Below are 144,179 nucleotides of genomic sequence, written 5' to 3'. Positions count from 1 at the left end.
AAGAAAGTTTTTGCTTTCCCGATGCGAAAATTACTCTAGTTCTTAGATTAACTAATTTTCGTTGCTAATATTTGACTGATAACGGTGTTCGAGTGAACACAAACAAACAATTAAACCGGAAAATCACTCAATTTAGCAGTAATAATTCTTGAAATGAGGGTTATATATTGTTGTGACAAACTATTCATAGGTAACACTACCGTTTATCTTTGGTGCGTCCTGGTCGTTATTGTAAAAATTATTTAGAAATAGATGGACATTTCACACTAGTAGTAGTTGTGAAAATTCTCATAACTCTTATCTTCATCATCTTATAGTTCTGAAAAGAACCGATTCCATAATCTTCAGCTCGAAATGTATGCTACAGAATGCTGATGAACACAGCACCACCGGTAGCATCGATTATTTTGTTGGCCGCGTATAAAATTTGCTCTCCGCTGTGCCAGCAAAATATCCTGCAGCGTACGATGGTTATTGTTGCTGCCGTGTGCAGAATACAGGTAACATGCTCCGCGGTGCCTGGAAGTTGACTCGTATGCAGCTCTCGTTTCTCAATGTCGCAAAGCTTGAACAGCTGCACCACACTCGCTATTGTGGAACAAACTAAACTGAAGCTGAATTTTCCACACGCAGTCTTTTGTATCGAGTTCAGCGTAGATGTTTACCATTAAGGCGTGGCCACGCAGCTTAGACAAAGACAAACAAACCAAAACACTCTGTTGAGTCAAAATATGTAGGCAGTGGAATTTATTTCGTCCATGTTATTGTTATCTGTGCTTGGGAAGCAAGCCAAGAACAAGGGAAATGTATGGGAAAGCTTGACCTTGGAACTTTTCACCTTTTTCCACCATTAAGCAGTAAAGCAACAATGTTGAACATAATATCAAAAAATTGTTACACATTTTATCTATCCACCGACATATAAATGACTAAGATGCATTAAGTCGTTCGCTTGCTATAACCGTTTGAAATCTGACGCAACATTTGCCAGTTTCATTTTCATTTTCACAAAGTGTAATCTAGTATAGAAAACAAAGACGTAGTCCTACGTCAAAAAAGTTATTTGACATATTTCGATGTTTTTGAGGATACTTTCACCTCAACCATCTCGAAATTACGCAATTTTACGCACGTGGCAGTTTCATACGATGAAATAACTATCTTCAGACTTTCAATTAAAGGTACACACTTTGGTATGTAAGAGTGTGTAAGCAGCCTTTTCGATTGATTTATAGTAGTATGTAGTTTTAAAAATATTCAGTGTAGTAGGGTAACGGGGGTATTTTGGCCAGCTTTGGGAAGTGTTCGCACAGTTCATTAAAAACAAACACAATTTTTCAACATAAATACTGACTCTATTATACCATTGTTAAAAGCTAAGTGTCTTTTTTCACATACACCGTTCAACAATGCAATATATTGAAAAATATCCTAGATATATCAAAATTTTTACGAAGTACTAAAAACATATTTTGGTCCATCAAATTTTTACCTTGGCCCACTTTTATATCTAGAGACGCGTATAGAAATAGTTCGGACTAATTATATTTAAGATCATCATCGGTATTTTTAGAGCAAAAATAGTGGGTTTGAAAAGAACATCCTTCTGCTGTGAATTTTTGTAAATTTTAGGTATTTAAAAATGAAATGATTTGGCTTATAGCGGTTTGACAGGCATTTTCATCCAATTTTATATCGTTAAATGTGATAAAATAAGAAGTAATTACCTGTAAATTGTCACAAGCTACTCCTTTGTTCACGTGCAACGGCCAAACGGTAAACAAAGAGATGTCAAAGCTTGGCATGGCCAAAATATGTTCGCTTCAGAAAAAGGAAAACATATTTCGTTTGCGTTTGCGTTTAACCACTTTTTTAACTTTTTCCAACATTTTAGAGTATACAAACCGTTTCTATGACATTTTATTGATGTTACTACGACAACGAATTGTTTCAAAAGCATACATATCTGTTACAATAGCTTCCGGACGTTGGCTTGTATATTACCACTTCCTTTTGACTTTGGGTTGACTCAGCCATGACTTTGAACATACATGAACTACTTCCAAAATAACACTACCTAGAGCCAGTTTTTCGCCGAAAATTATAGTGTAGTATGATTCTTAGGTGTGTTATTCAATGTTGCATGCATATTTTTTTAATAATCATTGAAATTATCAGATAAAATGCGTAAAATGTTACCGGGTGGGCCAAATATGCATGTGGGCCAAAATACCCCCGTTACCCTAGTCTTTAAAAATATCTAGGCAAACTAAATAGTAGTTGCAGAATAGTAGGCTGTTGCAAGCTTTCTACTGCAAAAAATATTCAATCGTGCTCTCTGTGCTGATAGGTTACAGTTATCGTTAGCTGAACAGAAGTCAAGAAATATTCTCGGATACATTTATAAGCATTAAAAAATGTCAGAATCATTAGCTACAGCTACAGGTAAACCTTTGTCATTAATTCAAGCACTAAGTACTTCGCTGAGAGTTACCTGTAATTTCTGTAGATCAATTATGGTTCGGCAGTAATGAAGCACTTTTTGGTACCCATAGAGCATTTTTCTGAAGAGGCTCAGGAGGCTCTTCAGAAAAATGCCCTATAGGCACCAAAATATTCAGCGGTGAATTTTATTTTCCATTTCTCTGTATATGTATATTTTTTTATCTTTAGATATCGAGAATATCATACTAGGAAGATATCCCGCAAAAGCACCAACGAGCATCTTCTGCATTGATTGCTCATTTCGTCAGATCCTGTTATCACAGAAGCACGTGGGTGGCCAAAAGCGGACATTAAAACTTACAATACTGAATATATAACTGAATTAAAAAAACTCAATTTTTAGTTTATCTATTTCTAACATTTTTTCCATTTTTTGTAACCTTATCAAAGCATGCATGCATGTTTAGCTCAAGATCGTTTAGGGCCACCTTCGAAATTCAAAACTGTTTTATTTTTAAATTTTTGTATACAAAAATCGACACCAAATAGCTTTGAAAAACAGGCGAAAAGGCTGCTTACATACTTTTACATACCAGAGTGTGTACCTTTAATTGAAAGTCTGAAGATAGTTATGTCATCGTATGAAACTGCCACGTGCGTAAAATTGCGTAACTTTGAGATGGTTGAGGTGAAAGTATCTCCAAAAATATCGAAATATGTCAAATAACTTTTTTATTTTAGGAGATAAATAATAAAAATGTTCAGCATAAACAAGCATATTGGGATGACTGATAACTTTGTAGAAGGTTTGGAAATTCGAAAAAATTCGAGAAAAAAGTTATAACGAAAATTGTGATTTTCAGTACCTCTTCATAGAAATCTTTATGTTGCTCGTAATATATAAATGATAGAAACATGATATCTTCGGCAAAGTTTATTGTTTTGAGATCACCTAAAGTTTTGCCGAAGACACCATGCGTCTATCTCAATCTGATGAAAAAGTAAATTTTCTATCTCACTTTTAGGTGGATTGATCACTCATCTTCCTACATCTAAAGATGTATTTTTGAATATCTTGAAACTTCTCCGAACATACATTATGGCTATAACCAACATTCGAAACGCCATTAAATTAATCGCACGAAACCGGCAAAATAAAACACTGTGCAAGGCTTTGATAGGCGGAGTCTTTTCTGGAGAATCATTGGTTTACGTAAATGAACCAACATTTTTCCCGGAACCAACTGACTTTCCGGGAAATAATGGATACACGTCAGCGTACGACGAACGTCCAGGACAATTGCTTGAGATCCCAGCGCATCATGTTCCGACATGCCATAAACTAAGGAAGAAAATCGTGGAGCTTCCTATTTAGATTAAAGTAATGGGAACCAAAAAGTACCCCAAAAAAATACGACAGCAAGTCGACGGCGCTGTAAGATCATGTAAATACAATCCAAGATGCAATCTTTAGTTTTTTATTATGTGCCGTTATTTTTCACAGCGTCATATGGACAGGGATTTCAGGGGGTACAGGAGTACAGTTCAATCATGGTCAATTGCTTTGCATATACCAAATGGTACTGAGGTTTTTGAGCCTTGAGTACAAATTGCTGTTGTACTTGTATCGTTCGTATCGCATACGATATACAGCTGATTTTCTAAACGTGCTTTGTGCGAACGCCATTAAACTTCGCTACAAGCTGAAGAAGATTTCTCCAGTTTTCTTGCGTTATGAGCAACTTTTACGTTCCTTGCGTTATGAGCTTCATTTAATTTGTTCTTCTACTAATGCCTGTAGTGGTGAACAGATGCGTTATGTTTATCTTATGTATGTTGAGTTGAAATTATATTTCTGAAAACCAACAGCCACAACAGATTTAAATCTATGGGTTATGTTCGATATTACCTTCATCATTCAGCAGTGGATGTGCTATTTTAATTTCGTTGCAAATTGTAAAATGGTATTCAATTGTTAACAATGTTCAAGTCGACGGTAACCGAATTTCAACCGGAACATCAGTTACCATGGTGCTGAATAGTCCACGCTTGCTTCCATCTACTAGCATGAAATACCTATCTGGAGAGGTTGAAGAAGGGTAATTGATTCAAAAAAATAACCGCAGTCTAGTCATAGGAGTTCATCTCTGCAAAAGCGACGACGACCGACGATGATCGACCTTTTTCTAGTATGGATGCCAGATTTGGTCCCAAATCGCTCGATGCTTCTCTGGCATTACTAATCCATATGAAGTTATTTCATTGCTCTATGAATTCCTCTAGTCTAGTCAAGCAGCAGTTCTGTAGTTCTAACTGAAGGTACATTCTACGCTATCGGCATTGTTTGTATTTGTATTTGTATTTGTATTTGTATTTGTATTTGTATTTGTATTTGTATTTGTATTTGTATTTGTATTTGTATTTGTATTTGTATTTGTATTTGTATTTGTATTTGTATTTGTATTTGTATTTGTATTTGTATTTGTATTTGTATTTGTATTTGTATTTGTATTTGTATTTGGTATAATTCATCTGACAAATAAAGTCCTAATGAATAAAATAATCTAAAGTATCACAGATCTAAGCCTAAGCGAATCGTCCAGTAGTCTCATTGAAATCGAAGTGCTCTTCCAAAGCCGTAAACGTCTGTATACTTGCTGAGATCGGTTCATTTTGACCATACATGGTCCGATGAAAGATTGGCTGCAATAACGTTGTATTCCGAAGAGTCCTGTTTGGTACACGAAAGTTCAATTTTTCAAGCAGAGTGGGGGCATCAAATTCACCGTGCAACATTTTTGTCACGAACAGCGCTTGTTGAAGTTTCCTTCGACGTTCCAGTGTGTCGAGGGCCAGTAGCCGACATCTGTCAGAATATGGTGGCAAATTATCAGGATTTCTCCAAGGCAGATTTTTCAGTGCCGAACGGATGAACCGTTTCTGAACACGTTCAATTCTGAGACTCCACGAAACCTGATATGGTTGCCACACGATTGACGCGTTTTCTAAAATTGGACGGACGAGAGCACAGTATAATGACTTCCAGCAGTGGGGGTCTGAAAAATCCTTCGCAATCTTGGAAAGAAAACCTAACTGTCGCGTTGCTTTGGAAATGATCGCCGCTCGGTGAGAGTCGAAACACATTCTGACATCCAGTAAAACTCCCAGATCGGACACTTGAGTAACTCTGGGAAGGATTTTCTCTCCAATAGTATAATCGACCAATTCGGATGTGATGCGCGGTGAAACGATATGACCTGACATTTATCAACACTAATGACTAATTTATTCCGGCGACACCAATCAGCAAACGTGGCTAATGAGTCTTGTAAAAGCCGACAAGCCATTGTTAAGAGGCATCTCATGATCAATACACGTCACGCTTTGTTACTGTTCATTCAAGTCGATATCTTTTATTTGGATGGATTCCTGGATATGCGTCAATCATTTTTGCTTATTCTTCGTCAGGTAAACTAGAGCTGTTCAAAGTTGATTATGTCGAGATTCATGTTGCAAATCATTTTTTCCGCCGACACTGTCAATGTACCGGCGTCAGTCAGTTTTCCATCAGAAGTAACCTCTGAAACACGTTATAGATTTTACCTATACCTAGAATATTGACCTGAATTTGTGAGCTTGATCCAGCTGAGTATATAAACTCGTTACGACAGTTACTTCTGATGGGAATCTTACTGACGCCGGTGCATTGGTAATGTTGGCAAAAAACAAGATTTTCTGCATTTAAATCGGCATACAGTCAGGTTTTTTTTACGCTGGGCATACGCACCTCGTAAAAAAACCGCTTAAAAAAACCGCGCTAATTCAAAAATCCGCGTAAAAAAAACCGCGTTAAAAAACACGTTTTTTTAAAATCCGCGTAAAGTAGTCAAGCAAGAAGGGCTTTAGAAAAAACCCGAGACGCTCTAGAACCAGTATTTAAAATTGTCCTCTTTGATGGTCATTCCGGATCTTTCGGTGGGCGAAGGGTATTTTTTGGACTAAGTCCTTTACTAGATAAACACTTAAACGTTTCTGGTTCCGAACCCACGTTAATTCGAAAATTCGCGAGAATTCTTTTGAATTAGCGCTGTATCGCGTAAAAAAAACCGCGTTAATTCGAAAATCCGCGTAACAAAAACTGCCTTAATTCAAAAATCCGCGTAAAAAACCGCGGTAATTCAAAAATCCGCGTAAAAAAAACCTCGCAAAAAATCCGCGTATAAAAAAACCGCGTAGAAAAAACCTGACTGTACTCAACTTTGAACAGCTATAGCTTTTCTTAGGGACATCCTAGCTCTTCAGAGTCTTCTGCAAAGTTGTTAGGCATCTAAAACACTATACTTTAACTTATTATAGTGCATTATTAGAACATTATTGAGCTCTCTAGAAAGGTAAATTTTCCCCAACCTAATATACAGTGGTGGAAAAAATAATTGATGTGAGAAAAATGCTAAAAAAAACACTATACTTTAACTTATTATAGTGCATTATTAGAGCATTATTGAGCTCTCTAGAAAGGTAAATGCAAAAAAGTAGTTTTTCTCATATAAATTTTCATACAAATTTGAAATGCAATGCGCCAAGCGGAGACAAAACCAATCGACTTTCGGTGAGTTTAGAGTTATTTGGGGCCCCAAAAGGAACCAAAAAAACATGGTTCTGGAAAATCGATCACTTTTCCCCAACCTAATATACAGTGGTGGAAAAAATAATTGATGTGAGAAAAATGCTCAAAACTTATGATATTTTATCCGTGAACGAAAAACAAACTTTCTTTGACCAATATTTTAACCACAGGGTGTTTTTTCGGTGAACATTTTGTGTAGGTTTTTTTTTTTAATTTCCTGGTTGCTTTTTTTCCCATATAAGTGATTGGCACCCTATCCTTCACACATTCTCCCTCATCTCTCCACCTTATCTCAATGTGCAATATTTAATTCTGAGTACTGGTGCAAGGATAGTATTATCATCACGAAACTTGGAGGTGTATAATACAAGCATCGCTTTCCTCAATAGCAGCTTGACTTCTTTTTCGGTTTTGCTGTTGTTGGTGGCTGAAAACCGTGGCAATGCTAACCACTAAAGCCATCATGCGTCTCCAGAAAAAGTTACTGGATGATGGTTTTACCTTTATCCGGTAGATTTACCCAAGACTGCCTAGAAAATGTCTTTTCGCAAGTCAGGATAAAACCATCGACGTTGCAATTTCAGGCCATTTTGAAACAGATATGTATTTCACAATACATACCTGAAATTGCCAACAGCTCGTACTAGTTCGATGGCGGAGAAATTATCGGCGGCATCAAAGCAATCCACGATGCTCATGTTAGATCAGTGCAGCAGAATTTACGCTCCCACACACGGGAAAAATGCGCTGTATTATGTATATGGTGTAACATTGCAAGAAATTGAAGGTACAGTAGAGGTTTGCCTTCAATGCTTGGAAACCTTGCTATCTACGACGGGCTCTCACGAATTACAAAGACTTCACTGGAGAATTGTTGGTTTACGTAAATGAACCAACATTTTTGTATTTTTTGAGATTGGAACAGGTTTTTCGGGAAATAACACATCAGCGTAAGAAGAATGTCCATACTATTATAGAAAGACAAATCCCAGTGCATCATATTCCGACATGTCATGAACTTAGGAGTAAATCGTGAAGCGCCAAAAAGTACCCTAGAGGTACAGTTCAATCATGGTTAATTGCTTTGTATATAAATGGTACCTAGGTTTCTGAGCACTGAGTACAAAATGCTGTTGTACCTGTATTGTTCGTATCGCATACAAAATACAGACAGGCTGAAGTTTCCTCCAGTTTCCTTGCGTTATGAGTAGCTTTTACGTTCCTTTCGTTGTAAGCTTCATTTTAATTATTATTCTACTAGAGCATGTAGCCTCTATCTTGAATATGTTTTCAACTTGCTGATAGAACCTAATAAAAATATGATGTCTTGAAAGAAAACATAGTGGTAAAGGCAACAGTATCGTACAGTATCTATCATTGCAGCGATACACGATTTCTATTCGTGTTCAGTCAAGGAAACCTGTGATGCTTCTACTGATGGTGATTAACAGTTTGTCTCATGAATATGAGTACCATAAAAACTAAAAATTATTCAACATTAAATTATTCAACAAGAATTGAGCATTTTTGCAACGGTTATAAGTTATTGGTTATTTCTATTTTATTTTATCTTCTATGTTCACTAAATAATCGTAACCGGCGTAATATGAAACGAATGAATTTATAGAAATACAAATTTATAGAAGAGTAAGAGCCGGCGAATGCTTCAAAAATTTTGTATGCCAATGTTTTAAAAGATTCAGACACTCATTTCAAATCAAAAAGCTAGTGGTGGGAACTATCATTAAAAATTCTTACTGATAACTATCAGTAATTTATAACCCGTTACTGATTACTATCAGTAAATATCAGTAATTTGCATTTAAGTTCTGAGCAAAATATCAACGCTACCTACATTTGTTATTAGCGTTGTTTTATTCAGCTGTACTTTTAGCTCAAGCAACCTTGGCTCGACATTGTTTTTCGTTGACGGTATTGCATATGTTTGTTGATTTAGGTTTACATTAGAGAAATCCAATCCAATCTGTATTGTTCATTTTGATATAAATTAGTCAATCGCCAAAAATTTTATAATTTCGCTTTCGGACACAAGACCTTTCGAATGCCGCAAAGAGCGCTCCTATCTCACGCAACAAATTTTCTAGTCCCCACTCAGAATTTTTCACAGAAAGGTTGTTTTCTACAGGGCCATTTCATACTTTTTCTCAACCAACCTGCGGAGAAAAGCTTTGCTCAATATAATATAACTCTACTTAATACTGAATCAGCTTTGCTGAAGGAGGTTGGCATTGACACTCCAATCCATTAGTTCGGAGATTCAATCCCGATTGAAGTGATCTTTTTATTGTATTAGTTTTTTTGTTACGATACTTTGTTAAACAATATTTAATTAAAAAGGCATTTAAGCGTTAATCGATATTTTTTTCAATCGTTATTTCATCGATATTTTTCCAATGAAAAGTTAGGAACAATAGCCCCCCACAAAATTTTTTCTTAGTTGCGCTTATGAGAAAATTATATGACTGTAGAATACCTACCTCTCGTACAAAAAAAATCATACAATATCAGTAAAAGAAAAACTTTACTGATAGTTAATGATATTTTTTCTTACTGATAACTATCAGTAGCTAGCGATAGTTTTCCCATCCCTACTGCACATCTCGAGAAATTATCAAGTAGTTAAATGGAACCAAATTTGATATGTTGAGGTTTTTGAGAGCAAGAAGATTTTCATGGTGATTCGACACCCCTCCCTCTTCTGGAAGACAGGACTCATACAAACAAAACTCAAATTTCTTCACAATTCAAGATCTAATCGAGTAAATGGAACAAAATTTGGTATGTGAAGGGTTTTGGGAGCAAACAATGGTTGTTCGACGCCTCTCTCACTTTTTGATGAAAGGGCTCTTATACAAATCAAATGCAAATTTCTATGGCGGTTTGCCACTTCCCCGAAAGGGGAGGGAGGTCTCCCATACATGCTAAACAAATATTTCAACCAGGTTTTCCGAAAAACGGCCTAAAATGATCGGGATGCACAGGAGCCAAAACTCGACTCCAAACGCCATTGTTAAATTTAAGATGGAAACATCCGGTTTCTAACCGAAAATATCTCCGAATACCATTTTCAAATCAAATCCAAGATGGTGATTTCCGGTTTCTGAAAAACAGCAGCAAATGACCGAATACTACTCAACATTGTTATTCCGGAATCGTTTTGGTGCACTGAAAACACAAATCGACCTCTTTCCATCGAATATGAGTATCTCCGCAACCAGAGTGATGCACAGAAGCTAAAAATCAATCACAGACACCATTTTGAATTCAAAGATGAAGACTTCCGGTGATCAAATACCACCCAATATGAGTATTTCCGGAACCAGAATAATGCAAGAAGTTGAAAATTGACCTCAGACACCATTATGAATTGTAAAATGGCAACATGCGGTTTCTAAAAAACAGCCGAAAATGGCAGATTTCCAGACAATACTACTATCTTCGGAACCAGAATGATACATAGGACGTCGACCACAGACACCATTTTGAATTCTTAGATGGTGACTTTTGGAGCAAAAACCAGAGTAGGACTTTAGGAACCAAATTGTCCGTTGTTTTTCCAGCAAAAACCATAAGCTCGTTAAAATGTATAATCAATATTATACGGTTCGTTCTTCGATAACAAGACGATTGGACGAACAGTTCTCAAGACAAGGGTAGAAATGTTTTAAATGAAATAGGTATTCACCTCTAGTTCTCTAGCCCGCCTTTAGATGGGCCTCAGTAAAATCACTATGATGCTTCAATAAATACTTAAAACATGTTAAATAATGTATAAAGATTTATAGTGATTTTACCGAAGTCCGTCTAAAGGCGAGCTTGGGCAGTAGACGCTTAATTAAATATTCATTTTCGGGTTTTATGCTGTCATTTCGCCTTGTCATTTTTCTTATATACAGTTCTTCAATATATTTTTTGTCTGTTACAGCATCACAATACGTCTGTCTGGGCCGCTCTAAGACTACACGAAATCTACTCTAAGTTGGCAATTTGGCGAAGATGTGATGAGCTTGGATTTAGGGTAACCGTATGCGGGTAGGTATCCATAGAGTGGGTACAGTTCAATCAAGGTTAATTGCTTTATACATATCGAATGGTGTCAAGGTTTCTGAGCACTGAGGAAAACTTGATGTTGTTGCTCTCGAACCGCATACAGGCATCATTCCAAACATGCGTCGTGGATATTGCGAATGCCATTAAATTGAACTCCGCCACAGGCTGAAGAAGTTTTCTCCAGTTTCCTTTGCCTTTACGTTTCTTGCGTTGTTGGCTTCATTCAACTTATTATTCTACTACAGCCTGTAGCTGACGAACTGATGTGTTATGTTTAGCTTATGTTGAGTTGAAGTTATATTTTCTATGGATGATGTTCGATATTACCTTCATCACTCAGTGGATACAGTGGATGTACTACTTTGATTGGTTCTTGTTGCAAATTGTAAAGTGGTGTTCAATTCTAAACAATGTTCATGTTGGAATTTTGTTAGCAGTTATCAGATGTCATGAGTCGAATTTTACTGTGCCTGAACATCAGTTAACATGATGGTGACTAGGCCACGCTTTATTCCGTCTACTGGCATGAAATACCTATCTGGAGAGGTTGGAGAAGGGCAATCGATTCAATAAAATAACCGTAGTCTAATAGTAGCAGTTCATCTCTGCAAAGCCATTTCGTTGTTGATGATCAACCTCTTCCTAGTATGGATGCCAGATTTGGTTTCAAGACGCTCGATGCTACTCTGGCATGACTCATCCATATGTAGTCGTTCATCGTTCTACGAATTCCTCTAGTCTAGTCAAGCAACAGTTCTGCGGTTCTCATTGTAGGTACATTTTACGCTATTGGCGGTTAGGAGGAGTCTTATGATCAATACACGTCACGCTTTGTTACTGTTTCATTCAAGTCGCTATGTTTTGTTTACAGGCACTTCAAGCTGGTGGCTTATTTCCCGTAAGGTAATTTCTCATTAAGTTCTAATGAAATTGTTTAAATAATACACACTGAAAATTTATTGCCGAGTCTTGGTAATTTATTGCTGAGAACGGCAATTAATTAGCCTAGCATAAGCCTCAAACCTCTCACACATTTCTTTAACCTGCTGTAAGAACCTAATAAAAACTGATGTCTTGAAAGAAAACATACTGGCAATAGCAACAGTACCGTACAGTATCTATCATTGCAGCAATACACGGTTTCTATTCGTGTTCAGTCAAGGTGTAACTGCAATTTTGCTACTGATGGTGATTGACAGTTTATTCATAAATATGAATACCATAAAAGCCATAAATTACTCAACAAGAATCGAGCACTTTTGCAACGGTTATAAGTTATTTCTATTTTATTTTATATTCTATGATCACCGGCGTAATATCAAAAGAGTGAATTTCTAGAAATACAAATTTATAGAAGAGTAAGAGCCGGCGAATGCTTGTGAATTTTTCGTCAATTTACTAAGATTTTATTTTAAATTAAAAAAAATATACGTATATTTCTTGTATTCGTAAAACAGTGAGATATTGTATGTAGTCTACATTTGCTTGACGAAACAAATAAATAAATTTCTTCGAACGAGCCATAAAAATTATTGGCAAATTAAAAAAAAAGCCAAAAAAACAAAAATGAATCTTTTAAAACTTTAACGTTGTTGTAATTCTTGATTGCAACGATTTTTTGCTGTGAATGCGCTCAAAATTAGAAAACCACTAGCAGTAACGAAGCCCAGTGCATATGTGACTGTAAAAGATATTCAAAATTGGTTTCAAACCGAGCTTGATTATTTCGTGGAACACAATTTGATAGATGCATTGAATAACTCGTCCGTCAAGAGTTGTTGCCAAAAAAGGAGAGAAGAATATACCCATTACAGATATCGCAACAACTAAATAATATCACTGTTTTGTACTACTTTTCCGTCCTGTTGAAGTTTCCTGTTATTTATTTATTCTTTTCATTGATGGCCATAAGAGTCATACAGCATATAAAGCCGCAGAAGCGGGGCTAGAACTTGGAGGTAGCTTTATACCGTAACGCAACTAGAATCATACAGCCTGCTGATGTAGGCATTTTTGGACCATTAAGGAGGCTGGAACAGATGCGTTGAAGTGGTCCGACAACAGAGCCATGAAATAACATTTAAAAAATGGAACAGTACTAGAGCAAGCCATGAGTTATTCAAAAACAACAATAACTAGTTCGTTCAGTCGCTGTGGAATATTTGTATTCAACGCCAATAGACCATTGCATACAAAAAATAACCTCACTTTTTTGACACGTCGAATTCGTTGTGGCCAATATGCGATTTAAGTTTTTCGAGAATTTTCAAAGAATAGATTGCATATTAATTCATTCAAACTGAGCCTCAGAGTACAAAACAAGACGTCATTGCGGACGAAACTAGCAACAACGAGCTCATTGAAAGAGTACGTACACTATTGAGGTAGACAATTTGTGGAAAAGCATTGGAAAAGCGGATTTTATCCTAATTTTATATGAATTATTTTTCTTGTAAAACTAAATGGAGAAAAAAATCAATTCTGTTGTGAATGGTGAAGATAAAAATATCACATTCGGAACAGAAATGTATGTGGATATTTACAGAAAGTAAGAACGTTATTTTTTATCGAACCAGAAATTGAAAACAAGAATTAAAAATAAGTTCGACTTTTCATTATTTTGTTACACACTTCATTACATGTGTATGTGTTGGAAATACGGTTTTGTTTGAATTTACCCAATCATAACTATGCCGTAAATAGGTTCAATACTGAACCGAAAATAGATCGTTTAGACTGAAAATACACGCTTGGAGTAGTTTGCTTTTTGTGGATGTAGTTTAATTTTAAAAACATTTTGAAAATTTCGAAGTATATTTACTTATTCGCAGAAAGTTTGTGAATGAGGTAATATAAAACACGTTGCTATTAAATTACCAATTACTTCAGAGTTGCCGAAAATAGGATACTTACCCTATATTGCATATTGGATTCCACAGCAGTCAGACGTTAGGAAGCGAATTTTGGTTCCAGATTGTTCAGCTTTTGTGATAATAATTATTAAAACCTCTTTCACACCGGCGCCATCGCTAGTTTTTCTGGTAAAATGGTACGCCCCACATTGTTTCCATCTAGTGCGAATACTTACTAGCAAAAAAAAACAATGTTTGGTAAGCAAGCCCAGGTCTTGCAGAAAGAGTAATTGTTGCTGACATGCTTAATGTTAAGAAGGTTGAATATATCGTCAACCACTTCCGACGTGAAATGAAGCAGTTTCATCTTACGGTAGAGCGTGCGCTTCGACGGAAGCGGGTATTGCTGGCGCCCGTACTCGTAGCCAAATTTAGTTTTTAGTGCTTTTGTAATCCTTGCGTCGCACAGAGGAGTACCTAGAACAAAAAGCTGGCCAAAATGAGAAAAAAGTTTTTTTTAAGCTTTTTGGAGCCGCTATATTTTTTTCTGCAGTTCAAATAAATGCCTCACAAAATGCCATCACTCGATTGGCGTTTAACGGAGTTTACATATACTGGGAGTGCAGTGAATATTGACAAATTTTCAAGCTTTTTATTGGGGATTGAACCATTTATATTAACAACTTGTTCCAGGCGTCAAAAAAATGGCAATTAATCAATATTTTGCAGCAAATGAGCTCTGTATGTTCAATGCTAACAAACCAGTTGATAGAGATTTTAGAAATAAAAATTATAACTACTGTTAAGAAGTTTTCGAAATTGGTGATTTTTATGTATTTTCGAGCTTTTTCATTATTAAAAAAGTTATCAAATCTCGCGGAATCCGATCATATAATCTTCGAGGGGATGAAAGTTCATATCATCACGAACACATCCTTGCTAATAGCTCATCCGGTAACGTCCGGATTGACATTTGCGACCCGTTTGAAAAATGTTATTTTTGACAAATTTTGACGTTAAGTGTTCACGCGTACATGAGAAAAGGAAAAGATTAAATAGTTGATGGTTCCCTGCCTCATTCTCCGAACAGAGTTTCAGCTTAACAATGTGTATATGAGATTAGTTTAATGAAGGAATGTCAACTAACTTAAGTTAACTTAGCATTAACTTGATGCACAGAATTAATAATCCGAACAAATAACACTCCGCACAAGAGGTTTTTTCCAACCTACGTAGGTTGCACGAGGTATCATATAATATCATTTAAAATCTTTAAAAAAGGAGAAAGTTCCACCTATTGTGGTAACTATTTCTTCTGAATTTAATATATTCAAAAAGGAACTTTCAACGTTTGTTTCTGACGTTAAAGTTACCTATCAAATTGGCCGTAGAGGTGAATGCCGCTTATTAGCCGACTCAGTAAAGGGTCGTGATCGTCTTGTTCAGTATTTAACTGACAAGATGTACAAATTTTTTACATATGACACCAAGAACGCCAAGCCGTTCAAGGTTGTCTTGAAAGGTCTCACCAACGATCAAACCGTTGATGAGATCAAACTTACTTTAACAGAATTACTTGGCATAGCCCCTACCCAAGTAATTCTAATGAAACAAAAATCACGAGGCGAAAACAGTCAGAGAACTGGAATTTCCCTTGTTAATTATTTAATTCATTTTAACCGCAATGAGGTTAACAACTTAAAATTTTTTGGAAAAGCACATGCTTTGTATAATGTGCGTGTAAAGTGGGAAACTTATAGGAAGTATGGCGGAGGTGAAAAGCATATCACCCAATGCCGTACTTGCCAACGTTATGGCCATGGTTCCAAATTCTGTAACATGGACCAAAAATGTCTTAATTGTGGAGACTCTTCTCACAAAAAGGACACATGTCCTGTGAAAGAGAGTAAAAATTTTCGCTGTGCGAATTGTAACGGCAACCATATGTCAAATTTTTATCAATGCCCAGTCCGTTTAGCAATTGTTAAGGCAAGGCAAGGTAAACAAAATTCAATTTCTCAATTAAAACCAACTTCAAAACAAAATTCTCCAAGCGTACCAGTGACGCATAGTTTACCTACTCCTTTGCATACCCGTTTAACTTATGCACAGGTTACAGGTAGTTCGAACATTATACCGCCTAGTGCTGGTAGTTCGAAAATGACCGTTAATATGGGTAAGCAAAACACGCTAGAAAATAATTGTACACCTATTACTCCAGCAAATATTGCTGCCGAAAATATTTTTCCGAATGTCAACTGCCTGGGGCCTATTACGGCAGGTAAACTTTCTTTTTTGCAACAGGCAATGTTCGATCTTATGAACGCCATGTTGCAGGCAAAATCAATGTTTGAAGCCATTCAAATAGGCACAAATTTTACTATTAAAATTGTTTCTAATTTAAAATTTAGCAATGATTTTAAATAAAACAATTAAAATATTAAATTGGAATGCTCGCTCATTGAAGGCCAATGAGAATGAGCTTTTTAATTTTTTAACAGTAAATAATGTGCATATTGCAATTATTACTGAAACATTTTTGAAACCTAACATAAAATTAAAATATGATCCCAATTACGTGGTTCATAGATATGATAGGATTCAGGGTTCCGGCGGTGGAGTTGCAATTGTTATTCATCGCCGAATCAAACATCGTGCTCTTCCCCATCTTGAGACGAAAGTTATTGAAACTTTGGGAATTGAAGTTCAAACTGAACTTGGGATTTTATTTATTGCCGCAGCATATTTACCATTTCAATGCACACGCGAGCTCAAAAATTATTTTAAAGGTGATTTACAAAAACTCACCAGAAATCGTTCGAAATTTTTCATAATCGGCGATTTTAACGCTAAACATCGTTCATGGAATAATTCTCAAAGTAATTCCAATGGCAAAATTTTATTCAATGATTGTTCTTCAGGATACTATTCTATTTTGTCTCCGAATAGTCCTACATGCTTTTCTTCTGTAAGAAACCCTTCAACAATTGATTTGGTGCTGACAGATCAAAGTCATGTATGTAGTGATTTGATCACACATGCTGACCTTGATTCTGACCATCTTCCAATAACTTTTTCTTTATCACATGAATCAGTTTTAAACCCTATGAGCTCTGTTTTTAATTATAACAAAGCTAATTGGGAAAGATACAAAAATTATATTGAGAGAAATTTCAATAATGAGCTTGATTTGCAAAACGAAGTGAATATTGATTCCGCTTTGGAAGCATTAAAATGTGCAATTGTTGATGCCAGGAATTATTCTGTTCCAAAGGCTCAAGTGAAATTGGTTCACCAATAATTGACGAAAATCTTCAACTTCTAATTCGTTTGAAAAATGTCCGCAGACGTCAATATCAACGTTCTCGTGACCCTGTTTTTAAAACTATTTATAAAGATTTACAGAAAGAGATTAAACATAGATTTACTCTTCTGAGAAATCAAAATTTTGAGACTAAAGTTGAAAAATTAAAACCATATTCAAAACCATTTTGGAAGCTGTCGAAGATTCTTAAGAAACCTTCAAAGCCTATTCCAGTTTTAAAAGATGGTGAACGTTTTCTTGTATCCAATGAACAAAAGGCTCAAAGACTTGCTCAGCAGTTTGAGAGTGTTCATAACTCAAATTTGAACTTTGTGAGTCCAATTGAAAATGAAGTCACACGTCAATTTGATTTAATTTCTTCCCAGAATTTTTTACCTGCAGAAATAATTGAAACTAACTTGAATGAGATTAAATCAATTATTAAAAATTTCAGAAATATGAAAGCACCTGGTGACGATGGAATCTTTAATATACTAATCAAACATCTCCCTGAGAGCACAATGGATTTTTTAGTGAAAATTTTCAATTGCTGCTTCAAAATTGCATATTTTCCCAAATTATGGAAAAATGCAAAAATTACTCCCATTTTAAAACCGGATAAGAACCCAGCTGAAGTTTCAAGTTATCGACCAATCAGTTTGCTTTCTTCAATAAGTAAACTGTTTGAGAGAGTTATTCTTAACAGAGTGATGTCACACATCAACGAAAATTCAATTTTTGCAAATGAACAGTTTGGATTTCGCCATGGGCATTCCACAACTCATCAATTGCTCAGAGTTACTAATATGATACGAGCTAACAAATCTGAAGGTTATTCCACTGGAGCTGCTCTTTTAGACATAGAAAAAGCATTCGACAGTGTTTGGCATAAAGGTTTGATTGCGAAATTGCAAACTTTTAATTTTCCAATTTTCCTTATCAAAATTTTAAAAAATTATCTTACTGATCGAACTCTGCAGGTTGTCTATCAGAATTCAAAATCTGATAGATTTCCTGTCAGAGCAGGTGTGCCTCAAGGTTCAGTCTTGGGTCCAGTCCTGTACAACATATTCACTTCAGATCTTCCTGATTTGCCTCCAGGATGCACAAAGTCATTGTTCTGCGATGACACAAGCATTTCCGTAAAAGGAAAAAGTCTTCGTGTCATATGCAGTCGATTGCAGAAAAGTTTAGATATTTTTTCTTCCTACTTGCAAAAGTGGAAAATCTCTCCCAATGCTTCTAAAACTCAAATGATAATTTTTCCGCATAAACCTAGGGCTTCTTTCCTCAAGCCAAACAATAATCACGTTGTCAAGATGAATGGGGTTATTTTAAGTTGGTCCGACAAGGTTAAGTACTTGGGACTAATTTATGATAAAAAACTTATTTTCAAAGAGCACATTGAGAGTATACAAGCCAAGTGCATCAAATATACGAGATGTTTATATCCTCTCATTAACAGGAATTCTAAACTTTGTTTAAAGAACAAACTTTTGATTTACAAACAAATTTTTAGACCAGCAATGCTTTATGCTGTACCGATCTGGTCAAGTTGCTGTTCAACAAGGAAGAAAACGCTCCAAAGGATTCAGAATAAAATTCTGAAAATGATTTTGAAGCGTCCTCCTTGGTTTGGTACACTCGAATTACATAGACTTACTGGTGTTGAACCATTAGAAGCTATGTCAAATAAAATTATTTATAATTTTCGACAAAAATCGTTGCAATCCTCAATTGCTACGATAAGCTCCCTTTATAGCCAATAAGTTAGCAATTAAGTTAGTTGTAAGTTTACTTCCCCTTTTCTGACAAGTAGGTTTAAATCCCTACGAATGATAAGTCCTAATTGCGAAAGCAAACAAATCCTAACAATTAAAATTACAAATTTCTAACAGTGTTGAGAAGTCACCATTTGTGATTGGACACACATACTCATTATTTACTAATATTTATCATAAATACTTAAGCTACTAACAAATCCCCCCTTAAAAAAAAAAAAAAAAATATAATATCATTTAATATGTGAGCATCAAATTGAAAATTCGAAATGTAGATATTTTGCCACATTCTGGTAAATTCTTCGATTTGTTTCGCTGCTCATTTTGCGGAAAAAACATCATACGAGCGTATCACTTTGTCTGCTCACTAACACTATTGGAGACACATTAAGCTATGTAAATGTAAACATTGAGTTGTGTGTGTGATATTTATAGTTACTCTTTGATACAATACTCGAACCAGCAACTTCCACTTCTCACTCAAATATTATCCGAAATATTGCTAAATAGCAGCAATAATAATTTTGGCCAGGTTTTTACTCGAGTTACTCCTCTGTGCGTCGCTACGGTCGATCACTCTGAGCTTTTATCCAAGGAGAATCTCTCTACACAGAACGTAACAGAAGAGCAAGCCGTACAGTCAAGCGTTTCGTGGTCATTGGGCAAGAGTTTGTGAAACTGCTGTCGGTCTATGTAGCAATTTACCTACAGGTGCGTAGCGGCACAAGTCTTCCGCTCCGATGTGATTCTCGATGAAAACAAATTTATACTCAACTGAGAATGTGATATGTTGCAAAATTGCGCCCAAACCTTGCACAGTTCTGCCTTGTTCAGAACTTGAAAATGATCAACTCTCTTGTTATTAGGATATCTTATTCCACAATTCGGCGTAAAGTTCTTTTTTTCGTGAAAAACTTTTCACTTCTTTTCGTTTTAATGTAATGTAATGTAATTTGATTTTCTATTTGTGAAACACAGCAGTTCCATATGGTCCCTGCGGAGGAAGCAACTACTGAGATGTCAGAGAACTGGTAAGAAGCAGCAGAGAGACGGAAAGGCTACAAGAAACTGTTTCCAGCTAGTTTCTTTTAGACCGTCTACTTCTATTGTATTGTCTTCCAATTTATAATAAATTCAATCCTGCTTCTGATATTTGTCTGTCTGATAGACGTTTCCGTTCCGTCTCAAAATTATGGCGTCATGAAATCAGTTGATGACTTCCTACAACTCGTGGAATTACTGGAGGGAGAAATGTTGTAGAACGCTGACAGTTAATTTTGACATGAGACTGAATCCAATTACAATCCAGATTACAGAGTCCGCTTTGTCAAGCTGATGGTCGTAGGTTCGCATCTTAGTAGAATCAGGCCATTCGATGACAAAAAGGACCTAAGCATGGGTTTATTCTCAGGCTCCCCTATCACTTATCCTTCCTTTAATCTGAATTTTCTATAACACCTCTACGTGACTTCCTCTTAACAAAAAATAAGTCCCTCTTATCAATAAAACTGGCCTGAAGCAGGCACTACAAAACTTCTCCAGGGAATTATAATTGGCGATATTCGACAGAAGGAAGGAGGCTCGGTATAGTAGGGCCGATAGCCTGTAATAGGAAGGGTAAAATCACATTACGCACAAGCATGAATAAAAGAAAAAAAGGCTGTTCCCATTGCTCCGGGCCAGGGCCGGGCCGGCTGGGTCCGGGCCGTGTCCGTGCTCTCTCCGGGATTTTCCATGCATTCCCACTGCTCCGTGCTTGAACCGTGCTTGCGCCGTGCTCTGGCAGAAAAATGTTGATGTGTATGTGAAAGAACGTCTTCGTCTTTTTTCATACCGCAGCTCACTCCGCGCGAAATATGTCACTACAACATACACGTATCTACCCGAGTGTCTTCCGTGCACTCTTCGGGCAAAACAAAGTATCGTCGGCAACGATAGTTTTTCTCTCGCACGACGGCAACTCGGCGCTGCCCCGGTCTGGGTACGACGCGTCGGTGTGAATGCGTTCGTATGAACTCATGCAATCAATCTCAAACAAGCACGGGTGACACACGGCACAGACACGGCCCGGTCCCGGCACGGAAGCAATGGGAATAGCCCTTAATAATAAGCATGCCACTTCTCAATAGCGATATTGTTAATAAAAGAAGTGTGGGATGCAGCAGATACTCGGGCGTATCTCACAATAGTTCAACGATTCTAGTCGCAGTAAGGTAGTTCATACAGGAAAAAAAAGTCCGATGCTCGATTAGATTCCAAACGGTAATAACAGCATATGATTACAATAATCAAGATGTCGTTAGATAGATGAAATGTTGGACAATTTTGTAATATGCTAGTTATCATAATTATTCCACCAATCAGCGGTAAAAATTGATGAAAAGTTTCAAGGTCAAATTTTCGCGAACAACGAACCAATCACTTGCGAGCATGCGTAACACAGACGACATGGGTAGATACCAACCGTTTGCTGCAATGTCCTCTATGTCAGCAATAGAAAACAATTCAACAGAATTTCTCGGTCCCAACAGGCTTGGCAAGTGACAGAGCTGAATGGCGGACGAGCTACTCGTCCAAAATTCAGCCGACTCGCCATCGGCAATAGATCATTGCACATATAAAATACCCTCACTTTTTTACATTTCCCACGGGTTTGTTTACAAGGTGTTAGACTTTTTATTCAATTCACCGTTCAGTGATAGGAGTGAAAATGGATGATACGAGTACGAAAAAGATCGGACAACTCTCTGCCTTTGCAAATTCGTTACCACTAGGCAGTAAATAGCGCTATGCTGAAAAAATCCGGTCTATCGGGTACGTTGACCCGTATGAAGCACATCTAAATTTGAACAACATCTCATCTTCGGTGACGGCAGGCCATATCGTGGACTATTTGGTCAATCAAGTATCCCCGGAGACTGGAGAAGCCCTCACCGGATCAGAATGTAGAGAACAAATATTGTACAGTCGTCGTTCGATAACTGCAAGACTTTCAACTGCAACGCTTTTCAACTGCAAGACCGATAACTGCAACAACTTTGCAGTTATCGGACCGCAATCCGTCACATCTGATGTCAAAGTCATATTTGACATTGAAGTGACAAATTGTTGAATCTCTAGAAACATTTCAAAAGGACTCTTTCATTGCTCTCTATTTTTTTTCGATTTCGTTTACTTGTTGTCTCTTCATCCTAGATGGGAGATTATAGAAGTCCACTATTAATCAATGAAACAAAATCACCATGTTATGTGGGTCACTTACCGTAATTAATATAAGAGACAAAAATATCCCTTGTGCATTGTTTGGCTATCTTTCATTACTCAGCGAGTCAGTGCATAGTAGATCACAAACAATACTTTGTTACCTAGCGTTAAATAGACTATTTTACGAACTGACAGATGTCACGGATCCTGCTGACATTGATGTTGCTTTTACTTGCATTATGTCAGCGGTTCCGAGCTTTCTGACAATATTTCATTCATGAATTGAGTTCAAAAATGTCTCGTAAAATGGTCTATTGTAGTGATGAACTTTATCTTCGCCTACATATTGGTTATGTAAAGTAGTTACTAAAACGCAATAAATTATGATGCGGAAATATGAATGTCAAATTGATTAATCGAAAAGCTTGCCTATTTTAGTTTTCTGCTATTTTTTGCCTAAACGCTCAAGGATACCCCCCTCTCCCATATGAGCGTTACGTAATTTACGGATGCCGCCTTATCGAACGACGACTGTATATTTACACCTCCACCGAAAGTTTTCCTCCAGCTGGAGGGCATTGAACCAAAGTTTTCCTCTGGTTGTGGGTATTAGATGGAAAGTTAAAAAACTGTAATCTTTTGGTTTATTCTCGAAACGCAAATTTTAACAACTCATTTTACAAGCCCATGTAAAAACCTGCGACAACGGTCAAATCTCTAACTTCTTTTTTTATGACGTCACCGTGCAATGATCAATACCAACAAAGGTCAGACGATAACTCGCCGCTCGCCTCGTATTCTGTAAATTACAGACTGTATTAGGAGCCTATGTTAAATTTCATGGGCCTAGACCAATGTTTTTCTTTTTGATAATTCACACGAGCGTTTTGACTGTCAGCACCATAAAGAAAAAGCTGTAGCAAACAAAAAATACAAACATTTCTAAACTTTTATTTTTAACAGGTTTAATGTTTAATTTGATTTTAGAATAAGTAATTTAACAATGACATCGTAATTTTTAACAAAATTTCCCCATTCGCAATTCCACTCTTCCCTCCAGCGGCCTAATTCCACCTTGAGAGGGAATTTCCCATCGCTTGAAACCCGTTGGCCCAGACTAATTTGATGTTTCGAAGGTGAATATTTCTCGAAAATTATTTGAGGTTTTAGTCACCGTATAATTTTATTCCCTTTGGATGGTTGATCTTTTTCGGTGAAATATACACACTATGTTTGTTTTAACATGACGTTTCGGCGTACTGTTATTCAGCCATCGTCAGATATGACAAACCAACATTCTTCTCCCAAACCACTCTGGTGGGAGAAGAATGTTGTTTTGTCATATCTGACGATGGCTGAATAACAGTACGCCGAAACGTTATGTTAAAACAAAAATAGTGTGTATATTTCACCGAGAAAGATCAACCATCCAAAGGGAATTTCTCGAAAAGTTCGTAACAACTTCCTTCCTCAAACATTTTAATAACCTACCCGTAGAACGTAATAAAACCTGATGTTTGAAGGAAAATTTACTTCTACAAGCAACAATACCTTACACGGAAAACAAAATCTACCCAACCGGAGGGTACAAACTACCTGAAATGATGTAAACTTAATACAACTCACGTGTTGGGTAGTTTTGCAATGCTATCGCTGAGTCATTTCAACTTAATTTATTTTAAACATGCTTTTACTCAATGATGGTATTTTGACAAAAAGTCAACATTGAGTAGTTTGAACCCAATATTGGATGAAAAATCCCAATATTGGATGAAAACTGGTTGAAAATTCAAAACCCGCGTGATGAAATTGATTTCGCGAAAGTGGCAGAGATTTCAATGTAGCCTAACTCAATTCCTACTCGTGTGGAACCAAGGAAAGAACCTTCAATAGTGCTCAAATAGATTGCATCTTGAGCGTCTTAGTAGAACGGAATAAAACATTGAAAATAGCTTATGATTCAGTTTAATTCTACTAACAGAACATCGATCACCCTCTTATACCGTCCGCAGATACGTATTTCTGTTGCTACATACAACCATATACTGTTGACGGTGGTGTTCGACAGTTAATCTCAAGAATATTGTTGCAGGTGATTTTTATTATCAAAAACAGGTTATAAAACCTAAATTAATCTACCTAGCGGTCAGACCCAGCCTTTCTCATTCAAACTTTTATTTGTAAAAATAGATTTACATGAGCGCTTCAATCCAATAAATGTATATTCACTCTTTAGGTTCTAAAATATTGATGTTGTAATCTATACATATAAAAATGCAGTCCGGTCTGTCTGTCTGATCCATATAGGCCCGAAAACTACCGAACCGATCGACGTAAAAATTTGTATGTAGGGGTTTTTGGTGCCGGTAAAGGTTCCTATGATAGTTTGAGAATCCTCCCTCTTCTAGAAGGGAGGGGTCCCATGCAAATGAAACATAAATTTCTGCACAACTCAAGAACAAACCAAGCAAATAAAACCAAATTTGGCATGTGGATGTTTTAAGGGGTTACAAACATGTCCATAATGGTTGGACGCCCCTCCCTTTTCTGGAAGTGAGGGGTTCCATACAAATGAAACACAAATTTCTGCACATCTCGAGAACTAATCAACTAAATGGAACCAAATTTGGCAGGTAAATGTTTTTAGTGGTAAAAAGTATGTCCATAATGTTTTGACACCCCTCCTTCTTTTGGAAGGAAGGGGTGCCATACAAATGAAACACAAATTTCTGCACATCTCGAGAATTAACCAACTAAATGGAACCAAATTTGGCAGGTGAATATTTTTAGAGGTAACAAATATGTGTATAATGGTTTGACACCCCTCCCTTTTCTATAAGGGAAGGGTCCCATACAAATAAAACACAAATTTCGCACAGCTCACGAACCAATCACGAAAATACAACCAAATTTGGTATGTGGATGTTTTTAGAGGTAACAAATATGTCCATAATGGTTTGACGCCCCTCCCTCTTCTGAAAGCACATGTTTCTGCACAAATTTCTGCACATCTCGCGAACTAATCACCTAAATGGAACCATATTTGGCAGGTGAATGTTCTAGTGATAACAAATATGTTCCATAATCGACCTCAGGCAACATTTTGGATTGTAAGATGGCAACTCTCGGTTTGTGAAAAACAGCCTAAAATAACCAAATACCATCCAATATGAGTATCTCTGGAACCAGAATGATGCGATGTGCTAACAATTGACCTCAGGCACCATTTTGAATGGCTAAATGGCAACTTCTAGGAAACAGTCGAAAATGACCGAATAATACTCTAAATGGATATTTCCGTAATCGAGATGATGCATAGAAACCAAACATTGAACCTGGACACCATTTTGAATTTAAAGACGACCACTTTTAGTTTGTGGAAAACAACCAAAATAACTAAATACCTCCCAATATGGGTATTTCCGGTGTCAGATTGATGCCAGAAAGTCTGCTGAAAATGACCGAATACCACCCAATATGATATATTCAGAATTAAGGTGATGTACAGAAGACTAAAGTCGAGGATGTTGTCATTTCGATAAAACCAATCATTTCAAACGATTTGTTATTTGACTTCGATCATATCCTATGGCCGATTCGTCGTGCATTTGCAGACTTTAAACACATCACACAGAATCAATGAATTTGGAACGTTCAAATAGTACGATATCACATTTAAATTATGTTGAAGCCACATATATCGATCAAAGCAGGTATAGCTTTAAATAGTCTTTGAATTTCTTTTCTTACCATAACTTTTAAGCCACATATCAAATTGTTATGAAGTTTGTTATTTGTAAGCTCGAGAGATGACTCGTTCGTATGACACTAGTTATGTTCAACTGAGTCATGTAATCTTTGAGATAATAGAGTTTCGTTGTTTTATTAACAATCTAATACATAACGGTTGCTTAAGTTCGATTATAATCAAATGAAATAGGAACGTATAGGGCAGCCAAACTTCGGAACCACGTGTTTAATCATAATTCATCAGATAACCATCAACTAGCCCGCTCATCTGATAATAATATTGACCAAATCGGGTGTGTAGTTTCTGAGATAATGATGTTTCATTATTTTCAAATTTCGGTACATTACAGACGTAGTTACAGTTCGATTACAGTAAAATTCAATAGGGTGTTATGAGGCAGCTAGACTTATTAATTGACACTAATTTTGTTGAAATCAGGTCAGCCATCTCTGAGAAAAGTAAGTGAGTCCAAGTAGTCGCAGGAATATGTTCCTTTTAATAGCTGGATTTCTCATTTTTGAACATAATAGTAAAGTAATAGTCCGATTGCAAAACAAATCAATAGGGTCTTATGGGGCAACTAGGCCTCCCATTTGACACTGATTTTATGAAAATCGGTCCAGCCATCTCTGAGAAACATGAGTGAGATTAAACAGTCTTCAGAACACGTTTCTTTTCATAACTTTTGAACCATATGTTCAATGTTAATAAAATTCAAAAGTTATTGCATTTCAGGTAGCCCGTTTATTTGAAATCAATTTTGTTCAAATCGGTTGTGTAGTTTTTGAGATAATGATGTTTCATGATTTTCACATTTTGATACATAACCTCTAAACCAAAAATCCAATTACAATAAAATTTAATAGGGTCTTATGGGACAACAAGACTTTTCATTTGCAATTAACTGCATGAAAATCGGTCCAGCCATCTCTGAGAAAAGTGAGTGAGAATAAAAATCTGCACATACACACACACACACAAACAGAAAATGCTCAGCTCGTCGAGCTGAGTCGAGTGATATATGCCATTCGGCTCTTTGGAGCACTTTTATACTTTCGGTTTTGTAAGTGATTGCTATACCTTTCTAGGAGAAAGGCAAAAAGTTATTTTTTTCTATTTTTAGTATAGCAATTTTTTCATATTTTTTGACAATTTGCAATTATGCGGGTCATTTGAACAAACAATTGTTCCGAAGACATTATCAAGCTAGGATGAAGGTGAATGGACACTATAAAGCTAGGATGAAAGGTTAAGGTGAGAGTTTTGTATGGAAATAAGCTCCACTTTTTGCCTTATTGGACCACTGTGCATTGGTTGTATAGAAAAACTGTCTGAGAACAATTTGTAGGGAATCAATGCCTCATAAAAAATATACACCGCAAAAAAAAACGTTTTGCCTTTCTCCTAGAAAGGTAAAGCAATCACTGAAAAAAACAAAGGTATAAAAGTGCTCTAAAGGGTCGAATCTCGTTTATCAATCGACTTAGTTCGACGAGCTGAGCATTTTCTGTATGTGTGTGTATGTGTGTGTATGTGTGTGTGTGTGTAAGTATGTAACGGTCTCCCAATCTCACTCGATTTTCTCAGAGATGGCTGGACCGATTTTCATGAAACTAATTGCAAATGAAAGGTCTAGTTGCCCCATAAGACCCTTTTGAATTTTATTGTAATCGGATATGTAGTTTCGAGGTTATGTATCAAAATGTGAAAATCACAAAACTTCCCCAGCCAACAATTTGGTCCGTATATTTTAATTGATGTTGAGATATAAGTACCTTTGTACAATCTGATAAAGTTGTATATGAGTTTCTATAAGAGCTTATAAGAACCAAAGTGGAGGCAATATACGTACCAAAACAGTTCGCTCAGTTAAAGATATATAACTTTTCCTTTCATTTTTTACAATTCTACAACGATTTCCATTTACATAAATTCTGAGGTATGAACAACTCTGTTCGCTACTTAGTACAATTTCCTTTTGTCATAGTTCAAGCATAAATTCAATTTCGTTTCACCCGTATTATGATTCTAGTACGATGCTTCATGAACTAAAACGCAGTGGTGTGTAACATGTACTGCGAACAAATTTTGGATTATATACAACCTAACGTTACTAAAAAATAAAAATTATAAAACTGAGTAGCGAGAGTATATATATATATATATATATATATATATATATATATATATATATATATATATATATATATATATATATATATATATATATATATATATATATATATATATATATATATTAATGAGAAGTACGCGCTTTATTTAAATTAGTGCAGTACTTAGTATGTATTAATTATTGCTTAGACACGACACTTTCTTTTAATATATTTTACAAACCTTTCATCAGTCTCGATCCCCCGACGTTCCGATCACTGCTCCTATCCTCTATCCACAACGTTATTTTACGATGATGCGTATCAACAAATTTAATCTAGTACTGTTGAAAGCTTAAAATTGTATGCACTTATAAATCGCATATAATGTCACTTATTGTCTCCACCCTAGTAACAATATCGGTTTTATCAAAGTTTTATAGCGCTTAATACAGCCAAAACAGCGCTATAAAACTTTGATAAAACCAGTTTTGTTACTTGGGCAATGTTGACCAAAATCTATTTATAGATATTGATGTCGATATATAACTCAATATTACGTCATATACGAAGGAATAATATCATGCGATCTACATTGACCTTCTGTTCAACTGTAAACGATTCAATCAACTGCAATCAGCAACCTTTAAATAAGTGTGGCCACTTTTAAGCAAAGTATTTTGTAGCTGATTTTAAAAGGTAAAATTATCAGTTTCGAGAAGTTACCGGTGAACAGCAGAAGAACTCAAATTCGCGCAATTGTTAATAATTTACGAAAATATCATAAGAAGAACAACAAAGAAACCACTCTTTGAGTGTTTCTTTGTTGTTCTACTTATTACTTCCAGCATGATAAAACGTATTTTGCAACACAATCTGTGAATAATCAAATATTTTTTTTTGTGAATAATCTTTCATTACGATTTATGATTCGAATTTGCATCCCAGAATAATATCTTTGATATGTATTAAGCAGACTTCCTGAAATCTCGCTCGTACAAAAAAGAGACAATGCGCTTTGCGCTACAAGTCTCTTTTCTCATTCAGTCGTTTTGTGCTGTGCGTCACATGCGAGCGAGAGAACTTGCAATACGTCCGAGCCATGTCTCGTCGCATGGAATTTCTTTTGCGACGTACACGAAGATATCTCGTCTCTCAACGTAACGAGCGCGGTGCATTGGCGTTGCGCACACGAGACAGCTTGCGCGCAAGTTCTCGTGAGCTCGTCTCGCGAGCTAGTTTCACATATTGCTTTGGGCTGATGGCGCAAGGAAGAAATTGATTTTGCCCAGACTCCAGAGGGATGAAGGCAGGAGATTTTATGTGATTTATTATTTACGGTGTTGTAGGAGCTTGCGTCAGAGCACCGTTTGAATAATGAATGGTGTGTAAACTAATTCATTTGTTTATCAATTCATATGTTGATTAATCCGACTTTCGTTAACAATAATGAAGAACGTTTTGTTTCCATATTTATTTATTATTATTTTCTTTGCGAACGGTATAAAAATGCATGGTATTTTTAACTGAAACAAATATATTAGATGCAGAGTGTTATGTTGGTTAACATGGAGATGCTGTGAGTTTCTGTCGTCGTTTAAGATGTCATTGACTATTATATAATAGAAACCATTCCAAAGAAAATCATATTCAGTTTTGTACTTATAAGATAAGATGTGATTTTTAATTCGAGTACAAGCCTTTCGGGAGTTAAAAATAACAGAACCACTAAACGAATATAAGCAATTTTATATTTTTCAATACATGTTGGGGGTAAAGTTGTTGGATAGAATCTTCAAATAAGGTATAGATATTGCAAATCAGATATATGATTCTAAAGCCACATTAACTCTAGTGCGACTATATATACTCGTATTTATAGTAATCTTTTTTTTTTTTGCTGTTAGGGGAATATTACCTTATGCAACGATGTGAACTTTTGTAATAATCTTAGTAACATTGTTTTATGAAATTTTCCAACTAATGCACCTCCAGAAGTGTCTGAGGGCTCATACTGTATCGAAGACACAAATCTTTGAGTAACTGTGGGAGACGCGTTGCTCGAATCATGTCGCTGATACATGATGCTTTCGATACCGGAGACGAAAATGCAATTCAATGCTACGGTGTTATATTATCTAGTAAATATATGTTTTATAATGTGCAACATGTAATTTATGAATGAATTTCAACCATTTCAACGTTCGATTCGTCAAATGCGGAGTGTTAATCCTAGAAAGATAGTCTGCGTCAATTTGAGTCCTGAGTGTTATCATGCCAAATGTCCTACCATCATCGAATATCTACCATTTTTTATTTGGCTGAATCTCAGCACACGTACCTGACTTAACAAACTGAATATTTTTCGCGGGCGGGCAATTTTTTCAGACTCAAGAGATATTTTTTAAAAGAACATAAGTATTTTGGTATATGTTTGATTCAAAGCATTGTAGCTCAGAATCCTTCAGTTGTACAAAATAAACTGTCTGAGAATGAATTGCAGAGAACTATAAATGCTTAAAAAAAAATACGCCGCAAAAAAAACCGGAGTTTTACATCAGCAGAAGCTGCAGTAGCAGCCATGGACAACAAAGAAGTGTCGGATATAGAGGGGAAAAAAAGCTTCTCAAAATTGCTGCTAAGCGACCGAAATTGTAACCACAGGTCAATTATGATTCTTTGTGTCAAGGTAAGTCATATGCTTTCACATGCAGTCACTGGAAGTAATAAAATATTCATGATTTTTAGCTCTTGCTCAGTCATCTTCGTCATCACCGTCTCACTCGGTTCCTCCAAAGTTACTAAGTTCGCAACAAGTAACAGCAGGTTCTCCACCACGTTTGTCACCAGCATATCCTTCGAATGCTTCTCCTGCTTTTACTGATAACATTGTTTATTCTACTGAGTTGATGCAGAATCCTGATTCAGCAGGTAATTGATATATTTAGTAGCCTATGCTTCGGATTAAAAAAAAATCTTTTAGTTCCGACTTCGCTAATTTTCGACAACATTTACTACGATGAAAATCCTACTGTAGCGCCTGAAGAAATCATAAACAAAATCGAAGCAACAGGTACGCTCCAAAGCACGCGTATGAATACGTTTTTATATCTTCTCGGTTTATTTTCAGATGCTTCAAATACGCTCACATATATATCATTGACAGAGGAGTTAGAGCATGTTATTGGAGCAACTGTAAAGACAACGGTTGATGAAGCTATTAAAAAAGCCGTGCACACTTCTATTCCGACAATAATTCAGTCTGCCGTGGAGCGTTCTATGAAGCAAAGCTTTCAGGAAGGATTTGCACAATTGGCAGCTCTAATGGAAATGCAAAAACCAACGGGCAGTGCTGTCCAGAGTAGCGTGCTTGCCTATGCTGAAAAGCATGTACTTATTCGTGACGAAAAGGATCTCAACGAGTGGAACATCAGACTTGCGAACAGAGAGATTTTCGAATGCTACGTAAGTTCCATTTATTTTTAACAAAAATCATTCCACAGACTAACAGACACAGCTTGAATATACCTTTATTCATAGTTTATAACTCTTTATGATTTTGCGAGTGCTTTGTAACTTCTTAAGCGAGCCGTTTGATAAAATTTCTCATTTGCAGGCCGACTAATTCGGAGAAATAATCATTCCCAATGCATACTACGGCCGTGGAGACAATGCATTTTACACTCTCGTAGATTGTCTTTTCACACGTGATTTTTGGAAACAATTCACATGGACGGGGATAAGCCGCGGTGAAAAGTGCAAACGTGGATTTCGCGAGTACGGCAACGTTACTCAGTTGTTGTTATGCATCATACAAGTTGGCGATCCCACTTATAATGCTCAGATGATTGAAGCGTTCTGCAAAACCAAACTTTTCCGTCATTGCAAGCAACGATCTGATAGTCGATTGCTTCGAAAATCAACTGTCCGCCCGGGACGTGGTCGCAAAGGCGAGAAAGGAAACGACAAAGCGAAAAAAAGCGACAGAGGAGAACGAGAAGAGGAAAGAGATAAAAGTGTTGAAGTAAGAGCCAACGAAGAAGAGGTCAAAGATGCTAACGGATATGATGAAGAAGAAGATACTGATCGGGATGCTAGCTATGAGGAAAGCGTTTGCGAAGAAAATACTGGCAACGACTCGTGAACTTTCTCTCCTTATTGTATTTTCTCTTGGATATTCTGATTTTGACTCAGCTGAAGAACTTGAAATGTGATCGAAATGGACAACACAAAGAAAAATAAATATTATAGATTCAGTGTTTTATTTACATAGATCACAAAACCTCACAGATTTCAATCCAACGTATGTATTAGTGGTATGAATACAATGCCTTCTGAACATGAAATAGCTACAAGCTTGCACATTATTGAACAGCATTCGTACACAAGAACTTTCGATCGATTATTAAAGTTCTCTCTTACTTTACTTACTTTACTTTAAAGGCGACAGACCGATTATCGATCCAATGCCGAATCCAGAATACGTCGCCATGTCCCTCGGTCTTGGGCTGCTATCCTCCAATCGCCCCTAACACCTATTTCGCGTGCATCCTCGTCGACAGCACACATCCAACGAGTGCGGGGTCTACCTCGAAGTCGTCGACCTCTATCGGGATTCCTGCTAAATATAGCCTTCGCTTGACGCTCATGCGGCATTCTCGCTACATGCCCAGCCCACTGAAGCCTGCCGTATTTTATCCGCTTGACTATATCCGCCGATTTGTATGCATGGTACACTTCATGGTTCATGCGTCTGCGCCAAACACCATTTTCTAGTTTGCCGCCAAGGATTGAACGCAAAATCCTACGCTCAAAAACACCAAGAGCTCGCCGATCAGCCTCTTTCAGCGTCCATGATTCATGGCCGTAGAGGACCACCGGAAAAATCAGTGTTTTATAGAGTGCAAGTTTAGTAAGGTTTTCTCTGGCAACATATATATGTAGAACAGAAGATTTGAATGGCTTTAAGAAAAAATCTTTCTGCCTCAGTAGATGCTGCCCTTCAATACTCCATTGATTTTTGCTTTCAATGATGCTCACAACACAAACTATGTTTAATAAATTCGACAAAAACCATTTATCTTTGCAAGCAGTGGTTAGTATGAACTTCGGGAAAATAATTTTGCAAATCTTTTCGTTTCTTACTACAGTTATTGTTGGCTTACTTACATTATGATTTTGTTCAAAGGGAAACAATTCGTTTGCTCTCATGTTCTCTGTAATTCGATTCGCAACTTGCGCGAGAGGGTGTGGCCCTACTTTGAGCATATTTTTCAAAGTATACAAGAAATTCTCGAACGGATATGCGGTAAGTGTTGATAATATTCCAAACCTCTCAACTTCGTCAGTTACGTGGCACAAATTATGTATATTACTGGTGATGAACTCCACTCCATACAAAGACTTAAAATTGTTTATAAAATCATTAAACAAACATCTAGCTACTGGCAGTAGATATTCATACTTATAAGCCGAGGAAATTCTTGTAGCGCAGAACAAAAAAAGAAAATGCTCATAAAATTTCTCTGGTAAATACGTTTTCAAAACAACTATTCCAACTAGGTTAGAAAATTGCGATACTCTAACCCTTTCCATAAGTAAACGAATTCCAAAGATCGCATGCGACGATGGATTTCTGAAGGGAACCTGATATTCATGAGAATATCCGAAATTTCCGCGTTCTCAGAAGTACTCCATTTGGCCCTATTGCTCATTTTTCCGGTTCGCCAGCTGGTCAGTAGCTTTTACATCACACCCAATTCCAGTAAGTGTAGTGAATCGCTTACTATGACATCCTCAACCAAATCGATTGGAAGCTTTATTAGTGGCGTGTCCTGTCGTTGATGGTCCAGATATTTCTTCTCGCGAAACTCTTCGTTAGTTCTTTTCGGGGCATTTATATCGGGGTAAACCATTGTATTTGAAACATGTGAGTACTGCCCTTTAGTTGTGCATTTAATACAGCTGAATTTTCCGTTAAAATTTACAAGGCTCTCGCTGGAGTATCACATATGAAGCAACGTATTTTGACGGTGATCAAATGGCCGTTTACGTTCACTCCTGCTTCTAATATAGGCAGCAGCTCTTCAATAAAAGGTGGTATTTTCGGAAATTCCTGAATGGAACAAAGAATCTGCCAAAAATTCTTAAGTGAACTTTTGAAAATCGGTAAACCATCTACGTTGATGTTGATGGAAATAGAAATGGATCTTTCAATCTTAGCGAAAAAAAAATCGAAGGCAATATTCCAATCCATTATGCCAATACTGTCCGTGTTCGCTCATACTGGTGAACGTTATGTTTCTGGGAGTCTTCATCAGTGTTCTAGGATCCAAAGGAAGATTCACAGCTAGGTTTTGGTTTAAAACTGCGTGCAATGATTTCAATGCTGAATGGGAAACATCAAAATCTGTAGCCCATTGCTGAAGATCAGTTTCAAGACAAGAATTTGCACCTAGAAATGAATGAGTATGATAAGTGATTATGAATCATACACAAAATTTCTTTTAGTTTACCAAAATATTCAGATATCTTGGGTTCTTCAGTGTCAATAGATGATGTTGTGGCTGAAAGGTAATAAGTAAAGTTCATATGTAAACATTTATTTCCAGCTTTGATAATAATTACCAGGACTAGGATCCAATTGGATAAATTCAGCAGAATTTAAATGCTCTTCACTTCCTTGAGATATCTCGTTGGACGCAGAATTCGTAATTTGGGAATTAACTTTTGTTACTTTAGAAGATCTTTTGAACCGCTGCCTGTGTTTTTGTAAAAGCCGACTATTTGTGCCACTTTTTTTTAAATTGATAATTTTCCTTCTACTCAAAACTGCGTTCATTTTTAACACCAAACGCTTCAAATCTTTAAGGAACAAGATTTTTAAAACTGGTTGACAGTTGCTGAACGTGAAAGATTGCGATCAAACTCGACATGAAAATGATATCTTTCTTTACTATTACATCGATTTCATATATCATAATCGGCGATTTTAAATGTCATGAAAAAGTAAATTATACAAATTTCATTATACAATCCTCTTACAACTGTTATAAGAGTTTTCAAGAAATGTCAATGTCATCGTAGATCACACAAATATGAAATCCTACAATTTTGCACTACGATTAAGCTTAGCACTATAGACAACTCTACTGCGACGAATCCTAATTTTTTCTATGCATCTATCCGAGTAACAATATGCAGTCATATAACACAGACTGTACGAACAATATATGATAAAAAATAATTAAAACTGGCTATAACATGAACTTTACACAATTTCAATTAAAACTGGATCTTTATACGATTTTATATTGCCATTTTAATACGATTTCTGGTTATCTGGGTCATTATCTCAGAAACTACACAACCGATTTGAACAAAATTGGTATCAAAAGAATGGGCTTGTTTTTTGAAACATTTGTAAAATAATTTTTAATGATTGCGGACTTGTAGTTCAAAAGATATGCAAAGAAACGTGTCAAATTCGAATTTCAAAATGAAGTATGGAGTTGATTCCTGGTCTATGAGCATCATCCCGGGTGCTGAAAAACTCACATTGCGTAATGTTTGTTCTGGCCTCCGGGTATCAAATCATGCCGCTACCCCAAATTTTATTGGATGATATTTGTCACTTTAGGCTGTTGATCGGAAACTGTCGCCATCTTCGCCATCGAAATACCCAGATCTGGCAGTTCGGCAATTTTATGATGGATTTTATGATTTTATGATTACCAGGAAACCAGAAGTCGTCGTCTGGATTAAAAATGGGGTTTGAGGTCGGATTCTGGCCACTGGGTATAATCCAGGTTTCATGAACCCATATTAATCGGTATTTGCCCATTCATTGGATGCCCCTCAGAAACGATCAGTAATATCAACTGCGTTGAAGAATTTCATTTTCACTGATTCATTCAAATTTATGAAAAAGGAACAAGATTTTATTATAAATTATTTGAAATCTACTGACTAAAATTGACATAAACAATCTAAACATTTATACGCAGTATACTGCCGTTCTAATCATAGAAGTCCCATGTTCTACACAAACCTTATGCACGCTGGGACAACTATGCTTGGAACGGCAGTATATGAGTACAAATCGATTAAAACCACAATCGAAAACAAGATCATCATATATTTGAAAGAATTTAATGTTATTTGCATGTATATGTGTATATGTATGTTTATATGTGTGTGAATGTTATATTTTAAATGCTCGGTATGGTTGTGCTGTTGGCTATCAAAAATTTCTTGTTTAGACTGAATAACAAATCCTGCAGAAATTATCAAGGTGTATTTTGTAAGTGTTGGTGTAAATCTATTTTAAGGCTGGGTCTCACCGAGAAAGGCTGGGTCTCACCGCTAGGTGGATTAATTTGGGTTTTTTGACCAACAACGAATAGGGTTGTTTAGCTATATCAGTTCTTTATATCATCTGGAACAGCTGCATTTTCAAAGCAAAACGTGATTTTCAAAAAATTTTATCGTCGTTCTTCGATTTTTAAATCACGAAATAAAACTGCTCGAAATCCACTCGAAATCGCTACAATAATAGTTGGTATATGGGCGAACTGTCATTGTAGCGATTTAGATTTTTTAATCTTTACTTAAAAATCGAAGGACAATGATAAAAGTTATAAAAAAAAAGTTTTTTAATCTTTACTTAAAAATCAAAGGACAATGATAAAAGTTTTTAAAAATCACGTTTTGCTTCGAAAATTACACTCTTTTAGCTGATATAAAAAAATCAGAAATCCGTGAATAGCTAAACAACCCAATTGACAATAAGCACTTAATTTCAATTTATAAAAAAAGAGTGGATTTTTTATTTTTATTTTCAAAAAAAACTTGAAGTTATTACGCACACACTTAGATTTATTGTCGAGAACTCAACAGCTGATAAATTCATGCGAAATACTCTAAAAATTTTAGGCAGAATTTTCAAGAACTTCGGTAAACGAAACATCAATTCTTGTTGGTTTACGGTAAATCAATATATTTGCTGAAAGTTCTCCGAAATATATTGCTGACATTTGCTAAAAAATATGTCGAGTTCGATCAGCTGTTGGGAAGTTTGCCGAGATAAATTAAGTGTGCAACTAATAACATCAACCTTTTTTTATAAATTGAAAATTAGTACTTATTTTCATTTTATTTTGGTCCAAGAAAGTTTTTTTAGTATTTCCAATCGGATACATATCAAATCGGATACATATCAAACTCGTTTTACCGCGATATTATTTCATTACTCTTACATGATTTGTGTTGGAGTCCTTATAAAACATAATTCCGGGAAAGGTACACCAATTACACGTCTTTTATCCTACAGTCTCTCTACCTACTCTAGTCTAAAGGCTCTCTATCCCACCTGAATCTAGAGTATCTAGAAATATATCTAGAGTGGCGCCGTGTCATCAAAAGTAACGCTGGTAACACTACTAACACTGAAAATCCTTTCTCTTTTCTCCACACAAGTTTAATAGGTTGCTTGCTCAATTGGAATGACACTAACAGATAATTTTCATTCCAGCTTTGACAGTGTCGCTATTTCATATATTTTTACCTAAGACAAGACGCGACAGCTGGCTTCTTATTTTTCTTTTCGTAACGGTCGTCATCCCCGTCGAAATTTTTTTGATCGTTCCATACCGTTGATGCCAGAATGATTATTTTTAACAACTTCTGCAGGTCAATGAAAATAAAACAAATTAAAATTGCAATATATAGGCGAATAATACTCAATTCTAATTTATTATTTTATGTTCAATAAAGCATACTTCTATTATCATTTTTTTTTTCCTAAGTTTCTTGGTACTCAAATTTTTTCTTTCTAAGTTTCTTGGACTTCAACCGAAATAGTAATAAACGATTAATCAATGCATTTTTAAAGTTACGATCAATCAATGCATTTTTAAAGTTTTAAAGGTATCATGTACCTTGCATACTTTTGCATCATTATTTATGAACAATTATAATAGCTAAATTATAACTCTCCAGCATCACTGCTTTACAGTGAAAAGTAACCTCGTTGTATTTTCTACGTAACGATTGCGTTATCGAATTCAGCCAATCAGCAGCCGGTTCAAATTGGTTGAATGTAACGGTGACCAGCTGTCACGTCTTGTCTTAGATTTTTACAGGCACTCTACCTGAATCATATTCAAAGAGTACATGTTATTACGCACTGTTCCTTCTTGTAACTTCGTTCCCATTTCTTTGAATCGTAACGCACATATTCAAAGTGACACCGACTGTAGAGCAAGCATCGTTGAATTTTATGTTTATTGTTCTCTGGCGGGAGAAAAAGCTCTGGAGCATTATTGGAAATCTCCCACTGAAAATACAAACGCGCTCTCTTTTCTCACAAGTTCTGTCACACACATTTCAATTTTCCTCTCGAGCGAGCATATTTTGGGCCCACAGTGTTTGTTTGTAGTGGTAAAAGGACGCGCTAACTTTGTCGGGATTTGTGGTGGGTATATTTTTTGCTTTTTCCGCGTCTTGCTCTTTGTGAGTTGAATCAACGCAGCAAGCAGACAGAGAAGTAAACGCAGCAGCAGCACAAGCAGTCTTCGTCAAATAGTTTTGTATAGAGCCAACCGCCCTAGCGCTAACAGAGTGGAGCTACATTTTTGTGCCCCGTTTGAAGATCTTTCTCTATCGGTGTGTTTTATTACAGATTTTGAAAACGGAAAACCGTTTTCATTTTTTCGAAAACGATATCTCGAAAAGCTATTAAGGCAAAGTTCAGTCTGTGCGTTTGTGATTTTTACCTCAGTGTCCTGAATCTCATTGCTGACGCCCGCCGCCAAACCGGATTTTTGCCGATTTCAGCAAGCTCTGAAGTTTTATCGGGATCGCTTCTTACAGAAAAAACACAGGATTATTCAAGGAATATATTTTCGCATTTGGATACAATTGAGTGAAATCAGGTGCTTTTTGTGAAACCTTACATTGATTGGCGAAGAGTCGTGTTTTTTTGCCAATCAGAATCTGACCTGGAAACCTCCAAAGTGATTTCCGGCCAATTTTAGCAAGCCCAAGGAGGAGAAGTGAACAAAAGTGCAAATATTTTAAAGCCTAGGGTTGTGTGCGTGAATTACTCTACCAGATTCATTCTTGTCCAGAAATCTCACAAAGAGTCCAGCGAAAAATGGCAACAGAAGTCGAGAACAAGCCTCTGACCACCGAAGAGGAGAAAAAAACGGAACAGCCTGCGGCCGGAGCCGACAAAAAGGAAGATGGTGCCGCTGCCGCAACTGCAGGAAGCGCCGAGGGCGGTGATAAAAAATCTGCCGATGGCGACAAGCCAGTCACAGAAAATCATGCCGCCGATGTCGGTGGAGGAGATGCTGCTACCGCTTCCGGGGCAGGCACCGATGCGGCAGCTGCTCCAGCTAAAAAGGAGAAAGAAGTCAAACCCACGGTACACAAGACCAACTTTGAAAAAGATGTCGTTTATCTGTACCAGTTCACGAGGACCCCATTGCTGCCGTCCATGTCCCCGTACTGTCTCAAGGTGGAGACTTGGCTGCGATTGGCTGGGCTTAAGTACGAGGTAAGTAGCCAAATTTGTCTTGAAATATCGTCCAGAGATACATCCAAGATGTTCGAAAATAAAACAGTTAAGTATGTTCAGTACATCAGACTGATAGGGACATTCAATTTCGATAACGGCCAAGTTCATTCATTCTAAGTAGCTTGTGTGAACTTGGTTATCTTAACTTGATTTGCCATCTTTTTTTATCATAAAACGTTTTCTATTACGTTTTGTTTATTTTACTGAATCTAACGTCTAAAGAATCTTTATAATTTTGCTTTATTTTTCATGAATTAAGCAGTTATTAAAAAAAATAAGTAGCTATACTTAAACTGCTACATGTTATTAAAATAAAGAGAAAAAAAACTCAATGCACTAAGGTCGCTTTTTACGCGGCTTTTTTTACGCGTATTCCGGAATTTACGCGTTAGTGTATAGCATATTAACTAGTTTCACGGATATGATTATAACACAAATGTCACTTTTTTATTATAGACAATTTAATGTTATACATAAACTATTTATATATAACTCGACTATGATCGTTACTAAATTAAAAACTCTTTCCGTAGTTTTTGAACGAAAGTTGCTAGATTCAAAATCAGTCGTTCACACCCTCTTTCAAGATATCGTTTTTTTTTTCGAAATGACCCTTTAGTAGCGGCATGGGCCCGTATATTCTTACTATAAAATTTCTCACCAAACATGTATATCCTAAACATAACTGAAGCGCACATGCGCTAGTGTGAGTTTCTAGCTGCGTGTTGGTGTACCAAACCAGTCTCTTTTTTGCTGCCAACCTAAGTCATCCCACGTTCAAAATCAGTTTCCCTTGCCATGGACCACCTTTTTATCTTCCCGTTCGTGTAACACGCAGACATCCTTTCGTTAGCTATGTTTTTCATACTTTATCCAACATCATCGTCATTGCATCGTCATTCCGGTCGATTCAGACACACCAATACTTGTCAGCATCCGCCGTTATATACGTATTTTAGCTTGGTATCGGTGATAAAAGCTCCAGAAACATAGCCTGACAGCATCAGAGGATAATGATTAAAATTCCTGCTGTTTGAAATTGAATGCCATACCGATACCATACGTATGATTAGGTCTAAAACATTGTGCCTATATGATCAGTTGCAGTTAACTCAGCTAAAAATTTATTTTGTCCGCGTTTGACCTTAGGCGCGATACAGCCCTATTATTTCTAATGATCCAAATAACGGTCGAAAAACGCTTGCTCGCCACAGACCCACAGTTCTTCTAGTGTTTGTTCGTCGAGAAGGATGTATGTGTGCTATTTAGCTTCCTTTATCAGCTCTGTAACAGCATTTGCCTGACATATGTCCGCTTTCTTCCGCTGCTTGTGAATATTGTATCGGTTTTATTGAAAATACCAAGTTATACAACATTACAAAGCTTACTTTTTGCATATTTTCAAGAATCTTCCATTCCCCAAACCAAAACTCTTCATTTAAGAAATTTATGAAAAAAATCAGTTAATAGTTTATTATTATCAATTTCAATATTATTTACATGTTAATAACTTTTAAACCGATAGACTAATTGAAACACTACTTATCAGTAAAAATCTATGTTGCAAGGCTTTCTAAGGATGCTTATATGAAACTAGTTAGTCAAATCATTTCAGAGAAAAAAAAACCTACATATGCTGTTTCGATATAAAATCAAATATAGAGCGTCCTTTCCGGGATGAGTTTTCTCGGGATTTCCGAATCCCGGGAAATGTTTTCTGCAATAAAAATTATTGTAAAATTGATATTAAATTACAGAACCCCTTTTAAGCTCGTAGTCGGCAGCGAGGATAAAAAATTTGCTTTTAGTTATTAAGATACTTTAGAAAGTAAGCTACCAGATATAATTGGCGCCGTTAAACATTGAATTGTATTTGTGCCGTGTCAAATAAACGATAGATGAAGAAAAAAAAATACAGAACCCCCTTTCTACTTTTGTGCAATCAAGGAATAGTCGTAACCAGAACCCAATAACACCTCAATTGATTCGGTGAACCGCCTGAAAATTTTTAATAAGAAACAAATTAACAGGTCAGTTGACTAACAATCTCCAAAAATTGTTACATAACCCAATGTTTATAAAACTGAGCTCGACAGACAGTGAGCGGTTTTTTTTCCTGACCTGACTTCTGTAGCATGGAACACTCATCTCTAACTGATGAGAGTTAAAACATTCTTATGTTCTTTCTTCCTAATATAGGACTTTTAAGAAAAACTATGATTCAAAATAATGTATGCTTTTGTAACTATAGTTTTAATTTACGTTTTTGATTTTCAGAACATAAAAAATGAATTCTCATATAGTTTAAATTGAACGTCAAATATTTCATTTTCTTCCCGCAGCCAGGGTTACCGCATTCAATTTGACATTCATTTAGCTGAAGAAACTACTCAGATTTTTATTGTTAATGTGCGTTAACACTTGTTTTATAACTTGGGAAAAAAATGTTATGTGATGTAATCTGTGTGTACAATTTCTGCGTTATCGATTTATCTTGTAAATCTTTGAAACACAGATTATTCTGTACATGTGGCATCCCTACTCGCAGCCCCAAAATCTAGATGAAACGACAGCCTGCAAACAGGTCAGGGTGGCCACTCAATCGGGAAATGCGGGAAAAAGTCGGGAATTGAATAACATCGGGAAAAATGCGGGAAAAAGTCGGGAATTTTTTTATTTAACCGGGATTTTGTTACCAAGATTTTTTCAAAGTTTTGTGTATGATGCAATTACAAATGATGAAGAAGTTGAAAGTGCAAGTTGATCCCATTTTTCGTCTGTAGTCAATTTTTTAACCAAAAAGTCACTAAACTTACTTTTTTTGACCCGCTGACCAGCTGACTACTTTAATCGGTCCTGCTTTTCAAATGAAATAAATTTTGACACCAAATGTTTTAGAATAGCATAAAACGTTGAAATCTGGTGTTATCTACAAAAATTGAATGAACTCTGTAGGACTTCTCAAAATGGTAAAACGAATTGAAACCGGGGTCGAAAACCGGTCCGGATTCTGGAAATAGAAGTTGCCAGTTTATCGAGAAAACGTTTTAGTGAAAGAATCAATCATAAATTCTCATATGTACAATAGAAACTGTTTCATTTTCTAATAGCAATGCAAAATAAGTTTCACTGTACAATCTTTCTAACATTACTAGTTATTAGTAGTTATTTAAACAAATAACAAATAAACAAATTGAAGATAAAATAAGTGGCACACAGTTCTGATTCTCAAGTTTTTCAAATAGATTTTTATTTCAGCTAGTCTTTTTGAAGAAATATTTGGTGAACTCTAGCGAAACTAGCTACTAATAAACTAATTTTTGTACATATTTCATATTCATATTTTTTCTGTAAATTACACAATTTGACTGTAAAAACACTATTTTTGATGTAAATACAATCAAAAATGTATTTAGAAAACAGCATAATCGTTTGCGAGGTTTTTCAAGAAAACATTTTATTTATTTTATTTGTTGCTGCATACGACTTTTTACATGCTTTTTGTTTTGCAAGTACGATGCTGGCCTAACTAGTCAGTCGTCGTAGGTTCGTGTCTCGGCTCGAGAGAGACCGTTAGTGTCTGCAGGATCGTAGCGCTAGCCCTGCAATCGCCCCGTGCACTAAACAGTTGGCTGCTAAATCTGTGGCTAATAAACAAAAACACTTTGAATATTCTAAAAGCAAAAATAATTCGCTTGATTGGTGTGCTGTTTACGGCAAAGCCGTAGGTGGTAGTTCTATTTAAAAAATTGATTGAATATCTCAAAAAGCTTATTTTTTGAATTCTAAGTTGCCAAATGTTTCAACGTTGATTATTTGAACACGGAAGAAGTTAAAATTTCTAAAGATTTTTTTTTTCGAAACCAGAACGATTTGTTTGATTGGTGCGATGTTTTCGGCAAAGTTGTTGGCAGTTGTTGAGTACCTAAAAATATTCTAAATTAAACGTTTCAAGGTGCTGATTTTTGAAAAATATTATTATATTTTTTAAAAACCGCATAATGTAAACTGAACATTGATGATCATGGAGAAATAAAAACTAATAATTCTTTTAAAAAACTATCTTGATCTTGTTTCTGATTTCCAGGTTTTTTTTTTAAGTTTTGAAATCACTTATTTCGAAATGTTAGTCCCCAATACCATTTTTTTTATCAGTTTGACCATTTTGAGCGCTGGATGCAAACAAGTTGAAGAAGTAGGCAGATGACCAGAGCGATGCAACTTTAATTGACTAGCAAATCAAAATGCTGAAAAAGTTGTGAATTCACTTCTGAAAAGAATCTATGTTACGCGTGATAAACGAAATACAGTTAAATCGCAGTATTTTTCCTGAACGTAAAATAACATTATCTTTAATTTGAGAAAAAATAACGTAAAGCCATGTCACCAGTTTTCTTCCCTAAATAATCAATTCAATCAAAATATTTTTTACTCTTAGGTTAAGTAGTTTTATGTTCACCCTTAACTTCCCATGACTTTTTCCGACGATTTTAACAACGGAAAAAAAATTTGTACGCAAAGTGCTGTTTTTTTTTGTTGTTGTTCCCCTAATAGGTTGTTATGCGTTGAATAAAAACGGTGCTTATATCATATTTTAAGAAGACAGATAGACAAACATAATGAAAGCACAAAATAGCTAACACGATTATTGACTGCTTAATGGAGATTTGCAAATTTGAGAAAATCGCAAAAATTATATTTAACCTGTTTACCATGGAGAGGCCAAAGTTGCATTTTATGTAACTAATCAACTGTTTGTGTATAATGTCCCGAGCAAATTCGGTAGAAGTGATATACGCTATTACTTCCAATTTAAGGTTCAAAAATTGACGTTCAATCGTCGATAGAACATACCCTACGCAAAAGTTGGATGGTGCGAAACCAGTACAAAATTGTGCGTTTTTAGAGCAATTGTTGATGTAATTCGGAACCAGTACAATCATTGCGTGTTGGGCATAACGCAATTAATGCTCTATGGTTTCTTAAATGCATTTGGCAGCTCCAAACTACTACACCTAAACAGTTTCAACTGGTATCAAGCAGCATTGCAAAGCGAGCGAGAAGCAAAACCATTCTCCTCCTTTCTGCTTGAGGACAAGACATATGCTACGCTTTTCAAGTCTTCTTTCGAGATACTTTTTCTTCTTCATGCATTCCTCTAAATAGCAGCAAGCACGCACCGACAGTATGAGTGAGAGACTAACAACACTGGTATCAAGTATGTGCAGCACGGGTGTCTCGCTCATTTCGTGAAGCAACGAGATATCGCCTTGCGCGTCGCAATCCGAACCGAAAGAGAAGCGAAAGAGCAACCTGCAAATTGTATGTCACGTGTCTGAAATTCTACGAGCGAGGGAGAAATTTCTCTCGTCGCTTGAGAAAAAAGCGCGTGCAGTCACTAATACACTCGACGTGAGAAATAAAGTGTCGGTGTATGATACATATTCTGATTTCATTCTATGTCAATGTATTCGCAGTACAACTGTTGCGTTATGCGTTTCACACATTTATTGTGCGATTTCTGTGCAACATTTGTGCGAATCGGGAAGACACAATGATTGTACAAGACTTCAACTTTTGCGTGTAGTTACCGTTTTTGACAATCGGGAATTTCTTGCAATCATGCGGGAAAAATGCGGGAACACGAAAATGTAAAATGAGTGGCCACCCTGAGGTTCTAACTGTCCCCTGTCTGTTCCTATATGGCTAGCCGAAGGTCGGATCTGGGTAATGACAAAAGGTTACTGATGTCGAACTCGGCTCAGATTTCACTGAATTCTGGTTCTACTCACATTTCTCACTGCACGATGAACTGCATGTCTGGAGACACGGACGAGCACAGGATCGAGGCGGACATTAACATACACGCAATAACTATCGCCATAATATATTCAAATTGCTATCCAAAATAAAAGCTTTCCATAACATAGAGCTACGAAGAATCTTTTTCAACTTGTCAGGAATGACGACCTAACACTTTCTGAGATGAAGAAACGAATGGCCTCGCGCGCTTCTTGGGTCGTAAATTTCGAAAATGCGACTAGCGCGTATGTCGATGGCTGCTTTTGGGAATGGGAGAACCATTAGTAAGGAAGACAGCACATTTTCAAGGTCATTAACCCACTCACTTCTCAGTTGTTTGCTTTAGAGATAGGCAAAAGTAACAGAAACTTTTTGTGCAATAGTCTTGTATTTCTAAGCTCCCAGTGTCCTCCAATAACGGTTAAAGGTCAAATATTTTGGCAGACGTATAAAATTTATACAATACTGGAGGAGCCAAGCATATCGAGTCGAGTAGAGATCCACCAATGCTGCTCTGTTTGTTGGAGGATACAAAAATGCGTGAGCAAACGTTTCTTTTTTCCTCCCGTCACGCTCTGATAATCTCGTCGACTTATTCCAAAGCTCATGCGATATGGCGGTGGCGGGCAATGTTTAACTGACAATTTTCCTCCATGATGTTGATGATGATGACGATGGTGATGATTAATGCGGCTGGCAACGGTGAAAGATAGCCTACCGGGCGGACAGGCAGGTATGTGATCTGGTGGATTGGAATACGGCAAGGCCTTTTTTTCTTCTTGATATATGAAGAAACAGACGCGAAATGAAATCGAATACAATTTGTGTTTGTTGTGTTAAGTGCTTGTCCAAAAGTTTGTAAACATTGGAATGCAAGAAAAAGTTGGAATTGAGGCAAGAGCCGCTTTTCCATAACAGCGCACGCGATGGTCGTGTGCCTTTCTAGCAGTCGGTAGAAAATGTGATTGAAGACTGCTAAATGACTGGAATGCGTAAGACGTAGATGTCAGTGGAAAATTTTCAAGTCGCATATTTTATTTCAAACGAAAATTAAAATTTTAAATCTGTTATTGGAAAAAAAGGAAGCAGAATGTTGTGCTTTCGCTTTCATTATGTAACCTTCAGTATAAACAAATTGTAATAACCTTTTAAAAATTGTGTTAGTTTTAGTAAGCATAATATAATTAATAAAAATACGTTACATTTCCTGATTAAAAAACATAGTTCTAAGTCATTGACCCCGTTCTCGAAATCATAATTCCATGAACGAAGGTACCGCTGACCACTGGGCCGGGGTAATGCCCCTAAGATTTCACCATGGAGTTGTACTATATGAGCAGTTGGAAATTTAACTTACTACTTGCATAACGGCGTCCGCAAAACACCAAACACGGATCCTTCTACCGCAGCCTTTCATTTGCAGGAGACGAGAAAAATAAGCGTGTTTCCCCTCCCATCATAAGTCATTCAATTTCTTCTGCTCGTCTACGCTGCCTTACGGTAAACCGGCGTCCGTCCGACGTTGCAAAGCCCACTTGAAGTAATCCTTTCCGTGCAGCTAGTCATTCTACTCCTCCTGGCAGCTATGTAAAGCAACAGCAATTTGCGCGCTCGAACATTGACCGCCGCCGAAGCCGCGTATTTGCTTTTTATATATTCCGGCCTATGTCCATATAACTTGCGACACAGTGCACAGTGCATATCATGCAGGATTTGCAGCTCATGACAGTCTACTGGATGAGAAGTGAATCTACTTCTGTAGGATTTAATATACATAATGCAACGAAATTTTTGGTCTTCCAATTACAGCTATTTTGATTGCATTTTATGGAGTGGACAATAGCAACTCCCGAGAATCATATTTTTGAGATGCAGATTGAATCACAGCGAAATGTGCTTAATAGTTATCGCGAAGTTGAAAGGCCACACCTGCAGTTGGTAGCCGTAAAAGAACTATAAAAATAACACAATAAAATCGAAAATCTATAAAACTAAGTTGCGATGTGAAAACCTTTCACTTCTACGATTTTCATAGGGCAAAAGACTCAACGAAAAGTGTAGTGTTGCCTAGCGAAATAGCAAAACGACGGCAGGCGAAGGGAACACTGCAATCAGTGACGGACAAACCAAGGTGCAATTCGTTTTTAAGGCTGAGTTCAATTTCCGTTTACTACCCACCATTTCTGCGTTGAAATATGTTGATGATGGCAATAATAACGATCATAGTCGTCGATGTTGACCGCGTACGGATGCAGTGGCAGTGGCAATGATGGGGTGTGCGGGAAAAATAGAAAACACTTCAACATTCAGCCGTATATAGTCTACTAGTAGTAGTATAAATAATAGTAGCGTAGCAAAAAAACGAATAAGATAAAGTAAAACCAAAAGAGAGCCAACATCAACCCCGGGAAAATATGATAAAGCAGTCAGAGCAAGTACAGTTCATCGACCTTAATATTGAGTTTGATAATTAAGTCTTCGTTGCTGCCAGCGACGGATCTACTTTTTTTTTTTGGGTGGTTCAATTTTCCACGAAAAATGTTATACCATCACTATGCTCACACTTCGTTTGTTGTGGTGTAGCTTTCGCGAATGGATGCTTTTTTGCCGATGCAGGTTTGATTATCGTTTTGAGATGTCAGACCACTTTATTCGCTAACCACCTGCAGAATTGGTCTCTTGAGTCATAAAATTGAGTAATACCCACCGCTCATTTCAAGATGGCTTGACAAAGTTTTTTTTTTAATTCTTTTAGCACCAATATTTAGTGGTTAATTTGTGGTTTCAAAATCCAATTTGTGGTAATTTGTGGTTGAGTAATTTCTGAGAAATTTTCAGAAAACTGAGTCAAGCCATCTCTGAAAATGATTTCGCTTCAAATGAATCGGGCAACGATGATATATACATCAATCGAAAGCTCTTAATTTGTGGTTCACGAAAATGTAGTTTTTGTAGGCATACTTCATATTAAAATAATTAAAAAACTATTATTTAAATTTTTGAACATTGTTTACCTCTTGTCAACACCGACCGTACGCGGCGTTGAATGAGCATAGTACTGGCACCTGCCGATGTTAGTGCTAGTGGGTTATCTAGAACATTTCGACAGTTGTTCATATATACGACATACAGTTGTCGCTGCCGTTGAAAGCTTTTTTGTTTTATTATTCAGGGGGTAGTTGTAGTAGCATATTCCTGAGACGAGAAAATATCGAATTTTAATTCTAGTCAGGACTCACCCCTTTGGGCATTTACCATGCGTTTCAACCGTTCCCTACCCATTCCCGACCTTCAGGCATCATTCCGGTTTCTAAAATACCCAACAGTCGAATACAGTTGCGTAGTTGATAACCAAAATATCATATTTATCGAAACAAAAAATTGTTCTTTATTTTTATCAGGCTGTAATTTATTCCAAGAGTTAAGAAAGACCAGATCACACCCCTAGGTGTATTAATTTAGTTTTTTTTTTCAAACAATCGGTAAACGGCAAAAGTACATTTCCGGAAATGATTCGACCCAAGATCGAGGAAATTACGCTCGCATGTCTACGTAAAACTTCTCTTATTTTGAGGAAATTTACGTAAAACACACGGAGGCTTGTCAACTACAAATAGGTATCTGCTAATTGATCAACATTTGCATTTCGCAGCATCTGCACATATAGTATCCCTGCTGTTTACATACTGTTTCACCGAGAAATACTCAGAGGAAGCGATTCGCGGTGAAAAAAATCGCCAATTCGGCAACTGGGTTTCATATGTCAGAGGTGCCAGATCTCTTCTCAAAGCGCAATGTTGACTAACATTCGACTTGTATAATCGGTGGTGACGGTGAAAGTCCTTAAGAATAGTGAAGTGCTTCGCAAAAACAATGTAAACAATGTTCAAAAATTTAAATAATTGTTTTTTAATTATTTTATTATGAAGTATGCCTACAAAAACTACATTTTCGTGAACCACAAATTAAGAGCTTTCGATTGATGTATATATCATCGTTGTCCGATTCATTTGAAGCGAAATCATTTTCAGAGATGGCTTGACTCAGTTTTCTGAAAATTTCTCAGAAATTACTCAACCACAAATTACCACAAATTGGATTTCGAAACCACAAATTAACCACTGAATATTGGTGCTAAAAGAATTAAAAAAAAAAATACTTTGTCAAGCCATCTTGAAATGAGCATACCCCGTCCTAATTGTATACGCTTATGTCTGTTAGTGTTTTTATTAATGTCATATATCTATGGTGAAAAATCAAAGAAACGAAACAAATGTAGATTTGATAGTAAAAATTTAGCTGCAGTTACTGGGTCATTTTGTGTTCCAAAATTTATAATTTTTTCATTTCATGTCGAAAACTTCATGTAGTTATCGACGTCGAATACCTCCGGTAAAATACCCAACCAAGAAACGAGTGTCTACATGGACTTGTCGAAAACCTCCACAAAGATGCTTGAATTACAAGAGGAATATCCAACTTTAAGTCAATCACTAAGGCTTGTATTACTTATGAGTCCCAGGAAATTGTATAGAACATCATCCTGACTTCCACAATCCTCAAATAGGGTTGGAACCCCACTACTTAAATTAAATTGAATTAATCTATCTCAGGGTACCGAAAACCTGGAAAATCGGGAAATGTCAGGGAATTCATTTTTCAATCAAGGAAATCAAAGGATATCAGGGCAAACTGAAAAAACAAGTAGGGAAATTTTTTTAACCGAAACGCATTTTTTTCCAAACGGTTCATTAGTGCCAAAACAGCTTTTCGAACCATTTTTTCCACTAGGACTTCAGAGTCGCATTCATCTACGTTACACTTTTTTGTGTGGAATTGCTGAAAAATATCAGGGAAATTAATGATACATTTCAGGGAATACCAAGGAAAATCAGGGAATTCAATCGTGAAAAGTTTCTCGCCACCCTGATCTTTTTTATTGCTTCGGCATTTCGTTCAGTAAATTGGTTCATATCTGATCATTACGAGTTTTGAACATGTCAAGTTACTCATGTACAAAGCGTCGAAAAATTTACACTTTGTGACTGCGCGGAATAAAATCAGAAACATCTTTGATATTCTGTATTTTAAAGGACTGGAATAGGCAATTACGGTACAAACGCTAAAATCATATTATGCGAGATGTTTATATCCTCTCATTAACAGGAATTCAAAGTTCTAAGAACAAACTTTTGATTAACAAACAAATTTTTAGACCAGCAATGCCTTATGCTGTACCGATCTGGTCAAGTTGCTGTTCAACAAGAAAGAAAACGCTCCAGAGGATTCAGAATAAAACTCTGAAAATGATTTTGAAGCGTCCTCCTTGGTTTGGTACACTCGAATTACATAGACTAATAAAATTATTAGCAATTTTCTACAAAAATCGTTGCAATCCTCAATTGCTACGATAAGCTCTCTTTATAGCCAATAAGTTGATAATTACTTCTCCTTTTCTGACAAGTAGGTTTAAATCCCTACGAACGATAAGTCCTAATTGCGAAAGCAAACAAATTCTAACAATTAAAACTACAAATTTCTAACAGTGTTCAGAAGTCACCATTTATGATTGAACACACATACTCATTACTTACTAATATTTATCATAAATACTTAAGCTACTAACAAATCCCCTCCTTAAAAAAACTAAGTCTCTTTCTGGCGGTTCCGGGGTTCAGATAGATTAACTATATTATGCGAAATCTGGAGCTGCTCTTCTGGACATAGAAAAAGCATTCGACAGTGTTTGGCATAAAGGTTTGATAGCTGAAATGTCCAATTTTCTTTTTCCTCTTTACATTACAAAAATGATACAAAGTTACTTGACAGACCGGACTCTTCAGGTTAACTATTTGCCTGTTAGAGCTGGTGTACCTCAAGGAAGTATATTGGGCCCAGGCTTATAAAATATTTTTACTTCTGATCTTCCTGATTTACCACCAAGATGTGAGAAATCTCTGTTTTGTGACGATACAGGCATTTCCGTAAAAGGAAAAAGCTTTCGTGTCATATGCAGTAAGCTGCAAAAAAGTCTAGATATATTTTCTTCATATTTGCAGAAATGGAAGATTTCTGCTCATGCATCAAAAACACAATTAATTATTTTTCCCCATAAACCAAGAGTTTCTTTTCTCGAACCCACTAATGATTATGTTGTTAAGATGAACGGTGCAATCTTAAATTGGTCTGACCAAGTTAAATACTTAGGGTTAATTTATGATGAAAATCTTACCTCATCACATTGAGAATATCCAAACAAAGTGCAATAAACATATAAAATGTTTGTATCCTCTTATCAACAGAATTTCTAGACTTTGTCGCAGGAATAAACTGTTAATTTACAAACAAATACTTAGACCAGCAATGTTATATGCAGTCCCCATCTGGACAAGTTGTTGTACAACCTGAAAGAAGATGCTTCAAAGGATTCAGATTAAACTTCTCAAAATGACATTGAGCGTCCTCGCTGGTTTAGCACGAATGAACTACACAGACTTACTAATGTGGAAACATTAGAAAATATGTCAAACCAAATTATCAATATGTTCCGACAAAAATGGTTGCAATCCTCAATTACAACGATTAGCTCACTTTATAGTCAGTAAAATAGGTGTAAGATTAGGTTAAGGTTTAATTTTAAATTCTTTTTTTGTTCTTGACAAGTAGCTTTACAATTTTACTATAATTATATTGACTTAACTGCGAAAGCAATTACAATCATTTAATGAAATAAAAATTAAAATATATATAATAGGTTTGATATGTCACCGTTTGTGGCACACACATCATAAATTCTTAATAAATATTAGTAAATAATTAATTCATCACAAAACATCTCCTCATATTATGCGAAATTAGCACCACTTTTAATTAGCAGAAACATCAGATTAGCAAAAAACATAATAATAATATAACGTATCCTGGGAATTCTATCATATTTAATGTTTGTACTAACACTGGTCAAAGTTTTTGAAATACTGCCAAACCTGCCCCAAGCTGTTTATTGTCTTTGCTGGCATTTCGTTATGTTTTCTGGATAATTTTTGTTGCCGAACCAAATAAATCATTCAGGCTAAAACTTGCGCGTAATAGCAAATATTGAGCATTGAAGTTTAATAAATCAATGATTTCCAATGCCCCAGCTCACCAAAAATATTGATATGCCTAAAGAGATTGTACAATTCTTTGTCGTCCCCGGCATGATCCCACTGGTTCAAGCAAACTTTATGTGCCTATGCTGTCAGTTCTACATCAATTGCAAATGTAGAACTGATTTCAATTAAAACTACAGCAATGAGAATAGATTGGCAATAATGCAAATTCTTTTTATTTCCAAAGTTGCCCTCTATGACCATAAAGAGTGAATGAACGGTAAGCAAAGCATTGCTCGATATATTGAACACTTACAACCACGTATCGACCAGCAACCGGCTGCAATGGCGGGAGACCAACTTCTACCGCCAATTACAAAGTCTCATCTTAGTTGTTCTTATAAGGGATTGCCTCTCTGCTATGATGCGAGTATCTTCTTACATGGCGCGTACAACTTGCCAAGCGGATGACTCACCAGAAAGGCTGACTCGACGTTGCATCGCCCTACGTTATTGTTGCTCTATGACGAAAGGTACTTTGCGCGAGTATGGCGATATCCAGTTTAGCTACGGTGTAAGATAGGGTATGCTTACCATTAGTAGACCCTTTCTATAGTAAGTTTGGGGAATTTTTTACCATTGTTTAACAACAACTTTCAAATCCATATTTTATCTATTGAAACAAGTTATGGTCTACATTCTAAAGGGTTTAATGTTGGGGATAACAATTCGCTGAATATATGATTCCCAGTTTACTGTTGGCAAACTTACCCTAATTACCGATGTCTCTGCCTACAATGTATAGCAGCAGCCGCAATCTGTATCGATAACCCCCTCATTCCGCTGAGTTGGCAGTCTTTGCAAATAAGTTGTTTATAGAAAGCTGAATTACCGGGCAATTAATGTTTGTAATTCGCTCTCATCTACTGTTGTATTTGTGGTACAAAATATCGATACTTCAATGCGAAACATGCACGGAAACGGGCGTCTGCAAGAAGAATGCTTTTTCTTGATTCAGGACTTCAGTGCGCTCCGATCAATTTAACGTTTCATGGAAAATGAAAAAAACTTCTATACTGTAGTATTTTTTTTATAGCATGAGTTCACGTTTGCTATCGATTCTTACCCTCATAAGTGAGAGATTTTACAACTGCTCAACCACTTCCACTATAGCAGTTAGAATCAATTGAGTATTTGATTGAAATCTAATAATTACTGAGTTGGTTGTCTATCATATGTAATGTATGTGCTAGAGGGGGTGAATAAGAATAAAATACGTTCTCAAACAATTAGACTGTTTTATTTAGATTTATTAAATTAAGCAACCACCATTTTATTTTGGTTGATAATTTTTATCGCACCATTTCCAAACCACAGATTGTTGCATCATATGAGGGTTTTTCTTTATGTTGGTTCACTATAAAAGTATAACATATTAAGTTCTTACTAGAAAATCCCCTGCGCAAAACTGAAATAAGGGGAAACTTATTATTCAAGCAGTGCAAGTACAAATGCAATTATAGTCAACAAAATCTATCGTGTTCGCGACCGACACATTCCTTTGCCAATTTGAATAATTATCATGCTATAATAGACTGAGCTTCCCATTGTATGAGCAAAGACTAGAAATGAAAGCTGCTTCGCTCACATTAGTCTGCGTCCAGCATGACACCCAGTCAACGATTTAGGTCGAGACAGTCGGGACAGTCCATGCAGTTATGCGTCTTACGAGGTACTTATACCGGGGAAAGCATTAAGCACTGATCTGAGTGATTGCAAGAATTTATGGCGGCCATTAAAAGCGGCTGGCGTCGTCGGTGCCTGTCATTCTGCGTGGGACGAAGATAGCTCGTGTTATCAGTGTGCGGTTCTCGTTGCCCAATTATGACACACGGATGACCAATTATGACAAACCCGCGGCGGCGCGCCTTGCAAATGGATGTTACCCGCTGCAGAGACCTTAGCCCGATCGTTGGGCCTTTCCAAGCTGACCAGGCAAATTATTATTGGCTTGTACGCAATAAAATCGCCATACCCCAAAGTAGATATCCGTTGTCCAAATTACAATGCTAAATATGAGCTCATCATCTTGTTGCAGGCAAGGGACAAAATCACTGTGAATGTATCTGGACAACTTGTTAAGCTTAGTTTTATTAACCACTATAAACACAGACGTTTTTACTATTTGTTTGTATATTTACTTTTGATCATTTTCTAGCAATAATAATATGCTTTCCCTATCGACTGTTTAACCTTTATTACCTGGGATAAAACAATTCAAGTCGAATGTATTGGTGGCAACCAAATAAAGTAATTTCTAAAAATCTTTTCACTTTTTTAAGCATTGTTTCGAACACCGAAAGGTTTAACGCTTGAAATATAAATCACGACAGCCGACACTAATTAGTTGTCTATTGGAAAGTCATAGTTGCGGCTGCTTTATGTCCCCCGTTAACGCTTCAAGCTGTCGACTGTTGAGCTTAGGTTGATCATTAATTATCGTGCTGAACTCGCTTAACAATCATAATTTTTTAGCTCTGGGTGTTTTAACTGTGCCATAATTACTGGTACAAGTACTTTTGGCCAAAAACTTGACCATGTTTGCTTCATGGCCAATCGCGTTAAGTTATGTGAAATGAAGAGTATTCTGCTTATTTTTATTACTGCTCTGCAAATTGCAAATTGAAGCCCTTCTTCTTTTTCATTCACTTTCCTACAATTTGTTGCTGCTTTCACTGCCATAAAAATGGAAATAAGTCCTTTTTTCAAAACGCAATTGATTGCTTACTCCAAATAAAATCAATTACTAACAACGGGTATTGTCGATTTACATCGTAATTAATAATACTAACAGAACGACGAAAAAAATCTGCACTTCAAAGACTAAAATGTTGGTTTCCGTTTTGTTTTGTGAAATGTGTTCACTCGAGAAGCTTTGGGTTGTACTTTTCATCTTCAAGAGAAAGTTTTATCTTCCATCAGTCTCAGTAATAGTTATTAAAGCAATCTACATCTTGTTTTCAATATCAGTCATTAAGATGGGAAGAGAATGGTTTAACAGTCGAGCCAGTAAGTCCTATTTCCAGGAAGCTGACAAACCTTGATATTTTTATTTATCATTTACCAAACTCAGATTTTCAATTCAATAATAAAACTTTAATGCACTAGAACATGTTACCTCGCGGAAAAGGACATCTAGACCATTAATATACTTGAAAAAAAAATGATTTAAAATAAGCAAAGTTTACCCTAGCTAAAATAATATACCAAATTCAACTTAGCCTTTCTAATATTTTATTTCTTCTTGTTTACTTTCAGGTAAGACTAAACATATAAATGGCGTCGGTTATTGGAATTTATATTCAACCATAAAAATGTTAGTATTTACAAAATCAGTTCTCTTTTATTTATTGTATGGCAAACTGTATTGAGTGTTTTGTCTCCTATACAAACATATGACACTGGATGTTACGCTTCAAGTTATGACTAGAATCGAGTTATACTTTTCACAACACTTTCTCCACTTCGTAACAAAACGTAACGTGGTAATAAACCGTTTCGATCGAGATTGTCGGTTGACGGAAATTACTTTATGTTTCTGTTACCGAAAAAAAGTTATTTCGTTCTAACCTACATCCACGGCCCCTACTTTGATCACACTCATGGATATGGTAAAACTAACTTGCACAAAGTTTAAGATGATATTATCTTCAATTCAAAAATTCGGTAATATTAGTTCCGCCCCCACCTTAATCAAGGCGCACATTCCAGTACTCCTGTGTTCGGGTTGTTAGTTTATAAAAAAAATTCTCTTACTTGAACTGATTCTGTTGAATTGAACTAATGCTGACCTTGTGTTCCATATTGATCGCAGATGGGTCAATCTGGCTAAATTTCAACCATTATCATTTCAAAGCGTTTTTACGGTTCGCTACACCATAACTAGAGAAATGCGAGGAAACGAATAATCATTCGATTTTTTTTTTGTTCAAATCCACTTGAAAAAATCGTGCGTCTATGAAAAATCAAACGCACAACTTCGGCTATCTTCAAAAGGTACTTGAATTGCGGTTTCATCAAACAAGCTAATGGTGCTACTGCCAAACTAGGTTGTTACGCTTAAACTTTTGCATATTATCATACGCAGGCAATAAACTCGTTGGTGTCCCCTCTTGTTCCGAATGGATCCTTTGAACGTGTGTCGACTGGCAGCGAATAGTACGAGAAAACCAAGGAAAGGTTTTTCCCTACCCATAATGGCCTGGTGGTGTTACTTCATCTTTGAAGTGCTTCGCTATTACTGCCCAAGCTGTAACATTCGCATGTTGATGCGTTGATGTTAGTTGTAGAAGTTTGAAATAATTAATGTTTTACTTGTATTCATTTTAAATGCAAGATATAGTAACTTCATAATTTTTAACAAGGCTTTGTAGCTATCGATTAATGTACATTATGTTTAAGTCGATCTTACTGACTATATCAGCCTCTTCCAACTAAGAATTGAACATACGATAAGCGAATGGTTAAGTCTTAAAACCAATTGGCAGGAACTCTTAGGTAATTAAAAGTGGTATTATTTTGCGTCCGAGTATTTTAAAAATTAGTCTCGTAATTCCGGCACTTCACATGGTATTGTGTTGAGTGCCGATTTGGGAAACTCTAAAAAAACCTAGCTCTGTATTAATCAGCAACTGGTCATCATGTATTGGGTTGTTCCTTCATACATAAATAAAACACAACCGAAGTCCCATCATTGTACATTATTATTGGAAGTCCGCTTTCTACAACTTCTATTCACAAATGGAATGATTTCCGGCAAGACATCTTCTTTTCCCCCTAGCGAAGTACGTGACGAGCTGGCGTTGCATGTTACCAGAATTTTGATATGTGGCTTTACTCGAAGTAGTGAACGTATCACTTGATTCTTGATCAAAGTATGACACAGTATAAAAACTTGTAACATCTGTAACCTATGAGTAATATTCCTGATAGTTGCTCTGGGTGAAAAATAATTTGAAAACTGTTAGAAAATGGTTTTGCCAAACCCTTTAGCTATGTTGCAGCCTCTTTTTAGTAGTGATCGAGATTAAAAGAAATCAAGAAATTTCCAAAAAAAAAAACAATATAAGAAGAATGAAGAAATACCTACTTAAATAAATTTTCCTTTGATCTGTTTTGGCCATAGACTAGCACAGGTAAATGTAGTCAAAACATTCTCTACTGCAGTAATGAAATTTTAAACCCACAAGATAATTATCGTCAATAGTTGTTGAGTCACGGAGACATAGAAACAAATGCTCTTCTGAAGAAATTTCTACCCCACTTGTGAAGCACGATAATTTCGCTAAACTACTAAACGTGATACCTTTGGCAATGACTAATAATTGATTTGGCTCGACATTCTAATGTGTGAATCTGCGTTTTAATGTATCATACAACAGATTCAACATTTGTTGAGCTCACCAAATTATTTATGGAATGATATTCGATAGTTTTTGGTACCACATTTTCTGTTGGCACTGAGTAACAATATAATACTTAAAATGATTTTCTAAAATGTACATATCGATTGCTCTAAAAGCTATAATCGTTTTTTTTTTTGTTGAAGTTGTGAACTTCACACCTAAACAGATGTTTATGTGCTTTAAGCCACACTTCAGGGTAACTCAATGCATGTCTGCCAAGTGTTAATTAACAATAATTGAATAATTCGCTGCAGTTACTGCAAAATAATAAAAAAACAAATGTTCTGCTCCTGTGTGTTATGCCAGAAATTTTTGAGATTGCAGAACTTTTGTGTAGGCGTCTATAAATATGTGTGTATTTGTCATATCAAATCAGTCATATGATGAGCAAAAATATTCAGCTAAAAATGCTTTACTTCTCTTTAAACAGCAGATACGTTTTTCGACTTTTCTTAAAGTTTTCTTTAGTGTTGAGGTAGCTGTTGCGAAAATAGCGAAATACCCACATTATAATATCAAAATAGGTGAACAAAAAGATCATTGCACAGTGACGTCACAAAAAAAGAAGAAGAAAGGGATTTAACAGTGGTCACGGGTTTGTTTGCAAGGATTTTCGGCTCGAGTGAAAAGTGTTTTGCTAAAAATTGTGTTTCGACCATAGGCGGAGAGTTGTCCGATCTTTTTCGTACTCGTATCATTTATTTTCACTCCTATCACTGAACGGCGAATGAAAAAAAATCTAACACCTTGTAAACAAACCCGTGGGAAATGTCAAAAAAGTGAGGTTATTTTTTGTGTGCAATGATCTATTGAAACAAACTTTGAATTTAAGAAGGTAAACAAGATGGTTTTCGTAGAGGATTGTGCGGTCTGGTAATTCATGCCTTACCGAGGAGTAGGAATTTAAGATTGGCAAAAGAGTTTCTCAATGAGTTCTCAAGATTCTTGCCATTCATAAAGATATTAACTCTTAAAATAGAACAAAATGACAGAATTCCTTTTTTTTGGATTAAATGACTGGTAAAACATTCGATCAATTTAAATTTGAAATCTTCAAGAAACCAACGGACACCAAATGCGTAAAACCTTGCACTTCGAACCATTCCTTCCAACATAAAATGGCTACGAAAGCTTCTGAACTAATACATTTTTTTTTATTAAAATTTTGCCACTTCCACAAAATTGTACTGATTCGTGTTCAATTTTTTGGTTTTTAATTTCACACAACTAATTGTTATTTCCTATAAAAGTTAGGGCTAAAATAATTATTACGCTTGCTTGTAAACGTTCATATTAGAACAATTATTCACTGCGATAATTGTCTTCTTTTCCATCTGACGGTGGCGAGGCTCGCTATCTCCATGCATTCTTAAATAAACATTTCAAACGAGTACTCTTCATCACGACATTTTTGCAGCAATTTTTTTTTTATTTGGAAAGTTTCCTGTTATCGCGCATATATGGATGTTAAGGTGAACTCGCTATCGAAATAGCACATCAAACATACCTTTTTCCAATGCAGTCTTTGCACAACGATAAGTAAAAGCATATGGTAATATAGATATAGTATGTTTACTGGATAAGTCCAAATGATATAAGAAATAGTTCTTTCGTTTCTTCGTCGGCCGTTACTTGTGTGTGTCAAATATCTAGGTTTATTTGCTCATGACAAGGTGTAAACGCAGAGAAAGTCTTGAATTAAATCTAGACTCATTGAATTGTAAACAGAATCGATACATCTAGATCTACTACAATAGATCTACTACTAATGGTCGCAGTGGTTCAGTCTCCTACAGGAAAAAAACAGAATCGAAACCTGTTCCAACGTTGGGGTTCGAACTAAGGATTCCAGCGTGTTTTAGAGGAGACGATACCAACGGGTCTCCTACGAAAGGCGGAAAATCAAAAGGCGGAATCACGAAAGGCAGAATCAAGAAAAGCAAAATTACGGAAGGCAGAATATTCCATAAGGCAGAATCACAAAGAGCACGAATGGCAGAATCACAAAATGGCAGATTCGATTATAGTTATGTACTTCACTAACATTGTGTCATCTATTTTTCCTACGATTTATGTGTTAATCGCGGCCTTCGGCCGACTCTATTGTCCAAGTGTATGTTGTCCTTACTCGCTGCCGCTCGTTCGGACTTAACTAAGGGAAAAAAAACCTGTTTGAATAACCCTTGAAATCCAGTATATCAGTTGTTTGTATGTGAGAGGCCGCCGTATTCGACGGCGGGTCGGCGGCTGGCTCGGACTGCGGAAACCACGGCGGCTTAGTGCCGCCTCGGTTCCTTGCTCTCGATTATGCGTCTTCGCCGCAGGTATTTATTTATGTTAATTATACCCAACAAGCCGTTGAGAATAGCGTGCTATACCTAAAATCGAAAAATTACTCTCCGGGACGCCGTGGACCAGCGTTGCCAACCCTCCAGTTTTTCCTGGATATCTCCAGATTTTTTCGGGAACGCCAGCGAAACAGCCAAAGGTTGAATATCTCCAGCTTTTAAATAATTGTTCCAGTTTTATCCAGCTTTCTATTAGTCATCTTATTTATTGAATTCTTTCCCCTGAAACGTATAGTCTTTTCAATATTTTGTGCATTCATGCCCTTCAGTTCTCTGGTTTTTATCGAATTCCACTCGCATCTTCAAAATTTCGAGTACGTTAGTCTTTATACCTAGTTAATATAATCTTCATCAGTGAAAAATCAAAATGGCAATGCATTGTCTCTTTCATGATTTTTATTTGCATGAAATAATACGGTGCAATATATGTATATAATTCTTATTTACGCAACATTCTTGTACCGAAAATCAAACAAATTTCTGCAGAAGGTTTAATTTGCACCTCCCGCCAGAATTGGTCATTGCTTGCGACCAGTTATTAGATCTGGTTACCCAATAATACTAAATAATAAATGTAGAGTAGCAGCTTTGGTACCGTGACCAGGATTCGCACCAATTTGCCATCACGCACTTGGCCATCGTTAGTCAGGTTTTGCTTCCAGTGATTCTGCCTTTCGTGCTCTTCGAAATTCTGCCTTTCATATTTCATATTTCGCCTTTTGAAATATTTTGCCTTGTGTGTACGGTCATAGAATTCTGCCTTTCATGATTCTGCCTTTCGTGCTTCTGCCTTTTGTGATTCTGCTTTCTGTGGCGAACCCATACCAACTACGACAGCTGATACACAATTTTACTTTACCATTATAACTCGAAACCATTTTAAAACTTTCACTTTATCAATATACCTATTGATTTTGCAAGGTTTTTTTCCGGTTTTGCGGATAAATACCCAAAAAAACAGACTGGGATCAATATGCACAATATTTGCGAAAAGATTTACCTTCAAATTGTAGCAGAATTGAAACAGTTTCAGAACTGGAATTTATGATAATTCAGCTAAATGAAATGGTAATAAATGCATACAGTACTAGTTGCCCGCAAAACAGTTGTCATCAAGTAGGGACGTGAAAGCTTGAAAGCCTTCGAAAAAATAGTCGGAAACTGTTTATTAAAGCAAAACGTTCTTCAGACTGGGCTCAATATAGAAGAGCCTCAACTGATTTCCTAGTTATGAAATCAGGAAATCTAAAAGGAGGTCTTGGGTTCAAATGTGAATCTATAGAAAGGACTCCAGTTGATTCCAGATTACAAAAGACTCTTGCCAAAGATTATATCGTTAAGCTTGGCATTTCAAAGCATCACGACGGAATCTATACACGTTGTCCTTGTGATACGGATTTTCCAGGTTCTATTGTAAAGACGGATTCAGCCATTTCTGATTTGGATGAAATTCGTTTTATGCAGTCTTGCTCTGGATCTACTAGAACGAAAAGTACTGTATCATATGTGGCGGATGAAATTTTTACGAGAACCAGGGTGAAAAATGCTATGAGATCCTTTGTGCCTTTCAAATCTGAAAGTGTCGATAGAATATTTCCAGTATTGCTTCAAAAAGGTGAAGCCATACTTATTCCTTCTCTTATTGAGATTTTTAAGTCTAAGGTTGAATCAAAAAAGCAAAGCCTTGGTGCTACATTCCGTATCGAGACTCGACCTTCTGTTTATCATACACAGACTTCGCAGCTGTTAACCCGTAAAGACCCGGGACGGAACTTGTTTTTTTGAAAATGCTATAATAAAAATTTTATCGCGTATGGATTCAGGAGACCTTACTTCAAAAATGTAGAGCCTAAAATTTGAAGAATGATTTACTTTTTTGATTTTTTATGAAAATACGTAGTTTTGTTATTTTACACTGAAATAATTTAGAAACTCCAAAAATCACTCTTACATACCATATTTCATCTACCAGACATGATTTGATACATAGAGCAATTGATACGTATGAAAATTCCCAGTGTTTGCTCAATCTGTCTGAAAAATTATAAAAAAAACACAGGCATATTTGAGTCTCACGAAAATGGTGAGGGGTCCAGAGGAGTGGCATCTTTACCAAAACTTAGAGAAACTATTCCCCTTGAATAAAATGTCAAGTTTTCCCAAATCGGCCGCTCCAGTGCTGAGAACGAGCATTTTCAAAAAACAAATTCCGTCCCGGGTCTTTACGGGTTAAGTGTACAGGACAATTGCGGGGCTAGCGCTACGATCCTACTGACACTAACAGTCTCTCCCGAGCCGAGACTCGGACCTACGACGACTGGCTTGTTAGGCCAGCATGACTAGCTAGGAGAGTATAAGAGAGGTTGAATCATATTCCATAAAAATGGAGGGTAGTAAGAGTAATTTTCATACCTAAAACTGGGAAGCGTGATAGGACGCATCCCAAATCATTCAGACTGATTAGTCTTTCTTCGGTTTTGTTGAAGACAATGGATTTTTCCTGCTGAATAATTTTATTTATTCATCTTACATGCAAACGAAGCCGCTGTCAAAGTTCCAGTTTGCTTGTTAAAGCGTGGTACGCAGTTGAAAAGAAAAGAGGTTCACGAAATTTTGCCCTTTTTACCAAACGGAATTTTGACAGCTGAGAATGCTTCACAGTAACGATATCTGACGTCAGTGAACGCATGATTTTTGCTTTTTTTTCTAAAACACTTGAACGCACTTGTTTACCGCGATCTGGTGTGAGAGCAGGGATGCCAGGTATTTTTTTTTTCAAAAGTTTTCATTAATGAACTAGAGTTTTCATGGTCCGCGAAAAAATGTCTTCCTACCGGAAGCCCGAAGGCTGAAAAAACTTTCCGGCAAATCGAAAACTGTCGAGCAAAAAAAAGGTCACCACTAATGCACTAATGCAAAATGCGGGTCGTTCACAGATTTTTCAATGTCTTCACATGTTTTCTCCAATGTCTTCACGCTGTCGTCACAAAAATTGTTGTCTTCAAAAAATTTTCACGTTATTGTTACGAGAAAGTTCCTATACTTGTTCATTTTCTGTCATTTTGCATGATTTATGTGACAAACATAACATCTACGTGAAAATCTCATGCATACCATGATTAATCACATACCATCTACATGAACTTGACAACATCAAACAGGATGTATCGCGTGAATTCTCTGTGTGAAAATAACCAGAAATCATAATGGCGAAGCTGTTGTCTGATTCTGAACACAGGTTTCACACAGCTTCAGTTCAAAGGTGGAAGAGTTACATGAAAAACAGCTGCAGCGGACAATAACAATCCCCGGGATTTTTTTTTATTCTAATCATTATTAATAAAATAAAGGCCCAATCGCAGAGAGCATAACGGGGCCGGAATTTTCGTTTGAGTAGGGAAAAGCCTAATCCCCGGGAATGTCGTATATTTATCAGTTTTTATGTTGTTTTATTCATATACGAATTGACGAATTTGCATACCTGTATGATATCTGATAGCAATCACGTTTTACGAAATGTACAATTTTCATTCATTTCTCTAATTTTTATGAGCTAGGAAACGGGTTTTAGAAATTATCAAAATATGTTGCGTAATAAATCACTCAGGTATGCATATTCGTCGTTTACCATAATTCATCTCACCAGGCCATGATGAACTCAACTGACAATCACGTAGAATCTACTAGAAAACGATAGTGGAAAATATTCACGTAACTTCTCCGGTAACTATAACGTGAAAAATATTTCGAATGTAGGCTAATGTCTTCCAATCTGGCATCGCTGGGTGTGAGACGACCAACCAACTGCCTGACACTTTCAGTACCTGAATAATGCCAGTGTTCATTATTCCGTATAAGAACAAGTGACATTTTGCTTCACAGCAGTGTTGCCAGCAAGTGAACTTTCTTTTCCCTTTCAGTTTATGATTTCTTTTTAGCTGCGTACTAGCTACCAGAAGAAATTTCATTGCCTGATTCAGTGCCTGAATTTTACATGGGATTGAGATAGGAAAATTAATTCTTTTTTGAACTGCATACTGCGCTTAAGCTGGAAAATCCACTATCACAGCGCTTCGAACGCTGGTTATGAAAATTGTCACATTGTTGACTGGATTCATACTATGCTTGCAAAAAGAGAAATCACTTCTGAGTTGGGAGGTTTGTCTATCACAGTAAGGGCAACGAAAGGACGTCCGCAAGGACGTGTTCTTGCGCCACTTATGTGGTCTTGGGTGGTGGACGAACTTTTCAGAAGCTAGAAGCAAAAGGTTTCGAGGTTGTGGGCTTTGCAAATGACATAGTCATCTGGTAAGAGGAAAGTTGACAACATAATTTCGGAAAGAATGCAGCATCAGCATCAATCCGACAAAAGCTGTAATCGTCACTTTCACTAGAAAGAGAAAATTCAATCTATGAACTCTTAAGCTTGGAGGAGTAGAAATTCCATTTAGTAAACAAATTTAATACTTTGGAGTTATCCTTGATACCAAGCTGAACTGGAATGTACATCTTGACAATGCAATCAACAAGGTGGTCAGTGCATTTTGGTTGTGCTCCAAGACCGTTGGAAGAAAGTAGGGCTTGAGACCACAAATGGTGATGTGGATATTCACATCGATCCAAAACTGTCCTACGCTTCGTTAGTATGGTGGGCGAAAACCGAAGTCCACCGCTAAAACAAAGCTAGATAAAGTTCAACGACTTGCGTGCATTGCTATAACAAGAGCAATGAGCAGCACACCATCAAAAGCTCTTGATGCAATTCTTCATCTGCTGCAGTTGTACGAATACGTGCAACTAAAAGCAGAGAAAAGTGTTTTGAGGCTCAAAAGAACAAAAACTATCTTGCCAGGTGATCTTGTGGGTCACCTGACTATGCTGAACTTTTTTTAAAGACAGCCAGTGTTGAGTATGAATGGAGACTAGATGGCACCTCAGGATAACTATGATATACCCTACAAGGTATGCGAAACGTCGCGTACAGACTGGGAAGTCGGAGTTCCTGATGTGCGTCCCGGCTCAACGATATTTTTCAAAAATAGGTACAACGACTGGTGCAGGAATCTTCGGCCATGGAATTAATATTTCAGTGGCCAACAGTGTTTCAAGCAGAGATTTTTGCCATCTTTGAATGTTTGTCTGACTAGAAAATACGAACTTGCAAATATCTGTTTTTTCTCTGACAGTCAAGCAGCGTTGAAAGCATATGGTGCTTATAAATGTATATCCAATGTTGTCTGGGAATTTATTCTCACAATGCGACAGCTGTGTCAAACAAATGAAAGGGCGGAAGAACTGCAGTGAAAATGGAGCTTAAACACTAAGAGGAACAAAAGGTTCCGTCCGAGTAGATATGATTTGAAGAACATTGGCCGGGATCAGGATGATATCTGCCGCCTTTGTTATGTGGAAAGCGAAACATCGGAATATCTGCTGTGCAGTTGTAGTGATTATTTAAACGCAAATCAAGGTTTCTTGGCAGTGGCTGTTTACAGCCCAAAGAGACACGTATAGCAATTGACTGAGATATACTACAAAAGTTCACAGCAATGGACAACGTAATTCTAATTCCCTAACAAATAAGTGTATAAAGTGAAATTTATAGTTATTTGAAATTGATCACAATCCCCAAATACTGTAAGGTATACAGCCCTGGGGTTTTTTGAAATAGTGACGTGGGACTAAACACTGTAATTAGAGGGATTTTTTGTTACAAAGGCTTTAGAACTCGCAGATCATTTGTACAGAGACTTAAGTATTTTTATTCTCAGCCTTCACTTTTTTTCTCGGAAATCTATTTACCAAACCCTCGAAAGGATATCGTTGACACTTGGCCATATTGTGTCTGTAGTGTTTTTTTGTTCAAAAAACAATTATTTGACAAGGCACATGCGTATCGTTGTTATTGAAAAAGCACCAAAAATTTCTAGTAATGCATCTGAATCAGAATTAACTCTATTTCCTCAAAAACCAAACCCAATAATATTTACGTTATCATAATGAATGGTTTTGTCCTATTTAACTCTGATTGTTATATGAATCTTACTTTGAAAATAATATCGAAGCCCTTACATAGGTTCACTAATAGGCAAACGTAAGAAGATAGGTATGGTAAACTATGTTGACAATTTCGTTCCAGCAGAAAATTCTAGCAATCGACAATTCCAAAGAAGTTATTACCATTCGAGCTGAAAATCGAAAAAATGACTTGCTACATTTGATCTTTTTACCTTATGCACAATGCGCATAGTTTCTATTACGCTGTTTGGCGCATCTGATTCTTTCAAGACATCAGTTTTTATTACGCTCTGCCAGCAGGTTCAGAAATTGTTCAACAAAAAGGGTTGTTTAAAATTTTTAGAAAAACCTTTACATTCGAGACATCAAATTAGTCTAAGTTCATAGAAGAAAACATAAATTGACCTATTGGGACGGGGAAACTCTGTCAAATTTTTTTTGACATTGATACAGAGAATATCACAGGGAATGGTTGATGTCCATTCTCGTCGTCTGTGCTAGGAATGCTCGCATGTGATTGGTTCGTTGTTCACGGAAATTTGTCCCTGAAATTTTTTATCAATTTATACCGCATAGCAATGAAATAATAATGATAACTAGCGTTTTAAAGACTTGTTCAACATTTTATCTATCAAACAACATATTGGTTATCGTCATCCAGCATGTGGTTATGCTGTTATTATCGTTTGAAATCTGACGCAACATTTGCCAATTTCCCTTTTCAATTTTACAGAATGCATCTCAGTATAAGACGTAGTCCCACGTAAAAAAAACTCAATCCTAAAACAAGGTGGATATTATAATAATCAATTGCTAATTGCAACAATTGAAATGGTAAATTATCATTTGCAGCCAACCTAGCTAGTACAACGCTCAAACGGTCTGACCCTTCATCGAACCTATGATTGCAAATAAATAATAACAATTTTCATCATTACACAATTTTCTTAACCGAAAAATTCAACATGGGATGTATCTATCTTCCATCTTGTGTCATCGACAATTTACAGATGACATAAACCTTCATGAAGACTACAATAGACATCTTTTACGACAAGTCATCCCGGAGTGAGGTGAAAATTGCGATAGGCGTCCGATGACTCCAATGATCAAACCGAAAAAAATACATTATCTAATCGTCTAACCATAAAATCCGCCATAACGTCCTCCGGCAGTTCCATATCAATGCTCGGTAATGGCTCGATGGGAATTGTATACCGCGCATTGATGCCGGCCTCATGTGGCCCGAAAAAAGGAAAGCGCTCTGCAACTGCAATTGCTGCTGGCTCAAGCTGTCAGGCACACCAGCCAGCAAGTTGGGCCGGAAAGTGTTTCGAAATGGGCTCCACGGCGATGGTATAATGGACGCCAGCGCAGCAGAAGCTGGGCCATTTATGTGATGTCAATTTTCGCGCGTGTTACGGCGATGGCGAAGTGCGAAGATCTATCGCATCAAATCTCATCATGAATGCCGAACGGTTCGCAGCGCATAACTCACACACGTTCACGGTTGGCACTAATGAGGATAGCAGAATCATCAGCCACAATGCACTCTTGAAAGCGTAGATGCACACCTTTGGGGCTATGCGCAGTGGAAGTGTAAATTTAAATGTTTCAGTAGGGGTTGCTTTTCAATTTCAGCGTCCATTGTGGGCTCTTCTTCGGTGGTCGGTAATGAATTTCATGTTAATTGAGACGACGTATCGCGCTTCAATATTCTGCAGTGGAAGCGATGAATTGTGAGAAGATTTTGTGATGCATTGCACGCATAATACTATGAAGCTAAAGTTGACAATAGTTAACAACCTCTTTACTGCCGGTAACCGCAAGTCAGTCCCATCTGTAATTTTGTCAAATTTGAATTAGCATCGGATTTTGGCCTATCATTGAGTGTATTTTCAGATGTACCGATAAAAATAGTGGTTTGTTCAACAAAAGTGGAAAACATTACCAAGTCGAATTGTCATATTATGAAAAGTAACCGCAAGTCAGTCCCAGAGGCAAAATAACCGAAAGTCAGTCCCAATTAAAAAAAAATGGATGGGGAGTGGAGAAGAGAAGTTCGATATGACCGTTCATATGAAAATAAGTTATCTAGTAACAATTATCAATTATCGGGATTATTTTAAAGTTTGAAATGGTGATGAATTTACGTGCAGCAATTACCTGCTAATATGAGTTCAAGTCCAACTTTTTTTCTTGGTTCGCTTCTTCATAGATCTATCCGGAAAATTTTCAGTATCGAAAAAGCTTTTATCAGAATCCAGGAAATCGTTCCAAAATATCGCCAAAGGTGATACTCGAACCTCAAACGGATTTCGATCATCTTGACATTTGTTGTCGAATAAACCAACTGCAGTCCCGACTGCAGTTTCTTCATCCGAATCCTCACCGGATGAGCTTTCATCGGTTACGTAGGTACATCATGAGTTTTTCCAACATCGACATTTTTGGAACTGTTCACATGAATATACACTTTCGAACTGCGAAGGATTGACGGATTTCCACGACAACGAATAACAACACGTCGACAAGCACTATAGCATCAACATGGCAATGTGACTGACTTGTGGTTACTTTTCACTTCGATGTAGAATGTAACGGCAAGTCAGTCACACTCAAGGTTTTTATCATTAATTCATGATTTCAGTGGTTTTTACAACGTAATAAGTGCAGGCTAGTATGCAAACTATATTTTAGCATGAATATTGTCAAAATATTTCATGTTAAATAAGTAATAACTGAGCGTGAATAAAATATCTTTCGAAGCTGTTTTCTCGTTTTCATATTTTTACAGATGGGACTGACTTGCGGTTACCGGCAGTTTACCTATGTTAAAAATTTAGCTTTAGACAATTAACCTATTCGGTCGTCTGCTATAACTGCATTTTTATGAACCTGGAAGAGCATCAGTTCACCACAAACATTGCAGATTTTCTAGAAATAATAGTCGTATCAATATTTACAGCAGCTAACTTTGATGTTGCCGATTTGCTTGTGACCAAGTACTTGTGAACAGTTTTTCCTGACTTTAAAGTTAACACTAATACTTGTAAGTCGGTAACCCACAACTTATCTCTTTAATTGATCATCAGATTAGAGATTGTTATGTTTCTTTATCGCTTTGGTCGAAAACGAACCTGGGGAAAGTCGTACCGCAATTGACCGTCAGCTACACTAGCGCTTGTTCGCAGCGTTCATTCACGCCATCACCAGCAGCTCCGCGCAATGAAAAAAAAACTGTATGAATTGCAAATGTTTCGAAACGCATCGATGATGTTAAACAGAGAAACAGAAATAACCCCAAAAAAGAGGAAAAGTTGGGAAAAGCAGTCTACCGGAAAGAAAACAGCAAGCACCGCAGCACCAGATTGCGTTGATTAGAAAAACAGAAAGTGAAAACACAGCACCACCTTCATCATCATGGATCGAAACTGACCAGCATCACGAGGTTATTTTGTTATAGAGCTCTATCACCACCGAATATAAAAATGCGTATATACAATAAATAAATAAATAAATCCGTTATCAATCAAAATAGACGCTTACTTTGTACATAGTTGTTTCTAATATTAGCCTTTGCGATTCCTTTGAGTGCAGAAAGGTTGCTAAAAAAATGTTTCAATTTTTTCGTTATCATGGTCGTCGTGCTGCCCGACAAGGATTAATGACATTTTTGCAAGGTTATCCGATGGATTTCCTCTCAATTCTACTCGAACACTGGCAGTTTTAGGTTATTGATTGAAACGAAAACGAGTCGTATAAAACTATGACCTTCAAGCGTCATTAAACTTGTACTGTCGGAGCTTACTCAGATATCAGATTTAATCGTCGCACATTGTTTGTGTGGTAGTTATTTTTTTATCCAACATCCAGTTCAATTAACATTACCGATTGACGCTTCCACTACAATATTTTAGCTCTGGCTGTTTGGTTTTTGTTTAGTGTTTTGATTACTGCAATTATTGTTACATGGGTTGGCAATGTAGGCTCCAGTTTTTTGTATTTCATCTCTTCTTTAAACATTATGTTTTGAATGAAATGGTATTATTTTTGTACTACTACTGATATCTAGACGAATACGATTACGCTGCAAGGTCTATCAAAGCAGGTTTCAAATTTATCGGTTTCATAATTCATTCCGCCTGCAAGCTTTCTCCTCAACACAACCATAGCTACAGCCCGGTAAAAGTCCAACCGCTGCAGTCCCTGAACCAGTCCGCGGGCTGTGCCGACGAACGCTCACTTGTTATACCGCAAAAGTAACTGGTCACACAGTCATCAATTGACCTCTTGAGTGCTGCGGCAACGAGGCAGTGCAGACATACACTTAGCAGTTCATCAGCCAAATTGTGGATTCCATCGTACCCTACGAAAAAGGATGCAGGGAAAAGGGGGAGAAGGGGAATCGTTTAGAGAAATTGAAAGAGATGTTACAAGTACCCACGCTTCGTCGAGTCCGGCTAACATTCATCGTACAGACGAAAGTGAAATGATTACCCGCACCGCCAGTCAACCGTATTGGGCCATTTTCGTGCTCCTAGGGAGGCGTGGACACTATCCGACGGGTGTGGATCATTTATGTTCCAATAAATCATAGGTTCCTTCGCTCACTTTAGGGATAGCGTTATTGAAGAACAGCTGCATACAATGCTAGTCGGAATATGAAAGATTGCTGGTCATAAATGTTTATGACAGTTAACACAAGAGAGAGAGAGAGTATTGACACACAGTTAATCTGTTGCGTTTCTTATAGAGTTTGCTTAGCATCTTGAAAGCTGAAACAGAAACATTACAAAAGTCCTTTTTTCCAAATTTTAGTTTAGCAAATTGGTTACTGTGTTCATTTGACAAAAATCTGTTGATTGGTCCACCATAATTGCGGTTGTCACTAAATAATGCACAGGATTCCCACTTCCCATCCATGTTCACAGCAAAAAAGATTACGCAGCAATTTGTGGAAATCATCCCTACACAGTTTGGCTGAGTATTATAATATTTTCATTTCTTGTTACACTGGGAATTACTCCTTTGTTTGGTTTGATTTGCTTCCATCTTCGTTTAAAATCTGTCCACGTGGTATGTGGATGGCCCCTTAGGCCTCGTACACAAATTACGTAACGCATAAAGGGAGGGAGGGGGTTTGAGTTTGCGTTTCTTATCGTTACGTAGGGGGGAGGGGGGAGTAGAGACAGTTACGTAACTGTGATGTTTGCTGACAGTTACGTAACTGTGGTATTTGTGCTCCTTATCCATTATTGCTCTTTCGAATGGAAACTAATCGATAGAACCTAAAAAACTAGTGGTTTGCCTGTAGTTTGCTTTGGAGAGGTCACTGCTTCCAACGGTAGAACTTATACGGTTTTACGTTAGTCTTTTAATCTATATCACTTTTATTCTTTCAGCGGCGCAAGAATCATTGGTTATGTCAGTTATGTTTGTTGTCTGTTTACTAGCGCTACTCAATATTCTTATATTTTTTATTTAATTAAATGCTTTTGCAGTTTTCAATTTGTTTTTTTTTTTTATCAATGAAAATAGCTGTCATGATTAAATTGAGTTTTTCGAGATTTTCTTCAGAAAAAAGTTAACTTTTCAGTTAGTACAATGGTTACCTTTGCTTGGAAAATGCAAAGGTAACCATTGTACTAACTGAAAAGGGCCTTTCTTACATGGAACTGAACATTAGTCACATTGGAAAATAAAAATTCTTTCCTTTGCGAAAGACCATTCTCCATATTGGTGACTAAACCGAACCATCACCACCGAGTGAGTCACGTTCGGCATTTGATCGTGTCGTTTTTGCTGACCCGGTACACCGATGCGCGACGATGATAGAATGCATTATTTTATGCTCATGTATCGATAGATTGCCGGCAAACTAGCTGCAGTCAAGCACGATTAACTCGTGTTAAATTACATGTTATCAGTTTCGCCCCGACTGTCTGTCGTTCGCAGTAAGAAACGGCTGCATTCGGTTATCACGCCGCTGGGCATGCTGCCGTATTGAATAAATTCTCGGAGCACAAAAAGTTCCCTGGAAGGATGCTAACGTTGAAGGCATAAGTGAATTTAAACAGTGTATGAATTAAATATATTAAAATATTCTTATTTCCAGTGTACTGTCAAGGCATTTCATGTGTTTATTTTTGTGCGGAACGGATCTGTAATGTATAATTAAATAATGAAAATAATAAATAAAAAAATAATAAATAAAATAAAATAATAAATAATAAAATAATAAATAATAAAATAATAAATAAAAGGCATAAGTGAATTTAAACAGTGTATGAATTAAATATATTAAAATATTCTTATTTCCAGTGTACTGTCAAGGCATTTCATGTGTTTATTTTTGTGCGGAACGGATCTGTAATGTATAATTAAATAATGAAAATAATAAATCGCAGAAATAGGAAATCTCACAAGAACAGGTTTCACTGTAGTACATTCTTAAACGCGCAAGCAATTGGACTTATCTACAGTAGACGACACATACGTCATTTATTCGTTCAAGAAATACACGGTTGACCCCTTCACCGCTAGTCGTTCTCATTACTATAGCTTTATGTATGTAAAATAGAATCATGTTAATTGTTACGACCAATCGCTGCATTTGATGGAGGAAGATGGAGAACTGGGAGAAATAAATGAAACATTTTAAATGGACCTTCCATTCCTAACCTTTCCGCTGGACCTTTGAGTCCGAGTGACGGTCGTTGAACTAATGACTCAAATAAAAATGCTATTGAATTCAGTGTTATGGGTAGCAGTTTAATCAGAGATAACCAAGAGGTTAACTTACAATCATTAGTAGTTGACTTGAGATGTTTGGAGTAAACCCATCGCTATAAATATGTTATCAAATGAAAATAGTCGTTACTGCCGAAAATTTGTTTATTTGTTCTGAAAGCGGAAACAAAACAAGAACATGAAGTTTGTATACAAACCAATTTTTATTCTATAGAATGTCAAGTTGTAAGACTATGATTATTTATAATTATTGGATAAGGCTTTTCAAAATAACAGAAGCACTGACTTGCTTCGCTAAAATAAGTAAATTTTATTCACAAACGGAATATCGTTTCTCCTGGCTCTTCAGATTTTGACACAAATATTTTTCAAAATGAAAAATATGTGAGATTGAAATAACTCACATTGTTGTAAAATATAATAAAATAACTTCTCAAGGAACTCTTTTTTCTTTCTTATGATGCATTGAATATTGAATATTTTTCCATGATAATATCGAAAGTTTGGAACTTAGATTCAAAATGTTCTTTTAGATTTGTGGTATTATGGATTCGATTCTTTAGATGTATGTCGCGTTTGTCGATCAAAGTTTAAATCTTTGCTTAAATATAGTGAAGCTAAAGATAGTTTTAATGGTAACTAAAGAGAAAGCGTTACCCAGAGAAGAAAACCACAAGCACGAAAACCCTTCGACAACGTTCCCCGGCATCATAGTAAATTTAATGATCCGACACGTACGAATGCCCCCTCAAGTTTGTTCACAAGTGACATGACCGCATACACTCGACATGTTGTGAAACATGCCAGAAAAGTAACTCAAAACTTGAGTTTCTCCAAATTGATCAACACTACCTAGTGACGGTACAGCGAGTAACGATCATCGGTTTCGGCTAGGTCTCCCGGTGTCAGTGATTTATAATGCCAAATTTCGGAGTTTTAGAGTGAGCTGAAGAAAAATCGACCGTGCAATGATCTCCGTTTTCGCCTATTTGATGTTTCGCTGTTGTCGATTTCACCCTCAAGTGCTGGTTTCGAATGGCCAAAATCGACTCAAGTGCTGCGGTCGAAACGCGCTGATCTATCTCTGCAGCATGTTGCGCTTAGTCATTATCACTCGCATATATACCGTACAGCCAGCCATTGGGGTTCCAGCTTAGAATGGGCAAAAATCTCAAGAGTTGAAAGAAAAACCGTTTAAAAATAGATTCCATTCAAGGTTAAACTCTTGGCACAGCAACGTTGAACGGTAAAGACTTCGCAATGTGCTTCGGGTGAAAATGCGATGAGTAATCGGATATGATCCGCGGATTTGACCAAGGTTGCTCGTAAACCGGTCGGAAAGAGAGAGTTTTTCCTTTAGTTTTATGCGTGTAAACTAGACTACAAAAATCATCGAACGATTGAATGTTTATGTTGTACTATTTTACGACAATCACTTCTTCCATCTGCCATAATTTAAAATTGATCTCCTTCTTGAAAAAGAGGTCTCATACTACAGAAGTTAAAATATACAAATTTATGCATAAATTTTATGTTCCTCCTGATTATGTCGGGTCTAAAAGTTACTTACTACTGTTTAACGGAAAAAATGGAAGATGTTTGTCGATTTTAAATGTTTTTAAGCTGTTCCAGCAAACTTCGTTCCGCCTATTTTTTCTCTATTTAAATGATTTCAAGCATTGATTTCACCTACATTAAAAAAATTACCTTCCGATTTGTTTATAGTCTGCAAATGCATAGAATCGTACATTGGATACATTCAAACTCAAAAGAAAAATCGCTTGAAATGATTGGTTTCATCGGAATGAGGAAATTCTTATCTTTCAGCTTTTATACATCACCTCGATTCTGAAAATATCACACTTGCAGCTGATTTCCAAAAAAGGAAGTCGTCAACATGGATTTCAAAATGGCGTGTGGAGTCAATTTTTGGCCACTGACCATCAGTCTTATACCGGAAACACCAATTTTTGAATTTCAAAATGACATATGAGCGTATTTCGGCTGTTTTTTAGAAAGCGAAAGCCTCCTTTTAGAATTCAAAATGATTTCCAGGGTTGATTTTTTGCTTCTGTGCATCATTCTGGTTCTAAAAGTATTCGTATTGCGTGGTAGTCGTAAATTTTGAGTTGTTCTCTACAAACCGGAAGTCGCCTTTTTAGAATTCAAAACGGTGTCTGAGGTTGATATTTGACTTCTATGCATTGTCACAGTTACGGGAATAGCCATACTGTATGATATTTGGTCACTTTTAGATGGCTGCCAGAAACCGGAAGTCGCCATTTTGGAATTTAAAATTGTGTGTGTGGTCGATTTATGGCTTCTGTGCATCATCATAATTACGGAAATACCCATACTTACTTTACTTACTTTACTTTGTTGGCTAACGGTCCGTTCACCGGGCTAGGGCCGAACGAATTAGAGATGTCCAGCTCCTTCTGTCTTGGGCAGCCGTTCTCCAGTCTCCTCGTACACCAGCAGATCGTGCATCTTCTTCTACCGCGTGCGAGGCCTACCACAGAGCCGACGGCCTCTTCTTGGTTCTCTACTGAAGATAGTTCTGGCGGCTTTCTCGTCAGGCATTCTGGCTACATGTCCAGCCCGCTGAAGCCTGCCCCGCTGTATTACCTTCACTATATCAGCATGTTTGTATACCTGGTACAACTCGTGATTCATGCGTCTGCGCCACACTCCATCTTCCAGTTTACCGCCAAGTATCGATCGCAGAACTTTACGCTCAAAAACTCCGAGGAAATACCCATATTGGGTGGTATTTGAACCCTTTCGGCTGTTTTTCAGAAACAGGAAGTCCTAATCTTGGATTTTCAAATAGTATATGGAGTCGCTTTCTGGCCTCTGGGCGTTATTCTGGTTCCGGAAACACCCATATAGAGTGATATTCGGTCATTTTAGGCTGTTTCACAGAAACCGGAAGTCGCCATCTTGAATTCAAAATAATATCTGAGGTTAATTTTTGGCTTCTGTGTATCATCACGATTACGAAAATACCCAATTAATTGTGATATTTGGTCATTATCGGCTGTTTTCAGTCCCCCCCTCCTTTCAAGGCAGGGAGAGATGTCATACCATCATATAAACTTGTATCACTCTCAAAAACCTTCATATGCTAAATTTGGTTCCATTTGCTCGATTAGTTCTTGAGTTGTGTAATAATTTGTGTTTGTGTTCATAACATTGATCAGCGCATCTTTGGTACTCCACAAACTATTAGTGACTCAATTATGTCAATCCCTCATTATAGTTCAAGGACTTTATTTAGATCTTGGCTTTTGTAATTTACCTCATTAAAAAAAAAAACAAATGCTTCAATATATTATAAACGCCACTAATACTATTTTCTTTTTCTTTTTTCAGGTAAGACTGTTTACTAAAGCAACAATTACAAATACAACATATTAAAAAAAAGCGTGAGTACTTTGAACTCCTGAATATTCGCAAAAAAACACATCTGTGACTTTCATCGGCACAGGTATTATCCAAGAAGATTCCCTGTTTTATTATCAGCCGTGAACATTTTCAGTTATTATCTCATCCTGTAGTTAAACGCAATAATATAATATTTACCTAAACTACTGGACCGACAAGATAGATCATTTTGGTTCAAATTTAGTTAGTGCATTTAATGCAAATGAATGTTAAACAAAAGACTTCGTTCAATTTCAAAATTAAATCATTTTAACATATAGAGCACTTATTCTATACACTTTCAAAATAGTAAGGGCCATCTGAAGATAGACCTTCACTGCTCAACCCGTCTTGAAATTTAATGACTATCATTATGCTGAGGCCTGCGTACTTGTTAAGCAACTATGGCATGACCCAGTTTATATAATCCTCGTCATCTCGTTGTCTCAAGCATCCACTGTAACAAAAAGAGATATAATTTATACATAGAAGGGGATGACTTATTCTAATTTTGCCTGCGTCAAAAACCGTTCGCTGCGTTCATTGCAAATAAAAACACCCAAAATTTATGTTAATAAAAAGTGATAGACTCGGATGTAATGATCCATTTGAGATATTGCCATAGGCTAAGGTAATCGAGCGTGAATACTTTAATCATGTTGCCAAGAAAAATGTTTTGACGACACTATTGATTCGGGACAGTTATGCTGTGATGTTTGCGTTATATATTAGTAATGTTAGGGATTCATTTATTATTTTGGTTATTTGATTGTAAGAAAACTGGAGAAAATAAATGTATTTCTTAAGCAACAACCAGCAGTAAATTTAACAAATGAGTCATGATGAACGATAGAGCGATAAAATAAATGTGAAACTGACACCAATGGCGTGGCAAGGGAGGTTGAAGAAAATATTTTAAATTGAGTCTTTCAGTATACACGAAATTCGTAAAAACTAGGTCTAAGAAGCTTAGGTACGTAAAGGTTATAATAATTAATATTAAAGTCGAGCATATACAGGCATATAATGACTACTATAGCTTTCGAAACCGCAACAAAAATACATCACAACGAAGTATTATTACCGTCAGGGAAAAGAACCTCTTCTACTTTGACAATTGCTACGCCTCTAGTCATTGCGTGTGTCGTAAAAACAGGCATATAAAACGATGGAATCCGAAGGGGTCCACTTGAGAGAGGAAAATTACGTCCTTTACTGTCTGAGTTCCGTCACTCCTTATGAACAACGATGTCAATGGTAAGTCAGGCGACCAGAGCTCAGAGGGAGAGCAGGTTTTCCAGGAAATATTAAAAGAAATCAATTATTTAAAAGGCATTCTTGTAAGAAGATCGTAAAATCGGTCATAAGATGCCCTAGTGAAGCGAATTAACGAGGCAGAAAAACTGAATGAAAATATACCGCGTGACAGTGAAAAAACGCTGCTGAAGAATACTCTACTCACACTTTGCTATGAGCCAACAAGTGCTGGGGTTAATGAATAAACCCAAGTGAATGAAAGAACTGAGTTGTTGTAGATTTTTGGCCCATTTTCCGCCGAGCTGCCATGCTTCCGTCTCAGAACAACTGCCTTCATTCTTTACTGCATTCCGTATCAGAGAAGGGTCAGTTGATTGATCGCTAGTGGATGCATATATCTCCCGAACAACTCATTAACGTCGCAATTACAAACTGCTTTCGTTCGATAGTACACCGGGGCATCGTCACTTGAGTCGCCCACTTGAGAGCCGATATTTTTTCCAGCGAAACAGAATGATACTTGGATTGCGTTGAACGGGTGTCTCGATTCAATGGTGTATTTTTCAGCTGTCTTCCTTCAATGCGACACCCTGTAGTATTAGGTTTCGACTTCACAGATTCACGCGGCATACCCATCCATCAGGACGGGACTAGCGGAGCGGAAAAGTTAACAATTAAACGATGGAAGGAATGTGAATATAACTATCGTTTCTGAGCCGCACCACTACACATACATCTTCATTACTGCTGATCAATTAATTCATTCGACTGTGTCGTAAATTAATTGTACATACCAGTAATGCTGCGCGAGTTGACGGGCTGCGAAGCTACATACGAAGCTTGTGCAGTATCACATCTAACCACACGACATTCGATGCAAGTCGGAGAGAGACGGGAAAACGCATCCAGTCACCGATGTTCGATTTTATTATTGTTCTTTCCCTCGTCCATTCGAGCAAGACGCTGCTTGCTAATGTGCGGACTTGCCTCTAGAATATGATGGTTAAATGCGCATGGGATCACATATAGCATCCAACACTGCCGCTGCTGATTATTCAGAACTACGGAATGAGAAACATTTTCCGTTGGTCAGCCCCCGGTAGATTGGGCTAGATTGTGAAATATTTTACAGCTGATTAACTTACCGGTTCTCAGTAAATGTGTACAGTAGATTAAATCAGCTTGCTAGATAGTAGAAAAAAACAACATCGGTATCATGCATTCGCAGTAAACACACATGATTTTTTGTTAAATGCAATTATATGGCTACTCAACAAACATTTGTCGTTGAATAACAAATAAGTCTCGATTCCAGTGGTTCTAGAAATGCTAACCACTGCAATTATCAATTATGTTCAGCACTTCCTAGGCATCAAAGAGGGTTGTCAAAAAATGTCAATTATCAGACATCTTTTGCTCTCGAAATTAATCAACCCTATTCGAGAACGCTCCTTCGAACTAAAAAGCAAACACGGCCGGACATCGCCCTTATGGAAGATCCCAAGTAACACACGTTGTTATAGAGCAGTTGAGATAACTCCTCTAGTACTACCTGCAGTTATAGATTTCAGTTGACATTACCTTTTCCATGACATCTCTATCACCAGAAAAGCGCAAAAATTGGAGGCTATTAGAACAAGTACTGGTGCTATATGAAGTATTATATAACTTCATGGAAGCAAGCCAACTTGTTAGACCGAAGCTTTAAAATACATCTCGAGTACCAATACAATAGAAATACGTTGAAAATTGGTTATTTTTAAGTTGTAATTGCTAACAAATCAAAACATCGTTGACGCAAGCATAAAACTTCAAAATAAAAATATCGCAGAACGACACTGATTTATATCAGGAACAATAATGGGAAAAAATTAATGATTATGGCGTTTCGAATAATCAAATAAGAAACAATAATAAATCAACCATTTGATGCTTTTAATACAAAGTTTTACGTGCGCGTCAAATTTCATGGTGAAACATTACGTTTTACTTCTGAAAAAAATATGCGCCATTCATTGGATATTGTTTTCTATTTGTCAATCAGTGGAAAATAGATTATGCATTACAGAATGTTAACTGATTTATTTCATTGCGAAGAGTCAATTTACCCCACCGCCGCATGGACTTAGTTCGTAAACAACTATCTGGCATCTCTTTCTTACATGCGTAGTAAATCGCAATGTTCTTTTTTTTTTCCTTGGGTAGATCTGCACTGACCCAGTGCAATGAAGAAATTCGCGCATTCGTGGGTCAGAATTCGCCATAACAAAGCGCATGCGCAAATGCGTTGCTATGACAACATTTACCCAGCGCATGCGCAAATGCATTGTTACGCGCAGTGCAACCAGTTCGATGATCGTTTTTGTCAGTGGCAGTTTTAATCAATTCTCGCGTAATTTTTCAAAGCGACCTATCTAACATTGAGAGACTCTCTTTGTTTACTTTCTCCTTGATCGATAATAATGTTATTTTTTCCATATTTCATAACACTCAATGCATAGTAAGCAAGACAGTATTACTATCTCTCGATTAAGGGGAAGAAAGCTCAAAAAATATATATAATGACGACGTAATTAACGAAACAAAGTGAGAGAGAAAGAATCTGTCATTGTTACTTAGGTCCCTTTGAAAAATTACGCGAGAATTATGAAGTGATGATGAAAAGCAATGTTCAACCTTTCAAAATTAATTGTTTCTGTCGCTTGAATATTGAAATGGTTTTCGCATAGTTTCACAGACATGAAATAATTTAAAACTAGTAAACGTTGTTAGATCTTTCAAAATGTTCAACCTTTCAAAATTAATTGTTTCTGTCGCTTGAATATTGAAATGGTTTTCGCATAGTTTCACAGACATGAAATAATTTAAAACTAGTAAACGTTGTTAGATATACGGTAACAGAAATTAGAGTGATATTGGTTGCACTGTAAGCGTTTTGTTTACCTTTTCATGGCGCATTTTGACCCACCTAGAATAGGTTCATTAGAATCGTTTAAATAATTTTATTAACAATTTGATCAAGTAGTTTTACGTTGGTTTTCGAATACCACTACATAATAGGAAAAGTACTTTACAGGTACGTAGTACGGCTGCCCCGGCTAGGCATTTCATGCATAGTTTTTCTAATACATAGTGAAAACATCTGGAGGACAACTGTTATTTGTGTCATAGTTGTTATTTGTTCAACTCATGTTATTGAAAAACATCTCCAAAACCAGGAGAAAATGAGTTTGTTTTCGAAATGTGGTTGAATTACTGATGAAAAACATCTCACAAATGTTGTATGTTAAGTTGCTTTCTGTACTGTTTTTAAAACATCATAAACACAAGTTACCGATAAGCAGCGGCAGTTTATATTCGATAATATATTAAATACACTTATGCTATGAAATAACATCTCGAGAACAATAATATAGCAATACAAGTTTTGAATTGCGCTTATAGTGTTCTTATATGACTACCGTCATTGTGAATTATTTTTTAACATGTTTCGTGTGTTACTTGGGATGGATTGCTCTGTTTGATAGGGCAGTCGAAATGCTCTGAAAGAACCCATTATTCATCGAATCATTTTACTGAATCCAGGGTGCGTTGGCAAACCAACAGCTTTGCGTGACTTTTCGATCGTTTAACCCTCTAGTACCCAAATTAATTTTTAGACGGACTTCGAAAAAATCACTATTAAGCCTCATTAACATTTTTTAAGTTCTTATTGAAGCTTTTTAGAGGTTCGACTGAAGACCGCCTAGAGGCGGCACTGGGCACTAGAGGGTTAATAGGTTGTTCTTCCCTGTCGGGGATCGTCTTGAGCACAGCTGAGGTCCCTTATGGTTATAATAATGACCAAATTCCAAGTTCCTGTTTGCATTTGTAGGTAGCATCGAACAGTTATGATAAATGCTTATGGCACTGACAAAATAACTAAACTGTTTTGCTACTCTTCGCACAAAAAATATGCGATTATACAATCTCTCCACTTGTATGTTTATGGGCTGCCTGTAACAGGAAGCTCCATCGCCATCTGCAAATAAAAGTTGAAGAAAGGCAATCGAGCACAGATATTCGTAGTGGACCAATACAATATGTATTTGCCACTTGACACCGAAGCATCGCATCTAATGCCCATTTTAATATCATTATGGTAACTAAAAAGAACAGTGACACTAAAACAAACTCAACTATCGTAGTGTTGTGGCAGTTCCGGCACTGGTTCAAGGCGATAATTTCGATTTTTCAATTATGCAAATGTAGCTTTATCATTAAATTCCATTTTGTATCAATCAAACTTATAATTAATACATTTGGGTACTACTTGTTTACGTACTTTTCAGCACTTTCCTGTTTCAATATCTTTAATCATAGTTTACATTAAAGTGTTGAAAATCAGCACCAGAGTAAAAACTCAATCCCTCACATTAAACTGGAAACGGTATAATTGGTTTCTTCATTAGTGAAGCATACATACTTTTTCGCTTAAGTTGGTGTAAAATTTGATGAATAACGAACTACTCCGGTAGGTTTACTGTAAAAAAATTGTGCCGAAGTTGTCTGATACCCTACCCACACGTTTCAACTGTTCTAAGATTGATTCTCTTATGTTCTTACTTTTGAACGACATTAAATTGCAAATGCCGTTTAATAGCAAATGCCGTTTTTTTCTGCAGGATATGTTATTCCTTTGTGAAAACTCTTTCTGTTCAATTCCACTTTCTAGTCACAATTTATGCGAAAACTTTGATTAAATTTCGCCTGGTCCGCCATTTTCTGTGTTTTCTTAGGAATTATAAATTCACTTACCGTAGCTATATAATATAAAACAAAACAACAAGAGTTGGGTTGCTTTCTTCAAACAGGCAAAAAGTTACGGACGAACTTTCCCAGTACCGTAACTGTAACACGACAAATTTAATAACCATGTGTTCCCATCACAGCTGTCATTCTTTTTCCATTGGACAGTTTCGATAGATTTTCGAGATGCTGTTGCTGTTCTTCCTTCGTACTACCACCGAACCGCTGTGAAAGTATAATGTCTATTACATATCACGTCATCAAATAAAAATATGGGGTTTTAAGCTAGTGGAGTCCCCCAACGTGTAAGGCGCCCGTCTTGCCAGTGCAGTGAACCGATGCACCGGCGACGCTCAATGTCAGACACATTTATCGAATCAGGAAATTAGATTTTCACATTCCTCTGCTTCCTGCATTTTGGGCGTTTGTGTATGATTGCTAGAAGGACTGGAGCACATTTTAAACATTGTTTGCCGCAGTAGCACATTCCCATCGTGGGCAAGATATTAACTTATCGGTGTCGAAGTTGTATAAGTGGCGGAAATTTACATCCCGCAGGAAAAAGAAACATCGTCATCTTTTGTTTCATTCATAGGACAACCACAATTTTCCCTCTTCTAGCGTTCAGACGTAATGTAGTTAATTAATCCATTGATTGATCATTTGTTTGGGCCTTTCACTCAAATCGTTGTAAATATTTACAGCATAACGCGTTGGCGAGCGGAGCTTAATTTTGCTGACGGCGGATTGTGCCTAGTATTTATGTCCGAAGGAACTTTTTTGGAAAACACTTCTCAGACCCAGACATGAGGATAGGGTGAAACTGGGTGCTGTAACCGCAAATGATCGATTTTATTAGGTCATTTGAAATAGTATTGGGTTTCCTATGCTGTTTGCCCAATGGTATAGGCATCCTAAGCTGCTCGAAAACCGAGCTGACGATGAATGTAGTTTTATTGTGTATTGCGCTGTAAGCATTTGTAGCGAATGCTATCGGAGATTGATTGTATTCTGTGGTTCATACAAAAGGAGATAAGTTTACAGGGTTTGCTGTTAGCCGGAAACTTCAATAACTGATCATTTAATTTGTATCAAGGTTCGGTATCGATGTTCAAATTGAAACCGCCTGAGAATCGCCGGTAAAAGTAAGTTTAACTGAGTAAAGTTTGATCAATAAAAGCGAAATGTGTGCAAAATCATGATAGTCCGTTATGATCTTTTCTACACGAAACATGTTGACCATAAAAATTTATGGTTCTTAAAAGTAGTAAATATTCTTAGCAATATGAAAAAAATAATTGAAAAGAAAAATTAACAGAAAACTATACGGTTGTAGAGAGTTGCAGAATAAGTCGATTAGCTATTGCTAGGATGAGGAAACATTTCCAAAAATTATTCTTTGGTCATCATATGCTTGGTAACTGAAAGTAAATGGTCGTAGAGAAAATTTGATGCACTCTACTGTGATGTAGAATGAATTAAGTACCATGTCCAAATTTATTGTAACTGTCGTTTAGTAATTTGTTTACTTATATTTTTCGAATTATTTTCCTTTTTAAGAGTCGCCCAGTCAACGCGTAGCTTGGCGCTTTTTCAATTTGCAATCTCTAGTAATGTTTTTTTCTAACCGCGGATACCATTACATAGAAAGATTGTTGTCTGTTAAGGAAAATGAATACTTTCAATCATATTAATTCTAACTAAAGTTTTTCATAGCAAACGGTGTTGAAACAAATTGAAATAATCATCAATAAAAATGCAATTATGTTTAGTAGCCCTAACTTTGTATAGTAGCTTAAATGCAGGTAAATGTTACTCCATTCTGTTTCAATATACTTGATAAATACAGTTAAATGATGACAAATACCGGTAAAAGTTAATTACAAAATTAAAAAACAAATCACTCAAAGTTTTTCTGACCGGTTTGAAGCAAAAGATAATCATTAGACGCTGTCAGCCTTTTCAGACACCCGTTTTACGTAATTATCTAATTAGCAAGGCGGATCTGTTAAATCCAGTCTGACGAAATGGTCTAGTCGTTCCCCAAAAGTTGTCTAATTACGTCCTATTCTCTGTCATTCGTCGTCCGTTCGCTTGCCGAAAATTTGAATGGAAGTGGAGCTATCCTACTTGTAAACACCATTCCATGCCGAAAGGCAAGATCTAACATTTTTATTGGATCCCTGAGTATAGGGCCGCAGAGTACGTAATTTCTCTAGGAAACGCTCCTACGATATGGGTAGCTTAAATTGACCAAATTCATTCTACGTACTTTTTACCTCTTTCTAATAGTAAGGTTATAAACCAACTGCTGAAAACCTTTTTTTTACATAATGGTCATAAAACCATTCGTGTGTTGATGTGAAAGAGTAACGAATTCTTAAATATATTCAATGCATTTGGTGTAAATAATAACACCTCAATACTTAACAATGTTTTCAAAAAATCTTCCACAAAATTTCATAAAAAAGGTTCCATTGGGTTATTGGTCGTAAGATAAAAACCAAACCGCTACCGCGTGTTAATATTTGATGCTCACGGTAGGCACTATCACAAAGTTGCTTTTTTCCCTACACTACTTCACGCAACTCAAAGCAGGCAACAAAAAAGTTAGAAGATTCACCACCCCTTGAGCCGGCACAGTAGATGTTACAGGAGAGGAGAGTGTTTAGCATAGATTTGAATAAATTGAATGAATGAGCCCGACGCCCCAACGCGATCGAAAGTGAGAGCAGAGGTTGTCTTCTGCGAAGCCAACCCGACGAAGACGGGTTGCGAATGTAAGCGAAATTCATCGGGACAAACACAAAGCAACAATTGAGATTTTTTTCTGTTTACATGGTAAGATGAGATTATTTCTGTATGAAAGATAATTGCTGTAATTCTGAGAGCAATTTTGCAATTTTTCTTTCTGCGTGGCTACGGTAGGTGCGGTTTTCAATGGATCTGCTAGTGCTTCACGATTTTTATTCGTGTTACCAACTCGCCTAAAAGGTCTCACTTTCTGGGGAAAAATATTAGTACATAATATATTTTTCTGAACTTTCGTGAAAAGAATAAAAATAATATATTCGAAGCTTCGAAGTAATGTATGTAGCCCCGTATTATATATAAAAAATATTTTTAAAACCAATCATAAATTTAAGTTTTTCTAATCAAAAGACCTTATTGAAGATTGTAGATATGAGGCGTATATCTTTATTACAAAATAAAGATACCCATACTTCTTGTAACATTGCATCATCAATTTCCATTGAATTGAGCAATAGTCCAAACATCACGTTGCCGAGTGCTGGAAACAAGGGAAAGTGAAATCACAATTCAAGTGATCAAACAGAAAGTTTAGAGTAACAATTTTAAAGAGCACTGTTAGGTTAACATCTTATCGAACTTGAACAAATAAATATGGCTGTTTGATGAAGAGGACGGTTCAGAAAGAAATTTGAATAAAAGTACTTCAGTATGTTCAAGGAAAGGAAAAACAAATCCATCGCTCAGTCTGCTTTTCAGCCCGACAAATGATAACCTAACTATTTAGTAAACATAAACACGACGTTTTTGATGCCGCTCCATTCAAAAGCAGTGGCTTAGTTAAACAAAGCTGCAAAGGTTCATTCGCTGGTGGTGTGGAACGTGCGGGGTTCTACTTTCCCACGGTTTATTGAATGAATATGACTGTATAAAGCCTAGATATTACAAGCCTCTAGACGGGCTTAAGTCTCCGCGCATTAGAGGACCATATGGAGAAAATATTCTCAATGGTTATCACAAATATAATGACATCATCTATTATTGATAGCAATCAAACGTAGACACAAAACCAGAATATGTCTATCTCGGAGGCTATTCGACGTAACAAAAAATTATTAAAAAAAATGCAGCTTGTATAAAAATAATACAATGTCCCTGTACTGTCAATCAAGCTAGTTAAGTCTCTGCAAATTATTGTTTATAGTTTTTTTCATCTGCATCCTATTGTTTAAAATTGTGGGTTGCTTCGGTTTACGTCACCGATACCATTATTTATCGCCAACGACGCACACGTAGCAAAATCTAATTCGATCGAATCGCCGGAGCCCTTACCACAGACCACCGGTATGTAAACTATAATTTTTCGAACGTGTTCGTACACACTTCATCGGAAAAAAACCACTAGGAGAGGTATATGGAGACCACCACGCCGCTTACGTTCCGAATTCCAACGCGTCTGCATACTTCGTACGGCTCTGATGTTTTCGCAAGCAGCGTTTGTTATTGATTTTCTAAAAATAATTTATTTTAACCAATCCTACATAAATTGTTTACAATTTTTAATTCCCCTTTCTTTTTAAACCTTTTTTGCTCCCCAGTCTTAAACTTGATACCGCTGAAATACGCGCAAATCGAACTTGTTACCATGACCGGTGGAAAGCGCGTGGTTCAATGTTGCTTTCACTATCACGATCGGGTTTTACGTACCGAAAACAACACTCCCGTCGTCGATTGAATCTGTCGATTTATTTTTTGCTTTAAACATTACGTTGTCAGTTGACCGACCATTCCCTGCGTCAAACAGTCCGTTGTCACGGTGAGAAACCTGAGCAGAGTAAAGTACGCGATCACTTACTGCCCAGCAATAAAATAGCTATGGAAAATCGAGATTGGTCGCGTGTCAAATGAATTTATTACGCCGTAATTGAGTGTGACAAATCATGCATTAAGTGTTACACATTTGATATGCGAAACGATCCGGCCCGATTCCGAAGCACAAACAGTCCGATTATGAAGCAAACTTAGACCCGTTTGTCTACGCCATCTGAGGTTGAAGTCAATGGGTTGGATGTTTAATTCATGGCAGTCCTACAATAATCAAAGCGTGTATCTATGATTCCTACGTGTTACTAGCGGTACTTTGGGCAGGATCGGCATCACAGCCTATCACAGAATCAACAAACAAACACCGAAAATACCTGCACCAGTGTACAATACAGTAGTTCACTCATTCAAATGAATATAACAAACATTACCCCGTAGCACCGTAAACAACACTCCGATGACAAATGAGCTGAAATGACACAATTGGGAATAGGTGACAGGCTGACGACCCGGCGCTGATCTACAGTGAGGAATGCAGTGGGCCACTGTACTATTTCAACAACAAACAGCAGGAACTTGTCAGTGAGCTGCAGAAACTGACAGTAGCAGAAAGTTATTGCCCTGCCAGTGCACTCCATGCCGCTCGAGTATCAATTATGATGCCGGAGCAAGGCGGAAAGGCATCCAATTCATATTTTCACACTGGATACAATTTTCAATCAATCATTACATATCGCGAACTCTGTCAACCGTATTCTAAATATTGGATGGGAACACACATTTGTCATCCAGGGAAAAATGTGTTTGTGCTATTTCTAAAATTTCGATTCGGATTGGGCTTCTTTCAAAATAATGATGTTGAGAAGAATAATAGAAAAGTACAAGGAATTGTCTTCTAATTCAACTTAAATTGCTCATTCCAAAGACTTATTCTAAGTAGATTACAAATGCCAATACGCAAAAGGATAAAGCTAGGTAAAAATCGGTTCTTTTGTTTTATTATTGTTCTTCTCCGTTAAATTTATCAGAAGCAAGTTTGAACCGCTCAACAATACAGGATTTAAGGCATATTTATAAAAGAACCCGTATTACACAAATAGCAATTTTACACTAAATTTTCACAGATTTTCACTTCAAAAATATGCGATAATAATTTTTCCGTTGAACATAAAATAAATATTTTACTTAATTATCCCTGACAGGTTGTTGAAACAAATTTTGTCTTTTCTTCTGAATAATGAAAATGTGTAGAGGTCGTTTGAGAGGTTTCTGATGATTGAGTCCTCTTCATTTGGTTTCTTTTAGCATAAACAGTTAAAAGGTCACTATTATTAGGACACATTTCACAATTCTCATAACTAAGTTTGTTTTGATTTCTGATATTTGCTGCGTCAGCAATGGTTACGCATTGGTTACGTTTTGGATTGTATTGACATTGGGAAGTTGTTGAATCGCAAAAAAGTAACCTGCCAGAAACCGGCAAACCGAACGACGGAACGCAATCAGTTGAGCGTGACGGGATTTATTCACGCTCTTAGTTTTGCGCACAATCAGGTGATAAACCAAACTGTTGACAACTTTAATAATTATTCGTGTAGTGCATCCTCAATAATTCTGATTTTCACTAAACAAAAACAGAATTACTATTGAATCAGGAATGTTTGTTTGAATATGAAACTCAACTGTATAAATTTCTAATATGAACATGGGATTAGCTACCGGACCCGCTTTTCTTGTTTTACAAAAACCGCAAAAAATGTCTTCAAAATAAGATTAAATTATCTGCGAAGATAATTTAATCACCAAGAGTAATAAGTCTAAAGTAAACTGACTTCCATAAGGTATCATTTCTAGTTATCGTGTGGTCTGAATACGATGGGGTTATCCGCTTCGCGGCCACTCCCAAATGCAACGATGACGTGACTAAATTTCGAAACTCACAACCTCGACAAACCAAACCGCCCGTTGAAGCACATTGCCGAGCGTCGCGTCGGTGTGGTTTAATCGCAAACCACGTTGGCAGCATCCGACGCCGTCCGCACGTACGTCGGCAGTCACAACAAATTACCACACATTATTGACATCGTTTATAAAATATTACCGCGCAATGCAATGCATTCTGGAAAGGAAGAGAAAAAAAATGCTCCGTTCAAACAAACGTCACTCAAATATGATCCCTTCCATTCTACTCCGGCTAGTCGCACCGTCCATGATAGCGATCCATGGACGTAACTTGAATCGTGCAAGCTCTTATAGATTTACATTTGCAATCGGGACAAGTTCTGCGTTCTATCGATGAATAAATCTTCCATTGATATCCATATTTGCTGAGTGAGGCTCAGTGTGGAATTTGAACGACGTCGTTATTATAAAAGCTTGTTTTTGCGCATCATTCCTAGAAGGAAACGATGTCGCCATAGCGTAACGTCTGGCGTTTCCAGTTTCCACAAATGGAGATCAATTTGCCACCTTACGTTTCTACATCAAGTGGACTATCAAATCAGTAGCATAAAACCACAAATCAATCTGTCACCTACCATACTGATTGAATTGAATTTTACAACGACGTATAACTGTCTGATAACCGAAATACACTGTTACAGCATAACAATGTCAACAACAATTCCGACACAGTTGGATTTAAATTTAAATACCATATGGAAATTACTTCCACTCCTGCGACTACCAGTGACAATACTGAATGGAATGCTAACAATTTGCTACCTTTATATATGAGTGTGAACAATATCTACTGCCCGGTTACAAACAAAGTGCTACGTAATCTGTGTGTTTCAAAATTCTACAACTCGGTTAACAGCAACCTGAGTCATAACTGAGAGCGCATAGAACGTCGCCATTAGATACCCTGGTCAATCACCAAACAGGTGAACGGTGGAAACGCTAAGCCACCGATAACAGCCGTCGGTGGCCACTTTTAATGCAAATTAATTCCGACGTTTGTTTTTTTTTCTCAAATGCTTTCCACGGTGACATAGTGATTTGTTCCGCCTTCCCCTATTTTGGTGTAGAAACAATGGCCGACAAGATCTTTTCATATAATATAACCCTTTAACACCATGATTCTGACACAGAGCCTATTTGTGCTGGTTCAACGCGACTCATGCTAAAGAAAGGAAGTTCGCCCATATGAGGTTCAGATCTATTCTGAGAGATGCAACACACGGGGACGGTGATCTCCGCTTTCGTCTACTGTTTACCATTATGGAGCGCTAACTATCAGCGTACTTCCGCCGCCGCTTTAGCATAATGGCGTGTACTGGTTTACGATCGAAAGCCAGTGTTGGGACCGTGAATTCAATTCACCTGTGAGTGCTGTGATAATGGAACTCTGTCACCATTTGGGAATACCTAATTAATACTTAGCAATGACAGCAGAGCATGTACCTCCGGTCGATGTTCTCCTTTGATTGCTTCAAATGATTGACATATTTGACAGTCGGTAGTAATGAGTGAATGGGTTTATTGATTGTTGTGAACAGGAGTAACTTGTGAGCAATATTTTTCAACTGCCAAAGAAGAAGTTCAAAAAAAAATACTATGACTATTTCACTACAACCAATCCAAGGCGTATTGGCCATGACGGCCTGTACACACCTTTCATAACCGCCCTAAGTGGTATGACAGCAAAATGTCATAGTGACATAATAATAATGACAAATTTGTCAAACAGAACTAGATTGGGTCAGGTTGTGAAAAGAACTCAACGCAAAAATTAGATCGTTGTCATACAATGGAAATTATTTCGACTGAACTTGCAAATATTTCATGCTAGTGAAGCGTGTTAAATAAAAAATCAGGGTGGCCACCCAACCGGGAAAAAACCTGGAATCGTTTGGAACCGGGAAAAACCGGTAATTTCACTGAACATTACAAGCCGGGTTGAGATTGTGCCAGTGGGGGTGGGTTTGTGCCATACAAACCCATTTTTTGCAGCCGTCTCATGGCGATCACAAGACCAAAATTTCTTAAGTAAGTTTCCTCGAATACCTAACCAAAAAAAGACTAGTCCTGTGACCCGGAAAAGATGGCTGACATATCTTACAGTGCATAAAACAGTTTTTTTGTTTTTATTTATCTTTCTCTTGGAAGCTAACTTGACCAAGGTAAGCTCCCCGGAAGTAGCATTCAAATGGCTCGAATTTTGCCCAGAGCAAATGGTTCACAACGATAATCTCGCGGGAACTGCAGAGCAGAGCATGTACCTCCGGTCGATGTTCTCCTTTGATTGCTTCAAATGATTGACATATTTGACAGTCGGTAGTAATGAGTGAATGGGTTTATTGATTGTTGTGAACAGGAGTAACTTGTGAGCAATATTTTTCAACTGCCAAAGAAGAAGTTCAAAAAAAAATACTATGACTATTTCACTACAACCAATCCAAGGCGTATTGGCCATGACGGCCTGTACACACCTTTCATAACCGCCCTAAGTGGTATGACAGCAAAATGTCATAGTGACATAATAATAATGACAAATTTGTCAAACAGAACTAGATTGGGTCAGGTTGTGAAAAGAACTCAACGCAAAAATTAGATCGTTGTCATACAATGGAAATTATTTCGACTGAACTTGCAAATATTTCATGCTAGTGAAGCGTGTTAAATAAAAAATCAGGGTGGCCACCCAACCGGGAAAAAACCTGGAATCGTTTGGAACCGGGAAAAACCGGTAATTTCACTGAACATTACAAGCCGGGTTGAGATTGTGCCAGTGGGGGTGGGATTGTGCCATACAAACCCATTTTTTGCAGCCGTCTCATGGCGATCACAAGACCAAAATTTCTTAAGTAAGTTTCCTCGAATACCTAACCAAAAAAAGACTAGTCCTGTGACCCGGAAAAGATGGCTGACATATCTTACAGTGCATAAAACAGTTTTTTTGTTTTTATTCATCTTTCTCTTGGAAGCTAACTTGACCAAGGTAAGCTCCCCGGAAGTAGCATTCAAATGGCTCGAATTTTGCCCAGAGCAAATGGTTCACAACGATAATCTCGCGGGAACTGTAGCTGATAGATGTCGCCAAGAATACTCACAACTATTGAGTATGCATTCGACGAAGACATTGCTGACTTCCTACCTTGATACTTTTTGTAGAGATCTGATAGCTGCTTCAGGCAAGAAACTGTCTTACTTTACTGTGTTTATTAAGAAGATTCTGATTCTATTGCATGGCAATGCCACGTTGGAGCGAGGTTTCTCCGTGAACAAGGAGTGCGTAGTCATGAATTTGGAAAAAGACAGTCTTGTAGCGCAGCGCTTGGTGTACGATACAGTACAGGTTGCCGGAGGAGGACACGAAATTGATATTGATGAGGAGATGCGTGAGCTGCTGAAGTAATGTGTTTTAAGTGTCATGAAAATACTCTTTTATATATTACTCTTTTATATATTGAATCTTATCTGGTGGAGGTAAAAACGATTCCTTCAAACTTAATTTGGCCTAGAATTCCTCGTTAATGAGTATTATATGCGTTGTTTATAAGATACTTGTAGACATCTTCTCTCGGAAAGGTGACATCCGTCGCATTTTTCGATATTTTGCAACTATATCTCTTGACTCCAATAAGGCTGAACACGTCAAGAAGTGACTTAGAGCATATTGAGATGTAAATCGAAAGTCACGCTTTTTTATTCCTTAACTGCATGGAAAACTACAGAATTCAAAAGTACAATTAACCAGGAAAAATATTTGAACGAACCGGGAAAAACCGGAAATTTTATTTCGAGTTTCGAGTGGCCACCCTGAAAAATGTTCCATTTGCTAGGTTATCATCAAATTGTCTTAGTACTTGATCAGAATTTCAATAATAAGAGACAAACTGAACGTCCCCGAATTTTCTACAAGCAGTCTTTTGTATCGAGTTGAGCGTAGATTTTTGCACTGAAGGCGAAGCGACGCCGACTCGAGAATGTGAAACGGAACAAAACACCTTCGATACTACTGAGTGATTGTCATGAGCACCAACAGAAAATTTGCGCTTTTCTGATGCAGAAATAATCCTGGCTCTAAGATTAACTAATTTGGATAACGGTTTTCGCCTGGGTACAGAGGAACAATTGTACCGGAAAATCAGTCAATTTGGCTGTGAAAATTCTTGAAATAAGGGTTCTATTTTACTGCGACAAACTGTTCATAGGCAACATTGCCGTTTTGCTTTGGTGACCCGGTCGTTGTTGTGAAAATGATTAGTGAGAAATACATGAGAAATGCGTGCTACAGAATGCTGATTTTTTTAAGGGGGTGGGGGGTTGTTAGCTTAGGTATTTATGATAAATATTAGTAAATAATGAGTATGTGTGTCCAATCACAAATGGTGACTTCTCAACACTGTTCTGTCGTTTTCGTTTTTGCGGTGTAGCTATACCGCGGACTACACTTTGTCCTATAGCTGTTTTTTTTTTTTTCATTTTCCGGACTATCCCGGACTACCCTTTTTCTGTCCCGGACAGTCCGCGAAAGAAACAGAGTGCAGTTTTGAAGACACCAACACATTCACACGTATGTGTCAAAATAAAAAAAAAATTGTCAAAAGTCGGTTTGCCTTGATTATCGTTCTTCGCGTGTCAAACATCAGGTTGGATTTTATTTTGTCAAAACATTTGCGAAATGGAGGAAATTTTTAATTTTTTTTTTTTAAATCACCATCGTCCGAATCCGATGATGATTAATTTTTTATTTTTGACGCTGGCTGTGGAAGTGACCCTACTCCTCGCGTAGAAGTTTCAGCACGGAGGTGGTCGGTAAATACACAGATGAAAAGGTAAGTTGGATTTGGAAAACTGCTTCCCATAAAATCCCTGGTACACCGTACCATCATCGTTCACTACCAATGCATATTCTTGCAAATTAATATTAAGTTCCGTCATTTTTCAGTAAATTGGCAAATTTTTCGTACAGTAGCACAAACGCGACAAAAAGACAATGGCGATAATGACCAAAACAAAACAAAGTGACAGCTAACTCTGGTATTACGCACACCATTGTAACTGCTCGAAAAGTGTTTTTTTTCAGCTGCAAAGTGTAGTCCGGGACAGTATAGTCCTGCCGTATAAATGAATTCGACATTAGAAATTTGTAATTTTAATTGTTAAGATTTGTTTGCTTTCGCAGTTAGGACTTATCATTCGTAGTTATTTAAACCTACTTGTCAAAAAAGGGGAAGTAAACTTACAACTAACTTAATTGCCTACTTACTGGCTATAAAGAGAACTTATCGTAGCAATTGAGGATTGCAACGATTTTTGTCGAAAATTGTTAATAATTTTATTTGACATAGCTTCTAATATTTCAACACCAGTAGGTCTATGTAATTCGAGTGTACCAAACCAAGGAGGACGTTTCAAAATCATTTTCAGAATTTTATTCTGAATCCTTGGAAGCGTTTTCTTCCTTGTTAAACAAAAACTTGACCAGATCGGAACAGCATAAAGCATTGCTAGTCTAAAAATTTGTTTGTAAATCAAAAGTTTATTCTTTAAACAAAGTTTGGAATATCGATTGATGAGAGGATATAAACATCTAGTATCACAGAATGCTAATGATCGCACCACCACACACTGTTTCCAAAGCTGCAACAACGTGATTAAAATTATGTTGACCCAAAAAAATAGATTTTAGAGCCATAGTGCCTTCACGAAGCTTGATCCATTAATTATTGTTCATTTGATAGAAGTTGAAATTATGTGATTAATCCACTTAACAGTGAGAAGCGAATTTTACTTTCTTCATTATTGCATGGAAAAATTCACTTTGTTTGGCAAAGTTGTTGCACATTTCATAATAAACAACTTTGTCAAAGGCACCATACCTCGATCTGCCTTTTTAAACGGATTTTTGTGAAGTTGTTACAGATTGCCGCTAAAAATCTTTTTTTTTTTCAATATAACGTTTAGTAGTGATTTTCTACAATTTTACAATTTCATTGAAAAAATTTTATTCTTATCTTTCATATTTCTTAGGTTATTGACGATTTTGATTGAAATAATGCAATAATTTAGTAACAGATATCTTTAAAGTCTGCAAATATCTGCAAATTAAACCATTTCTATATTTAAGTATAAGTAAAACATCATTTAATCAAGATATAGGCATTTGTCTCTCGCTATCTCCTGTGAAGACATTTGTAAATAAATAAGTGCATTATTTTAATAAAAATCTTAATTAACTAAATAAACTTGAGATATAAAAATAAGCTTTATTCAGTAAACTTGTGTGTTTTGCTTTAGTGAACAACATTGTAGAACATTGAAAAATTCTTTAGAATCACTATAAAAAGTAATATTAAAAAATGATTTTAAGGGGCGTTCCGAAGAAAACTTCACAATAGTTCATTTAAATTAGCAGATACAAGTATAGTGTCTTCGACAAAGTTGTTTCTTATAAAATGTGCTAAACATTTCTCACTTTTAGGTAGACTAATCACAAAATCTCAGCTTCTACGAAATGGAGAATAACTATTAGAACAACTTCACTGAAGACACTACGACTCCAAAATCACTATTTTTTGAGTAAAGAGTAATTAGTGGAAATTAGCGCATTATTCTAGTAAAAATCGTCAACAACCAAAAATACATGTGAGATAAAAATAAACTTTCTTCGCAGAAATTGTTTATTTCATTGTAGCAAACAATATTGTAGAACATTCAAAAATTGCATAGAGAAAAAAGCTTTTTAGTGGTAATATTGGAAAACTCCCCAAAAGTCGATTTAAATAGATGGATAGAAGTATGATGTCTTCAACAAAGTTGTTTCTTTTAAAATTTGCTACAACTTTGCTGAACAAAGTGGATTTTTATATTCCAAAATGAGAAAGATAAAAATTCGTTTTTCACTGTTGTGTGGATTAATCATGGAATTGCAACTTTTATAACATGGAGAATAATTAATGGAACAACTTTGCTAAGGACGATACGGCTCTAAAATCAATGTTTTCGGGTCAAAATAATTTCGATCACGTTTTTGCTGCTTTGGAAACAGTGTGCACCGGTAGCATTGAATATTTTCCTTGGCCGCACATTATAAATTTGCTCTCCGCTCTACCCTCCGGTTGCTGTGCCATCAAAATATCCTGCAGCATACGATGGTACCTTGTGCTGCAGTATGCAGAATAAAGGTAAGTCGAGAATGAGAAACGAAACAAAACACTGAGTCAAAATATGTAGGCAGCAGAGATGCCAGGTGTTTTTGAAAAATGTCTACAACTGCTCGAAAAACCAGAAAAATCTGCTTGAAAGCTGGAAAATATCTATCCGTGATTTGAAAAAATTTCACTTACGCAGGTAAAAGTCTGCAAAAATCTGCACACATTTTGAGAAAGTCTGCGTAAATATAAGGAGACTGACAAAAATCTGCAGAAACTATTAAAAATCTGCAAATCGCTGCGCATCAGTAAAAATCTGCACACGGACTCTAAAAATCTGCGTTTTGCAGACAAATCTGCACATCTGGTTTCCCTGCGTGAATATAAGGAGACTCTGACAAAAATCTGCAGAAACTATTGAAAATTTGCAAATCGCTGCGCAACAGTAAAAATCTGCACACGGACTCTAAAAATCTGCGTTTTGCAGACAAATCTGCACATCTGGTTTCCCTGGTAGGCAGTGGAATTTATTCCGTCCATATTATTGTTATCCGTGTTCGGGAAGAAAGGCAAAAGCGAGAAGGTGTATAGGAAAACTCGACCTTCGAACTTTTCATCTATTTCCATCATTAAGCAGTACAGCAACAATGCTAAACATCGAACAATTGTCACACATTTTATCTATCCACCGACACATGAATGATTAAGGCCTCTGCCATGCTGAACGCCAATGCGTGCGACGGGTGAGATTCTTGTCTACTTACGGCTGTTCATTAACCTACGGCAAGAATTTCACCCGATTGCTATAATCGTTTGAAATCTGACGTAACATTATTTGCCAGTTCCACTGTCAATTTTACAAAATGTACGTTAGTATAGAAAACAAAGACGTAGTCCTACGTCAAAAATGCATTATTCTTTTGAAAATTGTCAATTTTCAACGTCTTCCTAGTCCTCTCTACATCGCTAGAAAAAAAAACCTGAATAAACCGTTTTGTGAGCAACTCAAGAGCTTTAATTTAGGGTAAAACAGCCCTAGAAAGTGTGTTTTTTTTAATCATAAATATTTTCGGTTAGACTTTATAGATTTTATTGAAAATTTGGATAATCACTCTATCTTATCAGAACTACCTACCTTTTAGATTTTTTTTTCCAAAAATTCCGTTTAAATCACTAAATGTGCAAGACTTGATAGATTTGCTGAAAATTTAGATTATTACTCTAGCTGAATAAGAACTTTTTTTTTCTTGGAAAAGACTTGGCGATTTTCGGAGTGCTGTTTTCTCTACAGGTCCAGAACCAAATGTAGCATTTTAAAAAAGAACTAAAGAGCTTTTATTTGATATCAAATCCAAATGCACCTTTTGGAAACTGACTAAAAAACAAAAGTTTTTCTTGACTTTTTCAATAAGTTTCAAGAAAAACGTCAAACAAGGTAAAAGTCATTTTCGATTGACGATATGAATTCTGTTACTATGTTCTTGTTATTCAATTGGAATTTATAAAATAAAACAAGCTAAATCATTCTACGCAAAAAAGTCGAAAACAATTCCAATTCACGAAATCACCGAGATCGCTTCACTAATTCAAATCTCATTCCGATCTTGGAACGTTCTCAGCAGATTTCGTATGTGGAAGGCAGCCAGGTCCAGTTCCCCTAGTGTCGAACAGATGACGACAACAAACCATCTTATCTTGGGCAGCAAGAGCCGCGGTCCACGTCGGCCATGGCGATAAAGCAGAATGCGATCATTAGCGTTTGTGTACAGTAGAAACACACATGTAGAACTTTGCTGGGATCACGAACCGGTTTCATGGCGTTGCATATTGCCGCTGGGTAGATCCGCATAACAGCGAAAGCAGACCGGCCTGGCAGAGACGGGAAAGGAGCGTAACGCGCTTCGTTCTTTGAATGATTAGCCGCTCTTAGAACAAAGAAACATTCTCGGTGTCCTTGGCATTCGTCCGATTATCGTCGGGAATGTTGTGTTGAATGGATAGATTGAAATTTATGATACACTGCTGCTCCCGTGTTCATACTAATGAAGTGGCTATATTTATGAATGAAAGCTAAAAATGCAACCCCAGCACACTAACTTTTTGCGCCGTTATTCTTCAGACTTACAGATAGGTTAAACTTCACGCTAATATGGCGTTTTCAATCTTTTTTACCACAAAATGCATCAAACTGGTGGTCACACATTTTGCGGATGTTTCCCATTCGTCTACACTTATCGGAAAAAAACGCGTTCTATCGCTTCTCAGACACCGACATTATTTGTTTATCTAATACAATAGTTTGTTGGTTTTACACTCCTAAAATATCTTATTCATGTTGCTTTTGCCGCCGTGTGTTGGTTTCCAATAGAATGGAAGTGGGCCGTAGCACGCGATCAGTCAAGTATCCAGAAATAAGGCATAAACATATTTTAACGTTCCCTCTTGTTTGTTCGGTAAATCAACGCAAACGAGGGTTGGTCCACTTGTTTGGTCAGTGCCTTCGGTGGATAAAGGTCTACATTGGGACCACCCTGGTGGCCGTTACGTGGAATAAACAATTCTTTGCACAGATTTTTATAGTTGCGTGCTTCACCATGTCATGCGATAATGTGCTTTTTCTTTTTTTATTTTCGAGCACGCCCATCCAAACGCACCTATTAACCAAATTTAACTGTTCCGTTATTTCGATTGATTGCTGTGAATTAAGTCCGATTATTATATTTGTAATTCAACTAATGCATATCCATCTTGTTCAGTAACAAAATTTAGAACGTAATTAAATATGGTAAAAAGTCACAACGTACTGGTTTAAGTATCTTTATAATGTACATTTTAATTTTTGAATTCACTAACGTAAACCGAAATCTGTATGTTTTTCAATTGAATACAGTTGCTTTTGCATTGATATTCTTTGGTTGTTCATATTTAAAATTTCTGGAAATATATTCAACCTATCTGACGTTTTGTCTGTTCTAATAACACCTCAAACAAATTGTTAGTTTATCGAGCATCATTTGAAAAACAATAATAACGTCCATGCTTAAAGTTTTGTCATTAAACATTTCAAAGAAAAAAAATTTTTTTTCATAATTTCTCACCATCCTTGCGATTTTTGTCTGCCGTGAAAATTTTCGTGAGAAGCCTATTGCAGGCAACATTTTTAAACACAGCTATTTCATGTTTTCTTATTCTACTAAGAAAGATAGAATGATATAGTAGGCAAATGGTGTTTAAACCAATTGAAAAATTTAACATAAACTTTTAAAAAATTGACGACCTAGATTTTTTATGCCTTTTAGTTTTACAAACGCAACCCGTTACAAAAAAACACAATTTCGACTTTGATTTTTTAATCAATAAAAAAATCCTCGCTCAATGTTTTCAACGGCAGTGGTTGATAGTTCAATTTCCAGACCTTGGTTGTCGATATCTACCTACATGGTACGTAAAAGCTTCACATTATCCTAATAAGAAACAAAACATCGCTTAACAAACCCTTCATTCAAATATCCACTTCCGAGTGTTGCTCAACACGATATATAAATGTTGCTATTAACATCCTAATCGATATCTGAAGTCGTCTACTCTATACACGATCGCCGATTATTATAATGTCCAATATCTAGAAGGGGTAGTCAAACCAGCAATCTTCTCACATGCAAACCAGTCGCGATTGATTACTTCGACGATGAGCTCGACCGTCAGATGACGTGGCCGTGACAGCTCACAACAAGTCCACTCCAGTAAACATATTTTCCTTGAAGCCTAGTGCCGTGAAAGAACCTGAAAGTTAAGGGTTGTTAATAGTTCCGACATCATTGACGGCCGTTCCTTATTCAATAAAGGCTGCCATTATTAGGTTAGCGGTAAACGACTGATGCCGGGGGAAGCTAGAAAAGGTTTTCGGTTCGCTGTTACCAACATACCAGCGAGTGAAACCGTCATTCAACTTTACGGTACTAGCCTCCAAATAGGAATCTGCACGACTTCTACTATCTAAAACACGTCTCAATCAAAATTATATCTTGTTTGATTCATATGGTTCATAAGTTGAACCCAAGTATTCTACTGTTTAAAAATGTAAAATCTTAAGATAAGCACTGCTTCTGGTTGAAGGATGAGAGGAAAATAATCACTCTATCATGCAAATGTCAGTGCTGAAACTGGAAATGTTTAAAAACGATTCCCACAGAAATGGCGTTCCCAACAGTGGTTAACAGTGTAAAAGAGTATGGCACATATCGTAACCGTTAGGGCTAGGGCCTCTGTTATCTAATACACAGACGGTTGGTTTCTAGAGAAAAAAAAAGATTGACTCGGACCCCCAAAACTGAAAGTGATGAGGGTACCATTGTCGGCAGTACCACCTTCGCAACTAACGACAGTCGTTGAAATAACCTGTCATATACCGTTTCCAGTGCGTTTCTCCACGGCAGTCGAAAATGGCAGCATGAATGGAATTTCAGACACCGGTGCATTGGCCTCTGCGGCAGTCACCCCCATCATACAGCATACCAGGTTTTAAGCTGCTCGGCCGCGGGGCATCAATAGTAGCAGCTAGTGCTACGTGATGTTGGTTGTCAACGTTCCGAACGGCCGATAAAACCTGTTTAGTGGCATTCCTTAGATGTTGGCTACACCAAATTATGTATGCTTTTTCGGATGTCCGAAAACGGGCTGGAGCATTTGGTGGAGCATAATCAAGGCGACGTATCTGGCAAAAACACAGCGATTGAATAATCACGTTTCGGTTATCCTTTATGGAAATGATTACGGAATTAGATAATTCAATGTAGATAAAAATTTAGAAACTGTGAAAAATATTTCGGAGTTGTTGAATAACGTTAATCTTTATCGCATTAGGTTTAACCCGTACTTTCAAGCCATATGACATAGCCGACAACAGTTATCCGCAGATTACAACTACTTTTCCATTTACTTTTATTTCCTGTCTGTTTGCAGAAAGTTTAGTAGACGACTGCAACAATTGGCTTCCGTCTCTCTTTAATTTGATAGACACTAACCATTCGAGTGGAATTTCAAATTAGCCCATTCTTTGCGCGTCATGCCAACCGGCAGAGTTCCCGTCGCGCCGAACCGACAGACAGCTTTTATTAGCGTCAAGTGTGGTTCCGTATTGCGTCCTATCATCGTCTGGAATACATGCAATAACAGACAGATCACGGAGGTAGAAGAAAACAAACCCAAACGGGCTCTCTCGATCGCTAGTCAGGTCCTGCTTCAACGTAGCGATAAGAAGTGGAGATTCAGGACGAAGGGTGTTACAAACAAGCAAAATTCCAATTGATAACGGTGTCGAAACTCTGCAAACACAACAAAATAAATATAGCTCACCGGAAGCGACCGAAGGCAGGAATTGATAACCGTTTCTTTTTCTTTTGTTTAAATAATGATTTTCCTTACTGCATCTTCTCCGAGATTGAGTCATCGCCAGGAATAAATAATCAAATTATTACAATACAGTACACTTGTAGTGAATGCAAAGCCTCTAACAGCATGTGCATAATAATGCAAAGCGAAGCGGCGTTTATATATGCAAGAATGTACCCCGGGTGGCTAATCAACATTGTTTTCAGGGCGATGAAGTTTTGTCTGTCTATTACGCTGTAGAGAAAAAAACTGAGGGGATCTTATTAGATATACTTTGTTGACACATTATTAAAATACTGGCGAAGAATTGGTTTTAAAATGTTATTGCATTGGTGAATTGTAAAAGAACGTTAGTTTTCTTTGCAAAATTGAATATATATTCTTAAAAAAATTGCTTCTTTCAAATCTATGAAGAGACTTTTGCCAACCGCCAACCCATGCTAAGAATATGACACTGACGATCAAATCTGTTTTTACCAGATACTTAGATTAAAAGTTTTTGATAAAGAGAGACGTAACGAAAGATATTTGATGATAATAAAACAATTTAGTGCAACCAAAGGTGCTTGAATCGACTCAACCTTTGCCGAGAAAATTTGGCGAGTTGATTGATCTTCTATGGCAGTGGTTTCCAATCCGGGGTCCGCGACTGGCAGGGGGACCGCGAGGTTCACCTAGGGGGGCCGCAAAGCTCTTGGAAAATTAGACCGGTAATTGAAATTTCTTTCTAGATACCTCTGTGAAAGCGAATTTTCAACTCTGCTGCGTGTTAGGACCAGAGCTGCGGAAAATCAATATCATACTACTGACATTACGCCAAAATGATGCAACACCTGAATCAGCCAACTACGATGCATGGTTCATTACAAAAGAGTTTGCGATGTTACAATGATTCTCTTAGCGTCAACTCTCACTCTCATTTTTTTCTTGCTATCTTTCTCGATCATTCGGGTATGGCTGTACTGAGATTGAACCAGCAGAAATATCAAGTTCATTTTGACAGCATGATGTTATGAGGATAGCAAACATAAAATCAATGGTTTTTCTTCAATTGATATGTATGATATTGATATATGGTCGGCGTGCGATCAGACCGAACTAAGCGCCGTTTTCTCAGATTGAGTTATTGACACCCAGTGGATATGAGAAGTAATAATCTATCTATTATGAAGTAACGAAATCGTTTGAGCATTTGATAACGATATTATAACGAAAATTCTCTGTAACAGCTTGTACACAGCAATTGCGGCGGTAAATGTTTTTCGATGCTTGGTTCGGTTTGGCTGCACGCCGACTAAAAGCATTGTCAATAAACAACTATTACGTCGTTTTGTAACTGAGCGTATTTTAGTTTGGTACATTTTGATCCTGTATGATCATTCATTTTTATTCTCAGTATGGAATATGCTTCTTCATAACACCAACTGTAATAAAATGAATTCTTTTAATATTTTTCAAATGATCTCATATCTGAAAATTAATATTGCATTTTTGTTTGTTTTGACAACATGAGTTTATTAATTTGATTCTTGAATATTGTGCTTGTTGTAGGTTAAACTAAAGACAATGTTAGTTCGCGGCAAAAAATGAATCGCGGGTGGCAAAACAGAAAACTTTTAAATACAGTGACATGCGTTCGTTTCGACGCACCATGTTTTTCATAGATTTTTCTTTCAAAACTTTTTGAATTTTGAATGTCATCACTTATTTTTATTTGTTATCATGAACTAAAACAAACAGCATCATTTCTTTAGAAAAAGTGCACTTGATAGAATTAAAAAAGCGAAAAATTAAAAATAAGCTGATGCATTCGTTTAGGCGCACCTTAAGTAAACGTAGTATAAGCTTAAATTTTCTGAGTCAATCAATTGGCTAATAGTTTGTAGCTCCTCGCTTATTCCTAATAACTTCGAATACTATTCTGGGTATTGAATTGACAAGGTTATGGAGAGTATTTACAGAGAATTATTGCCAGCATGTACGTGAGCATGATTTAAGTTCGTTTACTGTGTTGAACTGGCATCCATTGGTGTAAACTCTTGCAGCCAATATACCCCAGAGGTTCTCGATCGGGTTGCAATCCGAATTACATGTTGACCAATCAAGTACGGTTATTTTTTTTTTTTTTTCAGAAAACCAGGCCTTGGTTTGTCGGGAAACATGAATAGAAGCGTTGTCTTGCTGAAATACAACAGGTTTTTCCATATGATCTCTTAGTATGGAACCAAAACGTCTTCCAGAAGCTCGCAGTAATTGCTGGAATGCATTTTGGTGGTGATCCAGCAGACAGGAATCTCTTCGTCATAAGAAAATCCTCCCCATGCCATAACCGTTCCTCCACCAAAATTTCGCTCGGATCGAGTGACATTAAAATCCACCAAATCGTGCCAGTATTGACTGTAAGAGTCAGGGCCATCTTTTTTATAATGAGAAATGGCCTATTACAGTCAATACTGGCACAATTTGGTGGATTTTAATGTCACTCGATCCAAGCGAAATTTTGGTGGAGGAACGGTTATGGCATGGGAAGGATTTTCTTATGACGAAAAGATTTCTATCTGCTGGATCTCCACCAAAAGGCATTCTAGCAACTACTGCGAGCTTCAGGAAGACGTGTTGGTTCCATACTAGGAGATCATATGGAAAAACCTGTTGTATTTCAGCAAGACAACGCTTCTATTCATGTTTCCCGACAAACCAAGGCCTGGCTTTCTGAAAAAGACATAACCGTAGTTGATTGGTCAACATGTAATTCGGATTGCAACCCGATCGAGAACCTCTGGGGTATATTGGCTGCAAGAGTTTACACCAATGGATGCCAGTTCAACACAGTAAACGAACTTAAATCATGCTCACGTACATGCTGGCAATAAATCTCTGTAAATACTCTCCATAACCTTGTCAATTCAATACCCAGAATAGTATTCGAAGTTATTAGGAATAAGGGAGGAGCTACAAACTATTAGCCAATTGATTGACTCAGAAAATTTAAGCTTATACTACGTTTACTTAAGGTGCGCCTAAACGAATGCATCAGCTTATTTTTAATTTTTCGCTTTTTTAATTCTATCAAGTGCACTTTTTCTAAAGAAATGATGCTGTTTGTTTTAGTTCATGATAACAAATAAAAATAAGTGATGACATTCAAAATCCAAGTAGTTTTGAAAGAAAAATCTAAGAAAAACATAGTGCGTCTAAACGAACGCATGTCACTGTATGTATGGGTATGTATATTTATATACAGATCCTGTTAAATTTTGGCACGGTTCAACAAGTTTCAAAAACTGTTCAATTTCGGTTCGGAACGGTTTTGCTTTTCTCCTAGTTTTCATTCATATTTTCTTTAAACGAAGAGGATGGCCGGAGTTAATCGACTGGTTTCGGATATATAGCCGGAATATGTTTCTGTAACATGGTAACGATGATCATAGCAGTGCTTAGAAGTGCTTAAAATCCTACCATGCCTCTCATTGAAAAATGTAAAAATACGGACCTGTTCCGGTTGTATTCCGAATACTCGGGGTTGTTGTGCCAGCCTATCAAGCGACAGTTGGAAGTTAGGATCGTCACGGACCGCAAAGCAGATCAAATTTAAAAATCCTGATAGCAACAAACTTCAAGCTGGCGCTGACATAATCACGCTACTGAAACGATTTTTGATATTCCAAAAATCACCTTGATTTGCATTGCAGTGATATTTCCGAGTGAACTCTGTATATTCACGAAGAACCCGAAAATGGCAACAAAAGAGACAAGATATTGAATCACTTGTCGGACCTTACTGTGATGATTGCTGGCCATTCATGAGAGAAAGAAACGAGTGCGATGATATTTTCTCATAGTCATAGTCAGCATGTCGCTTGGATTAATCGCAGCTCTGGTTTCATACCATCCTGCAAGTCTAATTTGTTTCACGTCTTGGTTAGGACCAAGACGTGAAACAAATTAGACTTGCAGGATGATATGAAACTGAAAAATGCAGCCTCTTATTGCAAAACTTGTATCTGAAATTTTTTTAGGGGGTCCGCAAAACTTTCTATGCTTCGCAAGGGGGGCCGCGTTGTTCTTGCTTGGATGTCTGTCTGTGGTTCCATGTTATATACCTTATAACTTTGTACCAAAAAAAGATAGGATTTTCATTTGTTCAACAAAGTTTCATATTTTTGAATCTTCTACAACTTTGCTGAATAAACTATTCTTCTATCTCGTAATACAAAAAAGTTATTTCTTTTATTTTTAGTTTAGTAAACTTTTCATATTTTTTGACAATTTGCATAATCGCAAATCGCGGGTCATTCATACAAACAATTGTTCCGAAGACTTTATTAAGTTAGGATGAAGGTGAAAGGTGAAAGTGGAATTAAGTTCCACTTTTTGCCTTATTGGACCGCTGTGCAGCGGAGATTCAGTGGAATTAAGCGAAGTTCTAAATAAGGATATTACATTAATTGAGCTTAACGGAAAAAATGAATGCGGATCTGGAGCGATTGTTTGACGACATGAAGGCCCTTATAGCTTCTCTTTTGCAAATATTTGCAACAAAAATCGATCACACATTTCTTATGTTAATTTGAATACGTTTTGTTTTTTTTTTCAATTCGTTTTTTATGCAAATTTAAAATAAAATTATAAACAGTTTTTTGTTACCTTTTCTTAATAATTAATAAAAAATTTTTTCAAATTCCATTTTTACTAAGTTTTTTTTCATCCCAGGTTCCCGGGAATTCCCGAAAAGTGAGATTTTATATTCCCGTTTCCCGAGAATGTGTGTCCCTATTCTAGAAGGGAGGGGTCCCATACAAATGCAACACAAAATTCTGTGCATCTCGAGAACTAATCAAGCAAATACAACCTCTTTAAGAAGGGAGGTTTCCATACAAACGAAACACAAATTTCTCACAACTCGAGAACCAATCAAGCTAATACAACCCAATTCGGCATGTTAATGGTTTGTTCGACATCCCTCTCTTTTCTGAAAGATGGGGCTCCCATACAAATGAAACACATATTTCTTCACAACTCAAGAACTAATCAAGTAAACCAAATTTGCATGTGGAGGTTTTAAATGTTGCAAAAATATATTTTGGTGGTGGTTCGACATCCCTTCCTCTTCTCAAGGGAAGGGCTCTTATGCAAATCGGACATTAATTTCTATGGTGGTTCTGGCTTCTCCGTACTCTGGAAGGGGTAGGAGGCCTCCCAGACAGTTCTAACAGATATTTCAACCAGTTTTTCCGGAATACAGCCTAAACTGATCGGAATTATGCACAGAAGCCAAAATTCGACTCCAGATGCTATTTTTTAATTTAAGATGGATACTTCCGGTTACTGGAAAACAGCCGAAAATGACCAAATACCACTCAATATATATTTCCGAAACCATAATGACGCTCAGAGGCCAGAAATTAACTTCACATGCCATTTTGAAGTCCAAGATGACGACTTCCGGTTTCTGGGAAACAGTCTGATGTGACCAAATACCACCCAATATGGATATTTCCGTAATTGTGATGATGCACAGAACTTAAAATCGACCCCTGACCCCATTTTAAATGCTAAGATAGCGTCTTCCGGTTTCTGAAAAACAACCTAAAATGGCCGAATACTGTTTAATATGGATATTTCCAGAATCAAGGAGATGTACAAAAGCCGAAAGACGAGGATGTTGTCATTTCGATTAAATCAATCATTTCAAATGATTTGTCTTTTGACTTTGATTGTATCCAATATTCGATTTGGCATGCATTTGCAGACTATGAACAAATCGCACGGAATCAATCAATTCAGATTATTCAAAATTATTTTAATAAAGAAAAATGGGTGGGGGACTAAGTTTGCCGGGTCAGCTAGTGTACAATAATTTTGTAGCTTCCGCTTTCTATAGATCAACAACGGTGCCGACTTCGTCCTTACGGTCAGTTAGGGAAGGAAAAAAGGAAATCGTTGTTGCCAGAGACCGAGATCTATCTCTGACTTCGATCTTCTACTCTACTAGTACTACTTTACTCTACTGGACTTTTTTTTAGCGAGAATCGTTAGTTACTCTGTCAAGTGTTTAGATTAAGTAAGGAATGCTTCTTAATCGGTGGGAATACAAGGCAAACATTAACATGATTTTTATTCGGACTTACACAATGTCTATGGAGGTTGAGATTTACGTTTTCTTACAACAATGTTCCAATTAGACTCGTTTTATTACAGAAAACTAAAAAGAATCCTTGAACTCAACATCTGAAGGATTTGGGTCAACATGTTTATATTATATAACGGGTGACAACTAAAATTTTGGATTTTTCAAGGCTCTCTTACTTCACAACAAAACACGTTCAGAGAGAAAGCTCTCTGTATCCTCTTTATGCCAGTATTTTTTGTTTTGTTTATGTATACTGAGTTCTGTTCAAAATGTTGTCGAAACTAAGAGCTTTTTGCAAGCGAATTGTACAGTTTTAACTTAACTGCACAAACATTTAAGCAAAAAGTTCACGGTAAACCATTCTAAAAGCAAACATCTTCCGCTTTCGCTGTGTATAATTTCCAGCATACCTCAACAACAGTTCGCTAGAAAGGTAGTGCGAGTGAATTTTTTTTTTTTTTTTTCAGAAAACCAGGCCTTGGTTTGTCGGGAAACATGAATAGAAGCGTTGATCTCCTAGTATGGAACCAAAACTTCTTCCAGAAGCTCGCAGTAATTGCTGGAATGCATTTTGGTGGTGATCCAGCAGACAGGAATCTCTTCGTCATAAGAAAATCCTCCCCATGCCATAACCGTTCCTCCACCAAAATTTCGCTCGGATCGAGTGACATTAAAATCCACCAAATCGTGCCAGTATTGACTGTAAGAGTCAGGGCCATCTTTTTTATAATGAGAAATGGCCTATTACAGTCAATACTGGCACAATTTGGTGGATTTTAATGTCACTCGATCCAAGCGAAATTTTGGTGGAGGAACGGTTATGGCATGGGAAGGATACTAAGAGCTTTTTGCAAGCGAATTGTACAGTTTTAACTTAACTGCACAAACATTTAAGCAAAAAGTTCACGGTAAACCATTCTAAAATCAAACATCTTCCGCTTTCGCTGTGTATAATTTCCAGCATACCTCAACAACAGTTCGCTAGAAAGGTAGTGGAAGACCAGCAATAGTAGTGGTCAAAGAAGGATTGCATTCTTCTTATCTAAATCATGGTTCAAGTCCTGTGATTTGGTTATCAATCAAGATGAGTACCAGAACGAATGTTTGAAGAAAATTTGATTTCATTCCTTCACAGCACCATGCCGATGGAAGGTATGTGTTTTGGTCAGATAAAACATCATTACGACAAACAACACAAACAATCCTGAACAAACCCCATTTGTATCCAATATATGCAACGTAACGAATCAGCCTCAGTGTCGTCCTGTCGAAGATTTTTTGGGATTTAAGGCTCCTTGGGGTACAAATATCACTGGAGAGCAACGAACTGTAAACAGTTAAGTGATAGAATCAAGAGATGCGTCCGAAAAGTCGATTTGAAAGCCGTAAGACGCTTTTGTTTCGCCATCATGAAAAAGCTTCGTGGGAAAGCCAATTACGGATCTTTCGTAAATGTTCATCAATGTTTTTTTTTGCGTTGGTAATGAATGTATCTTCATGAGAATAAATCAGTTTTTCTTCAAGTACATTTACCTTTTTTTTCGACAGTAGCAGAAACAAATTCCAAAATTTTAGTTGTCACCTGTTGATAACTATCTCTGCGACACATGTTTGCTACTCTACTTGATAACAATAATTAAAACCCATCCCAAACCAGTCGACAACCGAAAACCGATTCTGCTAAGTTTTTGAACAAGATTTATTCGATCTACACCCTACGGGGGCAACACGCAACAATCTTTTACTTTAGGGGCTTGGTGGCATTAAGTTCGGAAAATTGCGAAGGCAGCGTCACCATAATGTCTCTATTTAATAGCAAAAAAAAAAAACAAATAACAGCTAACGAATCTGCGCAATATACTTGTTCATAACAACGGCCCCAGGCGAGCGTCCCGAAAAATCTATTACATTAAGAGTAGGGTGTGAATGAACTCAAGTAGGCGACATTTCGGTCCAATTAAGAAACATCGAAGAAACGAAATGTACCCTGTCCCCCATGAAAATATCACAAACATTTCACTGCCAGGAAGAGGGTGACACGAAGGTGGCAGGAGAACATGCGATAAAGACAAAAAAAAAGTGCATGTCATTAATCCTGGCTAGTTTTGACGGCTTTCTGCTGCAATCGATTGTTGAATAATCAAAGCAATGTAAAAATGTGCGAGTAAGGATGCATAACGGGATGTTCTTACTCTGTAAAGCAGTGAACATGACATATAACACGTTCCATCACGTTCTAGAGTGTTTATGAGATATGAATTTTATCGCTAGAGAAAAAGAATGATAGCAGTCAATTGGCACCCAATCCGGCATGAAAGAAGGGGTGGTGCACTGCTCATGAAAAACTACACTTGTCTCGACGGAAATAACTTCCCATGCCTTTTTCGCAGGCTACGCAGGGATGGAAAAAAAAGAGTGGTAAATCAGTAACAATGGATAATGACATTAGAGGCGGTTTGTGCCTGCTCGTCTCGATGCGACGCAGACAGGAAAAAAGGGGCTGATGGCGTTTTCCAGTTCCGAACAATTGGACGCTTTCTCTATACTTTACCATTTATGCAAACTGGCCAAAGGCACCGCTTTTCCGACTGTTTGTAAATGAAGACAAATGGGCCGCACTCACCTTGAGGTTGTTTACAGTGCTCGTGAGGGGTGCAAAGGACCCTGCTCCACAAAACTTCTCTGCCTTGCCCTGTGTTGCTTCAATGGTAGAAAGCTTCCGTTCGAGGCAACATTGACTAAAGGAAAGAAATTTCATGACCCACACATCGTCACGATGAGGCAAATAAGTCTAAAGAAAAAAAAGCGCGGGCTAAATTTGCACCGGAAAAGCACTGTACTGTTGCTAAGGCAACTCATACAAACGGAACTAGGACGAAATCAATACCGAGCACTGTGTGGGTTATGCCAACAACCTATACATGCGCAGAAGTGATCAGTGTCCCGGTCGCCTGTTTGTCGAGCAGCAAAATTTAAACGATTGTGTTCCAATTGCTCACGTCCGTTAAATCGCGGAAAAGCAGTTCACTATCTCCTAGCAATTAACAAACTATTGGTAACATAATGATGAAATTATTTAGAATAATGGTTTTCATAGCCGGTATTAACATAGATGCGTGGGTGTTCATGGGCGGGACACTAGATGTTATAGTTGGTACCCAAAAAGTGCCGAAGCTTTGATATACTCAGTATTAGTGCTGCCCTTTAACAAATATAGCTAGTGTGCGTGGTTGAATATACATTTGTTGTAAGTTACCAGTACTTGTTGTACTTTTCTTCTTAATAAATAGTCAGGGATGCAGTGCAGGAGTTTTTTTTTTTATTGAGTGTTTGAGTATACGTACAACTTCTTAACAATGTTTCAATACTAAGTTTATTTAATAAAAAATTATGCCCGTGACTAATTGTTGGTATATCACACAATAAATTTATATCTAAGTAAATTGAAGAAAAAACACTGAAAAAATGTCACTCATATTCTTAGTTGTAATCAATTGAAAAATTTTTAAACAAAATGTATGCCTATTTTTTATTTTTATTTGCCTCCGTTTATTTTTAAACGTACCACACTTTCAAAATTAGTTACTCATTTTTATCAAACGAAATCCTCACCAAATCCGAAAACACACTAACTTTCACCTGATTTTGAAAACTAAGACTAAGATCACATTATCTACCGAAAGCCCACTATCGTTTATGCTCATGTTTTCAATATTCAAATTTTTAAACATTTTCGAAGAAAAGTTAGTGATTTAATGAAAAACCTAAAGGTTAAGTTACGTCATGCATTATTCTACTTTGCAAAAATTTCTGCAAGTTACCAGGTTCACATTTCGCCATACATTTTCTACACGATGTCTAACTTCTCCCTAACACAAGCAAGAATAAATTTGACACACAAAAATTAGCACAACATGCAGTCGAAAAATCTGGTTAGTATCTCGATATAATATACAAATTTCCATTCATGCCGGTTAGTATTTCAACCCTGTCCGGAAGCAAAGCTTGTAAAACGCCTCTATGTATGCATCCACATCAGCCAGAAACTCTCGAGCACACTGACATAAACATAGTCAACTATATTTTATACTAAACAAAACTCTCTCAATCAGCCTCTTCTGCCGCAAAGTGTAGGCGTTAATCTCAAAGTAACATACCTACTCTCATAATGAAACGTAGCTCGGAAACCACAGTCGCCTGGCAGTAGCGGAAAGCGGGCGTTAGTGGTAGCGAGAAATGTAGGAACGTTGAGGTAGACCCGGCATGAGTCGCTTTCATCATGGCACCACTACCAATATCATCACCGTTCGGATGTGGTTTGGTGGGTGGTGGCAGGATGGTTTTAAAAATCCCCGGGCCGGCATTTCTTCTTCTGCACAACAGCGTCCGACTTCCGTTGGACTGCGCTGCATAGCAGTGAAATCCCTACCGAACCTGAAAGTTTGCTAATGGAAAAGCAACCACACCCCACTGTTTCGGGGATCCCAGTTTGGTTAAGGGACGCAGACTCACAGCATGATCATCATCATCATCATCATTTGCAGCGGCAGTCGCTTCTTAGCGGCTCTACCCTTACAAAAGCATCTTTCTTCCTCGCAACTCCAGTTGCCTTCTGCAACGAAAACGACCCAAAATATAGGGCATCCGAGCACAAACATGTCTGCCTTTATCGATCGATTTTTTGTACCTCGCAACCACAACCCTTGTTAGTGTCTGCTCGTTTTGATTTGGTTCAGAGCCGCGACGCGGCCGTAGCTTCTGGCCCTTTCACTAGAAGAGGCAATGCGGCTGCCCACAAGACACGCATGATTTTCATCTTTTGAATAGCATCCTTTTTCGCACGTGGGAAAATATGTAGCTGCTCTGAAAGGTGTGTCATATGTGGGATGTTTCTCTTCTCTCGCGGAAATTAAACCATGCACCAGATTTTCCCTTTTTTCTCTTCACTCCTAATTGATTATATTCACTGACAGCTCTAAAGTGTTTGAGGAATATAAGGTGGACAGAACTTTCAATCTAAATGTTTTTATAAAATGCCGTTTATGAAATATGTACTCAAGCTTGAAAAGAATATAACATAGAAAACCATGCACTTCTAGGTCAATAATCATGTTTACATTAGTTCATATCCTTCATACGACTTTAAAAAAAAAAAATTTCCAAACAAGACTTAGGCTGTGCTAGAACTAAGTTTTTAGAAGAGGTAAATTTTAATTTACTTATCTTTGTGTAACCTATGCCTGACTTTCTTCATCCTACTCGAAACTTTACAATGTGAAATTTGACAGCCTTTTTATTTACGCAACCTAATTTTAATCAGTTTCATCTTGAAAAAAGGCCGTTTTTGATTAAAAATAGTTTTCCCTGATTTGTGAGGACCTGGGCCTTTCACCAGCCCGGCTCCCATTATAGAGTAAGCCAACCGACCCATCCATTTCTAATATATTTTTCATTTTTTCTCTTTCCAACAGAACATTGACCATAAACTAAAACTGCGCTCTAAGAAGGGACAACTGCCGTTCGTCGAGGTAAACGGAGAGGAAATCGCGGACTCGGCCATCATCATTAAGGAGCTAGCACAACGCTACGAAAAAGATCTAGATGCAGCCCTGACTCAGGAACAGCGCAACATTGCCCATGCCATGATTTCCATGCTGGAAAACCATCTTATCTGGGTGCAACTATTCTGGCGCAGCAAGAATCCCGAACAGATGATCAAGGGCTACAAGGTCAACTTGCAGCACGCTCTCGGTAGCCGCTTGCCAAATGCAGTGCTCAACTTCATCTTCAAGTTCCAATTTGGACGCAAGGTAGCCTTGATGTTACTAATGAAGAGGCAGCATTCCTCCGTACTTCCCTCTCCTACATATGACAATCCGATCTTCCAAACTGTCATATCTTCTCACCAAGCATACATTGTGATGCATGCAATAACAATACACCCGACACCTTCTTCCAAAACCGCCTGTCTCATTTGCATGATTATTTTTCTGTAGTGTGCACCCGTTTTTAATACACCATCATTCATTCTAACAACACAAGTATTTACAGGGCTCCAAAAAAGTGAAAGCTCAGGGCCTCGGGGTACACAAGCCTGAGGAAATCGAGGAATTCGGAAAGCAGGATCTGAAGGTGCTGTCCGAGCTGTTGGCCGACAAACCTTTCTTCTTCGGTGACGAGCCAACAACTGTAAGTTAACAGAAAGCTATCTCCACAGAGTGTCGATTTTAAACGAATTCTTATTCTTCTTTGTTTTTCAAACAACAGTTGGATTGTGTAGCGTTCTCCGTCCTTGCACAGATTCACTATATTTCTGACGAAGTGAAGTACGCTCTGAAGGAATTTATGCAGGAGAACTGCCCGAATCTAGTCGGGCACGTTTCACGGATTAAGGAACGCTGCTTCGCAGACTGGGATGACATCTGCACTAAACTGGACCTGAACGCCCATCTACCGAAACCAGAGTAAGTAATCGTGCTTGTAGTTATAAGTAAAATAAGTTTGAAGGTCTGTTAAGCACTAACACTCATTTAATGTGTGTACTTTATCTGTTAGGCCGGAAACCAAGGAAAACAAGGAAGGAGCGGACACTGAAAAAACCGCCGAACAGGACAAGAACGAGTCCGAGAAGGAACTGGAGAAGGACAATTCCAACGAGAAGACAGAGAAGAAGGAGGAAAAGCCTGAGAAGGCTGCTGTGGAGGAGAACAAAGAGAAAGAGGAAGCTGCTGCAAAATAAGCAGATACTGACGGACGCGATTGATTTTTTTCTTTTCAGTTTTATTGGCTATTATTTCTCTAACTTCGTCTGCCAATTTAATTTTACAATAGTTGACCACATTCTTGGTGTTTATCTTGTTCATTAATGCCGTTTGCGATTCGTAACAATTTGTTGGACGTGAGCGAGAAAACTTGCTAGTAGAAGCGAACGCGCGAGAAAAAGAGAGCTAGAGCAAAAAGCTAGGGAGTGAAGTGAGTTAGGTAGGAAGCTTTTCCATACGAAATTAGTAGCTTTTATTCTACTATTTGCTGAAAAAAGAACATAATATTTCTTGACGAACATACTTGCTTTTGTATACTTTAACTTATGTGTTATAAAAAGCTACGAATGGCAGAGTTGGGATTACGCAACATCATCAGCGCAAAAATAGAATGAAACGTACATCTGTACAGTAAAATATGATTTGCTGTTTTCAATGCTAAACATGTAGAAACACCGTGAGATGAAAAGCGAAAAATTAGATGAAGAGCGCTTGTAGTTTTTTTTAAATAATTAGATGAATTATTTACTAGCAGCAAAACTATAGCGGATTGGAAGGAGAAAATTGCAAACGCAGATTAAAGGATAGATCCGAAGTTCAATGGTTAGGTTATTTCTACGATTATTTTTTCAGATTTATATTTAGTTACTAGCGTTTAGAGTAAGGATTGCGACAATTACTACAGTAATACTCAAAAAGAAAGGAAAACCGAATACAGCCAAGTTTGTTCTACGCTACCGGCCGTGCCGACGTGCGGCGATTGTTAATGACAATCAAGGCGATCGTAAAAAAGAACATTCTCTTGTATGTTTGTCATGCTCCGAAGTAAGGTAATGCCGTCTTTTGTAGTAATACAATCTAAAACTAGTAATAATGTTTATTATTACTCCTATATATTTTATATATATCATATTTTCGTATATATTTATAGTATTTTATATAAATTTTTATGTATAGTACAGCTTTTCTTTCTCTTTACATTAGTTTAAGCGTAATTTCAAATCAGATAGAAGAATTGATTGTCGTATTCCAAATTAATGTTTTGTACAAAATTTGCAGAATAGATAATTATTCTTTCTTCACGGAGCGTTTTTATTCTTCAGATTGAAGCTAAAGAGTAAAAACCGGTCCGAAGATAACTTCCTCTGAGGAAATGTTTTGTTTTTTGGATCTAATCGTGTACGATTTAGAATTTTCTTAGAAACGAAGTCAAGGAAAAACGAAACCGGTTGCAATGATTATACACAGCAAAAAGAAAAACGATTAATATCTCAACACATTCTAATCAACATCGTTTTATTTTAAAGCGTTAGTTTAGGGTTTATTCGGTTCTCATTCCTCTTCTATGTCGTCAAACGTTCTTCATCATTTTTCGTCAGACTCCTGTTCTAGCTAAACAATTTGAGAAACGTACAATAGTGTAGATGAAGTTGCTTCTGATACTATTCTCTTTTACACGAAACAAGTTAATATTTTTCTTAGACGTAGACGAAGAATAAGCCTCCGAGTTTAGTTTACATAAAACAAAATAGGAAAATCCAACTCCATTTTCGCATACAAATGCCAGATATACAGCAACAAAAAAACTTCGTTTAATTAGGTTAAACGCTCTCCGATGAATAAAAAATAAAACAGTGATAATAAAAACCGGAACTAGAGTAGAATTTTATACTGCAACCATGCCAGTCGCGACCGAAGAACTTCCCCGATGGTCTCATTCGTTTGGTTGAAACAAAAGACAAAGGATATTGAACTGTTCCAAGTCACTGCCTACCTACTAACGAAAGCACAGTTAAAACTTAATTTCACACTATTTTGGTTCTCTTTGGCAATCGTTGTATTGAATTTGTTAGTTGAACGCTTCTCTACAGCTGTGTATAGTTTATCTCCGTTTGTTTTTTGTTTTCTTTACTCCTTTATGTATTTTCAGTTTTTGTTACAAACATAATATGTGGTAAGTCTGTTTTTATTCTGTGCTTGATGCCATTTTACGCTATGATTTTATGTATTTCAGTTCTCGATGCTTACTAGCGAAAGGATGTAACAAAATGGAAAAGTATTCGTATAATAAAAAAAAAACAATTGTAAGTGCTTTCAAGTGATTTATTCGTTGTAAAAAGATAAATACTGAGTGATTGATCCGATTTAAATGAAAATTTCAATATAGTAAGGGCTTTCGCTGCACCGTACCGAGAGGAATGCTTAAAACTGCTGAAGGGGTAAAGTACACATTCATGTTTATTACATCATTTACAACTTGTGCATTGGGTTGTCAACACAATATTCAGGAAAAAATTATTCAGAAAAAATAAGAATAGAAAATGGCTTTGTATGTTTTATTGAGTAAAAAATAGGTTTCAATTGCTCACAATAAGAATTAAACTGCTATTCAAATACTTGGGGTAACTAAGACCTTTATAGTATATGTAAAAATGCGTTTGTACTTTACATCCCAGCACAGTGAATAGAGGCAAAGCTCCCTGTTAATAAAAGGATATGAGTACTAGATTGTTCGCGCTTATTGGAAGTTTCGATTGTTTGTTTCATGTAAGAAATGCCAAGATTTCCATGACTTTCGCCAAAATATCGCAGAACAACAAATTTTCATTTTATATGTTCTCGCGTAAATTGAAGACAATTTCGAATATTATATTTAAATGTAGCAAAAAACAGTACATTTTAAAATAAATTCAGAAAAATAGAATTAAACGAACGGCAACAGCTGCTATTAGGGAATTAAACGAAATCATCCTACCGAATTCCATTCAAACGTGCTGACTTTGAACAAACCAAACAACTACACAGACTCATACACAGGCACACGCACCCTAACACGTGTTACCACGTGTCATGATAAAAAAAAGTTACAAAAATAAAACCAATGTCATTCGCTCAACATTTTTATGGAAACTTTTAAAAGGTCACTATAAGTGACTGTTTTCAGGTTTTGTATTAACTCTATACAGTGTGTGTCAACTGAACAAATAAACCAAACATCGTTTTATCATCCCAAACATAAAGACATTGACGTAGCAAAGATAGCATAAAATTTTCATCTGCATGTTGAAATAATCAACCCATTTTCCACAAACCGTTGAAAAAACAACAAAAAACTATAATCAAAACAACATTATTAAACTGATACACTCTCACATACGAACACACATTCATTAACAATAATAAGAAGGTGGTGAAACAACACATTGCAGATTAACGGACATACATTAAATTTAACTAAAATGGTAAATAATTTACTAATAAGTAGGTAACAAAATAATCATTAAAGTAAGTTTGGGCAAAACCAAACAAGTACAGCATTTTCGAATAGTGAGGGCGTGATAAACCGCTTGACAATGAGCTCTAGTCTGGGATTTCCGAAGCAATTTGGGATAGAATGTGCAGAACTATTCGATTACGCTCCTTGTTTCAAATGCAGTAAAACAACTCATTAAGAAAATCCTTTATTTCAAGTAGTTAAGTCAAGAGAAACATTCATCGTCATGCGCATATTGGATCTTCATTAGAAGTTTTGCAAATAATAATTCAAATGTCGCTGCTATTTTTGATTCGCATACAATCGACAATTCCTAGAACGTCGATTGATCCATTTAGAGTATTTACAATGAGGTGAAATGCAACCCACGACTCCTCACTGGTTGGGTCCACAATCTGTCAACCGAAAGATGCCATTCGTCAATCACGAAAAAATAGAAAAAGTTCAAGGCACTGCTACGACAGACTCGAGCAAAGTACTAAACATCCGTGATTCCATCGGTTGTTCGGTGTTGAACGATAGGATATGTTCCATTGAAAATAAAAGCCCGCTTGTAAACATATTCGTTCCGATCCTATGCACTTTTTCGGTTTTCATAATTAGGGACAAAACCCAGTAACGGTAGAGATTAAGTGTGAGCTTGGAATATTGAAGTATTGAACAACAGACAGTAAGAAACAAACAAAAAGTAATGAAATATAATGTAATGAACAAACCACAAAATGTATGTAATCTGTATTACATTGAATATTGTCAATAAAAGTATATAATTAAAGGTGTTATTCTTGTGTCGATGATGACAGGTACTATTATATTCCTTTTTTTAATATTTTCCAATTATCGTAATGAGTAAACGGCCGTAGGTACACATAATAAATGATATGCTCGTATAAACCGGAGTTATGTAAGGAAAAATAAAAACAGCGTTCGTAGTAAGAAAGTAACCTTTCGTTACGGTTCTCTTTTAGTTGATTAATTATCCAAATGGAGAAGGAAGCTTCAGTTAATTTTGGAAAATAACGGCTACAGCAACGAATGTTATGTCTTCAGCAGTGGTTTGCCGAAGACGTTCGATAGCATATAGGTATTACAGTGCAGTATATGTCAATTTTAAATTAAACGAATATTGCAAAATATTGCTAGAGCAATTGAGATCTACGGATACGGAATGCAAGAGCTAAGTCGAAATGATGCTAAATCGCAATGTATAAATGCAGGCTAATCTGATGTTTCGCGCGCTACGTATGCGATTACCCTGCCACCTGGTGGTAAATCTATCATGCATCGTCAATCGCCAAGTAACCCTGTTATGTACAGAAAATATTTGACAGCGTTATCAGTTGGCTTTGGCTTTTCGCAATCCTTACACTGCAATGCCCATGCAGGAAAATGTTTGGTCATAAATTACACAGTTCCACGGAGGAGTACCTGAACAAACAGCTGGCCAAAATAAGAAAAAGGTTTTTGAAGCTTTTTGGTGCCGCTATAGTTTTTTTGCAGCTTGAATAAATGCTACACAAAATGCCATCACTCGATTAACGCTGCAAATATTGAAAATTTACAAACCATATTCCAAACCTTTCTGGGAGCTTTCGAAGGTTCTTAAAAAACCTTCAAAGTCTATTCCAGTCCTCAAAGATGGTGACCAAATATTTCTTACGAATGAACAAAAAGCTCAAAAACTTGCATAGCAGTTCGAGAGTGTTCATAATTTCAATTTGAACGTAATGAGTCCTATTGAAAATGAAGTATTACAAAAGTATGATCAGATCAGATCGATCACCATTCATGAATTTCTTCCTGAAGAGGTACTGGAAACAAACTTGAATGAAATACGGATTATTATCAAGAACTTTAAAAGCATGAAAGCACCAGGAGATGATGGGATTTTTTATATCCTCCTCAAAAGACTTCCCGAAAGCTCTTCAAATTTATTGGTGAGAATTTTTAACAGATGCTTTGAATTAGCATATTTTCCCTCACTCAGAATGGAAAAATGCCAAAGTCACTCCAATTTTAAAGCCTGAAAAAAATACAGCTGAAGCATCAAGTTATCGTCCAATTAGTTTACTCTCTTCTATAAGCAAACTTTTTGAAAGAATGATTCTTTTTAGAATGATGACACATATCAATGAAAATTCAATTTTTGCAAATGAGCAGTTTGGATTTCGCCATGGACATTCGACTACTCATCAGTTACTTAGAGTAACCAATATGATCAGTACTATTAAATCTGAAGGTTATTCCACTGGAGCTGCTCTTTTAGACATAGAAAAAGCATTCGACAGTATTTGGCATAAAGGTTTGAAATGTCAAATTTCCGTTTTCCTCTTTACATCACAAAAATGATACAAAGTTACTTGACAGACCGCACTCTTCAGGTTAACTATTTTAATAGTAAATCTGATAGATTACCTGTTGCAGCTGGTGTACCTCAAGGAAGCACCTTGGGCCCAGTCTTATATAATATTTTTACTTCTAATCTTCCTAATTTACCACCAGGATATGAGAAATCTCTTTTTCGTGACGATACAAGCATTTCCGTAAAAGGAAAAAGCCTTCGTGTCATATGCAGTAGGCTACAAAAAAGTCTCGATATATTTTCTTCATATTTGCAGAAATGGAAGATTTCTCCTAATGCATCAAAAACACAATTAATTATTTTTCCCCATAAACCAAGAGTTTCTTTTCTCAAACCCACCAATAATCATGTTGTTAAGATGAACGGTGCAATCTTAAATTGGTCTGATCAAGTTAAATATTTAAGGTCAATTTCTCGCTAAACATGTGAAAAGGGCCCATGTGCCATAAGTAAACAAGCCACAATTTCACGTTTTTCGAAGAATACAAGCTTAATCTACCCGTACAAATAAGATTGTTTGATTAAGAGTGAATTCTTTTATCAATAAATCATATTATTAAGGGCAGATTTCGCTTGTATTAATCAAAAAATGAGAAAATTTGGCTTGTTTACATATGGCACATGGGCCCTTTTCACATGTTTGGCGAGATTTATGATAAAAATCTTACAATCAGATTTTATTTGTCTCTAAAACAGCAGAAATAGCAGCATGATTTTTGTCTGCATGACCAATGAAAAGCGATTACAGTGTTCAGTCAGAATGGACCAAGTGTTTATTTGCAAGGAGACTGCCTTCGGTCAACTATTGATAAAAGCGAACGAACGGAAGAATTTTCAAGAGTTTTTCCGGATTTCTTTGTATCAGAGAACTCTTTCACTCACTCCCCATCGGAATCTGTAAAGTTCCACGAACTGCCCTGGTTTTGAATGTGTTTTTGGACCGTTTATTGCTGTCACTAACATGACTTGATATCATGCCTTATAGTGTGCAGACAAAGTGAACCATGTGTTAAGCAGAAAAAAGTTGAAATTATCGGAATTTATAGCATCGGTTTGAAATCAACATAAATGAATTTCAACACTATCAGGCAACTTATCGGAATGCTTCTTTGCCCGTTAGTCAAAAAAGTATACTTTACCAGTAAATGAGGAAAATGTACATGGTCCACTCTGATTGAACACGTAAATGAGAAACGTTAGTCATTTGTGTGGGTGACACAACATTCCACAAATTCAGAAAGAAGTTCAAGTTACAGTAGTAATACTGACTTAAAACTTGATGATTTTACCAATGAATTATATCCTCAGGAGGTTGAAATTAGTGGTAAGTGTATGTTTGTTAATGTTTTATGCAAGCTAATTAGATTTATGCCCGTTATGAAATTACGAAGCTAAAGGCAACACAAGCGATTGTTTGGAGAAGACCTTTCATATAGATACAAGAAGAAGCTGACTCGATTGACATTTGAGTGTGTAAAGCATGTTGTCAATATCTATTCAATATTGTTTTCTAATCAATAATGGAGGACCTGTGCCAACTTTTCATGAAGCTGTCCTTGAAGCACTACATCCAAACGTGACAGAAATTCCAGAACCAAAACACGAGGAAACCATCCAGTCCATTATCAATTCTACGGCAATTTTGGCCAAAGTTGCAGAGAAAGTGGATGATTACGAATAACTTAATTGAGTGAATTAACCATATTTTTGTTCCATTGAAACATTCCACTCCTACCATTGATTTGTTGAAACAGACACAGTTTCAAGTTTATTCAAACTATTTTAAATAATTGTTGATGTCGCAGAAGCTAACCATGTAGATTAAAAACTTTTTGACTGTTCGACGCTCAATGGACTAAAATTATTTGTTCAATTGTTCAGTCATAATGGACCAAGTAATTAATGATTCTTCTTTGATTCAATAAGAGTGGATCAAGTGCATTTAATCAGTTACAAACCTGTCCTTTTTGAGCTCACGGCACTCCTTTTTTCAATTGTCACATTTCATGATACAGTTAGAGAGTTACTCCAACTTATAACATCAAAACTGCGCAAAAATATTGAAAACTTCAAAATTCCCAGAGCAACAAACTTCAAACTCGTTTTTCTCGAAATGATCAAAATGTCACTTGGTTTGGTCTGACTTAACACCGACCAATTTACAAACAAATATTTAGACCAGCAATGTTACACGCAGTCCCCATCTGGACAAGTTGTTGTACAAGCAGAAAGAAGATGCTTCAAAGGATTCAGAACAAACTTCTGAAAATGATATCGAAGCTGGTTTAGCATGAATGAACTACACAGGCTTACTAATGTGGAAACATTAGAAAATATGTCAAACAATATAATCAATAAGGTCCGACAAAAATCGTTGCAATCCTCAATAACAACGATTAGCTCACTTTATAGTCAGTAAGATAAGTGTAAGATTAGATTAAGGTTTAATTTTAAATTCCTTTTTTTTTTCATGACAAGTAGGTTCACAATTTTCCTACAATTATATTCACTTAACTTTGGAAGCGATTACAATCTTTTAATGAAATAAAACTTAAAATATATGTAATAGTGTTGATATGTCACCCTTTGTGGCAGAACACACAATAAAAATTCTGAATAAATATTAGTAAATAATCAATGCATCACAAAAAAATTGACAAATTTACAAGCATTTTTTTTTTGGAAATCGGACCATGTATAGTAACAACTATTTTTTGGTTCAAGGAGTAAATGTAGTAACGACATACACACTTAGATTTTATGACCGAGTACGGTAAAATAAATTACCGAGATTTCAACAGCTGAGATCTCGGTAATACATCAAAACACCGTTGGCCAAGATAGTGTACAAAATATTTGACATTTAAAATTCTACAGAACTCCGCTTGAAATGACAGTAACCAGCAAATCCGGAGTGATTTGCAATAAGGGCGCAACTGGCAAAAGATAAACATTGGGGAATATCAGTTTGAAAATTTGCAAGTATATTTTCAAATCATAATTTCAAAGGAAGTGACACGGTTCTCCTCGATAAATCCGGAACAACGGAAAATTTCGAAATGTCCCCTACTGTCCCGAAAACTATGATAAATTTTTGATCTTTTGAAAAAGGTTCGATCAGAATCGGCTCAGATCTTGCGGAATGGCAGGTAAAAGAATTTTTATTTTATCGGCTCCGGAGGGGTCGATTACGCAATTGTTAACAGCCCAATTATTGAGTGGTCTAGAATGAAACGTTGCCCCTCGTATAAATTATTGGGGGAGCATAAAGTGCTTTGCCCCCCTAAAGTTGGCGCCTATGAGTAATGAAGATAGAAAATTAAATTAACCTAAAATAAACCTAAGAAAATTAAATTAACCTAAAATAAAGAAACTACGAAATATATAGTTCAGCAGATGGGACTCAAACCCACAACTTCCAATAGTAACAACTTGAGCCAGTGGTGTCCCTGTGGCGCTGTGGTCAGCGATGTCGATCGGCTAGCCCTCCCGATCAGGTCGAGGATCTTTGCGAGCTGGAAATTTGCTCGACTCAGCACTGGTACACGGTGTATCGTATCTCATGAACCGGTTGATAGAAATTCCAAAGTTAAAAATGATAACTACTCTTAAGAAATTTTTGAAAGTAGTGGTTTTTATGTATTTTCGATCGTTTTTAATACCTAAACCTAAAAACCTAAATTAATCCTACTAGCGGTCAGACCCAGCCTTCCTCATGCAACCTTATTATTTGTTTAAATAGATTAACACGAACACTTCAATTTTCAGAAAAAAAATTACACCTTGATAATATTTGCTGTATTTATTTATCACTCTAAATAACAAATTTTTGGTAGCCAACAGTGAAACTATACCGAACATTTAAAATATAACATTTAAACACATATTTTAACCGACGAAATCGCTTCTAAGTTATAATTCTAGTTTTTTTGGTACTGGCAATATGATTCCCTAAACATAAAAATATCATACTTATTACAATAGGTTAATAATGAATAAAATTGTTAAAACACACATCACTAAATAAAATGGTTAAAACACACATAATATTTACAGTTAAGCTAAGGCTACACAATAGAAACAAAACACGACTGCTACCCTGAAACTCGCTGGCTACCAACATCAGTTGGAGAAAGAAAAATAATTTTATTAAAAAATCAAACAAGAAACGACGAATGTAGTACGGCGGAAGAGGTGACTGGCAAAAAACTACTACAGCTCGGCCACTTCAATTTTAACCGTGCACCGAGCAACACAAGGTAAAGACACCTGCACCCTTTACCAATCCGCAGCAATTCGGAATCATCGGAGTGATCGCCAGAGAACCCGAAAAAAAAATAACATTAACAAAACATTGAAAAAAACCTTAAAAATTGCTGTAATTGTACATAGCTATACCATAATTTAACTATGTTTTTCATTGTAGATACATCAATTTTACATTAAATATCATTGTCCAGAACGATAAAAAACATCGTTTTTGCCATTTTTACCATGAAAAAGGGGGGTCGTTATGAATCTTAACAGCATTTTTTCAGGCAGTTTTCCCATACATTTAGAAGTCACTGACAATGTTTTTCATGGTGAAATTATTGTCGGTGGTAGATTCAACAACAAAAAACGTTGTTAAAACATGGTAATGACAACAATCGTTTACAAGCTTATACAGTAAAAATACCGTGTTTTTTATGAACCATAAAAAACAAGGTATTTTTACTGTAAGCTTGTAAACGATTGTGATTGTGAAGAAGAGTGAAGTCAACATCATATGAAATGCTGTCACAAATGTATGAGTCAGAGCCGTAGCTACTCCGTTTTGCGTGGTGGGGCACAGAAATTTCACTGACATTTTTTTGTCAAAGAAGTTATTTTAAAGCAATACATTTAGCTTAAATATACAAAAGCTAATCAAGAATATGTGAATAGGTAAAGTATTCGCTTTATTTATACGATTTAGAAAAAATTTGCTAGGGGCAATGCAAACGCGTGGGGGGGCTAAGCCCCCCCTAGCCCATATGGTAGCTACGGGCCTGGTATGAGTAATAAATAAATTGAACTTGACACGGTTATTTTTATACGTGTATACCGTATTTTTATACGTGTTTCTTAGAACAGGGGGGAGGGTGTCATCTAATGCTACATTTTTTTCAGGGGGGCTAAGATTTTGTGACCACATGCTACGAGGGGGGAGTGGGGTGTTAAAATCATGAAATAAAAGCTACGTCATTTGAGTATGTTCCCTAATGACGAAGATTTTTCAGGATTTTTCTTCGAAGAGGCATGTCTGTTTGTCTGTGTTTCAGTTTTAATTAGGGGCCATCCACATACCACGTGGCGGCTTTGGGGGGGGGGGGGGTTGGCTAATGTCCACGGTCCATACAATTTTTTAGAATTTATATGGACAGTTGTCCACGGAGGTCGTTAAAAATCTGTCCACGTGGTATGTGGATGGCCCCTTACTGATAGAAATTAATCCCTGTTTGCACAAATGACATGTTGGTGATCTTTAGGAGAAGATTCATTTTCGTATGAAGAATATGTTCTGTTGGCAATTGTCAAAAATACTAATTAAACGTTCGTTAAAGGGAATATGTAACCTTATTCAAATGAAGTAATTCTTCCTTTGTTACTTGATTGAAAAGGGATAATTAAACTAATAAAAATTCCGCCAAATTTTGAAAAAGATCCCATATTCTTTCATAACAACATTTGGCATATATTTCCTTAAAAAAATCACGGTGACTAAATAGTAAAGCCCGATGTTTACTTTTTCTGATATTGGTTGAACCAAAAAAGATGATTACCAAAATCACTGAGACAATATTGATAACCTATATTTATAGGTCGCATTCATATTCACGGTGCTCCCACAGACCGTTATTATAAAAAAAGTGCACCAAAGAATCTGAGTACACCATTCGATTCGTTATGACGTCCAGAACCTCTGGTCAAAATTTCAAAATCATCGTACGGTACATTTTTGAGTTATGCCCTTTTGAAGGTCGTAAAGTACAAAAAAGTGATATTAAAACGACGAAACACTCAATGTAAACCACGTTTTTCAGCCACAATTTTATGAAACAACTTCCAAAATAGTTTCTACACATTCCAAGTATTATATTTCAAGACATTTACAATTGGTGGAAAGATTAATTTGAAAATCCCACAGTGCACAGTGGTCTAAGTTCTAAAAATCGTGATCGTTCTAGAATTGACTGTGAAAAATTGATTTTATGTACTCAATGTCTTCAGCAAAATTGTTTCATAGAACAAGGCCTCACTTTTGGCGTTTTTGGTTTTTCGATCAATCCACCTAACAGTTAGATAAAACAATTTTTTTTTTCTAATTTTCAATATACCGGATTGCTTCAGTAAAGTAAAGTTGTGGAAAATTACAAAACCAAATAGAGTTTTTTTGTGGAACACCCCTCCTTAAAATCAGTTTTTTCTCTATGATTTTTCTGTGATTGTCAAAACAATAAATTTTACAAAGTCTTGAGGGAAGCTTAGTTGACTTTTTAACAAAACTTCTGACATATATCTTCTTATGAGAATCACAGTGACTAATTAAGGAAACTATTGCTATGAAAAATCACCATGAATTCACCAGCAAACTGTACCTCTTAATGACTTGGTGACTTTTCTAAGACAAAATCCCATTCGTACTTCAAATTATCACCCTGACTACTTAGTGAGAAAAAATACTTTTGTTTTTAAAGTGAAACAATTTCGTCTGTGACTGTTCAGAGAAAAATAAATAAATTGGGTTGTTTAGCTATTCACGAATTTCCGATTTTTTATATATCATCTGAAAGAGTGTAATTTTCTGAGCAAAACGCGATTTATTGAAACTTTATATCATTATCCTTCGATATTTAAATGAAGAATAAAATTTCGCTCTAAATCGCTACAATGATAGTTGGTATATGGACGAACTGTCATTGTAGCGATTCGAGCAGATTTCGAGCACTTTTAAGTCGTGATTTAAAAGGCGAAAGACAACGATAGAATTTTTTTTAAATCACGGTTTACTTAGAAAATGCAGCTCTTTCAGATGATATAAAAAGCTGATATAGCTAAACAACCCAATTGTAGTTCAATTGTCTTAGAGACAAAAATGGAATATTTGTTTTTCAACAATTGCTTTAGTGTCTTTTGTGTGAAAATTCTCACAATTTTTTCTATAAAAAGTAATAGTTACTCTACTCGATTACAAAAACTGTTTCCATATTATTTTTAAAACATTCAGGTGACCATTGTAAGAAAAAAGCCCTATTTCATTTGTGGCTCTCGTGCCGATTGGGATACATACACACTTAGATGCTATTGCCGAGAACTCAACAGTTGATAAATTCAGCGAAATGTTCTACAAGTTTTCGGCAGAATTTTCAAGAACTTCGGCAAACGAGATTTAATACCTGCTGGTTTACGGTAGATCGATATATTTGCTGAATGTTCGTCGAAGTATATTGCTTACATTTGTTAAAAAATTCGCCGAGCTCCATCGGCTGTTGGGAAGTTTGCCGAGGTAAATTAAGTGTGTACTTTAGAAAAATCGCCGAATCTTGCCATTATTTGTGCCGAGATTTGGACAACCGAGTACTTGGCAACCATCTCGGCTGAATCTATTTTGCCGAGAATTTCGGGAACCCAATGTTTGATAGATGTAATTTTATGCCAAGAATCTCGGTACGCATTTGACTACGCTCTCTGCAAATCTAACCGAGAGACGGCAAACTAGTCTAATGACCTTTCGATTATATAAGCAGAATGTTTCGGCACACTATAGAGGTGATTTTTCAGCAGAATCCAATTGCAGAGAATAATTTCGAAAGAATTCAGTAGTTTTCTTTCAAAAGATAGATAAATTATAAGATCAGTTTTGCTACATAAACAAATTTATTTATTTTGAGGATTGAATGTTCACGAAATATTCACGTTCTCCTCTTGCAGTTTCTGTCGAACCGCGTCCATTTTATTTTGAGGTGCTTTATTCCGCTTGGTACTCGTTGGCTCCTGAGGCGTTGCACGACTTTTACAACTACACTACTGCCAGTTCACACGAATCTGTCCTACACTTTTTTCGACTGAGCTTCTGAACATTTATAGCTTGTGAACATCTAGTTTACACAAATTTGTTTCTGCTGACCTCGGTATCAACAGTGTTTAATGATAAATTCGGCAAAAAAAAGTAGGAGGTTGTATCCAAGACACGACTGCATAACTGACGTAGAACTACGCACACTATTAACAAATGCATAGTTGTAAGTGTTTCATTAAAGAGTCATAAAGTGCAGCCTCAACAGTGGGGGAATAAAGACACTGAAAACACTGAAAACATGCTGCCTCAGTAGTGAGGCAATAACGGCAGTCAGACGACACACGCTGAGATGTGAGAAGAACCGCGCTGCTCCTGAGACATGGTGACTAACCACAGGGCAAGGCAGCCACAGGCGCAACCCGCTGCAATCCGCTGTTACTGCTGAGTGCTAATATCTGCTGCTACTGCTGTCAACGTTGTGGACGGTCCAGCCAGCTTACCTTCCTACTAATGAATGTAACTTATTTTACCGAAAACACTCTTTTATAGCCGAAGGTTGCTACGAAATAGGCCACGCCTTTCTGTTCAGTTTTACCATTCTCTAATGTTCTTTAGACGAATTATTCCACAATTCGCATTGAATTTTGTATACAGCGATGAACACCAATGGTGCTCTCACACATGCAACGATTTTAACCCGTATCGTGTTGCGGTTTGTAACATACAAACCTATTGTTTGTCAGCCATCTCATGGCGATCACAAGAGTAAACTTTCTTGAATAAGTTTACTCGAATACTCAACCAAGAAAGACTAGTCTTCTGACCCGGAAGAGATGGCTGAAAAGTCCCGGGTTGGATGGCACAATCTCATCCCGGCTGACGATATTAGGTTGCTTCACCTATTTGCTAACATAAAATATTTTCTTTTTTTTTAATTTCAGGTTATATTACCCTAGGACAGGACGTGACAAGTGGCTTCTAGTTATTCTTCTTTTCGTTAAAAATTGCCCTCATGAAACATTGTGATTTTTCGTCACGACGCTTGCCAGTGTTTCTAAAAATGTTTAATTAGCAAAATCTAATTATCAAGACGATTTATTCCACAATTCGCATTGAATTTTGTATACAGCGAATGCAACGATAATAAATTGACAGGTTAGGAGAAAGAAGCAGTTTGATTGTCTTGGTAACGAAAATATAGTAAACAAACCTGATGCTAAAAGCTTCTACGTCACAACGTCGAAGGTTTCATCACAACGCACTGGTAGATATTGATAGAATAGAATTTCAAGCAATAAATTCAACTTTTGAGAAAAGATTTTCTTCTCATTATTCTAAAAATCAATTTATAAACATTGGGCGAAGAGAAACTGTTATAAGCTAAAATAGTTCATGTAAAATTCGAGTAATTCACAACATCAAGACATTTAATTTTGAATTTTCTTTCGAAAATTGGCTTCTTAAAAAAATCATCATGAAAATAAATTAAATACATCAAGAATCAAATTCCATTTTATTGCTACCAAAGTGCCTTGCTTCTCGTTATTTTTACCTGTTATAGTACAACGATTTCTAAAATTATTATGTTGTTTCATCTCAATATTATAGTTATGAATCTTTCCCTCTAGAATATTTCTTTTACTGGTTTGACTCTGATATCAACATCAAAGTGCGTGTGGCAACATGTTTCTTGATCACTTTTTCACGCACTTCGGAAAATTGCTGTTCAAATTTAAAAAAAAACTTTTTTTAACATTTTCAACATCTCTAAACACGGGTATGATTTCCCACCATCGTTAAAATATGCTTTCATACGATTCGATATATCGAACCATTCTAGTCATGGTTTCATCAGCCCACCTATTGAGAGATCTCTCGTATATCGTTTCTTCTTCTAAATAGGCTAATCATGATGTAGTTTTTGTCAACTAACACGTTCTGCGTGTTTTGGTTAACTTCTATCTCTTGCGGGTATCGTACGAATAGTTGGAACGGCTGAAACTTTTTTTTGACGGTAAAAGAATTTGTAAAGTATTTGAAATGATTATTGTCTTACCATATTTAACGAGACAAGGTCGAAGACCAACAAGAAACCGGCCTTCGAAGTCCTCTGGTTTGAATTGCTGGAATCGCACAAACTTGGCATCAACCGACACGACAACGGACACAAAATTGAGCCAACTTTTTTGGGCCGCGGAAAACTATGCATGCTAACTGTTAGTTTATCCTTCCGTATGTTTCATGATGAAATTTCACATGATTTTACTGAGTAAAACATTACAACACTCCGTCAACTTAGAAGAAATGAATGCACTTTAATTTTCAAAACAAACTTTGTGACGTAATATCCCCGAACGCTTTGATCGGATTTTATGTCGGGCGTGTACATATAGGAAGCATGCAACATTTTCACCAATACGGCGGTAGGTATCTGCCTAACCTCTGCTTTATTGATATTGCAGCGAATGAACACCAATGGTGCTCTCACACATGCAACGATTTTAACCCGTATCGTGTTGCGGTTTGTAACATCAAGCGATCTCGTTTGCTCGCTGTTGCGTGTTGCATCATGTTGCAACTGCGCAGCTGGGAGACGGTACTGTGTTCTGTCGACCTTTTTAGGGAAAGGCAGCAAGCGACCAATCAGAAAACGTTATTTTCGTTTCAACAAGGCTGGACGAGGGAAAATTTTTTCTAAGTCTAGTCACACCTTCTATTCCCGTTCATCTTTGCATTCCCGCGAAACTACATACATTGCCTACTTTACTTACTTACTTACTTTACTTTTAAGGCGACAGACCGATTATCGATCCAGTGCCGAATCCAGAATACGTCGCCATGTCCCTCGGTCTTGGGCTGCTATCCTCCAATCGCCCCTAACACCTATTTCGCGTGCATCCTCGTCGACAGCACACATCCAACGAGTGCGGGGTCTACCTCGAAGTCGACGACCTCTATCGGGATTCCTGCTAAATATAGCCTTCGCTTGACGCTCATCCGGCATTCTCGCTACATGCCCAGCCCACTGAAGCCTGCCATGTTTTTTATCCGCTTGACTATATCCGCCGATTTGTATGCTTGGTACACTTCATGGTTCATGCGTCTGCGCCAAACACCATTTTCTAGTTTGCCGCCAAGGATTGAACGCAAAATCCTACGCTCAAAAACACCAAGAGCTAGCCGATCAGCCTCTTTCAGCGTCCATGATTCATGGCCGTTGAGAGCCACCGGAAGAATCAGTGTTTTATAAAGTGCAAGTTTAGTACGGATTTGCAGACTGCGGGACCTTAGCTGGTTACGTAGTCCGTAAAAGGCCCTGTTTGCGGCTGCTATCCGCCTCTTTATCTCACGGCTAACCTCGTTGTCACATGTCACTAATGTTCCCAGGTAAATAAATTCGTCGACTACTTCAAATGTTTCCCCATCTAGCACCACCGCAGCACCAACATCCGACGGACTACCACGCACTCTGCCAGCCACCATGTATTTCGTTTTGGCAGAGTTTATGACGAGCCCTAATCCCGCAGCTTCCCTCCTGAGAGGTCCGAAGGCCTCTTCCACAGCTCTACGGTTGATACCAATGATGTCGATATCGTCCGCAAAACCGAGAAGCATGTGCGACTTTGTAATGATGGTGCCGTTTCTCTGCACACCAGCCCTCCGTATAGCACCTTCCAATGCGATGTTGAACAATAAGTTCGACAGCCCGTCGCCCTGCTTCAAACCATCTAACGTCACGAACGAGTCCGATATCTCACCGGTTATACTGACGCTTGATGTCGAACCTTCAAGGGTGGCACGAATCAGCCTAATCAGCTTTGTTGGGAAGCCATGTTCAATCATAATCTGCCATAACTCATTTTTCTTGACTGAATCGTACGCTGCCCTGAAGTCTATTAACAGATGGTGCGTCTGCAAGTTGTATTCTTGAAATTTATCGAGGATTTGTCACAAGGTAAACATTTGGTCCGTCGTGGAGCGTCCCCCTCGAAAACCGCATTGGTACTCGCCAACAAAGGTCTCCTGCAACGGCCTCAGTCTGTGGAACAGGATGCGGGAGAGAATTTTGTACACGGTATTGAGAAGAGTTATGCCCCGATAATTGCTACAGTCCAGGCGATGGCCTTTTTTGTAGATCGGGCATATGAGACCCTCCAACCAGTCCGAGGGTATTTTTTTTCTTTTTTTTAAGGGGGGATTTGTTAGTAGCTTAAGTTTTTATGATAAATATATGTAAATAATGAGTATGTGTGTCCAATCACAAATTGTGACTTCTCAACACTGTTAGAAATTTGTAATTTTAATTGTTAGGATTTGTTTGCTTTCGCAATTAGGACTTATCATTCGTAGGGATTTAAACCTACTTGTCAGAAAAGGGGAAGTAAACTTACAACTAACTTAATTGCTAACTTATTGGCTATAAAGAGAGCTTATCGTAGCAATTGAGGATTGCAACGATTTTTGTCGAAAATTGTTAATAATTTTATTTGACATAGCTTCTAATGGTTCAACACCAGTAAGTCTATGTAATTCGAGTGTACCAAACCAAGGAGGACGCTTCAAAATCATTTTCAGAATTTTATTCTGAATCCTTTGGATCGTTTTCTTCCTTGTTGAACAGCAACTTGACCAGATCGGTACAGCATAGTAACTCTGAGCAATTGATGAGTTGTGGAATGCCCATGGCGAAATCCAAATTGTTCATTTGCAAAAATTGAATTTTCGTTGATGTGTGACATCATTCTGTTAAGAATAATTCTCTCAAACAGTTTACTTATTGAAGAAAGCAAACTGATTGGTCGATAACTTGAAACTTCAGCTGGGTTCTTCCGGTTTTAAAATGGGAGTAATTTTTTGCATTTTTCCATAATTTGGGAAAATATGCAATTTTGAAGCAGCAAGTGAAAATTTTCACTAAAAATTTCATTGTGCTCTCAGGGAGATGTTTGATTAGTATATTAAAGATTCCATCGTCACCAAGTACTTTCATATTTTTGAAATTTTTAATAATTGATTTAATCTCATTCAAGTTAGTTTCAATTATTTCTGCAGGTAAAAAATTCTGGGAAGAAATTAAATCAAATTGACGTGTGACTTCATTTTCAATTGGACTCACAAAATTCAAATTTGAGTTATGAACACTCTCAAACTGCTGAGCAAGTCTTTGAGCCTTTTGTTCATTGGATACAAGAAAACGTTCACCATCTTTTAAAACTGGAATAGGCTTTGAAGGTTTCTTAAGAATCTTCGACAGCTTCCAAAATGGTTTTGAATATGGTTTCAATTTTTCAACTTTAGTCTCAAAATTTTGATTTCTCAGAAGAGTAAATCTATGTTTAATCTCTTTCTGTAAATCTTTATAAATAGTTTTTAAAACAGGGTCACGAGAACGTTGATATTGACGTCTGCGGACATTTTTCAAACGAATTAGAAGTTGAAGATTTTCGTCAATTATTGATGAATCAAATTTCACTTGAGCCTTTGGAACAGAATAATTCCTGGCATCAACAATTGCACATTTTAATGCTTCCAAAACGGAATCAATATTCACTTCGTTTTGCAAATCAAGCTCATTATTGAAATTTTTCTCAATGTGAGTTTTGTATCTTTCCCAATTAGCCTTGTTATAATTAAAAACAGAGCTCATAGGGTTTAAAACTGATTCATGTGATAAAGAAAAAGTTATTGGAAGATGGTCAGAATCAAAGTCAGCATGTGTGATCAAGTCACTACATACATGACTTTGATCTGTTAGCACCAAATCAATTGTTGAAGGGTTTCTTACAGAAGAAAAGCATGTAGGACTATTCGGAGACAAAATAGAATAGTATCCTGAAGAACAATCATTGAATAAAATTTTGCCATTGGAATTACTTTGAGAATTATTCCATGAACGATGTTTAGCGTTAAAATCGCCGATTATGAAAAATTTCGAACGATTTCTGGTGAGTTTTTGTAAATCACCTTTAAAATAATTTTTGAGCTCGCGTGTGCATTGAAATGGTAAATATGCTGCGGCAATAAATAAAATCCCAAGTTCAGTTTGAACTTCAATTCCCAAAGTTTCAAAAACTTTCGTCTCAAGATGGGGAAGAGCACGATGTTTGATTCGGCGATGAATAACAATTGCAACTCCACCGCCGGAACCCTGAATCCTATCATATCTATGAACCACGTAATTGGCATCATATTTTAATTTTATGTTAGGTTTCAAAAATGTTTCAGTAATAATTGCAATATGCACATTATTTACTGTTAAAAATTAAAAAGCTCATTCTCATTGGCCTTCAATGAGCGAGCATTCCAATTTAATATTTTAATTGTTTTATTTAAAATCATTGCTAAATTTTAAATTAGAAACAATTTTAATAGTAAAATTTGTGCCTATTTGAATGGCTTCAAACATTGATTTTGCCTGCAACATGGCGTTCATAAGATCGAACATTGCCTGTTGCAAAAAAGAAAGTTTACCTGCCGTAATAGGCCCAAGGCAGTTGACATTAGAAAAAATATTTTCGGCAGCAATATTAGCTGGAGTAATAGGTGTACAATTATTTTCTAGCGTGTTTTGCTTACCCATATTAACGGTCATTTTCGAACTACCAACACTAGGCGGTATAATGTTCGAACTACCTGTAACCTGCGCATAAGTTAAACGGGTATGCAAAGGAGTAGGTAAACTATGCGTCACTGGTACGCTTGGAGAATTTTGTTTTGAAGTTGGTTTTAATTGAGAAATTGAATTTTGTTTACCTTGCCTTGCCTTAACAATTGATAAAAATTTGACATATGGTTGCCGTTACAATTCGCACAGCGAAAATTTTTACTCTCTTTCACAGGACATGTGTCCTTTTTGTGAGAAGAGTCTCCACAATTAAGACATTTTTGGTCCATGTTACAGAATTTGGAACCATGGCCATAACGTTGGCAAGTACGGCATTGGGTGATATGCTTTTCACCTCCGCCATACTTCCTATAAATTTCCCACTTTACACGCACATTGTACAAAGCATGTGCTTTTTCAAAAAATTTTAAGTTGTTAACCTCATTGCGGTTAAAATGAATTAAATAATTAACAAGGGAAATTCCAGTTCTCTGACTGTTTTCGCCTCGTGATTTTTGTTTCATTAGAATTACTTGGGTAGGGGCTATGCCAAGTAATTCTGTTAAAGTAAGTTTGATCTCATCAACGGTTTGATCGTTGGTGAGACCTTTCAAGACAACCTTGAACGGCTTGGCGTTCTTGGTGTCATATGTAAAAAAATTGTACATCTTGTCAGTTAAATACTGAACAAGACGATCACGACCCTTTACTGAGTCGGCTAATAAGCGGCATTCACCTCTACGGCCAATTTGATAGGTAACTTTAACGTCAGAAACAAACGTTGAAAGTTCCTTTTTGAATATATTAAATTCAAAAGAAATAGTTACCACAATAGGTGGAACTTTCTCCTTTTTTAAAGATTTTATATTTTGTATAGTTTCATTATTGGTAACTTCCATTTCACCAGCTTCTTGCTCAGGCAAAATATCAAATGGATTGTCACTACAGACACTCGAAGTTTCAGAAAGAGATGCCTCTCTTTTCCTCCCCGCAGCGATGCGAGGTTTCTTTTTCCGTCCAGCCATTTCAGGTGATACGAAAAAAGTTAAAACAAATGTTAAATTCAAAAGTAGGTAGTCTTGAGAAAGACTGATGGGAAATAACTTTCAGGTAGTCTTTAAAAGACACACTGACAAAACACAAACTTTGAAGCTATAGGCAGTCAAAGACCAGTCCACAAGCAACCGGAAAAACGTCTGATCTGTAGGACAGTTCAAGACGCACTGACCAGTCCGAGGGTAATTCTTCATCAGACCACACTCTTAGCATGATCCGATGGATGGCACGATACAGCTGTTCGCTCCCGACTTTGAAGAGTTCGGCGGGAATGCCGTCCTTCCCGGCTGCCTTGCAGTTTCTCAGCTCTTTCACTGCTTTCTTCACCTCGTCCATGGATGGTGGATCCACAGCTTGACCATCATTCTCAATAGTCATCCTGCTCCTTTCGACTCCACTGTTTCCCTCACTGTTCGACAGCACACTGAAGTGTTCCTTCCAACGCCTGGCCACCTCTGTTTTATCGGTTATCAGGTTCCCCTCCCTATCGTTGCACATGACAGGGGCTGACACGTTTCGATTCCTGATTCCGTTGACCTTCTTGTAGAAGCTCCTCGCATCGTGCCTGGAGAAGCAACCTTCCGCCTCCGCAAGAATACGCTCCCAATGCTGTCGTTTCTTCCGGCGATGGAGTCTCTTTTCAGCGGCTCTTGCATCTCGATATCTACCCATGCTCTGACGAGTTACAGCCGTGGCCAACACGTGACCCCTGGCGCGGTTCTTCTCTTCCGTCACTCACTGGCACTCAGCGTCAAACCACTCATTGGGCGCAGCTGCCGCAGTTGTCTACTTTACTAAACTTAAAATGTAAGTCAATATGACAAAAATTGAAATTAGTTCGTAAAGTAAAATTAGCACAACGGAGCTCTTCCGTGATACGCCTTCCATGGGAGTTGGCCACCAACTGAGTGTCTCATCGCTTGCGTTGCTGTAGATATAATAAGTCATTATACATAGTGTGCGTAAAGAGACCAATCTCTCAGTTATAAAAAAATAAAACTCCCACAGGGCAGTGTGTGCAGTTTCATCGCGGAGTGTTGAGATGCGGGGAACACATAAATATCAAGGATTTTCCAAGTTCTGGATTTCAATTTTAATTAATTCATTTGATAATGCTAGTTCAATTGATTTAAAGATATATGTTAAATTTATTTGAACCAGCCATAATTTCAACTCATTTTGGGTTCCTTTTGCTTTTCATAAAATGAATCTGCTATTGTTTATCTTACGTAGTTTCAAAAACATGAGTAACATTTCGAATCCTGATTTTTATAGACGTTACACAGTATAGTGTGTGAAAAGTTTCAAAAAATTGTTGAACCAAAGGCTGTTCATTCACTTGGTAAGCAAAAACAGTGTGAACAAAAAATACCGATAGTTTTCGCAGCACGGCCAACCGTACCGACTAATAATTAAATTTAACAGTGCGCTAAGTGAAATCGACCAATCAGAGAAGGCTTTCGCTTTGACAGAACTTTGGGTGATTTTTGGTTTCTCTTGTCACGTCCTGTCCTAGATATTACCGATGAGTATACCACGCGTTTGAAATTTTCGAAGGGTTTATCCAGCTGACTGAATTTTCAATATTTTTAAGGAAACTTGTTTTACAATATTGAATAGTACACTTCACATGTAGGGTTGCCACCCGAAAAAAAAATAACATTAAAAAAACATTAAACAAACCTTAAAAATTGCTGTAATTGTACATAGCTATACCATAATTTAACTATGTTTTTCAAATATCATTGTCCAGAACAATAAAAAACATCGTTTTTGCCATTTTTACCATGAAAAAGGGGGGGCCGTTATGTATCTTAACAGCATTTTTTCAGGCATTTTTCCCATACATTTAGAAGTCACTGACAATGTTTTTCATGGTAAAATTATTGTCGGTGGTAGATTCAACAACAAAAAACGTTGTTAAAACATGGTAATGACAAAAATCGTTATCAGCTTACAGTAAAAATACCGTGTTTTTCATGGTTACAATAAAAACTGAGATTGCTGTTGAAATCTCGGTAATTGATTTTACCGTACTTGGTGATAAAATCTAAGTATGCAGGTCGGACTCGATTATCCAGAACATCAAAAAAAAATTTCATTCCGAATGATCGAGTTTTCCGGATAATCCAATCACAGGAAAAATATTCAAATTTGCGTTTACCGAACAGAAAATAAATTTTTCCTTTTTAATTTACATGCATGATGCAGTGGCATAACCAGAAATTATTTCTGAGGCGAAAAGGGGTAAATTCTTTAGAAGCATAAAAAAATTAATTGGACATTGATTATTTTCACTTGTTTCGAACATATCACGAACATGCCGGAAGTGACATGAATGGTAACAAATATGCCAGAAGGAATGGTAAAGGTAAGATTTCGGATAAAAAATTGAAAACGAACACCAAAAAAATAAAATTCCGGATAATCGAGTCTAAAATTCCGGATAATCGAGTCTCCGCAAAAATAATTTTTTTAATTCCAAATATGACTTATCTAGAGCTAACATGCCGTAAGAGAACATCCATAAAATACGTAACGCTTGAGGGAAAGGTACCATTCGAGAAAATTGCAGCAGGAATTGAAAATGATTGGAAAGAATTTCGCAAGCTGTGGGAATGCCCCTTTGGTCGATCGTCACGATGAAGACTAAATTTTAAAGCTTAGTCATTTATACGATTTTTAAGTCCTTTGAGAGAAAGGCACTAGATAGAGTAGACTGTTGGGTGGAACAAGCACAGGTAAGGCACCAACAAATGACATACGGGTTCACCGGAAGAGCTTATCACTCACTTTTGGGCGCTGCTAAATATTTGGCAAATAATCCAGATTTTTTCGTATTACGTCACAGTTGGTTATTCTACTAAACAAAGTTTACGAACTAATTACATTTTTTGCCTTATGACATTTTAAATTTATGGTATGTAGATAATACACTTATACCACACACTTGAGACACACATAACATTGGCGAAGAATTCTTCCAGAAAAATGATTCAGGACAAAAGCAGTTCAGTAGTTGGTTTTCAACCTACCTTTCTGACAAAAAATGAGCAGATTCAAACTGATTTTATTCAATTTTAAGAATTATCTTATCCTCATTTTTTCTATATAATAGAACACACAAGTTAATCTTTCAAACAAAACCAAAAGTATTCAGAGATATCATCATCTGAAAAAGCCGAATTTCGAAATTGAAATGTTCATAGCTTTTACCCATAAAAAATATCTCAAAAGTTCAGCCAATTCAAGAGCTACTAAAAGTAGTCTTCTACTAAGTTTCTTGAAATAACGTAATCTACAACTCTACTTAAAATAATACAACATTTTTTTGCAAAACAATATATTTAGTTATTTCATTTCGCTAATTTTAGGACCCCCCAATTTTCACTCCAGTTTAAATGTCGACCTACGTATAACAGGCAACTTCTTCATCGAGAATATGATTCTAAAACCACAAGAAGAAATAGAAAACTCTATTTCCGCCTAAATGTGCATTCTGTACCACTGTGCAGTGCTGTCTAGCGTTCGGAACATTTTCAGTGTATAATTCTATACTTCCATCTTTATTTTAGAGTCATCTTTCTGCCACAGTATATCAGAAACGTCAGTTTTTGAATGAGTTCCATTATTGCTCTCTCGCATACAAACACCACTTCGACTTCTGTGGGAAAAAGAGCTAAACATGGTTTATGCTTTATACCCAAATGCCCTATCGAATCAAATCGTTTCGCATTCGAATGCAGTTTTTGTGCGACCGTCGAACGAGTACGAGCCGATTGTTCAGTTAGTGAAGTAGTAATTGAACCGCGTATAGGTTTGTTATTTTGTTGTTCATGTGAATGTTCCTGCGAAATTATTTTCTATGATTCGTAAAGTGATATGTGTTTAAAATTTGTAAATGCTTTTATATTTTAGAAGTCAGGAGCGATTACGCTTTATCTGCTTGATAAAGAGATGTTCGCCAGACGACAGGCTTATACGCAACTAGTTTAGTGTTAAGTTGAAAAGATCATATTATTCTGAATGACGCAGATAAGAGCAAGAAAACCCTCTGAAGGAAAGTGCTATTTAGGAATTGGAAAGAAGCAAATTTTATTCGACGTGAGCTCAAGTAATGATTAGCGAATGAGCAACATTACTCCTTAGTGAATTATTTGCCTTTCTCTTCTTATTCTCGAATATTTATGTTTTCTGCCAGCGACGAAGTTGGTTTGTGAGTGTTTGTTGTGTTAGTGTAAAAACAGAGAAATACTGAGCTCCCGCCCTTGCTCAACTGGCCAATGTCATAAAACGTCAAAATTCAATGTGCTATCAGATGAAGGTGCGTCCGTGTACTTTCTGCATAGATGAGTTCTCCTTGAGTAGGCGTGTTGGTGTGCGGTATTTTGCTTCTCTTCGCGATTGAATGTGTACCAAAGTTTTATGAAGCAGAGAAAAGGTGGAAAATAGTGGAAATTGGCGTGGAAATGATTATTTTCTTTGATTGAGCTGAAAGAAATTACTGTGAATCTAAGTGATAGTGTGTGAACCAGGTGGATGTGTAATTTTCTTTGATAATTGGTTGATTGGAAATAAACATCTATTTGTCGGTGTTGAAAATTGCTTACAACTTGCAGTTGGAAAAGATGAGTGACATCATTGTGGATTACGGCAATCTCCCCGAGGACATCCGGGAAAAACTAGCGGAATTGGAATTAGAACTATCTGAAGGTAAGTAAAATTCCAAAGTTTAAAAATAATTCCTTTGCTGAATCTCGACAGATTTCCACTTTTCGTGAGACAAAACTCACAAGCAGTTTTTGCAGACGGATCGATAATTTAATGTCATTTTCGCCCATGAATTTCCTCCGGTTGTTTCCTCGCTCACCCACTCACTTCTAGTTCACCATTGTACCCGGCATTTCCTGCGTTTAATGTACTGCTGCAGAGGATTTTCCATACAACGCTGTCTGACTGTGTGTTTGTTCTCTTGCATTAAACTATTCGAAACCCGCCTGTCTGCATCCAAGATTTGGGAATTTAAACTTTGAAATCACTTCTATCTGCACCATTGCGAAGCTGTGTTCCCATCTCTTTTGTTATACACAGTAACACCTTCAGGTTCTTCCATTCCTCATTTGGCAGCAGGATTTTTGTCTGCTTCAGCGTAAAGAATGACCCGGCCGGATGTAACCACATTCACAGTGGGAGAAATACATCAAAGATTATCACGTGAGTTAACGTCTGGTCTCTGGATGAGGGCCAAATTAATTCCAACCAGCCGTTAACTAGCTCACGAAGCCTGCTTATATGTTTGTATGTGCCTTTTTTCAGTTTTTTGAATTCACACTAATGAGCAGCAAAAACAATGACGGTAGTTTCATCAAGTTTAACAGTATTCCCGATAAAATTCGAATTCTAGTTTTTTTTTTGTCGGAACGTTGATATCAATAATTATTTTGGGTTTATGTATATTTGTTTATCGACATCAACTAGAAAATGGTGCAAATCAGAAGATGCACTAGGTGCATCCTCTGGTAGTTACCTTTTCAAAACAAATGAGAATAATAAATAGAGTTTACCTGCAGGTTTTAATAATGAACCAATAGGAAAGAAACTCCAAAATTATTTAGATAAGTAACTAAAAAAATCTCACTATTGTTACTGTGTATAATTATCATTTTCTCTGTAATCCTAATCCGCTTTGTGCTTAGACTTCGACCTTTCCTGAGTTACGTAAATCCGGTTAAAAACTTTCTATATAGTGAGAAATTAATTTAGACGGCCGCACACAAAAAATACGCGTGCAAGCACAACACTATAATAGCGCAGGCATTATCTTCAGCCTCTTGATCGTCAAGATTCCTTTGCTGAGGAAGAAGATTATAATCTGATCACTATTTTCCTCAATACCCAATGCCAAGGAGCAGCCATATCTATGCACTGACGATAATGATCTACTCACTCCAGCATCATATTTCGATGGGATTCTGCCCGACAGTCTTGCAATTTCAGTCATTATCGGTGCTGGCTGTTGATCTTTGCGTTTAATATACGGTAAGGGTTTGGAGGAAACAACACAACAAAGATATAAGTGCCTTCCATTTAATGCCCATTCTGTAGCTTATTCTTGCTGCTTTGCTTTCGTCCAATAATACCCGCGGTATGACTGTTGGTCAGTTCACTTTTTGTTTCGTTTCCTTCTCGACTGCAACTCGACTTCACTCAAATTAGAGAAGTGTTTAGTTTGTGCTTCATTACTTCAGCCTCTTTGGTTGTAAGTTTTGTGTTGAATTGAGTTCATCGAGGTTTTATCCGGAGAAGTGTTAACAGACATACACAATAACTTATCAGTTCTGTTGTGTGAGCTTGCCGCTGGAGAACATTGTTGCTAAAAGAGATTTGTTATATGTACTTGTCACAAAGATTGTTACAGATCGTACTAGTACACTCAGACAATAAATTTATGTTTGGTAAAAGCGTAACGTTGTTCGCAGTGCTCAATAGAAAACAAATGAGACAGAATCATCGCGTCTTAGATAAAGTTAAATGCGCCCCCTCCCCGCAAAAAGGAAAGGATCATGTGAAGACAAATTCTTATTGTAACTTTAAGTATCTCTTACTCTCTTGATATTACATTAAATAGATTTCAAATAAGTTAATCCAACGTCGAGATTAGTTGAGTATTAGGGTGGGGAATCGTTATATGGAAAAAACCAAACTTGATAGCAGAGAGCCAGAACCAAGTTTATTTTGTTCTATTTGGGGCCCCAAACAATCCTGAATTTATTGGAAGTCGATTGGTTTAATTGGTTGGTGGATTGGTTTAAATTTATATGGAGATTTGTATGGAACAACCAACTTTTTTGCATTTTCCATTCTGAAGAGCTCAAAATGATTCAAACTATAGGTTTCATGACTTCACATGGTAGGTTTTTTGATGCCCAACAACTTGGCCGAAGACACTTAAGCGCTAGGGTGTGCCAAAAAAAATACTAGAGCTGTTCAAAGTTGAGTATGTCGAAATTTATGTTGCAAATCATTTTTTTCTGACAACACTGCCAGTGTACCGGCGTCAGTCAGATTTCCATCAGAAGAGATTTCCAACCTCTGAAACACGTTGTAGATTTACGCCTAGAATATTGACCTAATTTTGTTTGTTTGGTCCAGCTAAGTGTATAAACTCGTTACGACAGGTTACTTCTGATGAGAATCCTACTGATGCCGCCGGTACATTGGTAATGTTGGCAGAAAACAAGATTTTCTGCATTTAAATCGACATAGGGTAGTTTGGGGTAATTTGGACCCCTGGGGTGAAATGGACAGGTGCTTCATCTTGGAAAGTATTACATTTTTGGGTTCCATGTACTACTTCATCCTTTCCTTGAACTACTAAACCCTAACTAATATAAAAATTTCATGGTTTGCTGTGACAGGTGCACCGCAGTGCCAATGTAAACAAAGGAAACATCAAAAGTTGATTTTGCTGTAAGTTTTACGCTCGTGTATTTAAGTTTTTTTGAGAACTTCTCCGATGTTTTCAGTCTAATGAGCTTTGCAGCCGTGTTTGTCTAGTAAAAGAGTACATTTTAATGAAATATTGCGATAATGCCCCGCAGAGTGGCGGGTTTCTGAACAAAAGTTGGAAAAACCTAATTTTTTTTCTAAAATGCTTGAAAATGACGTATAATACCAATTTTTGGGTGCTGAACTCATTTCTGATATCCGAAAATGTTATTCCCCTAAAATGCCATTAAACCTTTCTTATTATCGGATTTATTTTTTTGTTCAGATCACGTTCAACATTGGTATACTTGTTCTTTATCGAAAAACTTTATACCCGTATTTTTTTGTTTGGTCCTTAGTGAGATCCATTTTGAATTTAAGTTGCCAAGAATCGGCAATCATTTTTCAAAAAACTGTAACTGTTGAGTCGTTTGACCGATTTAATTTAGAGATTTAATGGAAAATTTAAGGAATTTGATAGGCCTTTCAAGGAAAAATAAGAAATCGTACATTCGTTATATATTTTCCCGTTTCGCGAATTTGGGATTAACGGATTTGGAACGACGATATGCAAACCGGGACCCAAAAATGTGAAAAATACGGTTAATTTCATATAGGCTATTGGTTATCCGATCATTCCGAACTGCTTCACGAGACTGTATGGTACACAAGAGTTCTGAAAAATAACATAAATTTCCCCTCAAAACGAGGCTCCAAA

The 144,179-nt window shown here is 36.8% G+C and overlaps 3 protein-coding genes across 12 annotated transcripts in view; all 3 read left to right on the top strand.

Annotated features, from left to right (window-relative positions):
* The first annotated feature begins 30,689 nt into the window (after nucleotides 1-30,689).
* On the top strand, nucleotides 30,690-32,418 carry LOC129721412 (uncharacterized). 2 transcript variants are annotated; one of them, XM_055673951.1, is made up of 5 exons: nucleotides 30,690-30,835; nucleotides 30,895-31,077; nucleotides 31,184-31,219; nucleotides 31,277-31,611; nucleotides 31,763-32,418. In XM_055673951.1, exons 2-5 carry the CDS (start codon nucleotides 31,056-31,058, stop codon nucleotides 31,769-31,771), a joined length of 402 nt encoding a protein of 133 aa, XP_055529926.1. In that variant the 5' UTR covers nucleotides 30,690-30,835; nucleotides 30,895-31,055; the 3' UTR covers nucleotides 31,772-32,418. The 2 variants fall into 2 exon arrangements, with proteins under 2 accessions (XP_055529926.1, XP_055529925.1); XM_055673950.1 differs by having other exon boundaries at nucleotides 31,130-31,219.
* Nucleotides 32,419-38,657: 6,239 nt separating this feature from the next.
* On the top strand, nucleotides 38,658-118,685 carry LOC129721411 (failed axon connections). 2 transcript variants are annotated; one of them, XM_055673949.1, is made up of 5 exons: nucleotides 38,658-39,706; nucleotides 113,347-113,685; nucleotides 113,927-114,064; nucleotides 114,143-114,339; nucleotides 114,431-118,685. In XM_055673949.1, exons 1-5 carry the CDS (start codon nucleotides 39,302-39,304, stop codon nucleotides 114,612-114,614), a joined length of 1,263 nt encoding a protein of 420 aa, XP_055529924.1. In that variant the 5' UTR covers nucleotides 38,658-39,301; the 3' UTR covers nucleotides 114,615-118,685. The 2 variants fall into 2 exon arrangements, with proteins under 2 accessions (XP_055529924.1, XP_055529923.1); XM_055673948.1 differs by having other exon boundaries at nucleotides 113,918-114,064.
* A 21,009-nt stretch (nucleotides 118,686-139,694) lies between these two features.
* LOC129721410 (disco-interacting protein 2) overlaps nucleotides 139,695-144,179 on the top strand; it is a 178,543-nt gene continuing 174,058 nt past the window's right edge. For 3 of the 8 annotated variants that reach the window (XM_055673943.1, XM_055673939.1, XM_055673944.1), the window contains exon 1: nucleotides 139,724-140,686. In XM_055673943.1, the coding sequence (XP_055529918.1) occupies nucleotides 140,602-140,686 (85 nt within the window). In that variant the 5' untranslated portion in view covers nucleotides 139,724-140,601. Of the gene's footprint in view, nucleotides 140,687-144,179 lie in introns of all 8 variants that reach the window. The other 5 variants (XM_055673946.1, XM_055673947.1, XM_055673940.1 and 2 more) reach the window with 4 other exon arrangements.

The sequence above is a fragment of the Wyeomyia smithii genome, chromosome 2 (assembly GCF_029784165.1).
Source record: "Wyeomyia smithii strain HCP4-BCI-WySm-NY-G18 chromosome 2, ASM2978416v1, whole genome shotgun sequence".
Taxonomy (NCBI): Eukaryota; Metazoa; Arthropoda; class Insecta; order Diptera; family Culicidae; genus Wyeomyia; species Wyeomyia smithii.
This window is presented reverse-complemented; position numbering and strand designations above follow the sequence as displayed.

Excerpts from the sequence above, each read along its gene's own strand:
- LOC129721411 (XM_055673948.1), top strand. The coding sequence starts at position 39,302 with ATGGCAACAGAAGTCGAGAACAAGCCTCTGACCACCGAAGAGGAGAAA. Across the intron at positions 113,686-113,917 it reads AGTTCCAATTTGGACGCAAG|TATTTACAGGGCTCCAAAAA; the intron begins GTAGCCTTGATG and ends TAACAACACAAG. Across the intron at positions 114,065-114,142 it reads TCGGTGACGAGCCAACAACT|TTGGATTGTGTAGCGTTCTC; the intron begins GTAAGTTAACAG and ends TTCAAACAACAG.
- LOC129721412 (XM_055673950.1), top strand. The coding sequence starts at position 31,056 with ATGCAGAATCCTGATTCAGCAG. Across the intron at positions 31,078-31,129 it reads GCAGAATCCTGATTCAGCAG|TTCCGACTTCGCTAATTTTC; the intron begins GTAATTGATATA and ends AAAATCTTTTAG. Across the intron at positions 31,220-31,276 it reads AAACAAAATCGAAGCAACAG|ATGCTTCAAATACGCTCACA; the intron begins GTACGCTCCAAA and ends GTTTATTTTCAG.